The sequence below is a fragment of the Piliocolobus tephrosceles genome, chromosome 5 (genome assembly GCF_002776525.5).
Source record: "Piliocolobus tephrosceles isolate RC106 chromosome 5, ASM277652v3, whole genome shotgun sequence".
In the NCBI taxonomy this organism is placed as follows: domain Eukaryota; kingdom Metazoa; phylum Chordata; class Mammalia; order Primates; family Cercopithecidae; genus Piliocolobus; species Piliocolobus tephrosceles.
This window is the reverse complement of record NC_045438.1, coordinates 141,802,518-141,935,393: the sequence shown is the minus strand read 5'-3', so window position 1 is coordinate 141,935,393 and position 132,876 is coordinate 141,802,518. Positions and strand designations below refer to the sequence as shown.

Genomic DNA, 132,876 nt, shown 5'->3' with positions numbered 1-132,876 from the left:
TGGGGCCTATCATGGGGAGGGGGGAGGGGGGAGGGATTGCATTGGGGAGTTATACCTGATATAAATGATGAATTGATGGGTGCTGACGAGTTGATGGGTGCAGCACACCAACATGGCACATGTATACATATGTAACAAACCTGCACGTTATGCACATGTACCCTAGAACTTAAATTATAATAAAAAAAAAAAAAAGAATGTACTTTGTATGCCTATCCCAAACCTATAAGAACTAATGATTGCTGACTTCTTTTCGGGCTCAGCCCACCTTCTCCTAGGTGAAATAAATAGCCTTGTTGCTCACACAAAGCCTGTTTGGTGGTCTCTTCACACGGAGGACAGGCATGACAGTTATATAGTTATATAGTTTGTATAGAGCTTTGTCTGCAAACCCCATACCATTTCCTGGAGGTTGGCCAGTGGGGCTAAAAGTTCTAACCCTCTAATCGTCTGATCACTTAGTCCTTCTGGTGATTGGCCCTGTCCTGAGGCTATCAAGGGGCTCTACCCTAACTTATCGCATTTAATAGTTCAGGTGTTATCTAATTGGCTCGCTATGAATAACAAAAGACACTCATATGAAATTTCACTCAGGACATTTCAAGGGTTTTTTGCTCAGTACAAAGACCAAATATATTTTGTATTATACCACACCTTCCGTAACAGTTTCCAGCCATTTTCAGCTTCCCACTGAGATTTTTTTAGCTCCCGCCTATCCAAAATCAATGCCACATATTTTTGGATTTCAATATTGTAACACCTCACTTTCAAGTATCAATTTCTGTATTGCATAGCTATCACTGAGTAAAAAATCACTCCAAACTCACTGACTTACAACAACAACTCTTATTATTATTCATCTTCTGGGTCTCAGCTGAGTGTGGCTGATCTAGTCTGATGATGAGTTCTTATGCCTTCAGGGTCCCCCCTTCCAACACCTGCCTAAATTAAAAAACAAAACAAAACCAACTCCTTCTTAGCGGTGACCACATGGCCAGAGTTAGCCACTTATTCCAGAGTTTTTAAAGAGATGAAACTTGCTCCAAAAATCTCCACTTAAAGAAACTGAAAATTAAGAAATAAACAAAACAAAACAAAAAACACAGATTGGGTGCAGTGGCTCAGGCCTGTAATCACAGCACTTTAGGAGGCTAAGGCGGGAGGATCACTTCAACTCAGGAGTTCAAGACCAGCCTGGGCAACAGAGAGAGACCTCGTCTCTACTAAAAATTTAAAAAAAAAAAAACAGCCTGGCTAACAGGGTGAAACCCTGTCTCTACAAAAATACAAATATCAGCTGGGAGTGGTGGCACATGCCTGTAGTCCCAGCTACACCTGTGGCTGAGGCAGGAGAATTGCTTGAACCCAGGAGGCAGAGGTTGCAGTGAGCTAAGATAGCACCACTGTGTTGTAACCGAGCGAGTTATAGAGAAATGCCACACTTTGAGACTAATTCAGGAGTCCTTTATTGCTGGTGACTGAGAGATGGCTAGTGCTCAAAATTCTCTCAGCCCCAAAGAAGGGGCTAGATTTTTCTTTATACTTTGGTTTAGAAAGGGGAGCGGGAGCCTAGCTGAAGTAATCCTACAGAAGTAAAACAGACAAAGAAAAGTTAAAAAGACAAATGGTTATGGAAAAACAAACAGTTCCAGGTGCAGGGGCTTTAAATCCATTACAAGGGGATAGACGTAGGGGCTTTGGGTACCATCAACCAGATACAAATGCGGGGACTTAAGGTACTATCAACTGGGTGAATTCCTGGGAACTGCAGATATAGCTTGCCACAGTATCTTATCAGTTAATTGCATTCTTGGATGTGCTGGGAGTCAGCTTGCACAAGTTAAGTCCTTGAGGTCTGGGTCTGGGTAAGGGGCGGCAAGTGAAGGAGCCAAAATGGAGTTTGTCTGGCTCTCTCAGCTAAGGGAGAGTCAATTCAGGTTAGAACAAGGTAGGGTGTCACAACTGTACTCCAGCCTGGGTGACAGAGTGAGATTCCATTTTAAAAAAACAAAAAAATAGCTGGGTGTGTTGGTGCACACCTGTAGTCCCAGCTACTCGGGAGGCTGAGGTGGGAGGATCACTTAAGCCTAGAGGTTGAAGCTGCAGTAACCAAGCCTGGACAACAAAGCAGGATGCTGTCTCAATAAATAAATAAATAAATAAATAACCAATACCTAAAGGAAAGTAACATCTCAATAGTGCCTGTTTAAAAAGCAGAGAGGGGCTCCTCAGGAAGCTAACTTATTCCTGATTCTATGTGACTCTTGAAAAGGTAGAGAAAGGGAAGACAGAAGAATCTCCAAAGGCGAGACCCCTTCCCACTTCATGTCACATTTTCCCCATTCCTACTCACCTCCCCTTATTCTCACTTTCCTGATTCTCCTCATTTCCCATGCTATATTTATTAGTTTGGAGGGATTTAAACATCAACTCCAATGGTTTAATTTTTTGTTTCTTTCTTTTCACAAGTCCTTTCTCATAATATCTCTTATCTCCCTTCTGTCTCTCAGAAAGATTCAAAACTTTTTTGAGATGATCAGGTTGGACTTGGAGCCACTGTTTCTTGCTGTAGGAGGGAAGAATGGATTGGAGCACAGATGCAGCAGGCACAGAAGGCCCTGAGTTGCCCCCGACCTCCACACCACCATGCAATTAGGGGGAAAATGCTTCCTCAGAGTTTCTCATCAACTTTTCTGGGGCATTTTGTTTTAGCTCCCTTACTCTAAGAGTGATTCTCTGCTCAGTGGCTGTAACATGCCTTAGACTTCCCATTTAGACAATAATTTTTCTTTCAGAAATGAAATGGGGGGGGGGGGAACAGAGAAACAATGAATTTACTTCCTGATCCATTTCACAATACCAGGCTATTTGTCAGGAATATTCCATCCTGGTGGGGATTTAAACCTTAAGCATGTGCTTGGATTCATACCCTTTATGATGATTTCCAATCAAAAGTCATCTAAATGTTACATCTAGAATCTAGAAAATGATTCTAAGTTTTTCAAAATTGGAAGGGACAATAAAAGTTATAAAAGCCAAATATGGCTGGGCTCAATGGCTCACGCCTGTAATCCCAGCACTTTGGGAGGCCGATGTGGGCAGATCACCTGAGATCAAGAATGTGAGACCAGCCTGGCCAACATGGTGAAACCCCATTTCTACTAAAAATACAAAAATTAGTCAGGCGTGGTGGTGGGCGCCTATAATCCCACCTACTCAGGAAGCTGAGGCAGGAGAATCGCTTGAGCCCAGGAGGCGGAGGTTGCAGTGAGCAGAGATCGAGCCACTGCACTCCAGCCTGCAGTACAGAGTGGGACTGTCTAAAAAAAAAAAAGGAAGAAGAAGAAGAAGAAGAAGAAGAAAGAAAAAATAAAAGCCAAAACCTTTTATACCTGAAAGAGAATGAGGGCTCCAACTGAGAAAGAAACAAAGCAGGCCTGACAGCTATCAGCTGAGAACAGGTCAGGCACTCCCAGCTAGGCTGTGTGTTTCCTACTGAAAATAAGAAACTTCACAGAGCACTAAATATCAAACAAGGGTATTCTGTTACTGTGATTGAGTGAGATAAAAACAAGACCACTTCATAACCATGCCAGAGCACAGACAAAATGACCATACATCCCCCTCTCCTGGCTAACCAGAGTAACTGCTGCTTCTTTACCAACTACAACTTGAGCCTTCCCTGTTCTTCCACCTCCTAATAAAAAGCACTGGAATAGGGCCGGGCGCGGTGGCTCACACCTGTAATCCCACCACTTTGGGAGGTGGAGGCAGGAGGATCGCTTGAGCCCAGGAGTTGGAGACCAGCATAGTGAGACTCTATGTCTACCAAAAATACACAAATTAGCTGGGTTTGATGGTACGCGCCTGTAATCCCAGTTACTGAGGAGGTTGAGGAGGGAGGATCGCTTGAGCCTGAGAGGTGGAGGTTGCAGTGACCTGAGATGGCGCCACCGCACTCCATCCTGGGTGACAAAGTGACACCTTGTCTCAAAAACAAAAATACACAAAAAATTGTCTACTGCTTCATGACATTCATCCAGATAAATCCATTGCTTCCTTGAACATCTCCCAAATCACTTACAACAGATTCCTCCCATATTTTCTCGTGGGTGATGTGCTGCACCTTCCAATTCCCCATGGTGTGTGCGATCTGCCCACAGTGTGTGGAATCCAGGCTGCTGTAACAAGTATCCATAAACGCACTTGGTTGGGTTCCACGGGGCTCTGGCTGGTGAAGTTCAGCATGGCCACAGGTCAGTGCCCACTATAATCCTCCCAGTGCCACTCTACCCACCCAAACTTGGCCCTAAGACTTTTCATTCTCAGGTACAGCAAAATTTCCTAGCATCTAAAGCCAAAAGGAACTTCCCACAGATTTCTAAGAATAAAAACTGAAACAAAAAGCATGTTCATGGTTTACTGATAATGTGTCAGTAATCAGGTATTCACAGAAGGGAACAGTTGTTTCATTGTATGTTTCATGCACACATTCCATCTCCTTTCCCACGTCTTTAACTCAAATGATAATTGTATTTTTTTCATTTTCTAAATACACTCATCAAAGGGCTTGAAAAATTCTGAGTTTTTCCCCCTGTTGTTCCACAAACAACAAACCTTTTACAAACCCCTCTGTTACTGCAAAATGGAAAAGAGCACAATTGTGTCCAGGTCAGAGGCTCTTCACTTCTCCAGGATTCTGAGCTCTTTCCTCCCAAGGGCTCAAGGCCTCAGGATATATGAAAATGGAGAATATTTGAGACCCTTTCTCTTCCAAAAAAAGGAAAGTAGGGTGAAGTCAGGACAACAATGAATTCATAGGCTGCTCCTAAGATGTCTAAGTCTTGCATTTTCACATTTATCATAGCTTGTTCTCCCGCAGGAGAATGTACACCTGCTTTGGAAGGATCTACCCCACCAGGTAACAGGAAGAAAGACTAAGATGAACAGATATGAAAGACAGCTCAGAGGCTGCAATGGGATAAATTCTGGCAGAACTCAAACAGTGGTCCACAAACCTTGATCCCTTCCCTGAACTCTTTTTCTCTTGCTCAATCCAGCCTCAATTTATTGGCTCCCGTAAGTTCCCTGTCTACCTCTCTTGTTCTAGGAACTCTCCATTTCAAAAGTACTTCCAAGAATATAATTCAGGGATGTCCACACTCCACCAGATTTCAGCCTTTTGCTTCCCCAGGGCAAACCCCTGCTAACCCCTCTTCCACACAGAAGTCCACCATCTTCATCTCCACACCATCTGCGCTTCACTTCCCCTCCACCTTCACATACACAAGCTGTTGTGCATAAATTATACAAATTATAATTATAACATTATATAAACTCTATGTATAATTTTAACATGGGCTTGATAAATAGCGGAATTATGTCACTATAATAATGTTGAAGTGCCATTAGGTCATATCTGATTATTACTACCATATCAATAGTGCGTGCCCCCAAGAAAGAGCAGCTGACCACAAAGCTCACTAGCAAGCCACAGAAGAATACAGTATTTACATGATGCCCATTCACCCCAGTCCTTTGTCTTGGCTCAGTATGGCCACATGTAAAACAAGCCTAAGACCTTGAGCCAGAATCATCCTTCAGAGGCATCTCTGTAATTCATGCAAAGCTGGTAGCTGCCTCTTCACAGAAAGCTTCTGAATAAGGAGCAAGATAAAGAGCTATAGCTGGGTGGGTGCAGTGGCACGTGCCTGTATTCCTAGCTACTGGAGAGGCTGAAGTGGGAAGTCCCTTGAGCCCAAGAGTTTGAGTCCAGTCTGGGCAACATAGCAAGACCACCCCCCAACCTCGCACCCTACCCCCCCCCCCCCCATCTCAAGAAGGAAAAAAAAAAAAGAGCTGTAGGCTGTAGATCTTGCCCTGTGGACCTGTGGACCAGAGCAACCAGCAGTGAGAATCCTGGTCCTATTCCAGACCTACTAAATCAGAATCTCTTTTTATGTAAGACCGAAGTGCTGCTCTGGGAAGAATGAAGAGAGGGGATTGATAAATTATCTGATATGCTTGACTATGGAAACTGTGCTTAGAGTCAATTAGAGGAGTGGGAAAAACCTGTGAGGGGAATAACGAAAACTAAACAAAGGAACAAAAATGATTCATTTCACCCCCTCCCTACTCCTAAAAAAACAAGAGGTTGTACATGAAAATAAATGTAATCATATATGATACTTGGTCCCATAAAACTATAGTTACATAGCCACGGTATTGGAAATATGGAACAGAAGTTGTGATGTATACTACTGGTGGTATAACAGAGCTAAATCATAATTGATCATAATAGGGTATAGAAAAGTAATATCTAGAAATGTATATAGAGAGAAATAGCAGCATAAATATGGTATTGTCTCTAGAAACATGCAGATAAGTACCAGATAAAACAACTGAGCACTGAAAGAAGCTGTTTCTGGGGATTCAGGAGTAATAGGTTGGGAGTGGGAAGTGGGACTGACATTTCTTAAAAGCTCTTTGTCCTTTAAAAAAAAAAAACCTGGCCGGGCGCGGTGGCTCAAGCCTGTAATCCCAGCACTTTGGGAGGCCGAGACAGGCGGATCAGGAGGTCAGGAGATTGAGACCATCCTGGCTAACCTGGTGAAACCCCGTCTCTACTAAAAAATACAAAAAACTAGCCGGGCGAGGTGGTGGGTGCCTGTAGTCCCAGCTACTCAGGAGGCTGAGGCAGGAGAATGGCGTGAACCCAGGAGGCGGAGCTTGCAGTGAGCTGAGATCCGGCCACTGCACTCCAGCCTGGGCGACAGAGTGAGACTCTGTCTCAAAAAAGTCAAAACAAAAAAAAAAAAAAAAAAAAAAAAACCTGCTTGTATGTATTACTTTGACAGAATATGATACTGTCTTGAGAAATGTGTAGATAAGTACCACATAACACAACTGATCTACAGTAAACTGTTTAAAAACCACATTTAAAAAGAAAAGACATTGACCGGGCATGGTGGCTCACACCTGTATTCCCAGCAGTTTGGGAGGCCAAGGCAGTTCAAGACCAGCCTGGCCAAAAAGGTGAAACCCCATCTCTACTAAAAGTACAAAAATGAGCCGGGCATGATGGCGCATGTCTATAATCCCAGCTACTTGGGAGGCTGAGGCACGAGAATCGCTTGAACCCAGGGGATTGCAGTAAGCCAAGATTGTGCCACTGTACTTCAGCCTGGGTGACAGAGTAAGACTCTGTCTCGAAATAAATAAATAAACACAAATGGTTGCCTCAGTGATGAAAGTCAAGTAAGATGAGAATGAGAGTAACCATTGAATTTGACAAGAGGATAACACTGAGAAATTTCAACAGATTATAGTGAAAAGCAGGGAGGGGAAACAAGTGCTGACATTTTATCATTAGGTTCCATATGAAGCATATTATATTCCTCAGCCCAAATGATTTCATGTCTAAAAGGAAGAAGTTTTTGTTTCCATCTCCCAGTGGGCCTGGGAAGAGCAGGAACTTGCTAAGAGCAGCCCCACCTCATAAGGCCTCTCCCAGTCAGGAACCATGACAGACAGGGGCATTCTAGGGGCATCCTAGAGGTTCTGTTCTCTAAACCTTGGGAAATTCAGAGATCCTGTCTTTCATTGTGTAAGACTGATGACTTGGTTTCTGTCAAAATGAGCCAGATGTTATCCAATCAAAATGGCGTCTGTTATGCAATAGCTTGAGCTCTAAGTACTTTCTTCTTCTTTCCCCCAGACCCTTTCTTTTCAGTATGGCTCCCTAAGTTGCAAGTAAAAGCTCTTTTGTCCCCCTGAAAACAATCTCTTATGAGAATATAAAGCATGAGACAAAAGTCTCATTGAAAGGGGCTGATAAGAGAAGTGAGATGAGGAAGGGGAAATAGATTATAGATGATATGATCAGCAAGTTAAGCATGAAGAGGAAAATGAGACAGGAGCCTCTCAAACTAGGAAGGCTAAGGAATGATGGGTTTGAATAAAGCCACAAATTATATTTCAGTCTATATGCTGATGAGAAGACAGGAGTAAGAACTAGAAAAGCTCAGTTTAAGAGGGGAAGATAAGCTTGGAAACAAGAGATGACAATAAACACATCTGCTTCTGAAACTGGGGCTCAGATCAGGTGTCTGCCATGAGAAAGGGACCAGGTGTCACAGGCTATACCTGGCCCATCTTCCAGGAAAGTCTGCTTCTCTTGGAGGGGACAAAGGCTAATCAGGAGAAGCCCTAGAAGTGAGGTTGCATCTGCTTGATGCAATGTCTGAAAGACATTGCGGAAGGTGCAGCCCTTACATGAGCTTTTGAGGGAAGAATAGGAGTTCATCATAAAGATAAGAGGAAACAGGCCAGTCGCGGTGGCTCATACCTGTAATCCCAGCACTTTGGGAGACCAAGGCGGGTGTTATCACTTGAGGTCAGGAGTTCAAAACCAGCCTGGCCAACATTAGGAAACCCCACCTCTATCAAAAATACAAACAAAGCCAGGTGTGGTGGGGCATGCCTGTAGTCCCAGCTACTCCGCCGGAGGCTGAGGCAGGAGAAATGCTTGAACCTTGGAGTCAGAAGTTGCAGTGAGCCAAAATTGTGCCACTGCCCTCCAGCCTGGGCAACAAAATGAGACTCCATCTCAAACAAACAAACAAACAAAAAAAGTTAAGAGGGGACAGAATATTCTGGAAGAGGGAAGGCAAGCACTGCTATCTGGAGGCCTGAGAGGCATTGTGGGTTGAGGTAACCACACCCACTTCAAATTCAGCCTGTGGGTGGACAGGCAGGGAAGGAGAAGGGGAATGGAGAAAAGACCCTCAGGAAAGAAGCAGGGAGACTGCCAGAGTATTTTCTTGACCAGATCAAGCTAGACCTACAGCATTTTCCTAACCAGATTAAGGTGCATAAACTTGATGCTGAAGTCACTAGGGAGACGTGGAAGGATTTTTAAGCAAAAAGCAATATGATCAGATTTGCATTTGGGAAAGATCATTCTCCTGGCAGTCTGGTGGGTGAAATGGAGTAACTGTCTTTTGTCCTCATCACAGTTCCAACTCAAAGATAAATAACAAAACTGGGAAGAATGTTTGTTACTATAATTCAGGATTGATATTTTTAAGTTATTAAAAGTTCACACAGATTGCTAAGAACTAGCACCAGGACCAGTCTTGAAAACAATGGGCAACTGGCCTGTAAAGCTTATTTCTAAAATGTATTAAATGTCTAATTAACACATAAAAACTCCAGCCTCGCTATCATATGAAGGCACAATAAATAACAATTTAATTAACTTGACCCATCCCAATAGTAAGGATGTGAAATAGTAACTTCTCAGTGCTAGCAGGGATTAGGTGACGGCACTTACATTGAGGGTGTGATGGGTTTAGCATTTCAGGAAGGGACTGTAGAAATATGCTGATACCATGTCAGGCATGGTGGCTCATGCCTGTAATCCCAGCACTTTGGGAGGCCAAGGCAAGCGGATCACTGGAGGTCAGGAGTTCAAGACCAGCCTGGCCAATATGGTGAAAGGCCGTCTCCACTAAAATACAAAAATTAGCTGGGCATGGTGGCATGGCCTGTAATCTCAGTTACTTGGGAGGCTGAGGCAAGAGGAGAATCCCTTGAACCCTGGAGGCGGAGGTTGCAGTGAGCCAAGATTACACCACTGCACTCCAGCCTAGGCGACAGAGCGAGATTCCGTCTCAAAAAAAAAGAAAAGAGAAAAGAAATATTCTTATACCATTTGATCTGATGACTCTATTTCTGGAAATTTATCAAACAGCTTATCAGGACATTATCCAATTTGTAAATAAAGACATATATAAAGTGTATTATTTATAATAGGACAAAAATCCCAAATGTCCCACAACCATGGCAGTTTTACAACTATCAACAATATTTTTAGTTATACAAAAAGTCTAATTGATTGTTTTTATGATATACATAAGCATAAAATAAATCTTGGAAGGAAATATGCCAAAATGTGAATTGATGCTATCATTAGTTGGTAGATTGTGACTTCCATTTCATAAAAATATTTTTCTGTATTTTTAATTTTTTTCATAACAATGAGAGGTAGGTTTAGTATAAATTCAGGAATTGTAGGTCTCATGATGAGTTGCTTCAAGAGAAATAATTGTCAGGGAGGCAACTTTGGGGCCCTGTAAACAGAATTACACTTCACGAGCTGGCACATTCACAGCCTACCCTTAAGACTGGCCTTTAATGGAGTTGTGCCAACAGACACAGCACCTTCAGTGGACACTCCAATAACGAAGACGGCTGTAGCCAGAGGCTACTGCTACCTTGGCCTCTGGGCTTTCATTGTTCAACCCACATAAATAATAATAGAATAACAATTTATCCTCTGCTGAGTTCCTACTATGTGCTAAGCAGTTTACCTGCTTAATTTCATTTAATCCTCCCAACACCTCTTCAAGAAAGGTATGTTCAATATTATTACCCCTTTAGAGATCAAAGAACTGAGGCTTGGAAAGAGGAAATAATTGGCTGACACCCTCACATCTCATTTGTGTATTTCCTTGCCTCTCTTCTTTTTTTCTCTTTTCCCCCTTTCATTTGGTCCAGCTCATCAATGCATATCTTGATTTCTGAGCTGAAGACCACAAATCCAGTTTTCTGTCTCTCTGAAAAACTTTTCATATCCTTTTTTTTTCTCAAAATGCATATACCAGGCCACCTGGAGGCAGGCTTTCCTGAGAGCACCTCCCCCTTCCTTTTCCTGTTGGCTTTTAACTTTTGCCCTGGGGGCCACTTTCTCACTTGGTAGCAGTGGCCTCTTGTGCCTTTTTCTCCAAGATCACCCAGGTCAGTATGTGCCATTACTCTCAGTTCCCTGAAGGAGTGAGAAGCCAGGAGGGCATAGCATAGTTCTCTCTCTCCAGCTCTTTTCTCCTTGGTCCTAGGCCCTCTACTCTTCAAGCCCTTTTGCTTGCCTCAGCTCCTGCTTCCTGCGCCATCTCTTCCCATCTTTTCTGTCTTCTCCTCCAATTCATTTCCTTGAACTCCATTTCTGCCTTTATACCCTTATCTTTATTAACATTGCCAAAAGCAAATACCAAATTCTTGTATTTGAAAAAGACTGGCTGGGCGCTGTAATCCCAGCACTTTGGAAGACCAACGCAGGCGGATCACGAGGTCAGGAGTTCGAGGCCAGCCTGGCCAAGATGGTGAAACTCCGTCTCTACTAAAAATACAAAAAATAGCCGGGCATGGTGGTGTGCGCCTGTAGTCCCAGCTACTTGGGAGGCTGAGGTAGAAGAATTGCTTGAACCCCGGAGGCGGAGGTTGCATTGAGCCAAGATCATGCCACTGCACTCCAACCTGGGCAACAGAGCAAGACTCCATCTGAAGAAATAAAAAACAAAAAAGGAGACTTTTTTTTTTTAGTGCAGTGGTTCCAAGATTTGTTCATCGATGTGCAACCAACTAATGAGTGTTATGCCTCACAGTTCCCTTCTCCTAAGTTTTAGAGTTAGGGTGGTGGGTGGGAAGGTGATGATCACAGTGTAAACTAAAAATCCATACTGGGGATGGAGGCTGAAAGGAGGTTTCAGGGGCAAATGACCAGAACACTTCCTGCTGGAAAGAACTGTAGAGAGGATTTTAGAAAACGGAGGGTTGACAGAGCCGGTAGCTGTTTCCTGTCCATTCATCTCCTAGGCTGAAGCTCCTGAGGGACTCACATCAGTTATCTTGCTGCTCCAGAAAGGTGGGAGATGGCAGTTTTCCCAAACTCTGGCCTCCCCAGATGTCTGCTGACCCTCATTCTCCTCCAGCTGCCCAAACTGGATTCAGGTAGGTCTCTTTCTCTCTCTCTGGCCTGCATAGTTGAAATATCTCAATAAATGTGAAATAAACAATCCCACTTGGCTCTCCCTGGAGACCTCCACTAGATCCAGACAAACTCAGCTGTCAAAGGAGTAAGAGAGCGCGGGGCACTGCGCTTTGGCGGGAATCTGGTCCGTGGCTGTCCGCAGTTCCCATATCCACATCCCATCTCATCCCACTCGTTTTTCCACAGCTCCTTTTGACGTCATTGGACCCCCGGAGCCCATCCTGGCCGTTGTGGGTGAGGACGCCGAGCTGCCCTGTCGCCTGTCCCCGAACGCGAGCGCCGAGCACCTGGAGCTGCGCTGGTTCCGAAAGAAGGTTTCGCCGGCGGTGCTGGTGCACAGGGACGGGCGAGAGCAAGAAGCCGAGCAGATGCCCGAGTACCGCGGGCGGGCGACGCTTGTCCAGGACGGCATCGCCGAGGGGCGCGTGGCCTTGAGGATCCGCGGCGTCAGAGTCTCTGACGACGGGGAGTACACGTGCTTTTTCAGGGAGGATGGAAGTTACGAAGAAGCCCTGGTGCATCTGAAGGTAGCTGGTGAGTAGACGGGTTTTGACTTTCTCCGACGACTCCCCTGCTGTATGTACTTTAGTATGGATCAGCTACTTTGTAAACCATCAGATTCATTCTCAAAATCTCCTTTAGGTTGATGTCGCCGGGGAGGGACGACTATCTGGGCCGGAGGCGCTGTGGGGACGGGGGTAGGGGTAGCGGGTGGGGGACAGATAAAAGAATTTACCGAGACAGTTGTAAAGGCAGATTTACTTTTAAAAGTATAAAAACACTTTGCGAGGAGGCAAAGGGCAGGAGAGAAACTGACTGCCAGGAAACAAAGGCTTGCTGGAGAATTTATAGAATAGTTTTTATGCTGTCTGTTGAAGAGAGCTTTGTGCAGTATCTACAAGGCAAAGGTTGCAGTGAGCTAACTTGCAGGTGTTTGGTGACAGTTGGACACAGGAAGGACGACTGTGAGTTATTTGCACAGGAGGGCTGTGTACTGGACCTTGAAGAAAGGCAGACTTGTAGCTTATCTGCCTTATCTCTTTGCTTTCCCCTGATGAGGACTCCACAGCTAGAAGGTACTGAAGGTCCTACAGTAGATCAGTGAGAAAGGGTTTTGAGTTGAACATGGAGAGAGCAGTGCAATGTCTTTATTGTAGAACTTTATTTCAATTATCTCCAGCCCTTTTTCAATGATAGGGTAAGCATTTCTTCATGAAATAATTAAATATGTGTAAGAGTTATGTAACAGTCTTTTATACAAGTACAACATAATTTACTTCGAGTCCCTGAATTGTACATTTAAATTGTATTTTTCACCATTACACACCTTATGGCTGTGGTGAGCATACCACACACTTTAAGGCTGGCTTATGGATTAGTTTCTAAAGACTGACATCCTAAGATTAGAGAGCATGGCCATTTGTCACATTCCTGATTCATATAGAAAAGATTCTCTTCTTGTTCCCTTTTTTGTTTCAAGCCAGAACTCAAAGGGAAACAATAAAGAAAATAATAAGCTTTGAGGAGGAAAGTACGCATTGAGGTCTGACTTTTTCAATTCCTAGTGAATGACATCAAGCAAATGTCTTTCTGATTTTTACTGTAAAACTGAGGATGTTTTTATCTAAGATTATTTTTCAAGAATAAAATAGTCTGGGAGCAGTGGCCAACTCCTATAATCCCAGCTCTTTAGGAAGGAGAGGCAGGAGGATCTCGTGAGCCAAGAAGTTCAAGGTTACAGTGAGCTGATGCTTGCCACTGCATTCCTGCCTGGACAATAAAGTGAAACGCAGTAAAAAAAAAAAAAAAAAAAAAAAGGTGGGGTGTGGTGTCTCACACCTGTAATCCCAGCATTTGGGGAGGCCAAGGCGGGTGGATCACTTTTGATCAGGATATTCAAGACCAGCCTGGCCAACTTGGCGAAACCCCATCTCTACAAAAAAAAAAAAAAAAAAATTAGCTGGGACATACCTATAACCCCACCCACCAAAAAAAAACCTTGAACCTGGGAGGCAGAGGTTGCAGTAAGCGGAGATGGCCCCACTGCACTCCAGCCTGGGTAACAGAGTGAGACTCATCTCAAAAAAAAAAAAAAAAAGAATAAAATAAAATTAGACAATATATGAGAAATGACCTCGCCAATTCTAAAAACATTATAGATATATTAGATGCTACACTGTGCCTTAAACTGATCTAAAACATATAATATACAAACATTGCCTTTCACATATATATCATATATGCATGTATTATCTATATCTATATGCATATTATATATCTATATACATAGATATATATTCAAGTAAACATAAAGTTTGAAAAATACTTGGGTGAAATGTGGGTCCCTGCTTCACAACAGGGTCCCCCAGTGGCAGCATCATGTATAATTTAAATATTGACATTTTGTTTTTAGGGAAGAAGTATCTTAAAGGTTGATTATAAAAACCTAGAGATTTGATGGTATAAAACGTGTTACCTTTTATGAGTGGCAGACACTATTGAGAATCTGCTGAAAGTGGCAGCTCCTTCCATGAAAAGAATATACATTCTTGTATATGCACACATCCTTGGAATATGGATTTTAACCAGTGGTTGTGGAAATGTGTTGAAGAGCTCTTTTATGCAACTCAGTTTTTCTGTGCCATGTGGAATTAAAGAAAAAAATAGGTTGAACACACAAGTAAAGCAGCTTTATGTTTATATATAGCAGGCAACAATTATGTGAGGGAAGATGAAGTTGAGACCATTTAAGAAAATTTCTAAATCAACATCATAGATAAAGAAAGCTTAAATTGTCAACTATAATCTCAGGTCAAAGAATCTCCAATCCCCTACTCAAGGATATTCCTCTGTTCATCCCAATCCTAGTTCTCCTCCTCCCCACCAAAGCCTTCTCATAATGCTCTCAACCATAGAGCTATCAGCCAGCTCTGAGGCTTTCCACCTAGACCACTAACCCACCTCTGAGTTATTGGTCTTAGTGTTCCTGCTGGCTGGACAATCACCCCCAAGTCTGTCCACCAAACTGCTGCAAACATTTCAAAGGCTTGATCCCAACAAGGCATCCCTCTCTGATAAGGTATATGAAATTCATTTTATTGATACTTCAATTTCCTTTAAAAAAAAAAAAACTTTTTTAGAAACCACATTTCACTCTGTCACCCGGGCTGGAGTGCAGTGGTGCCATCACAGCTCACTGCAGCCTTGAACTCCTGAACTGAAGCAATCCTCCAACCTCAGCCTCCCAAGTAGCTAGGAATACAGGCAAGAACCACCATGCCCAAAGAGATGGAGTCTCATTATGTTGCCAAGGCTATTGATCTCCTGGACTCAAGCAATCCTGCCTCAGCCTCCCAAAGTGCTGATATTACAGACAGAAACCACTGTGCCTGGCCCTCAGTTTCCTTGTGTATTGAAATATGGAGATGAGTTCTTCCCACTACTAGTCCACTTGTGCCTTTCTCTCTCTCTCTCTCTCAAACTATGTACCTCTATGATTATAAGGCTCTCAAAAGGGGTCCACTAAAACATTAATTCTCTCTCCATAGCTCTGGGCTCTGACCCTCACATCAGTATGCAAGTTCAAGAAAATGGAGAAATCCAGCTCGAGTGCACCTCAGTGGGATGGTACCCAGAGCCCCAGGTGCAGTGGAGAACTTCCAAGGGAGAGAAGTTTCCATCTACATCAGAGTCCAGGAATCCTGATGAAGAAGGTTTGTTCACTGTGGCTGCTTCAGTGATCATCAGAGACACTTCCGTGAAAAATGTGTCCTGCTACATCCAGAATCTCCTTCTTGGCCAGGAGAAGGAAGTAGAAATATTCATACCAGGTTAGTGGAACCAATGCTGCTGGATTCCTATGTTGACACAGCTTCAGAGCCATACCACCTGGGACATCTGCCCAGATGTGACCTCCTGGCAGAGTTGTCTACTTTCCCCACCTAAGCTCTTGTCCACTGACTTAAAGGAACCCCGTCAACTTTATTAGAAGAGTTAAGATACTGAAGACATAAATCTACCTTGATCTCATATAAATTTCAGATTATTTATCTATTTAATTTTTGAGACAGTGTCTCACTCTGTTGCTCAGACTGAAGGACAGCAGCAGAATGATCTCAGCTCACTGCAATTTCCGCTTCCTAGGTTCAAGAGATTCTCCTGCCTCAGCTCCAGAACAGCTGGGATGACAAGTGCACACCACCATGCCCAACTAATTTTTTGTATTTTTAGCAAAGGCAGGGTTTCACCATGTCCCCCAGGTTGGTCTTGAACTTCTGGCCTCAAGCAATCCACCTGCCTTGGCCTCCCAAAGTGCTGGGATTATAGGTGTGAGTCATTGCACCCAGCGAAATTCCAGATTTTCCATTTTATGAGATCTAAGTGAGATAGAGAAGCTTTGTCCCTGGAGACCTTCCTGATCCAGAGCCTTCTCACCTCAAGTAAACAAAAAGACTAAGTTGGCCGGGCACGGTGGCTCATGCTGGTAATCCCAGCACTTTGGGAGGCCGACACGGGGGGAGACCATGAGGTCAAGAGATCGATACCATCCTGACTAACACGGTGAAAACCCGCTTCTACTAAAAATACAAAAAAATTAGCCAGGCATGGTGGCGAGTGCCTGTAGTCCCAGCTACTCAGGAGACTGAGGCAGGAGAATGGCGTGAACCTGGGAGGCAGAGCTTGCAGTGAGCTGAGATTGCGCCACTGCACTCCAGCCTGGGCGACAGAACGAGACTCTGTCTCAAAAAAAAAGACTAAGTTTTTTTTCTACTTTTGCCATTTCCACCCATACCCACTTCTCCCTCCCATCCCGTGCTAGAGCTCTGTCTAGGTTTCCAGGGTCCTCAGGGAAGCAAATCCTCTCATTATTCCCCAGATACTGTCTCTGGTTCAGGCAGGAACTTTCCTAATTCTTTGGTCAATGAGTCCCATTCTGTTACATATAGAGGCACATTTCCCTTTCCTTATTTACCTCCTTCATCCTCTTGGCTCCCATTGTGCACTGATAGTTAAGGAGGAATTTCCATAACGACATGAATTTGTCCATTATATTTATTATTTCACAGGTCCTGTCCTCAAATTACTCTTCATTTCTCTCTTTCTCTGCTGACTCCTGCTTGAAGTCAATTTTTTTCTGAAAATTTTAGAGTGGCATTGGAGTGACTATTTTTTTGCTATATGAGGGAGGAGAGTGGTCCAGGCCATCACCTCTTCTACCCTTCTTTGGAATCTGGAGAAAAGCCAGACTTGCTCAGCATTTCTCAACTAATGTCCTTCTTGGGGATTTTGTTTTAGCTTCCTCCCTCCCAAGGCTGACTCCTTGGATAGTGGCTGTGGCTGTCATCCTGATGGTTCTAGGACTTCTCACCATTGGGTCCATATTTTTCACTTGGAGACTATACAACGAAAGATCCAAAGAGAGGAGGAATGAATTCAGCTCTAAAGGTACATCATAGAATCCACAAGGGCTACGTGTCAGGAGTGCTTCAGAGGCAGGCTGGATCCAAGTCCTTTAGAATGACTTCCTTTAGGATGACAGGAAGATATTTGAGGCCGGGCATGGTGGCTCACACCTATAATCCCAGCAGTTTTGGAGGCCGAGGCAGGTGGATCACCTGAGGTCAGGAGTTAGAGATCAGCCTGGCCAACATGGCAAAACTCCATCTCGACTAAAAATACAAAAATTAGCCAGGCTTGGTGGTGGGTGCCTGTAATCCCAGCTACTTGGGAGGCTGAGGCAGGAGAATTGCTTGAACCTGGGAGGCGGAGGTTGCAGTAAGCCAAGATCGTGCCATTGCACTCTAGCCTGAGCAACAGAGTAAGACTCCATCTCAAAAAAAGAAGAAGATATTTGATTCTAGAATTCTGAAAATTGGAAGGAATCATAAGGCTCCTGAAGTCACAGATGCCAATATGAAGAAGCACAGAAGTTTGGGGCATAGGCAGAGTCTAATCAAGATATCAGGCCTGATGTTTACTCACTACCCACCCTCAGACCCTACTCCCACTTTTAACTCAATTACCCAGTACCAATCTTATTATTAAAGATCTGAAGCCGGGAGCAGTGGCTCATGCCTGTAATCTTAGCACTTCAGGAGGCCGAGGTGGGTGGATCACATGAGGTCAGGAGTTCAAGACCAGACTGGACAACATGGTGAAACCCCGTCTCTACTAAAAATACAAAATTTAGCCAGGATGGTGGCGGACACCTGTAGTCCCATCTACTCAGGAGGCTGAGGCGGCAGAATTGCTTAACCCTGGGAGGTGGAGGTTACAGTGAGCTGAGATTGCACCACTGCACTCCAGACTGGGTGACAGAATGAGATTCTATCTAAAAAGAAAAAAAAAAAATCTGGTCCCAAGCCAGTTCCAATATGTAGGAACTTCCTGCATCTTTCTTCAAAAACAAAGCAAAACAAAATCCTTGTTCTTGATTTATTGGCAATGCTTCAATATTCAAGTAGTCATGAATTAAACAGTTCCTCCTTTGTGTGTTTCCCACACGAGTTTTGTCCCCTCCTTTACATCCACTATACATTGAGGTATTTTTGTTTGTTTTCCAGAGAGACTCCTGGAAGAACTCAGTAAGTTCTGTATTCTTGTTATTTCACCCACACAGTTTTCTCTCTCTATTATATAACCTGTCAATGACTATATTTCTCTTTTGTTGCAGAATGGAGAAAGGCTACATTGCATGCAGGTCAGTGGCTCTGAACTTCTCTAGGGCTCTGAGGCTCTATCCCCTGGGAATTCAAAGTGCTATGATACTTGGAAATGAAAACACTAACACACTTTAGTGATGAGGACAGGAAGGAAACCAGTGATGACAAATGGCCTCAACAGTTTCTATGAGGCACACAGAGAACCCTCGGAAGATGGCCAGGAGACAAGCCCCTTCCAGCAGAGTCCCATTAGGCCCTAGGCACAGTCAGCTCTTACATCACCCTCTGGCTGCTGGTAAGGGGGGATCCTGTGGTGAATGGAGGCCCATGAGCAGGCCAAACATCTCCCCACCTCCAGGAGACCTGTCAACTCCTACAACAGTGCTCTGTTTCTTAGGAGAAGGAAAGACAGTCCTGCAACCTGTAATCTTCACTGATGTCAGATCTGCTGTTTCTTTCTCTCCAGTTGATGTGACTCTGGACCCAGACACAGCTCATCCCCACCTCTTTCTTTATGAGGATTCAAAATCTGTTCGACTGGAAGATTCACGTCAGAAACTGCCTGAGAAACCAGAGAGATTTGACTCCTGGCCCTGTGTGTTGGGCCGTGAGACCTTCACCTCAGGAAGGCATTACTGGGAGGTGGAGGTGGGAGACAGGACCGACTGGGCAATCGGTGTGTGTAGGGAGAATGTGATGAAGAAAGGATTCGACCCCATGACTCCTGAGAATGGGTTCTGGGCTGTAGAGTTGTATGGAAATGGGTACTGGGCCCTCACTCCTCTCCGGACCCCTCTCCCATTGGCAGGACCCCCACGCCGGGTTGGGATTTTCCTAGACTATGAATCAGGAGACATCTCCTTCTACAACATGAATGATGGATCTCATATCTATACTTTCTCCAACGTCTCTTTCTCTGGCCCCCTCCGGCCCTTCTTTTGCCTATGGTCCTGTGGTAAAAAGCCCCTGACCATCTGCCCAATTGCTGATGGGTCTGAGGGGGTCACAGTCATTGCTAATGCCCAGGACCTTTCTAAGGAGATCCCATTGTCCCCCATAGGGGAAGACTCTGCCTCTGCAGATGCAGACACACTCCATTCTAAGCTAATCCCTACCCAAACCAGCCAAGGGGCACCTTAAGGAATATCCCAGCTCATCTGTTTTCCTTTCCTCTAACCCCTCTCCTCCATAGCCTTCTGAGGCTTCACCAGCCAGCTTCACCCAGCCTGTTTCTTCCTGTTGGGTGGCAATTAATCAATCCTGTGAAGGTTGCATTACTGCTGCTAGAGAGGGTGGGGATCGCACCTTCCAAATCTGTTTCTGTACCAATATTTGGGGGATGGAGGGGTGACTCAAACTGCTTCTTGTGTTCTCCTAATCCCTTAAGACTAGAACCTATAGGAAACTACTTGGAGCAAACTCAAAAGGACAGATTAGGGATCGAGATCGGGTCAGGTTAGCAAGGGGTTGTGGTTGAAATGTCTTGGTATCCAGGATAAGGGTATGTGGAAAAACAGGCTTTAGGCAAGTGGAAAATTCAAAATGTGCTGCGAAAGGACAATCTCAGGCTGAAATCCCATAAAGGAACTTGGAGGAAACATTATGATGGAGGGAAGTGAGGTGAACCCAGGCACATGATGAACACCTGGCTCACCCGTAGAGTTTTCACAGCCTATATCTCAAATTTTCTAAGCCATGTCCTATAGGATAGAGGAGACTGGCCCCACTTCTATGGGTGCTGAGCTCTGGAAAAGGGGGAGCAGAGAAGAACTGAGATGAGCAGGGATGAAGAGTCAGGCAGAAAGTGTGATAGAGGAGAGAATTTTTGACAAAACTCGAAAGTTGTTTGCACCACTGTCCTTTGTGCCCTATTCTTTTCTCTGCGCCCTCCTGTTTCTCCCTTGCCTGGAGGTCATTCCACCCTCAGTATGTTGACTCCACAAGTTTCCAGTTGTCCTCTTCTTTTTGTTATAGCATCTCTCCATTTCAAAGACATTCCTAGAAATCATCCTTCGGTGATATCATTACTTGATCAGCCACCATCTCAACCTTATGTCACCTCAGCCCTCATCTCAATGCCCAAACCTCTTACGCACACCCTCGGTTAGCCTTAACTGCCTCCATTTCCACACTGTGCACTTTTCACTGTTTCTCTGCCCAGCTTTCCTACACGCTGCCTCTCCTTGGGGTCCCCTGAATGCCGCATTATTGTGTTCAGCACAGCTGGACTGACTGCACCTATGTATTTGCCCCTGAGCACTTTCCTGTATACATGTGGCTTGTCTTGCCAATGAACTCTGGCTTACACCTTCCATTTCTATTGTATTCTCCATTTTCCAGGATAGATGTTGCTCATTGTCTTTACCTAATAAATAAATTTGTCTGATTGCTGACAGCAGCCTCTTAACCTTTCTTCATGTGAACTGAAACAAAATAAAACATAGGGAAAGAAACTTGCATGGGAATGCAGCTGTCCAAAGCTTTGTCATTGTATGTGGTCTAAGACTCATCTCTAGGCCTGATGGCAGTGGGCTCACCAGGGCAGGTACACATAGGGGCTGATGCCTCATGAGGGAACAACTACTTACCAGTGGTCTTCAAGCAGGAATACAGAATCTCAACTCAGGAACAATTTTGTGTTAGTCCATTCTCATATTTCTGTAAAGAAATACCTGAAACTGGGTAATTTATAAAGATAAGAAGTTTAGGCTGGGCACGGTGGCTCACGCCTGTAATCCCAGCACTTTGGGAGGCCGAGACGGGTGGATCACGAGGTCAGGAGTTTGAGACTAGCCTGACAAACGTGGTGAAACCCCACCTCTACTAAAAATACAAAAATTAGCCAGGTGTGGTGGCAGGCACCCATAATCCAAGCTACTCAGAAGGCTGAGGCAGGAGAATCACTTGAACCCGGGACGCAGAGGTTGCAATGAGCTGAGATCGTACCATTGCACTACAGCCTGGGTGACACAGCAAGACTCCGTCTCAGAAAAAAAAAAAAAAGATAAGAAGTTTAATTGGTTCATAGTTCTGTAGGCATGACAACTTCTGCTCAGCTTCTGGGGCGGCCTCAGGAAATTTACAATCATGGCAGAAGGCAAAGGGGAAGCAGGCAAGTCTTAATGACCGTGGCAGAAGGAAGACAGCAGCAGGGATAGGGGAAGAGGTTGGGGGAGCAGGGGATGTGTTACACAAGCAGATCTCATAATTAGTCACTCATTCACTATCACAAAACTAGCACTGGCTGGGCACGGTGGCTCACGCCTGTAATCCCAGCACTTTAGGAGGCCGAGGTGGGCAGATCACCTGAGGTCAGGAGCTCAAGACCAGCCTGGCTAATATGGTGAAACCCCGTCTCTACTAAAAATACCAAAAAAATTAGGCAGTCGTGGTGGCATATGTCTGTAGTCCCACCTACTCGGGAGACTGAGGCAGGAGAATTGGTTGAACCTGGGAGGCAGAGGTTGCAGTGAGCCGAGATCATGCCACTCACTTCACTCCAGCCTGGGCGACAGAGAGAGACTCCATATCCAAAAAAAAAAGAAAGAAAAAAAGAAAAAGAAAAAAATATAGCACTGAGGGGATGGTGCTAAACCACTCATAAGAAACTGCCCCCATTATCTAATTACCTCCCAACGGGCCACACCTCCAACATTAGGGATTACAGTTGAACATGGAATTTGGGTGGGGACACAGATCCAAACTATACCAAATAATTTCCAAAGATCACCCACCCCATTTTTCTTCCTTTAATTCCAAGGCCTTACCATTAAAGATTTCCCAAACATTTTCTCCTCTTGGAAAAGTACTGTTAATTTAAAGAGCTGGCTTCACTTATCTATATCATCGATCAGTTTACCTTTACAGTAGTAGAAATGGAGTCACCACCCAAACAGGGGCAGTGGGTAGGTAGCCACTGGCATTGTGACCCTTTGGATAGCTGAACACCTGGAGTTTCCTAGTGGGCGGTGTGTGCACAGAGAAGGCTTGGGAGCTGCATGCCCCTCCCCACACACCTTGCCCTATACATATTTTCCATCTAGCTGTTCATCTGTATACTTTGCAATATCCGTTATAATAAATCAGTAAACATGTATTTGCAGGATAGGTTGAATAAAATCAAGAGTAAACTCTATTGAAGGAAGGAGGAGGATTAGTAGCATCAGTCCCTGGATTTAAAAGGGATGTTTGCATGAAACTGGGATTCCAAGAAGAAGAAAGAGAAGACTAAAAAAGGAACTAAAAGAAATTGCTCGATCTATTTATAATACATTATGATGCATCATGAAAGTAAATACCACTCTAATACTTTCAGGATATATTATAATCCTCCCTGCACTTACTTGCTTAAATCCAACACCTATTTCTGCAATATTAAAATCCTCCAAAGCATTCTATTTGTTTTAGGAGCAAGTAAGCAGTGGAGAAGCTGTGAGCCTGCATTGCATTCTAGTGTGGGCCACAGAGAAGAGGACTCTCAAGTTGAAGAATGGATGGTATTAGCCAGAAAGAGGAAAATGGGCTTGTTTCTGGAGCTGAGGGAAGAGAAAAGGGGATCAAATGGGAATTCACTTGGGGTTATGTATTACATTCAAGTGTGTATTTGGATACAAGCCTTTACCTCAACACCTTCCTTATCCCCATTCTGAATAGATTTCACGCCAAAGTAAAAACAAAACCAATTCATAATCATTCTATTAAAAATAGTAAATATTTAAGAACCACAGGCAGTAGCTTTACTGATTTAATGTGTAATGTATATCCTGAAATGTATCTCTAAACCTCACCCAGAATAGATGGACTGCCGCAGAAATCCCCCTCTGAGAGTAGGGAAAAAGAACAGTCACAGATTATAATCAGCTCTATGACTCCTCTTTCCTTTTTCCCCATGACCTTCCAGGAAAACGGTCACTGGGCACAGTATTGAGCTTGTGGTAGATTCTTAGGAGATACCATGTCCTCCTTCCTTTTTCCCTCCAGCTCCAGCCAGACACACCCCTTAGAAAGAATTTATGTGGGCCAGGCGCAGTGGCTCACAACTGTAATCCCAGCACTTTGGGGAGGCCAAGGTGGGCGGATCGCTTGAGGCCAGGAGTTATGAGGCCAGCCTGGTCAACATGGCAAAACCCTGTCTATACTAAAAATATAAAAATTAGCCAGGCATGGTGACACACGCCTGTAGTCCCATCTATTCGGAAGGCTGGGGTTGGGGGATGGCTTGAGCCTGGGAAGCAGAGGTCACAGTGAGCCAACATCATTCCACTGCACTCCAGCCTGGGGGACAGAGCCAGACACTGCCTCAAAAACAAATTAATTAATTAATCAATTAAATAATTTATGTGCTAGAGCTAAGAACCTGCCTTTGGCTCCCTGTCCTGGTGGCACCAGCTATAAGAACTGTGCCCCAGAGATAAGGAAATTATCAGTCTCAGTATGTCTGGCCTTATTTCCCAATCTTCTAAAAGACAAGAAATGCTGCATCGCCAATGCTTTACCAAAGCCTGTGTTAGTCACCCAGGCAAAGTAGGTGACACTATGATTTCAAAAGCACTGAAACTAACTGAAGTATTTGCTAATGTCTGATATTTTTAAATCTAGAAACAAACACCTTTCTACCCTACAACTAAAAGTCATACTAAAAATGCACATACCCCTAAAATAATAACAGCTGACTTTATTTCACACTGCCAAATGCCAGCTCTGGTAGTCACATGTTTCTGGAAGCCTGCCTCTATTTAACAGAGACTATGAGGTAACTAAACCCAGACATTCAGATTGTGAGAAAAATAACTGAACTACTTCCCTATTCCCTAATCAATAGCAGCTCTTCCATGCCATTCCTCCACACATCTTGAGTCATGTCTCTTCTGCCTACAGACGGCACTCATATTTCCTCAACTACCCCTCTTGCAATAGTCTTTGACAGTCTACTCCCAACTACATACACATTTACTCTTGCTCTCATCGTATTATTTTAAAATGGAAATAACTCATTTTCCTGAAAATACATGAAAATGTATTTTACAAAGTAAAAATGGTCCGAAATCTCATCACTCAAATATGACCAATGCCAATATTTGGGTTTATCCTTTCATTTAAAACATATATATACACACACACACACATACACACACACATATATAATATATACACACATATATTACATATTATATATAATATATATTATATATTATAATCTATTATATATTTTACATATATTATATATATATGTGGTGCCAAGAGCTTCCAAGGAAAGGTCAGATGAGCAACAATTATCCATCATAAAAGACTGGCTGACCATGGAGGAGAGCGCTGCATAGGGATTCCATGCATACTTTAAAGCATCGCTACTCATGCTGATTCTGGACTGGCTTGTTAGAACCACAAAACCTTAGGTCCCACTGAGACCTCCTGAATCAGAAACTGCATTTAACAACATGGTGATTCATGTGCACTTTATTGTTTGAGAACGGACTACATGTGTGCTTCAAAATATTATGCATCTACTCGGTATTGAAGATCTTAGTTGAAGTAACAAGAGTCTTTCTAGAGGAATATCTCGCTGGGTGCAGTGGCTCATGCCTGTAATCCCAGCACTTTGGGAGGCTGAGACAGTGGATCACCTGAGGTCAGGAGTTTGAGACCAGCCTGGCCAACATGGCGAAATCCCGTCTCTACTAAAATTACAAAAATTAACCCAGTGTGGTGGCCCACGCCTGTGGCGCCAGCTACTCGGGAGGCTAAGGCAGGAGAATCGCTTGAACCTAGGTAGCAGTGAGCCAAGATTGCACCATTGCACTCCAGCTTGGGTGACAGAGCGAGACTCTGTCTCAAGAAAAAAAAAAAAAGAAAGAAAGAAAGAGAAATATCTCCAAATTTTGATAATTGTGCAAAATGCATTTATGTAGTGACTGAATATGCATACTCATAGTATTAACAGTAACAAAGTACTTATTATGCATCAGGTCCTATATTTTGCATGCTGTAATTCCTGCCATTTTTCAGACCCCTAGGAGGTAGGTAGGTATCAGTGCAGTTTCCATTTTACAAATAAAGAGTCTGGGGAGCAGAGAGATAAAATGGCTTCTATCACCTGCTGGAGAGTAAGCAGAGATGAGATTTGACTCCAGGCCATCTGACTCCAGGGTCCATGCTGTTGGTTATGTACAAAGTACACTGTCCAGAAAATGACTTTCAAGCAATCCTATAAGCTGAGCAAATCTTGTGTTAGTTTACAAAGCAGTATACAACTTAGAACCAGTAGGAGGTAAGAAAGTTAACATAACATCAAGCCACTGCCACAGAAAGACCTTGTGCTGGACTATACAAGAATTTGGTCTCATGTTCTTCTAAGAGAGAGAGGTGAAGGCAGCCACCAGTTCCATTCAAACAGCAAAACAGCAGTGGAAGATAATCAAGTGTCAGGACAGTGGCTTTGGATTGTAATAACCACAGTGAGACACTGTTACATTGTTGTAGTTGTTGAATTGTAGTTCTGACGAGTTTATTGTTGTTTAAAGCCTTTTAATCCTTTCAAGAGCCGCTGAAGACTGAATTTTTCTCTAGGTCTGCAGCATTAACTCTCACCTATTGGCTCACTACTCCTGCATCGACGACTCTGGCCCCAACGTGGTTTCCCAATGGCCTTACTTATTCTTCTGCCTCTTGAACATCTTCTCTGTGATAAATAATAGGTACCTCAAATTTAAGGGAACTAAAGTACAACTCTAGATTCTCTCTGACCAATTTACACCTTACTTAATCTTTTCCACTCCATTAATGACTCTAATTGTCATCCATTTTCTCGAGCCAAAAATATAGGTATAAGCACTAATTCCTCTTTTTATCTCATTTTCCACCTCCAAACGCCTAGTAAGTCCTGTCAGCTCTGCCTTCAAAACATATCCTTGACATGAGCACTTCTTTCCTTCTTTACCACTAGCTCCCTAAGCCATCATCACTTCTTACCTGGATTTTTTATATAGCACCTGCTTCAACCCTTGCCTCTATGGTCAGTTACCCACAAAGACCAGAGTATTGTTTGGTTTGGTTTGGTTTTGAAATAGAGACTCACAGTCAGGTGTGGTGGCTCACACCTGAAATCCCAGCACTTTGGAAGGCCAAGGCAGGTGGATCATGAGGTCAAGAGATCGAGACCATCCTGCTCAATATGGTGAAACCCCATCTTTACAAAAAATACAAAAATTAGCTGGGTGTGGTGGCGTGTGCCTGTAGTCCCAGCTACTCTGAAGGCTGAGGCAGGAGAATTGCTTGAACCAGGGAGGCAGAGGTTGGAGTGAGCCGAGATCGTGCCACTGCACTCCAGCCTGACAACAGAGCAAGACTCCATCTCAAAAAAATAAAAGGAAAAGAAAAGACAAAAGAAATAGAGTCTCACTCTGTGGCCCAGGCTGGGTATTTTTTGTTTGTTTGTTTGTTTTAGAGACAGGATCTCCCTGTGTTGCCCAGGATGGTCTTGAATTCCTGAGCTCAAGCAATCTGTCCTCCTCCACCTTCCAAAGTGCTGGGATTACAGGCATGAGCCACTGTGCCACGCCCAGAGTATTGTTTTCAAAGACAAATCAGATTATGTTATTAAAATTCTCCAATGGCTTCCCAATGCAGCCTCAGGATTAAATTCAGGCCCTACTAACACCATCTGGTCCTTGGCTATATCTGCAGTTTCATCTCTTTCATTTACTTATTCCTCTTCTCCAGACACAGAAGCCTTTTGTTGCTCCTTCATTCTCTCCCCATGCTCTTTGCCCTTGCTGTGCCCTCTGTGTGTCCCCTGGATATGTGTGATATGTGTTTGTCTTGCCCCCCATTTCATTCAGGTTTCTGTTCAAATGATGTCTCTAACCACCCTCTGTAAAATAGCACCCGCCTCCCATTTTTCTACTTTCTGACCCGTCACCCTGCACTACTTTTCTTTTGGGAAAACTCCTGCACAATTACTAATTCTCTTAAAAGTACTTATTAATACTTGAAACTATATGCATTTTTTTAATAGTCTTTCTTCATCACAGAGGCAAGAATCCACAAAAGCAGGGATTTCATTTTGTTTGTAAATCAAGTACCTGGCACATATTAGTTGCTTAATAAATATCAACCGACAGATTAAGTCATGATTATGCTCAAAGTTCAAAGAAGTTTGAAACTGACCTGGAGGTCAGGGATAGTATGGTTAAACTACACGAGAGAGATGGCTGCTGGATGTTTTCAAACACACGTGGGGACAGACCAAACCCTGCCTACCAAGTAGGCTTTTATTGACTCAGCCTCTTTGGGATTTAGCAAATAATGTATTTTAATGTTGGACATACTTAAACTAAAAAGTCATTCATGGTTTATCTGACATTCTAATTTAACTATGTATCCTGTATTTCATCTAGTAATCTTATTTGAGGGCCCTGAGCCCTTATACCCTCTGGCTGAGTAAATCCCATGCTTCACCAGAAAACAGCTTACCTCAAGAAATTTGTATGAACACTCACTCTCTATCCTCTTCTTATCTTTCACCTAATTTTCAATTTTGTGTCTTATGATTTAGTTTTTCAATTGTTAATTTTGTTTGTTCTCACTATTCTTTAAGATTACTGTAGTAGATGGTTGTACAAATACACCTGGGCCCTAACCTTGTAGTACCCTCTGCCTACACTGCCTTTGGTTTGGGCCCTGTGACTTGCTTTGGGTAATGTGAGGCAGGCAGAAGTTCAATAAGAACGTGCACACTGGGGCATAACCTCTGGGAACTGCTTTCCCATCACATCTAGCCTCCTTGGGAATGAAAGACTTCATAAAAAGAGAGGCTTGGCATCTTGGCTGAATGGCGGGCATAAATGAGCCTAGGCAAAGCCAGCCAGAGCTGGGGGTGGGGGGATGGGGGTGGGAGGTGGGAGGAAGTTTCATTCTTGTTGTCAAGGCTGGGGTGCAATGGCAGTCTCGGCTCACTGCAACCTCTGCCTTCCAGGTTGAAGCGATTCTCCTGCCTCAGCCTCCCAAGTAGCTGGGATTACAGGTACGGGTCACCTCACCTAGCTATTTTTGTATTTTTAGTAGAGATGGGGTTGAAACCCCCACTTGTTGGCCAGGTTAGTCTTGAACTCCTGACCTCAAGTGATCCGCCCGCCTTGGCCTCCCATAGTGCTGGGATTACAGGCGTGAAGCTACCACGTCTGGCCTTAGTTTTGCTTTCTATATTTTTAACCATTGATTTATTTGAGATGGAATTTTACTCTTGTTGCCCAGGCTGGAGTGCAATGGCACGATCTCAGCTCACTGCAACCTCCGCCTCCCGGGTTCAAGGGATTCTCCTACCTCAGCCTCCCAAGTAGCTGGGATTACAAGCATGTGCCACCACGCCTGGCTAATTTTTTTTTTTTTTTTTTTTTTTTTTTGTTCCTGTATTTTTAGTTGAGATGGGTTTTCACCATGCTGGCTTCACTTGTCTCGAAGTCCTGACTTCACGTTATCCACCCGCCTCAGCCTCCCAAAATGGTGGGATTACAGGTGTGAGCCACTGTGCCCGGACATTTTCAACCTTTTATAAAACTATCTAGCCAGGGCAACATAATAACAAAAAAACAAAAACAGCCAGGCCAGCTGATGTGTGCCTGTAGTCCTAGCTACTGTAAATCCTTGCTCCTGTACTCCTCCTTGGGGAGTTCGAGGCTACAGTGAGCCAGGATCATGCTGCTGCTCTCTAGTGTGGGCAACAGAGCCAGATCCCATCTCAAAAAATACATATATTGTTTCTAAATTGGACTTTTCCTCTCCCACTTCTCTTTCTTTAGAGGGCGATTCTAATTTTCATTGAGGAACTAAGCTGGGATTTCTTATGAGGCCTAGAGACTGCAGTTAAAATAACTACTTTATTAGAGGACTCAGCTTCTCTATTTTATTATTTTTTAAATTTTTTATTCTTTTTGTAAAAAATGGAATGCTTTAGTCGGGCACGGTGGCTCACGCCTGTCATCCCAGCCCTTTGGGAGACTTGAGGAGAATGGATCGCCTGAGGTCAGGAGTTCAAGATCAACCTGGCCAACATGGTGAAACCCCATCTCTACTAAAAATACAAAAATTAGCCGGGTATGGCAGCGGGCGCCTTTAATCTCAGCTCCTCGGGAGGCTGAGGCAGGAGAGTCGTTTGAACCCGGGAGGCGGAGGTTGCAGTGAGCCAAGATCGCACCACTGCACTCCAGCCTGGGCGACAAGAGCGAGACTTTGTCTCAAAAAAAAAAAAAAGAATGCTTCACAAATTTGCCTGTCATCCTTGTGGAAAGGCCATGCTAATCTTCTCTGCATTGTTCCAAGTTTAGTGTAAGTGCTTGCCGAAGGGAGCACAGCTCTATCCATTTTATTTCATGTTTCTTGGGCTCACTGCTCCATTATAGTGTAAGCCCTTCGATGGTGGAGCTTCTTCTGTTTACTGTTGGATCACCAGCACCTAGAACTCTGCCTGGCACATAGTGGGTACCCAATAAATATTTCCTGTATGTTGGATGAATGAATTGCCTCTCTCCTCTCTTGTCTCCAAAGTTGGTATCCACCAGTATACTACCCTGTGAAAAGAGCAGAGGTGACTGCATTTTAGAGGCCTTGCAGAGGACTTATTAAACACTTACTGTGGGATTCTATCCCCATAACTTCTTAATTTGCTTATTTATACTTTTAAAATCAACAAATAAAGATATATATATATATATTTATGATGTACAAAATGATGTTCTATGTGTACATTGTGGGAAGGCTAAATCAAGCTAATTAACATATCCATTACATCACATACTTATCTTTTTCTTTTTGTGGCGAGAACACTTAAAATCCACTCTCTTAGCAATTTTCAAGTATTCAATAACGTTGTTATTAACTGTAGTCACCATGTTGGACATAGCACAACTTCTGAATTGGTAGGCCTAGGAAGAACAGAATTTGTCTCTAATTGATTCCCTGGAGATGGGAATTTAATGCTTAATTTAAGGGATTAAGCATTGTATTCTATCAATTGAACTCACGATGAAACTATTATAGGTGTCTAAGAAAGCTGTTTCTAATGTCCACAGAAGCAAAATGACTTATCTAAGATTCTCCAGGTAGTTAGTGACCAGTTCTGGTGCTGTCTGAAATTGGTATTCAGGTCCCCTGACTTCCAGTCAGTGATATTCCGACCCATGGCATCCTGACTGCTAACCCTCGCTAACAACATTTGAAGTAGGTCACCTCTGACCTTTGTTTATGTTTAGAAAAGTTGTTGTGCTAGAGGACTTCTATCAAGTACCCGCTGCGCCGGGTTTAGTAAAATACATAAGCTACACCCCATTTTTGTTGCTGTTGTTTTTGCTTTTGCGTTTTAAAGTTTTCATTACAGTATAACATCCACACCGAAAAGTACACAAATCCTCCATAAACTCCTACCGAGAGGCAAGACAAGCCAGCCTACCCACGCTCCCCGCCCCCTCCACCCGCCTTGCCAACGTGCTGGGAGATTTGCAGCAGAACGCAAAGGAGAGGGATCAGCGAGCACCTTGTTCCAGCAAAAAGCTGGAGTAAGCCTAAAACTTCCTGGGAGTTAAGTGTAAATTTAAGCCAGGTAGTCCAGCAATGTCGAGTTCAACAGGATTGCCATTATTTTAACTAGAATTCAGGGAGAGTAGGGCGCGATCGCGCGATCGCAGTCTTCCGCTGTAGTCACTCGGCCCTGAGCTTGCTCACGCCCGCGCCTCGCTCCGCCCCGCCCAGCTGCTCCCCGCCCCGCCCGCCGCCCCCGTCCCCGCGCAGCCTGCGAGCGACTCGGCGTTCTCTCGGGAGGCGCCGCTCTGTGGCCCCGACAACCTGTCCTATGCAGTGCTTCAGCTCCGGGTCGCCGTCCGAGGCAGTTCGTGGAGTGGCGGCTTACCTTTTAACCCAGCAATGCCCATATCTTGAGAAAAAGAGAAACAAGGGGGTGGGCGGGGGTCGGGACTGAGGGAGCCGGTGGAGGGGGAAACGAATAGCGTTTAGATAGAGACAGAAGTGAGTTCTGAGCAGCAAGGTTAGTAAGCCAGTCAGGATGGCCGAGCGGTCTAAGGCGCTGCGTTCAGGTCGCAGTCTCCCCTGGAGGCGTGGGTTCGAATCCCACTCCTGACAACTAAATACTTTTAGTATTTACACACAAATCGAGTTTAAGTTTACGCTGTTTTCTCGAGTATAAGTTTACACTACGTTTTCCTACCTGCTCTTTTAAAAAATAACTTTTCCGAGTTCCGGAATAAAAGCACTCTGTTTTTATTAGCCACTCCAAGGACAGCAAAAAGTACTCTGTACTCAGAAAATAATTTCAGAACCTACTGGTGTTTTGAAATCGCACCTCCTTTCCCTGTTTCTCCTCTGTCTCTAGTTGTCTTTCCCTCTCCCTCCTTCACATGCAGAGTTGAATGAATGTGGATCACCATTCATTCTAATAAGCCTCTTCAGTTCATGGCTCATTATCATTACTGTAGGGCTCTTCTTTATTTAGTTATAGATTTCTTTTTAATTCCCTTTCCTCAGTCTCATTCCCCACCTCATCCTGACTCATTGCAAGAGTTCCGGTCCGGCAGAGAGCGCGGAGAGACGCTGAGCGTGGCCACGCTCCTCCTGGGCCCCCCCAGGCCCTCCGGCCCCGGGTCGGCGGGTGAGCTAGGGGACCCCGGGACAGGCCGCGCCCTCTGCCCTGCAGATACGGGAGGCCTCTGCTGTGACTGGGCCCAGGCCTTGAAGCGGCGTCGAACCTCTCTTCTCCACCCTACCTCGGTGACTGATGGCGGCATTAGCCTCTCCCAGCCCGGACCCCGCCGGCCGTCGGGTCTCCCGGCCCAAGCCTGCCGGGCCTGGCAGCGGGAGTGGCGGGCCGGGAAGCATGGCGGCCCCTCGAACGCCGCGCGGCGGAGGCCGTTAAGGCGTGGAGGGCCCGTTAAGGCGGCCTAGGAACGCAGGCAGGCTCGGCCGCCTCTTCAGGCCATGGAACCGCCAGATCTGGGTCCCGGGTGACCTCTCTGTCGCCATTGGGCGAGAGCTACCTAGTCCTGACGACAACGGACAAAGGCCTTAACGGGCCTGCGAGGTGAGCGAAGTCCCGAACGACGACCGGTGGAACGGTTAGCGGACATCGGGCTGTTGGTCTTCGCACTACCAGACCTTGCTGTCGGAAGAGAGAAATGGTAGAATGACAGGCCACGTTTGGCCCATTGGAAATGCCCACCACCCTCTGGGAAGATTTACTGGCCGTTGTGGAAGGCCTGTGTATATAATATGAAAAAGCTGCTCTCAACCCCACCCTAACCTTTTAATAGAAAACATTTGTCAAATCTAGCCCGTCTAGATGGAAAGAGGTTGCCGACGTATGATAGTTAGAAAGTCACACATCTTGTAAATTCTCATATATTTAAAAGAAATCGTAGAAAATACATGTCTTCTGGAAATGACTTTTGGAAATGGGGTTGTTAGACGGCTTCTGGAAGCTATACGTCCACGTTTGTTCAGTGGGTTAGATGACATGGAGCTAGAAGACCCGAAAAGGAAGAAAAGAAGGTTCTATGCCAGACTGGTCATATTTAGAAGATATTTTCGTATTCTATCCAGTATTTTGTGTGCATTTTATTCCTCACTACTGTGTATATAGTTGACAATGCTAAGCTTTTTTGAAATATCTATTCTTTTTAGATACTCTGAAGTGTCTGATATATGTTAGAATTAGAGGCAGTAAAATCACATTTTGTCAATATCTTTTTGTTACAATTCATAGACATGTTGTTTTTTGGGGGAAGTGGCCAAATCACCTGTTGAGTAATACTCATTGTGTTTGTGCAGTGGTTCAGGGGAAGAGAGAGGAGGGGAGGTGCAGAGAGCTGTATGCCATCCTACTTACAGTGAGGCAAGATGAATCACTATGTCTGTGCATTTTGTTTTACTTATCTGTGTGTATAGTATACATAAAGGACAAATGAGTCCTAATTTACAACATCTAGTCTTTCTGGATGTTAAAGATGTTGCCAGTGTATGACAAAAGTAGAGTTTGTAAACTAATGTATTTTGTACATTTTGTTTTACAAGTCCTAGGAAAGATTGTTTTATGAAAATTTGAGCATTCTTGCCCACTGGGTTGATGGAGATGGGAAGGGTTCTAGGCCAGAATGTTCACATTTGGAAGTCTCTTTCATATTATAACTGTTGTTACATGTTTGCAGTTTATTCAAGACTGCTGTGTACATAGTGGACAAATTAACTCCTTACTTGAAACATCTAGTCTATCTAGATGTTTAGCAGTGCCAGGTGTATGTTAAATGTAGAGGCAGTAAAATACCACTTTGTAAATATCTTTTTGCTAAAATTCACAGGAAATGCTTTTGGAAATTGAATTGCGAAGCCACCTTTGTAAGCAGTATAGTACTGTCTATACTTGTTCAGTGGTTTAGAGGAGGTGAGAGGGAAGAAATTGCAAAAGATAATATGCTGGTGTGTTCATACTTGGACATTTTCAGACACCATTTTTCTGTATGTTTTGTGTGTTTTGTTTTGCTTTGTATATAGTGTATATAATGGACAAATAGTACTAATGTTTCAACATCTAGTCTCTTGATGTTAAAGAGGTTGCCAGTGTATGACAAAGTAGTAAAATTGGCATATTTTGTATACTTTGTGTTGAAATTCATAGGGAAACTTGTCTTCTGTAATTGACTTTTGCATGGGAATTTGTTCAACAGTCTCTAAGCATTACACGTGCCTGTACTTGTCCACTGGATTGAAGGCAGAGAAGGAAGAGTAGAGGGAATGATTCAAGGCCAAAATGGTCACATTTAGAAGATAGCTCAGATGATAACCATTGTTATGTGTGTGCAGTTTTATTTAACAGTGCTGTGTATGTGGTAGACAAGTTATGAAATGTCTAGTCTTTAGATATTTGGAAGTGCTTGATGTATTTGAAAGTAGTATTAGAATAACACTTTTTGTAAATAGCTTTTAAAAACTGATGGAAAATGCTGTTTGGAAGTGGAATTGTTGAACCACGTGGGAGGTGGGAGGGAAGAAATTGCAAAAGGTTTTGCCATTGTTTATTAGAACATTTCAGCTTAATCCATTGCCTATATGTTACATGCATTTCATTTAACTTTGCTATACTGTATATATTGTGTATATACTGGACAAATGAGTCCTGATTTTATAATATCTAGTCTGTAGCTATTAAATAGGTTGCCAATGTATGACAAAAGTAGAGTTAGTAAACTAATGCATTTTGTACATTTTGTTAAAATTCATAGAGAGGCTGTCTTCTGAAAAGGACTTTTGGAAGTGAAATAACGTCAGCTTGAAGTGACACATGTGCCTATATCAACCATTTTGGTGGTGGAGAGGAGTTGGAAGGAATGAAGGGTTCTAGACCAGAATGTTCCTATTTAGGAAACACTTTCAGATATAACCATTGTTACATGTGTGTAGTTTATTCCACAGTGCTATGTATATAGTGGACAAACTTAAGTCCTTATTTGAAACATCTCGTCTTTCTAGATGTTTAGAAGTGCACAAAGTATGTTAAAAGTAGATATAGTAAATAACACATTTTGTAGTTATCCTTTTGATATGAAATATTGTCTTGGAAATTGATCAATTCTCTGAGAAGTACACATTATGATATTTGTGCTGGTTCAGGATAAAGGAGGAGCACAAAGTACAAAGGGGTTTCTACCAGTGTCCAGTGTGTTTATGATGAGGCACATTGACCATTGTCTCTTAGGTCTGCATTTTCATTTACTGTGCTGTGTATATAGTGTATATAAGCAGACATAGGAGTCCTAATTTACATTTAGTCGATGTTAAAGATGTTGCCAGTGTATGACAAAAGTAGAGTTAGTAAACGAATACATTGAGTACACTTTGTGTTAAAATTCATAGGGAACATTTCTTAAAAACACAAGTGAAATTGTTAAAATCCCCCCTAAGCATTACAGATGGCTTATAGCTGTCAACAGGGTTGGTAGAGGTCAGAAAGGGAAGGGTTCTAGGCCAGAATGTTCCTATTTAGAAGACACTCAAATTATAGTCTATGTTATGTATATACACCATTTATTCAATGCTACTGTATATGTAATGGAAAACTTCAGTGCAGTTTGAAACATCTAGCCTTTCTAGGTGTTTACAAGTGCACAACAGCCAAGTGCAGTGGCTCACACCTGTAATCCTGGCACTTTGGGAGGCCTAGGCAGGCGGATCACGAAGTCAAGGGATTGAGACCATGCTGGCCAACACGGTGAATCCCCACAATTAGCTGATCGTGGTAGCGCATGCCTATAGTCCCAGCTACCTGGGAGGCTGAGGCAGGAGAATCGCTTGAACCCGGGAGGCAGAGGTTGCAGTGGGCGGAGATCATGCCACTGTATCCAGCCTGGCAACAGAGCAAGACTCTGTCTCAAAAAAAAAAAAAGGTGCACAACATGGGTTAAAAGTAGAGCGCTAAAGTAACATGCCTCTAAGCATTTGTTTTCAGTACTTCTAGGAGTGGTTGTATTTGGAAATGGAATTGTTAAAACTTGATGCTTAGGAGCGTATGCTGACTATTCATTGGGTGGTGGAGTAGAGCGGGGGGAGGAGGTATGCAGGGAGAAGGGTTCTGTGCCCCTGAGTTAGATTAGTTCAGATAGTCTAACCATTGTTCCATATGTGCATTTTAGTTAATATTGTGTATTAAAGGATAAACAACTCTTAATGCTCAAAGTATGTTAAAAATAGGTGTAGTGAATCCATCCCTTTGGGAATGTCCTTTTGTTAGTTTTTAGGAAAGCCTGTCTTCTGGGAGTGACCTTTATTAGTCTACCTCTTGGAGCTAGACGTCCTATACTTAGTTACTGGGGGTGGTGGAAGAGGGAGAAGAGGAAGGGTGAAGGGAAGGGCTGTTTGCTAGTATCTCCATATCTAGAAGATGGTTTTAGATGATAACCACAGGTCTATATGAGTATTTTTAGTAAAGTGCCTGTGTTTATTGTGGACAAAGTTTATTATTTATAATAATAAAGGTTAGATATTTATAGCTACGGTGGCTCACGCCTGTAATCCCAACACTTTGGGAGGCCGAGGCAGGTGGATCACAAGGTCAAGAGATCGAGACCATCCTGGCCAATGTGCAGAAACCCCGTCTCTACTAATACAAAAATTAGCTGGGCGTGGTGGCGCGCACCTGTAGTCCCTGCTACTCAGAAGACTGAGGCAGGAGAATCGCTTGAACCTGGGAGGCAGATGTTACAATGAGCCGAGATTGTGCCACTGCACTCCAGCCTGGGCAACAGAGTGAGACTCCATCTCAAAAAGAAAAAAAAAAACTAGAGCTAGTGAATTAGCCAATTTGTAAACACCTTTGTTATAATTGATAGAAAAGATGCATCTTGGACATGGAATTGTTAAACCACCTCTGAGCAGTATATGTCAGGACTTGTTCATTAGGTTGGCAGCAGAGGGGCAGAAGGAAGTATACAGGGAGAGAGAGATGTATGCAGATGTGTCCATATGTGTCCTTATTTACATTTTGATGATAGCCATTGATGAATGCATCTCTTTTGGCTGTACTATAGGAATACATTAAGTAAGTCAATGGAAATATACCTTGCTTATATTATAATGGTATAGCTCTGCTAATGAATTCTCTTAGGAACATTATACTTAGTGTATTCTGTTGCTGTATGTTTCATTTTAAATTGAGCATTCAGGGAATGCAGCATTTAAATCAGAACTCTGCCAATGCTTTTATCTAGAGGCATGTTGCCATTTTTGTCTTCTATGAAATTTTTGTCCCAAGACAGGCAGGATTACTTTTTTTTTTTTTTTAACAGATTGAGTTTGTGTAGTGTATTCTTGGTTATCAAAATACTCGCATAGCTTTGGGATTTTGAATTGATAAATATTCATGATGTGTGAAAAATCATGATACATACTGTACGATCTCAGTCCCATAAGATTGGATGTTGTGCCTGCACACTCAAAGGACCTAGAAGAACATGTCAAACAATAACCTGCTTGTGATTGTGAATGACTTTGTTCTTTGCTTCTTGTGGTTTTCAATTTCCTATAATGCACATATTAACATATTAACTTTTAAAAATACAGGTTGTTTTAAAAGCCTGTTTAAAGGAAAAATGAAATCACTGGAAAAGGCATCCTTTTCTTTGTATATGCTTTTGTAGAACAGGTATGATTGGTTTGGGTGAATGTGTTTTTAATTTACATAAGTGGTACTGTCTCATAGATCTCTTTCTTATTCCATTAGTACTGCAGTTTTGAGTTATGTTGCTGTGTGTACATCTAAACCAATTATTTTAATTGCTGCATAGAGGTCTGCAATGTGAAGTCTCCTACTCTCCCACTTTGCCACTACAAATAAGGGTTCCATCAATGAACATCTTCCTACATTTCAATTATGAGGCTGTGTAAGATTTTCCTTGAGATACAGCAGGAACACATTGCAGGTCATGAGATCTGACAATCTACTAATTTTGCAGTTCAGAACAGGACCTGGGACCCAGGGAGCATGATGTAGACACACAGAAGTTCATGTTTAATGACATCTCCAGAAATATTCCTCAAATTCAAGTTTCCTGATGTTCAGCCTGATCATCTTGAGCATTAATAGCTACCGTTAGAAACATGAATAGGCAATGTTTCTATTTTGAGCTCATAATTTACTGCAAAGCCTCAATCAAAAACGCCAGATGACTGGAATTTTCTCTTCATCATTCCTTTTTAAAAAAGAAATTCAATCTGATTACCAAGTTACCAAAGCAGAACATAGAGAGAATCTGTTTTATGATCATTGATATTCAAAATTTTTCTGCCCTCTTTCTCTCCTAAAACTCTCAAAATTCACAAAAAGATTCAAGCATGCACTAAAAGAAAAATGAATTGATATGTGTTAGAAAGATCATTATCAGCAAGGCTAGAAAAGAATAAAGTTCCCCCTTATTGCCCAAGTATTCACTCCACATATTCACTGCATTTCTGCCTACCCTGACATTCTGATCAAACATGGCTTTGAATCCCTCCTTCAGAGGTGGCAACATAAGAGAAAGGAGGAAACGGCAAATAGGTGTACCCCCTAGGGTAGCAGAAAAAACACTTAAAGGTGCTTGGAAGGCCAGCAGATTAGTCGAATTCAATTCAGGCTGCCTAGGCCCATCTCTGGATGCTGCCACTTGTCAGCTACTTACCTTCCAGGGAAGTGACTTTGCATCCTTGTGCCTCAGTGCCCTTCTCTTTAAAACAGAGGAAATAATTGCACCTTTCCTTATAACTATGCAGTAAGGATTACATGACTTGGAATATGTAAAAAGCTTAGAAGAGTGTCTGGCAAATAACAAATGCCTGGTACATTGTAATTTTTTTTTTTTTCATAATTGAGTACCTGCTTGTATTAGGGTCCTTCAGAAATACCGAACTAATAGTCTATCTATCTATTAACTATGTATGTATGTATGTATGTATGTATCTATCTATCTATCTATCTATGCCTGTCTATCGAGAGAGAGACAGTAATTTATGATAAGGAATTGGTTCACACAATTATGGAGGAGGCTGAGAAGTCCCACAATCTGCCATCTGCTAGCTGGAGTCCCAGAAAAGCAGGTCGTATAATTCAGTCTGGATCTGAAGGCCTGAAAGCCCCAGGAGTCAATGATGTAAATCCCAATCCCAATCCAAGAGCAAGAAGAAAAAAATGAGATGTCAAGCAGTGGGATAGGGGGAGAAGAGGTGAATTCCTCCTTCCTCAACCTTTGTTCTATTAAGGCCCTCAACGAATGGGAGGGATCATACCGGGGAGGGCAATCTACTTTACTGAGTCCCTGATTCAAATGATAATCTCATCTAGAAACACCCTGAGATAAGTTCTCCCTCTGTCACCTAGGCTAGAGTGCAGTGGTGCAACCAGGGCTCACTGCAGCCTCGATCTTCTGGGCTCAAGTATTCCTCCCACCTCAGTCTCATGAGTAGCTGGGACTACAGGTGTGTACCACCACATCTAGCTAATTTTTTTTTTTTGTAGTGACATGAGGGCCTCACTATGTTGACCAGGCTGGTCTCAAACTCCTGGGCTCAAGCGATCCTCCTATCTTGGCCTCCTCCCAAAGTGCTGGGAGTACGGGCATGAGCCACCAAGCCCAGCCGGAAACAGTGTGTAATCTGAGTATCTAATGGACCACTCTAATTGACACATAATATTAATCAACACACTGCTGTCGGCCAGGCCCTGTGCTGGTCTCTGGAGATACAGCAGTGAAGAAGACAGGCACAGCCCCTGCCTTGAGAAGTAAACAGGCTAGTTCAGACAGATATGAAGCAAGTAGATGAGCATTGCTACTTAGAATGCAATGGGAAACACAGTCCCTTCTAGTTCCACCTGCCCATAGGAGAACCTCAGCAGCCAAGCTAGAGGCCCTACGTAATCCACAACTTGTAAATTCAAATGCTATCCAAACTGCTTTGGTAAGGCATTGTCTTTTTAAAAGAAAGCATGAAACACCTGACACTTATCAACTGCCAAGTCCAATGTTCTCTAGCTATCTCCAGACAAAAAATAGTTTTAAGACTTGCACATACCCTCACCTAACTACCTTCCACTTATCTGAACTGTGCATTCTCTTCCTCACCTTTAGTTACACAGTGTTTCCTTTGCCCAGAGCGTCTATTCCACTTCTTCTCCCACATCTACCCTCTTGCTTTGATAAGTTCTATGTCTCCCTCGTGGCTCAGTGTGGGTATCACTTCTTCCATAAAGTCTTCCTTCCACCTTCGCCCAATCAGGGTTTTTGTTTGTTTTTCTGTTTTGTTTTGAATTTTTCAGCCTCAACCTCCTGAGCTCAAGAGATCCTTCCGCTTCAGCCTCCCAAGTAGCTAGGGCTACAGGTACACACCATTATGCCAGGCTAATTTATTTTATTTTATGTAGAGATGGTGTCTTGCTATGGACTATGTTGCCCAAGCTGGTCGTGAGCTCCTGGCTTCAAGTGATCCTCCTACCTTAGCATCCCAAAGTGCTGAGACTACAGAGATGATCCCCACTGCACCCAGCTCCAACACAGGTTTGTTTCCAAATGTAGCTGCAGGCCTGAGCAGTGGCCCACGCCTGTAATCCCAACACTCTGGCAGACCTAGGCCAGAGTATGGCTGGAGCCCAGGAGTTGGAGAACAGCCTGGACAATATTATGAAATCTTATCTTTACAAACAAAACACAAAAGTCACCCGGACGTGGTGGCAAACACGTAGTGGCACACACTGGTAGGCCTAGCTATTCAGGAGGCTGAAGCAGGAGGATTTCTTGAGACCAGGAGTTCAAGACTGCAGTGAGTTAGGATTGTGCTATTGCACCCCAGCCTGGGCAACTGACCCAGACACTGTCCCTAAAAAAAATAAATAAGCAAATGTGGGGCCGAGAGTGGTGGCTCATGCCTGTAACCCCAGCACTTTGGGATGCCGAGGCAGGTGGATCACTTGAGTTCAGGAGTTCGAGACCAGCCTGGCCAACATGGTGAAGCCCGTCTCTACTAAAAATACAAAAAGTAGTCGGGCGTGGTGGTGGGTGCCTGTAGTCCCAGCTACTTGGGAGGCTGAGGCAGGAGAATCACTTGAACCAGGGAGGCAGAGGTTGCAGTGAGCCGAGATCACGCCATTGCACTCCAGCCTGGGCAACAGAGAGAGACTCCATCTCTAAATAAATAAACAAATAAATAAGCAAATGTGGCTCAAAGCACCCTGTACTCCCAATAGTATTACATCCCACTATACTATAACTGCCATTAAATTGTTTTCCCCTTCCATCAGCCTCTTCACCCATGTGTGATCAGCATGGTAACTGCCACATAATTGGTGATTGACAAATAGCCACTCACTAGACAAACAAGCATCTGATTGCAAACCATTTCCACTTTTACATATAAATTGTTTCCATGATTTATCCATTTATAGAGAGCTAGGAAGACATAGGCTTTTGGGAAAGATAGTGAGACTCATCACTTGGAATATTCAATAGCTTCAGTAGCCAGTACTACTACTGCCAACTCAGTAGTACAGACTATGCAATCTGTTGAGGGCCACTTGGCTACAAGCCTCCTATAAAGGTATTTCTGGAGCTGACGGAGCAGGAGAGTGGAAATGAGGCAGGGTTGGTAAGGGAATGAATTAGTGATTTAGTGTTGATGTCTGCACCAGTGACCCAGCCTGTCTTATCATTTGAGGGAAGTTTGTATCTGGGCCTAGGGAAAAAGAACAGAAGATGGAAGGCTCTAGTGAAAAAAAAAAAAAGGGTCTGCCTTTCCATTGCTGCTTGATGTTTGTAAAGGGAAGTGGGGAATTGGCCGGGTGCGGTGGCTCAGGCCTATAATCCCAGCACTTTGGGAGGCCAAGGCGGGCAGATTACCTGAGGTCAGGAGTTCGAGACCAGCCTGACTAATATGGTGAAACCCCATCTCTACCAAAAATACAAAAATTATCCGGGCATGATGGTGGGCGCCTGTAATCCCAACTACTCAGGTGGCTGAGGCAGGAGAATCACTTGAACTCTAGAGGCAGAGTTTGCAGTGAGCCGAGATCACACCATTGTACTCCAGCCTGGGTGACAGAGTGAGGCTCCGTCTCAAAAAAAAACAACAAAAAAGAAAAGTGGGGAATTAAGCTGCAGAATGGGAGTAGAAAGTCTCCATAAAAATAGAGTTGCTTCTGAGCTGTTCCTCCAAGTGTTGGGATTTTGTCTCCAGAGCTAGAACAGGAAATCATATTTCAAGCCTTGACAATCTACACAAAATAATATGCTCTGAAGGCAAAAGCCAGAGAAGTGGAACTTTCTGTGCCAGGTGAGCTGGGGGCTGGGTTTTGGGAGATGGGAAAGAGGGTTGGTAATAGTTACAGTGAACTTCCATTTTCTTGTGTTTCTATGTGGAAAACTTCTTCTAAGAGTAAAACTGACTTCTTTCCTACTTCTCAATTTCTCTTTCTTCCTCTTGGAGAGTTTGGGAGAAGGCATCTCAACCCTTCCTAGACTTCTTCAGGTCAGCCTGTTCTAGTGGGCTCCATAAGCAAATGGAGGCTCCTCTCTGACAGCTTCTTTTCTTAAGTCTCAGTGACAAATATTTGTTTTTGCTTTGATTTGTTCCTTTCCAAAAAACTCTGAGTACAATGCAATCTTTTAAAATAGCGAATCACAGCTTATTTTATGTGGCCAGATCTTACTGTCTGCTGTGAATTTTCAGAGATGCTACAGCCTTCTCAACAACAGATTATCAATCATTCCAAAGACTGACCTTCCAAAAACATTACCTGCAGATTCTAACAATGAATCTGTTTAGGATGTCCCCAGGAAAGAAAATAGAATGACCAAAGATTGTGATGTTGCTTGTAGTTTAAATTTGGTGTTTACCTTTGGCTTTCCCTGGTTCCTCTCGTACATGTTTTAAGAATATAACATGTGGAAGAAAAATGTAAGAAAAACAAGAAATTCACAATTTCATTATTCTAAAAGAAAGCCAAGTTGATGTTTGCTTTTTTTTCATAAACAAGTTGGTTTCACACCGGACGCATATAAAACATTTTGAGGGAGCCCCACAAATAACCTTTCATGTTACACTTCAATGGTTCCGTGAGTACTTCGAAGGCAGTAAAATTATAGTAGGCCCCGCTGGGATTCGAACCCAGGATCTCCTGTTTACTAGACAGGCGCTTTAACCAGCTAAGCCACGGAGCCACCATACTGTAAGTGCTGCAAATGAGCATAGAAAAGAGATGATCTTTGCCTTTGTTCTGTGCATTGATTTATTTTCTTGTTACTGAGGTTTGAAAGTACGCAGACACTTCTTCAGACACTGAAGATTAACCTTGGCTTCGCCCCAAAAGACCTAAGAAACCGCTCAGTTGCAGGATAACGAAGTTTTACGCGCGGGGGAGGTGAGGGGTGGGGAAAACACTGGCGATAGCCTGACCCCCGCCCCGGGGCGAAACAGCAAGCAGCTCATCCTGCTCATCCCAATGTGGGTGGGTAAAGTATGACCTCTGGCTTCAGGGAGAAGAGGGTAGGAAAGCGGGTAGCCAGCCACATTTACAGAACACTCCTCCGAGTCGTGTAATTCATTTACACCAGAGCACTTAGGGCACCAAGAACTGATCCTAGCAGGAAGCAAGCTATTTCTTATTTCATGGTTTTTAAATTAAACTGGAATTAGATTAAAATTCCGGTCATACCTTACCCCATTTCTTTCCGTTAAAATTGGGCTCCCCCTACCAGCTTAAAGATAACTAATGGAGTTCCAGAGTTGCTTCTTAAAAACGCAAGATTTGGCCGGGCGCAGTGGCTCACCCCTGTAATCCCAGCACTTTGGGAGGCTGAGGCGGGTGGATCACGAGGTCAGCAGATCGAGGTCATCCTGGCTAACATGGTGAAACCCCGTCTCTACTAAAAATACAAAAAATTAGCCGGGCGTGGTGGCGGGCGCCTGTAGTCCCAGCTACTCGAGAGACTGAGGCAGGAGAATGGCGTGAACCCGGGAGGCGGAGCTTGCAGTGAGCCGAGATCGCGCCACTGCACTACAGCCTGGGCGACAAAGCGAGACTCCGCCTCAAAAAAAAAAAAAAAAACCGGCAAGATTTAAGAATTAACAACTTAATATTGGAAAGAGATAAAGAAGTTCCCTTCCCGGTACAGCTACACAGAAAGAGAAACTTTCTTGTCCTGATACTTGACCAAAGGATCTGATTTGATGTGTCAAATTAGCATTGTGTGTGTGTGTGTGTGTGTGTATACATAGAGAGAGGAAAAAAAATTCTATATCGTCATGAGGGCTTATGTGTTCCCAACTTATTCTGTTCTCTATTAAAAATAAATCTGATCTTGGGAGTATAATTTGAACAAAGGGGTTTAATGAAATTCTAAAGAGTATCCAAATTGTTGGCACAGCTGTGAAAGTAACTTCCCAAATGAAACCTGTAATTATGTTTGGCTTTTTTACTTGAAATCTGTTGTCCTGGTGATTATGCTGAAGCAGACATTTCAATATTTCTTAGCTGTATCAATATTTAGAGGATTTCTCTGCCACAATCTAAGGCAGACATTGGCATGTACCTTTGTCTATATATGTGATGGGGTGAACAGTAAAAGGCCACGCCGACTAGAGTTTTCATTTTTATAAAAAGATGCAAGTCTATGAACTCAGCACTCACTTTGATTGAGACTCATGAAATAAGCACTTATTACTTTATTATTATACGATTAGCCATCATATTATGAGTGTGCTTGGAGCCAATATAATCATCATAAATAGCACAGTCACACCTAAAATGGCTTTAACCCAACTGTGGCAGGCACCAGACAGCAGAGCCAATAGTATTTTATTTTGGTTTTTCCTTTGACTGGCAGCTGACGAATTTGCACACAATTTCTAGGATGTCAAAGGAGTTGTTTAGCCAGAGATAAGCCTTGGAAGCAAATTGAGACTTTGAGCAATCATTTTCAGAACTCTTGGTGTGAACTGTATCTTCTATTCAGTTCCCACTGTGATTAGGATGAACTGTGGAACTCTCACGTTGGCTCCGCTCCATACATCTGAAATTGGAGAGGATGCAGGTGGCTGTGTCACAGCCTGCTGACAGTCATGTAAAACAATGTGAGAGTGGCGATGGTGCAGTTTTCCATATGCCGGGGAGTGAAACTGAAAAAAACTGTGCACTGAAACAGAGGAGAAGAGTCCACCACTGTGATAGTTGTATGTGTCAACTTAGCTAGGCTATATAGTATCCAGTTATTCAGTTAAACGCTAATCTACATGTTTCTGTGAAGTTATTTTGTAAATGTGGTCAACAATCAGTTAACCTTAAATAAAGATTTTCCTTTATGTAGATGGGCCTTATCCAATCAGTTAAAAGGCTTGGAGAGCAAAACAAAGACTTCCCTAAGGAAGAAGAAATTCTGTTTCAAGACTTCAGCATCAGCTTCTGCCTGAGAGTTTCCAGCTTGCCCTACAACCCTACAGGTTTCAGACTTGCCAGTTCTCACCCTAGATATATATAAATATATACCTAGATTTATATATCTGGACTCTGTTTCTCCGATATATGCTGAAGAAAAGACTGGAAGTTGAAACTGGAACTGTCAGAAAAGACGTAGAAAGATTTTCAAAAACAAAGCGAAAGCATTTTCTTTTTCTTTTTTTTTTTTTTTTTTTTTTTTTTTTGAGACAGAGTCTCCTCTGTCGCCTAGGCTAGAGTGCAGTAAGTGAGGCGATCTCGGCTCACTGCAACCTCCGCCTCCCGGATTCAAGCAATTATCCTGCCTCCGGAGTAGCTGGGACCCACGCCCGGCTAATTTTTTGTGTTTTTAGTAGAGAAGAGGGTTCACGATGTTGGCCAGGCTGGTCTCGATCTGCTGACCTCGTGATCCGCCCACCTCGGCCTCCCAAACTGCTGGGATTACAGGCATGAGCCGCCGCGCCCAGCCTAAAGCATTTCTTGTAGTGAATATAGCTAAGAAATTTGAGGTACCCAAGGGAGGTCTTCAAAGCCTGCAAAACACAGATAAATTTTTATAGACAAACACTGAGGAGACTGAATGTGGACAGAGCCTACAACCAGCTGAGTTAAAGTCCATTTTTAAGGTGCTAGGTGGGACCTGTGACTTCCAGGGATGCTCTAGCCTGACCAACATGGAGAAATCCCGTCTCTACTAAAAACACAAAATTAGCCAGACGTGGTGGCACATGCCTGTAATCCCAGCTACTCAGGATGCTGAGGCAGGAGAATCGCTTGAACCCGGGAGGCAGAGGTTGTGGTGAGCCGAGATCGCGCCATTGCACTGCGGACTGGGCAGTAAGAGCAAAATTCTGTCTCAAAAAAAAAAAAAAAAAGTTTTGGTAACCTATTTTAACATAATTAGTTTTCTTTTGAAATCTTACATAATTATCTTTTCTTTCGTATATTCAGAAGTATTATTCTGAGATAGAGTCCAGAATCGCCAAGCTGCCCTTGGGGTCCATCGTATAAAACCGAACAAGAAGATCCCTATGCTACTGCCTAGGGAGGAATCCATAACCTAGGCCTACCTTAACACTTATGCAGAAAGAGCAGAATATTTTTTGTAAGGGCTGTTGAAACCTTATGAACTGAAAACAAATATTTTCTAATCTCAATGTGTATATTCTCAATATCAGGCAGTTTTACTCCTGTTTAGTAGACCTCAAACTTACTTAAAATGCTCACCAGGCATGGGGATGATTTATTCTCAGAAATATGGACAAACTAAAACACACACATATGAGACGTTTGTTTGCTTTCAAAGTGAATAAGTGAACATTCATATGTGTGTCCGGGTTGATGCTCCTTATAAAGCTGTCAAATTTTGAGATCAAGGCCCTGCAGTAGAAGCAGCATGCAGTGAGGAGGCCTAGCACAGTTTTGCTTAGTAAAATATTTGAAGAAAAAAAAAAAGAACCACAGAGAGACAAATAAAAACTCAGACCATGTCACCGTACAACGGTTTCCAGTTTCCTACAGAATACCAGCCGGGGTCCTTACAAGGGCCTGTAAAGTTGGCCAGAGTACTTACAAGGGCCTATAAAGCAGGAGGTGGTTTTCCAGGATCTCCTATTCCTCTCCACTGAGCACTGGCCTCCTCAACATAACTCCCAAGCCTGCTCCTGTTGTGCCCCAGTCCTTCAATTCCCCAAAAAAAGGCCACCAGAGTCCGAGGTCAAAGCCAAACGGCAAGGATCTTTAATACAAGTTCGAACCTGGACTCCCGATCAAAGACTGTTGGAGAGCCTCCGGCTGAGTCTGAGACAGCGTTTTATAGTCAGTAGTAAACAAGCACGGAGTCATAGGGGATTTTGTGCAATACAGGTTTGGGATTGGCTGACATTTGAACAAGGCGATTTGGCTGTTTATGATTGGTGCCCGCCTTCTGGGTGTTTCAGTTACTCTTTTAAACACTCATGACCTTTATCAGGAGCTTTCCTAACCGGTTGGTTCCAGTTCAGGTTTCTGGAACTTATTTTCCTTAATTTTTCACCTTCTCACATTTCCCCCTCTCACAGGAAACTGGGGATCCAATCTTGGGTCCCTATAAGGTTACCTCTGTTTCTTCCGTGTCACGCAGGTCTAAGGGTTGATACTGGGTGCGGAGAACCATAAGTTGGATGGTGTTGAACCTTTCTCTGACAAATTGCAATATTTTATTAACAACACAAGGTCCTATCGTGAGCAGGAGTAAGAGGGTTATCAGTGGCCCAATGAAGGGGGCTAGGAGAGAGAACATGGAAGAGTTCCACCAGCTACTAGCGGCTGAGGCAAACTGCCGCCTCTTCATTTCTAGGCTTAACTTGTGTAGTTGTTGAACCCGACTTTCTACTAGCCCGGACTCATTTATGTAAAAACAACACTCTTCTTTGAGGAACATACATGTGCCCCCTTTTTCAGCAGTAAATCTAAAGCTCTCCGATTTTGGAGGGTTACCTGGGCTAGTGAGGTGAGTTGCCGCTGGAGGGAGGCAAGGGATTCAGCTGACGCCTCCATTGCGACGGAGAATTGCTGGAACAGCTTGTCATTTTCCACTATTGAGGGGCCTAGGGCCCTCCCCCCCCGCCAATCCAGCTGCGATAAGGGACGTGGAAAGAGAGATTCCAGCGACAAGGGGTAGGAATACTGTCCGTTTATGCCTAGGGGCCTCGTCAAAGACAGCACCTGTCCAGCCCAGGAATTCAGCTGGTGTCAGCAAAGTTAGCTGGGGGACCAGAGTGACAGGGAGGCATATCCGCCCGTCAGGAGACCCCCCAGATAAATTTTGGAACAGAGTACCATTGCACCAGAAGAATATGCCAGGTGGGGCATACAACGGGGTACTAGGGAGGGCAGCTGTGTGGTCACAGAGACTGGAGTTGATAGCTGAATAGCAGTAGGGGAATTTCTCTTGGCTCGGATTATGGTATAGGAGGACATTGGACACCGGAGCAGCGGACGAATTCCGAGGGTTTACAGTTTGGTTGCCGGGTGGGGTAGACAGTAGGACAGCAGTTAGTGGCGGACGCCCTAGAGCTGCACACATAAAGCAAGAAGACAAGTCTTCTAGACCTGTAAGGTTGGCGACCATTAGCCCCTCTTGCAGTAGGGTTAGCCACGAAAAGGGAGGTAGATCCTGTAACAGCTTTTCTTCCTGTTGGTGGATGTCTCCATGGACTAGGGACTGAACTTGGACTAGACTGCGCCACAGATATAAGTGACTACTGGGCCAAGTACTGGTGGAGGAATAGTAGACAGCCCCATGCTGTGGCGAGGTCCACCGGGAATCCCATGGGTCTTTAATTATCCAAGTATAGGTGCCTGCACTGTGATAGAAGTTCCACCCGGTTTGTGTCCATTCTCTGACTGAGTGGGTCTTACAGTAGCTATAGGGGCATCCTGCACTCATTCGTTTCCAATAATTTTTACAGTTGTGTTGGGCCTGATCAAATTCGAAGCAGATGGTGGGTAATGCCGGTTTGGCAACCTGAAACCCAGTGAAGTTGAGGTAAATTGGAGTACTACATCCGGGGAGGGGGGGGGGGGCAATCTGCACTAGCTAGCAATTTTCCGGCCTGGGGGTTTCTCCTGGGTGGGTTTGGTTCTCATAGAGCCAGAACCTCCAAACAAAAGGGTTTGTAGCTGGGTTTGCAGTGAGCGAGGGAGATAAGCACAGGAGGCACAAAGTCATAAAGAAAACTAACATAGTTACGGTGGGTTGTGGCGCCGGCACAGTGTCAGTTTTAAAGGATTGTCCTTAGTTCGATCTATTGTCCAAGTATCTGCTGCCTCTGGCGTTTCCACGCTTTGCTTGAGGAGGTCTGTTGCTGGGTTCACTGGCCTGACGTGGGTGTGGTGGATCCACGACGCGATGCCCTCGACCTTGAGAGCGGTGGGGGTGGTTAGGAGTACCTGCAATGGTCCTTTCCACCTTGGCTCTAGGCTTTCTTACCGATGCCGTTTGACCAGGACCCAATCTCCTGGTTGATGTGAATGAGGTGTGGGCGAGGGTCCAGACTCCTACAGTTCTCGCAGTCTAGGCCACACTTCCTCCTGAACTCTCTGTAGAGCTTGTAGGGAAAATAAGAGCTCAGAAACACTTTCTAAGTCTGGGTTTAACAGGTCACCTTTTAAGCTAGGAATTATAGGTGGGGGGTGACCATACATGATCTCATATGGGGTAAGTTTTAATCTATAGGGGGTGTTACGAGCCCTAAACAGAGCGTAGGGGAGTAAGACTACCCAATTAGCGCCAGTCTCCATGGTCAATTTTGTTAAGGTCTCTTTTAGAGTCCGATTCATCCTTTCTACCTGTCCTGAACTTTGGGGTCGGTAAGCACAATCTAATTTCCAATCAGCCCCAAGGATGGAAGCCAGGTCCTGACTTACCTTAGCAACGAAAGCTGGTCCATTGTCAGATCCTATCTGGACAGGAAAGCCATACCTGGGGAGGATTTCTTCTAAAATTTTCTTTGCAACAACTTGTGCAGTCTCGCGTTTGGTTGGGAATGCCTCAGTCCATCCTGAAAAGGTATCTATGAAGACTAATAAGTATCGATAACCATATTTACCTGGTTTAACTTCAGTGAAATCTACTTCCCAATAGACTCCAGGCCTGGTTCCTCTTAGTCTTGTCCCAACAGTTTGGGACTGACTATAGGCATTGTTGAGTAGACAAACCTTGCAGTTTGCAGCTATTTTGCCGGCCTTTTCAGCCACATGCCTAATTTTAAGCTTGGTGTGTCTGATTAAGTCTATCATTCTTTGGGCCCCCAAGTGGGTGGATCTGTGGATACGTTCTGGCACTTGCTGTCCTAGCCTTTCAGGTAGGACTATGTTGCCACATGTATCTGTCCACCATCCATCTTGAATCTGTTTCATTGGGAGTTTGTCTATCCACCGTAGGTCTTCTTCTGAGTATTCAGGGTTATAGGGTAAATCTCGGGGTCCCGGGTCAGGGAGTTGGAGTGTAAGGAGCCAATCGAGAGCTTTTGCAACTTCTTTGGCAGTGGAATCCCCTAGGTTATTGCCCCGGGCGACTGGGCTGACTAGTTTCTGGTGTCCTGGGCAATGCAGGATGGCCCTTTTCTTTGGCCTCCACAGGGCTGCTAGTAAATCAAGGATTTCTTCTCTATTTTTAATGTCTTTTCCTTCTGCTGTGAGCAAGCCTCTTTCCCTGTAAATAGCCCCCTGTATGTGTGCTGTGGCAAAAGCATACCAGCTGTCAGTGTAAACTGTCAGCTTTTGGTCTGCTCCCAATGTAAGGGCCTGAGTGAGTGCTATAAGCTCGGCTTTTTGTGCCGACGTCCCGGGGGGTAGTGGCTCGGCCCAAATTACCTCAGTTTCCAAAGTTACTGCCGCTCCTGCAAACCTCTGTCCTTGATGGACGAAACTGCTTCCATCGGTGAACCAAATGAGATCAGCGTCAGGTAGTGGGTGGTCTTGCAAGTCTTCCCTGACTCCCTGTACCTGGGCCAATATCTCGGAACAGTCATGGAACGGGGCTTCTAAGTCTGGATTTGGCAATAGTGACGCAGGATTCAGGGTCGTTGGGGGCAGGAAAGTTATCCTGAGGGGGTTTAGCAGTAGCCCCTGGTAGTGGGTGAGCCGGGCATTGCTAATCCATCGATCAGGCGGCTGTCTGAGAACGCCTTCGATGGCATGTGGAGTAGTAACCCGTAGCTCTTGTCCCATGATAAGCTTATCAGCATCCTGCACCATCAGGGCGGTTGCCGCGATTATTCGGAGACAGGGCGGCCACCTGCGGCTACAGGGTCCAATTTTTTTGACAGATAGGCAACTGGTCTCCGCCAGGGACCTAAGTACTGAGTCAATACCGCTTTGGCAACGCCCCTGCTTTCATCCACGTACAAGTGAAAGGGCTTGGAAACATCAGGGAGTCCTAGCGCGGGGGCTGATAACAGTGCCCTTGTAATCTGTTGGAAAGCTAACTCGGCCTCTTCCGTCCAACTAAAGGGCTGCTGTTCCTTTGTTGCCTGATATAGGGGCTTGGCCAACTCCGCAAACCCGGGTATCCATAACCTACAGAACCCCGCTGACCCCAAGAATTCTCTTACTTGTCTCGTTGACTGGGGTTTGGGGATTCGTAGGACTGTCTCTTTTCCAGCACTAGTTAGCCACCGTTGCCCCCCTTTTAGCAGGTATCCCAGGTAAGTTACCTCCGACTTGCAGATTTGGGCTTTCGCCGCCGAGGCCCAGTAGCCTAGTTCCCCCAGAGCCTTCAGGAGGTCCTCCATTCCCTGAACATAGGCTTCCGGAGACTTGGCTGCTATTAAAAGATCGTCAGCATACTGCAAAAGGGTTATTTCAGGGTGTTGCCATCTGTACTCACCCAGGTCCTCATGGAGGGCCTCGTCGAACAGGGTCGGCGAGTTTTTGAATCCTTGTGGCAACCTAGTCCATGTCAGTTGGCCGTTTATACCCCTCTCAGGGTCTGTCCATTCAAATGCAAAAATCTCTTGACTTTTGGGAGCCAGGGGCAGACTGAAAAACGCATCTTTCAGGTCAAGGACAGTATACCACTGCTTCTCCGGGCTTAGAGTACTTAGGAGGGTATACAGATTGGGCACAGTAGGATGTATGTCCATAGTCCTTTTATTAACTTCTCTTAAATCTTGTACTGGCCTATAGTCTTTGCTATTAGGCTTTCGGACGGGCAGCAAAGGAGTGTTCCATGGTGAGGTGACAAGCACGCAGGACTCCCCGGTCCAGGAGCCGGCGAATGTGGGGCATTATTCCTTCTTTTGCCTCCAGGGGCATTTGATACTGCCGGACCCGGACAGGGTCCGCCCCAGGTTTAAGCTCAACCACTATGGCAGGGCGGTGTTTTGCCAGTCCTAGGACCCGTTTCCGCCCATGCTTCTGGGAAGCGCTGGAGCCAGGAATGGATCCTTTGGTCTGGGAATACTGGATCCTGGTGGAGTCTATATTCATCCTCTAAAGCGACGGTAAGGATAGATATTGGCTGGTTTTGAGAGTCTGTCACCCTGGGACCTCCCGGCTGGAAGTGGATCTGGGCCCCCATTTTTGTTAATAGATCTCTCCCCAACAAGGGGCAAGGGCTCTCAGGGATGACCAGGAAGGAGTGGGACACTTTCCCTGAACCCAGGTCCACAGTCCTCTGAGTTGTCCAAGGGCACTTTTTTATCCCTGTGGCCCCTTGCACCCATGATGTATTTTCAGACAGTTTTCCATATGGTTTGGTTAAAACTGAGTGTTGCGCCCCGGTATCGACCAAGAAGTGGACCGGGGACCCCTCCACTTGTAGAGTTACCCTGGATTTGGGGAGGGGTTCCGAACCCCGTCCCCCCTAGTCGGAATCCTGGGTGACGAGTATGGGGGTAGGTTTCCGCAACCCTGAGTCCGACTGTCTCTTTTTCTTTGGGCAATCTTTAATCCAGTGGCCATGTTCTTTACAGTAAGCACACTGATCTTTTTCTAACTTTTGCTTAGAGCCTTGTGCCTGTTTCCTCCTTTGGTTGTTCTCTGCCTGAAGGAAAGCAGCCACCAGGACCTTGGTCATCTCTTTAGTAGCTTTTAACTGCCTTTCTTCTGGGGTATCCCTGTTGTTGTATACCTCATTGGCAATGCAGAGGAGATCTTGTACCTGTTTTCCTTCTAAATCTTCTAGTGTTTGTAACATTTTCTTAATATCTGGTGCTGCCTGGTTTACAAAGGACATTACTACTGCTGCCTGATTCTCAGGTGCTTCTGGGTCCATAGGGGTAAACTGTCTGAAAGCTTCCATCAGCCTTTCTAGATAAACGGTAGGGCTTTCTGTCTTACCCTGCAACACAGAATACACTTTAGCTAAATTAGTGGGCTTGCGAGCTGCCGACTGGAGACCTGCCATTAGAGTCTGGCGATAAATGAGCAGTGGTCCTCTACCTTCTGCCCTGTTGTAATCCCATCTAGGTCTGGTCAGAGGGAAAGCTGCATTGATGAGGTCAGGATTGGCAGTTGGCTGGCCGTCGTCTCCGGGAACCAGTTTTCTGGCCTCAACCTGTATTCTTTCTCGTTCCTCCGTCCTGAACAGAATCCGGAGGAGCTGCTGACAGTCATCCCAAGTAGGCTGATGGGTAAACATAACACTGTCTAATAATGATGTTAGATCTTTTGGGTTGTCTGAGAACCGGGCATTCTGGGATTTCCAATTATATAGATCACTAGTAGAGAAGGGCCAATACTGGAGGCGGGAAAACCCAGTATCATCGGGGGTTCCTATTTCCCTGAGGGGTAGTGCTACAGTGGAGTCGGGGGGCCGCGAGGCCTGTTCATGTTGGGCACGGCCGCGTGTCCTTCCCGCCGGCCCCCCAGGACTGCTTTCGCTTTCCATTGCCGCCGGTGCTGCCGCTGCTTCTCGGTCTTCCCGTTCTCTCGGGGAAGCAGCCGGCGGAGCCTGGAGCTGAGGGCCGGGGTGTGGGTAAGGCGGGAGTTCTAATGACAGGGGGTCCTGACTATCAGACAACACAGGGGCAGGAGGGGCAGATGGGGTCTTCTGTCTTTGGGAGTTTCCCACAGGCCGTGTGACTAATGCTTTACAGGGCTCAGGGGCTAGTACGAAAGGGACCAGCCAAGGCGGCGGATTTTCCACAAGGTCTTGCCATACCAAGATGTAGGGGATCTGATCAGGATGCCCCGAACGTCCTGGTAGGAAAATTTTAGTTTTTACCTTAGTGATAATAGGGAGGCAAAATGTTCCCTCGGGAGGCCACCCTACGCCGAAAGCGGGCCACTCTGAGCGGCAGAAGGTCATCAATTTTCCTTTCTTTAGCTCTACACTAAGGTTATAGCCCCTAGCTTTGACATCTTTAAAGTTATTTACAAGGAAAGAGAGTGGCGTACTCTGGGCGCCGCCCATTTCAGGAACCCCTGGAGGTAGAGAAAGGAATACAGAGAAATATCAGTAACAGGATTTGAAGTAACTTTTGTCTCGTCCAGCGGCTCCTGAAAAGTGAAAGTGAGTTCTAAACAAGTAACAGTCTACAACAGCAACAACAGACAACAGTTCCGCAAGAGCCTTTCGGGTTTAGTTCCCGATCAGAGTCAGACAGGCCAACAGAATACAGAGGCCCCAGATGGGCACCGGAGGACGTCTCCTACCGGTCCCTGGTGGCTGTCTTATAGCGCGTCCGCCAAGACTATGCCAACCTCAGTACAGATCCCGCGGGATTCCTCAGAGAGACAAAGACGAACAGAGACAAAGCCGGCTCACTTACTGATCAGTGACGATCCCTTGACCTGGGGTCTGGTGGGCTTGGGGGAAATCCCGGACGAACCCCCAGATGTTGTGCCCCAGTCCTTCAATTCTCCAAAAAAAGGCCACCAGAGTCCGAGGTCAAAGCCAAACGGCGGCCGGGCGCGGTGGCTCAAGCCTGTAATCCCAGCACTTTGGGAGGCCGAGACGGCGGATCACGAGGTCAGGAGATCGAGACCATCCTGGCTAAAGGGTGAAACCCCGTCTCTACTAAAAATACAAAAACTAGCTGGGCGAGGTGGCGGGCGCCTGTAGTCTCAGCTACTCGGGAGGCTGAGGCAGGAGAATGGCGTAAACCCGGGAGGCGGAGCTTGCAGTGAGCTGAGATCCGGCCACTGCACTCCAGTCCGGGCGACAGAGCAAGACTCCGCCTCAAAAAAAAAAAAAAAACAAAACAAAACAAAACAAAAAAAACAAAAAGCCAAACGGCAAGGATCTTTAATACAAGTTCGAACCTGGACTCCCGATCAAAGACTGTTGGAGAGCCTCCGGCTGAGTCTGAGACAGCGTTTTGTAGTCAGTAGTAAACAAGCACGGAGTCATAGGGGATTTTGTGCAATACAGGTTTGGGATTGGCTGACATTTGAACAAGGCGATTTGGCTGTTTATGATTGGTTCCCGCCTTCTGGGTGTTTCAGTTACTCTTTTAAACACTCATGACCTTTATCAGGGGCTTTCCTAACCGGTTGGTTCCAGTTCAGGTTTCTGGAACTTATTTTCCTTAATTTTTCACCTTCTCACACTCCCACCTCCAGGCCTTTTTCCTAGCGATTTTTTCCCTGTTCCAGATCACTCTTTTCCCCTGATAACAGCATTTATCTCTCATTCATCGCTTTCACTGCTGGCCTTTCCTATCCTCTTTCCCTGTTTTATTATTTTTTTTCTCCAATCGCTTATCACTATTATTTCGTTTATTTAGTGCTTTATTATCCGTTTCCGCCACTGCCCTGTAATCTTCGGGGCAAGGGTCTCTCATGTTTTCTTCACCGTTATCTACAGTGCCTTGAACACTAATACTGGTTGAATGAACGAACATATTAATGGAGCGGTGATACTGGGGCAGAGAGGATGCAGGGCATGCTTTTCACCGCCATCTTTCAGCCAGCAGAGACAGTTCGAGAAAGGAATGAAGGCTACGGGGCGTGTGCAGAAGTAGCCACCAGGGAGTCCGTGCGCTGCGAGCCTGGACCAGCGGCAAACGCGGCTTACCGGCCCTCGCCCAGACATTACGGGTATAACCTAGTTTCTTATGAAATACCCTGCTAGCAACACACGTGTAGGGCCAGTGGCGCAATGGATAACGCGTCTGACTACGGATCAGAAGATTCCAGGTTCGACTCCTGGCTGGCTCGGTACACAAGCAGGTTCATTTTACAACTTTCCGATTCCGCTGGACTAAGGAAATTCGTGCAAGGTAAATTTGCCTGAAAGTCTCAGAAGCGAGAGGGGCCGCTTTCTACAAGAGATGGGGTTATCATTTCTCTGGGGAGCAAATTCTGCCACCGACCACGTGGTAACGCCAACTACGTCAGAGAAACGATCGCCCTACCCAAGTCGTGCCCAGCCTCGCCTAACCATTTTGGCCGAAGAACGAAGGATCGTTCAGAGATATTAAAGTCACTATCGGGTTCTTCCCTATTCAGTCATTTGAAATGACTGTATGTGGCTTCAGTTTTGTTTTTTTTTTTTGAGATGGAGTCTTGCTCTGTCACCCAGGCTGGAGTGCAGTGGCTGGATCTCAGCTCACTGCAAGCTCCTCCTCTCGGGTTCATGCCATTCTCCTGCCTCAGCCTCCCGAGTAGCTGGGACTACAGGCGCCCGCCACCTCGCCCGGCTAGTTTTTTGTATTTTTAGTAGAGACGGGGTTTCACCGTGTTAGCCAGGATGGTCTCGATCTCCTGACCTCGTGATCCGCCCGTCTCGGCCTCCCAAAGTGCTGGGATTACAGGCTTGAGCCACCGTGCCCGGCCCTATGGCTTCAGTTTTAACACTGGAGAGGCTAGGTCTGAGCTGTTCATTGGTTTTTCGGGTTTGAGAGTTCGGTACAGAGACGCATGCGCACATCAGCAAAACTCGCACTTGGAAGGAAGAAACACCAAGTGTATTTACTACGCAGATAGAACTGCTTGCTCTGAGAAGCCACTTTTCGGTGGGTTTCCGTAGTGTAGTGGTTATCACGTTCGCCTCACACGCGAAAGGTCCCCGGTTCGAAACCGGGCGGAAACACGGTTTTGCTCTTCCCGCTACGAAATTCTTACACTGTGTATCTTTTAAAGATTTTTCAGGCCATCATAAATTTCCTGTCTTCCTGTCTTACGAGGTCGGGGCAGCGGTGCTTAGGGCGGGCCTCAGAGACTCACACACGGATCGCCAGGGGAAGAACCGGCTGTCTCCGGCTTGAACTCGGGGCGGCTCCCATCCTGCAGCCCCGGAAGCGCATCCTCACCTTCCCTCGCCTTCCTGTTCCTGGCAGTGCCCGGCTCCCCTCCTCTTTTCTATCTTGGGGCTGGTGCTGGCCCTGCCCACGCCTAGGGCTCTGGCGCGTCAAGGGCCTCAGCTGGGATTCCCGCTCCCCTCGGACGGCCACGAGACTCGGGTAAGTGCCTCACAGACTTTAGTACGCTACCGGGGGAAATGAGGGGCGGGATAGGGGGTCTCGCCGCCCTCCATATACTTAGGACCCTCTTGCCAGCTGGCCCCGGTCATGATTAAAGGCCTTGGGCCCCGTCAGCCCCGCCTGTCTTCCCGTCTCCAGAGTAATCGCAGCATCTCTCCTGAGCTCTGAGTGTGAATCCCTGGGAAAAGCTGAATCCAGAGGTGGGGTCACAGAGAGCCGCAGGCCCGACAGGGATGAGAAGCCCTAATCGGCGCTCTAAGGCCAATAAAAGAAGGAAAGAAGGGGATTTGAAAGGATTGCTCCCGCAGGGCTGTGGCCTTGAAGAGGTGGTGACTGGCAGGTTGGACTGACCTGCCGTGGGCTCTCCTTTCCTCCCCAATTTACCTTCGAGAAACCCTCGTTGAGGAGACAGCCAAGGGCTGAGTCTTCCTCCACTTTGACCTTTCGCTATCCCATCACAAAGAAAAAATGGATCCCAAGCTTAAGAAATGGACCAGCACTTGTTTAGAATCAGGACTTGTGCCATGGTGTTTGGCCTCTTACCCTGCTTGCCACATGGCTTGCTTACAAGTTAATTGGATTAATCAAACGCTTTTATGAGAAAGTTTTGTTGTGCCACCTGGCAGCCTCGGGTGTATCCTCAGAAAGATTTCTTTCTTAGATGTATTACTACTTTTTCTAGGGATTAGCCAAGCCTAGCCTCTCAGATCACATTGCTCCAGGTTCCCTCAAATGACTGATAAGAATGTGATGTGTTTGTTTTTGTTTGTTTTTGAGAGGGAGTCTCACTGTGTCTCCCAGGCTGGAGTGTAATGGTGCGATCTCTCTCACTGCAACCTGCACCTCCCTCTACCTCCCGAGTTCAAGCGATTTTTGTGCCTTAGACTCCCGAGCAGCTGGGACTATAGGCGTGCAATACCACGTCCGGATAATTTTTGTATTTTAGTTAGAGACGGGGTTTCACCATATTGGCCAGGCTGGTCTCAGACTCCTGACCTCAAGTGATCCGCCTGCTTTGGCCTCCCAAAGTGAGATAACAGGCCTGATCCACTGCGCCCGACCGAATGTGATATTTTTATGACCACGACAAAAGAAGGGCTGCATTCTTTGGTGGGTTTGCAAAATTAAAAAAGAAATAAAGAAAAGAAAAAAGAAAAGGACAATGTTTAATGAGCTGTTTTCTTTATACCATTTTCTTAAACAGGCTGCTTGGATAGATGTTGACTTGAAAGGTCCATTCTTTTGTCATCTTGCTGTTTCCCTTAACAAGACAATATCTTGGCTAGCAAGATAATATCTTGGTTAGCAAAACAGTAAACTTGGGCATGTGCTCAACAGCAATCTGTCTAATACATTTTCATTTAAAATCCCCTCTGTACTACCCAGAAATATAAGCAAGTTATTGTGGTGCCCTGAAAGGGGGCAGAGGTTCCAGGGTCCTGGGAGATGACAAGGATTTATCCTCTTCATCTTTTTCTGATGCCAGTTAGCAGGAATACTTTAGCCTGGAAGCTGAGTGTGCCTCTAACCAACCTTTACAGATGGGTGACTGTTTGAGAGCTTATGGCTCACTCCTTCTCTTTAAACCAGATGCATTCTGGCAAGCTGCAACAGCAAACCTACCATTTTAGACACCCTGCCTTTTCTCATCTTTCCTTTCTACCCCTGCATCTCCCAGTCTCTCTCACTTAACCCCCATGGAAACTCATGCTGCGTCTCTAATACTTTGGAAGATGAAGAACAAACAGGCCCTGGAGAGTGACTGATACCATGTGACCTCTTGCTTCTGTAGCACACAGCATCTTGCCTGTGAATCTTTTTATTTTTTATTGAGACAGAGTCTCACTCTGTCACCCAGGCTGGAGTGCAGTGGCGCAATCTTGGCTCACTGCAACCTCCGCCTCCCAGGCTCAAGTGATTCTCCTGCCTCAACCTTCCAAGTAGCTGGGACTATAGGTATGTGCCACCACACCCAGCTAATTTTTGTATTTTTAGTAGAGATGGGTTTCACCATGTTGGCCATGCTGGTCTTGAACTCCTGACCTCAAGTGATCCACCTGCCTCCACCTCCCAAAGTGCTGGGATTACAGGCATAAGCCACTGCGCCCAGCATTGCCTGTGATTTTTTATTGTATTTTAATTACATCCTTTATTCTCTCTTTCCTAAGCTTGGTGTTCATAACTTTCTTCCAGGTCTTCCTTCCAACCCCCAAACACGATCTTTCCTTAAGTAAGAGGCAGGGAAGAAGAGGGGAGCCTTCTGATTTTGGGGTGGGATTGAGGCTAAAACCCAAGTTAGAACTACCTCCCAGGAACGCAGTTCTGTATCCATTGAAAGAGCAAAAAGATGCTGCTAAATGTGCCTTGTGTTTGCTAGGGATGAGGTGAAAATGAGTATTGAATGAGGTGGCATTTTGGTCCATGGATTTGCTTGCTATGAAAGAGAAAAAACATGGAAAAATATATTTTGAGAGCTGGGTGAGACCCCCAAATTAATCCAAGATGTTTCCCTAGTCACTAAATTCTTTTTTTTTTTTTTTTTAAATAGAGTCTCACTCTATTGCCCAGGCTGGAGTGCAATGGCGCAATCTCGGCTCACTGCAACCTCCGCCTCCCAGGTTCAAGCAATTCTCCTGCCTCAGCATCCTGAGTAGCTGGGATTACAGGCACGTACCACCACCCCTGGCTAATTTTTGTATTTTTTAGTAGAGCCAGGGTTTCACCATGTTGGCCAGGCTGGTCTTGAACTCCTGACCTCGTGATCTGCCCACCTTGGCCTCCCAAAGTTCTGGGATTACAGGCGTGAGCCACCACGCTCTACCAAGTCACTAAATTCTTACACTGTTCCCTCTTATGTTCGTCCGCTAGGGCTGCCAAAACAAGGTACCACAGGCTGGGTGGCTTAAACAACAAAAATTAATTTTCTTTGACTTCTGGAGGGTAGAAGTCCAAGATCAAGATGTCGGCAGGTTTGGTTTCTTCTGAGGCCTCTCCTTGGCTTGCAGATGGCCGCCTCCCACTACGTCCTTAAATGTGTTCCTCTATGTTGTCTGTATCCTAATCTCCTCTTCCTAGAAGTACACCAGTCATTTGAATTAGGGCCCACCCATAAGACCCTATTTTGCTTTTTATTTCACTATTTGGTTTTTTTTTTTTAAGTTATTTCTGCCGGTTAATTTAAACATCATGATCTTTTTCTGATGATAAAAATGCAAGTCTTCATGCTAACAAAAGGATTGGAAGAAGGATGAAGCAGATGTTCCTTCTCTCCTACAGCAATCTCTTTAAATGAGTTAAATTGAGGACATTCATGAGAATTTCAGTCCAGTTCTGTGCAATGAAGAGGAGTGATTCAAAACTTTCACTAACTTTCTCTGTTGTTTGTTAATATAATGTTATTGGAAGAGTTATTTTAACAAAGGGGAATTGTTTTATTTCTAAAACTTTTTAAATTGTTGCCATGTCTTGGGAAAATAACTTCAGTATCTGTCTTGATAATTTCTTGCCCTGATGATACCACTGAAAGTCATTTCTCTCTGTTTCCAAAAGTTACACAGTTACTAGTAAGATTTATCTGCCAGTTAATGTTCTTTTCTTCCACATGCATGAAGGAGTATTTGTAATGACTTTTATATTTTATCATTAACATTATTTTTTTGAACTCTTAAAATGTGTATTGTTTTTACATTAATAGACTTCCTTTTTTTAGAGCAATTTTTGGTTTACAGAAAATTGAACAGAGAGTTCCCACATACTTCCTTTCCCCCACCTCAGTTTCTCCTAAGTTATTAACAACTTGCACTGGTGTGGTACATTTGTTACAAATGATTAATATTGACAGCTTATTATTAACTAAAATATATAGTTTACATCAGGGTTCACTCACTGTATGAAGTTCTGTGGGTTTTGTCAAATTCATAACATCTACCATTATATAATATATGCCATTACAGTAGCATACAAAAGAGTTTCATTTACCTAAAAATCCCTTCCGTGCCACCTCAGATAATTTCTTCTAAGTTAAAACCACTGTGTGGTGAGAGCTCCTTCCTTTTCGAACCTCCTTGTCCTTTATGGAAATGGTAAGAGCTTTTACCCATCTCTCTGGCCCCTTTTCATTATATGTGTGTCTGTCTCCTACATTTGTAAGTTCTGTAGAGAGTCGGTGACCTGGTCTCCTAATCAGCTTCCTAAAGGTGAGTTTCAAGAATTAAATCATTATTTAAATACTCAGATACAGCATCCAGGCAGTGGCCTATTTTTCCTGATTTTATTTTGTCACCTGCTGTATTTTGGCCTTTGACATGTGGAGATAATGGCCCCCCTACTTGGGATGGACTGCAGTGGATCTAACTTGAAGAAAACTGAACCCAGGAAAAGAGGTTGTGTGAGCATTCCCACACCAGGAAATGGGCTGAGAAACAATTTTGAAGTGAGATGGAAGGAGAATGGTATGCGGTATCCATTCTTAGGGAAATGTGTGCTAGGCCAAAAGCTCACTTTTTGGTTAAACACTCTCATTCTCTGGTAACATAAAGGTCTCTAAAAATATATGCAGAATATTTGGGATAACCTTATTTATTATTCATTGCCCAAGTTGGGTCACTTTTCAAAGTAAAAGGGAACATTATGAATAATTATACTAGGGCAACAGGTATAAATCAAGTCACCCTACTATTAGACCAAGTGATTTTCACTGGTTCCTTCATTGTAAGAGTAGCTCCTTTTGTTTCCTAAAAATTGTTAAAATGATTCCTTAATGTTGCATTTGAAAGAAAGGGAAAAGGACAAAAATTAGCAATAAATTTATGTAATGGCAAGGATTTCTTCAGAAGAGAGCAGGTCAGGTGTAGTTAGATCAGTAGAACTGTATGTCTCAGTGGCACCATTACTTTTTTATTTTTATTTTTATTTTTGGAGGCAGACTCTCGCTCTGTCCCCCAGGCTGGAGTGCAGTGGCACGATCTCGGCTCACTGCAACCTCCGCCTCCCGGTTTCAAGCGATTCTCAGGTGGATCACCTGAGGTCAGGAGTTTGAGACCAGCCTGGCCAACATGGTGAAACCCCATCTCTAAAAAAAATACAAAAATTAGCTGGGTGTGATGGTGGGCACCTGTAATCCCAGCTACCCGGGAGGCTGAGGCAGGAGAATTGCTTCAACCAGGGAGACAGAGGTTGCAGTGAGATGAGATCGCATCACTGCATTCCAGCCTGGGTGACAGAGGGAGACTCTGAGACTCCGTCTAAAAAAAACAAAACAAAACAAAATCAAAACTGGAGCAATTTGGAGACAAGATTAAAAAAATAGTAATAACATTGTAGAATGGGGCCACTCACAAGGTTACAGAATTTCCCAGAAAATGTTTTCAAGGGTGGGGCAGAAGGTATGATAGACAAAAGCTTTAAAAAAGTCACACAGGGCCTGTGAATGCCAGCCCTACGCCTAAGTCCTAATTACAAACTCAAATTCTTTTCTATTTCCTACCTGTGTGGCTCTCAATCTGTGCTCTGGGCTACCCACATTTTTTAGTATTTTTATTAATTCTTGAGCAGGCACATAAAATTTTTCTGTGTAAGACATAGATAATACTCCACCCGTGTGCTTCCCCTACAGCTTAAAGAAGAGAACACAACATCCCCCATCTCTGGACTAACCTACATGCCTTCTCCAACCACATCCCTTTCCCAACTCCCAAGAGATAACCACTGGCCAATTTTTATTTATCCCCTTTTTTTTTTTTTAAGTTTTGCTATATGTTTGTGGCCTCAACGTGTCATAGTTTTACATGTGTAAATGGATCTATAGTGTACATATTCTTCTGCAACTTCATATTTTTGTTCGTCATTATATTCTTGAGATTGATCCTCGTTTTTGAACCTAGCTGTAATGTATTTGTTTCTGCTGCTGAATAGTATTCCCTTTTATAGATACTACCAAAATATATATATTCCTTCTACTATTGAAGGACATTTGGGTGATTTACAGGTTTTTGAAATTACAGTGTTGCTGGAAACATTCTTGTGGAGATCTCCTGTCCACACCTCCAAGAATCCCTCTAAGTAAACACCTAGACGTAAAATTGCTTTATATAATACCACTGTTTCCAGAGTGCTTTACAAATAACCACTGTTTCCTGAAGCAAATACACTAATTTGCACACACACAGGAGTACATAAGGGTTTTGATTGCTCCCTATCAGTTGAGTCCTTGATATTGTCAGATAACTTGGTTTTCCTCAATTTGATAGATATGAAATGTTATATCCTATGCTTTTAATATGTACTTCTTATCTATTTTTAAGTGCTTATTCCTCACTCATGCTTCCAAGAAGTACCTGTTAACATTTTTTGCCATAGTTTTAAAATTTTCATTTTGTCCTTTTCTCATGGATCTGTAGGAATGCTTTATGTATTCAGGATTCTAACATTTTGTCCATTATATGTGTTACACATATCTTTGCTGAGCTGGTAACTTACTGTTTTACTTTTACTATGCTATCTTTTTTGATATACACAAATTATTAACAATATAGTCAAATTTGATTTTTAATGTTTACATTGGTCAGTCTTTCCCTTTATGGTTTATACTTTTTGTGTCTTGTTAAAGACATCTTTCCAGGAGCAGTGTGAGGAGGATAGAAACACCCACCAGGACTGCTCAAGTCGCCTGCCAACACTGCTGCCACCATGCCGAAGAGAAAGGCAAAAGGAGATGCTAAAGGTGATAAAGCAAAGGTGAAGGATGAGCCACAGAGGAGATCAGCACGGTTATCTGCTAAACCAGCTCCTCCAAAACCAGAGCCCAGGCCTAAAAAGGCCTCTGCAAAGAAGGGAGAGAAGCTTCCCAAAGGGAGAAAGGGGAAAGCAGATGCTGGCAAGGATGGGAACAACCCTGCAAAAAACCGAGATGCCTCTACACTGCAGTCCCAGAAAGCAGAAGGCACTGGGGATGCCAAGTGAAATGTACATTTTTGATAGCTCTGTCTTATAGTGATTCTACTGTTTGAAATACTATTTTTTTAAATCAAGTTTTATAAAACCGTAGAATTTTGGCTCTCTTTTTTAAGTTATGTTGTTAGCACACAGGACACTTCCTTGTTGTCTTTTGTGGAAAGGGCAAATACCACTAATAGGGTGTATCTCAGAAACTGAATTGAAATAGGGGAAAATAGGATTTTCTCTCCTGTTTGAAGATTGTTCTTGATTCCCTTGATTCCCAGGAGAGAGTCTCTGACATTCACATGTCAGCCACTTTGGCACAGAAGCCTTACAGTGTGGGGAACCAAAACTTCGTGTCTCCTCTTTCCCTGATGCCATCAGCATAGACTTGACTTCCTTAAACCAAGAGTCTTGATGTGGCCTTGGCAACCCTAAAATCAACTGTGTTAGGTAACAAAACTCAGGCTTTCTGCTGATGACATCGAGATGGTGTCACTCAAAAGAGCCAAGATTCCTGTTTTCAGTTTGTGGATCCATCCTGCTGGTTTTACTTTATTCCCTCCATGTCAAAGTGGGCCTGTGAAAAGCTCATACAGGCCTCATGTGAAGTGTCCACCCTTTCTGAAAATCTTTCTTGTTCAAAACAGCAACAACCTATGTTGTTAACTTTTACAGTGACTTTTCGAGGAGGGGAGTTTGGAAATTGTAAAATGTTATAGATTGTTGCCTATTTCCTGCTGAAAGTAAATGTTTTTAAAAAGTATCATATAAAGCTGAATACAAGTTGGTTTGGGGGGAGATCCTTTCCAACCCAAAGTCCTAAATATATTCTTTACTGCCTTGTAGAAATTTTATACTTTTGCCTTTCACATTTGTCTTTAGTCTGTCTTGAACTGATTTTTGTGAAAATTATGAATTAGAAATTCAATTTAACATTTTTCATATTTCAAAGTGGTTGTCTCTGCACTATTTACTGAAAAGTTCATCTTTTCCCCAGTGATTTGTAACACTGCCTCTTTCATAAATTAAATTTTTGTGTACGTGTGTGGGTCTTTTGATGGTTTCTATTCTGACTGACATCAATTTGTCTAATCTTACAGCAGTACAAAACAGTCCTGATTATTGCAACTTTAGGAAAAGGTCTGATAAAAACCAAGATGCCTCCACATTTTGTCATAATTTTAGCCAATTTCACCTCTGTCTCCAATATCACCACAAAATTTTTCTTCCTTGGAGTGTCTTGGCTATTCTTAGCCAACTGTTCCTCCATATTACTTCTAGAATTAGATCAACAATTTGTAAATCAAACAAACCCAAGAACATTGAAATTTTGATTGGATTTGTATTGAATTTATAGATTAATCTGGTAAGCCATGTCATCTTTACAATGTTGTCTTCCAATACATCCTTATGGTTCAGCTCTCCATTTACTTAGGCCTTTGAAATATCTTTCAATAAAGTTTATAATTTTCTCCATAAAGGTCTTCTTGTTAATATTTCCTAGGAACTTTATGCTTTTTAACACTACTTTCTATGGCATATTTTTAGTTCTTACATTTTCTGGTTTTAGCTAATGTTGATTTCAAATTTTGTATCTAGCAACCTTGCTACCTTTCATTCTTGTATCTGTATATTCTTGTGGGGTTTTTGTTTTTTACATAGACAACCATATATTCTGTGTATATAAACAATTTTGTTTCTTTTTAGTCCTTACACCTGTAATTTCTTTTTCTAATGCTCTGTGTAGTCTAGGTGTTGGTGTCTGCTTTTTTTTTTTTTCCCAGCCAGAGTCTCACTCTGTCTCCCAGGCTGGAGTGCAGTGATGCGATCTCGGCTCGCCGCAACCTCCGCCTCCCGGGTTCAAGCGATTCTTCTGCCTCACCTTCCAAATACGTGGGACTGCAGGCGTGCACCACCACACCCGACTAATGTTTGTATTTTTAGTTAGTAGAGACGGAGTTTTACCATGTTGGCCATGCTGGTTTCGAACTCCTGACCTCAGGTGATCCACCCGCCTCAGCCTCCCAAAGTGCTGGGATTACAGACGTGTGCCACCACACCCCGCCGTGTCTCTCCTTTTTTGTTTCTTTTTCTTTTTTGAAATGGAGTCTCACTCTGTCACCCAGGCTGGAGTGTAGTGACACGATCTCTGCTCACTGCAACCTCCGCCCCCGATTCTCCTGCCTCAGCCACCCGAGTGGCTGGTATTACAGGCACCTACCACCAGGCCTGGCTAATTTTTTTATTTTTATTATTATTATTTGTATTTTTAGAAGAGACGGGTTTTTGCCATATTGGTCAGGCTGGTCTCAACCTCCTGGCTTCAAGTAATCAGCCCGCCTTGGCCTCCCAAAGTGCTGGGATTACAGGCATGAGCCGCCATGCCCGGTGCCATTAGAGTTTTGAGCAAAGAAATGGCACAGTCTAAGGTGTTTCATATATGCGTGTGTGTATGGCTGCTGCATGAGCAATAGACTGTAAGCTGTCACAGCAATCTAGGCAAAACATGATGATTTGTACCTGGTATGGAACTGTGAAGAGGTCTGAGAGAGTTGGCAGTAAATAATGCCAAGTTTGGATGATTGCTTAGCCTTTCTAAGACACAGTTTCCTCAGTAGCAAAGCAAGAACTAATATCTATTTTGCAAGGTTTTGAAAAGAGTTAGAGATACTTTATGGAAATGACTAATATTGCAATTTACTAATATGCATAAAGCTCTTGGAGATTTGAAAAAAAAAAAATATTTCCCAGAATCTTACATCGCCACTGAAAAACGGAAGGAAAAAAGATGATTCGATTACTCCACAAAACTGAGGCCCAGGACACTCCATATGGAGCCTTACTAAAACCAATAAGTAGCATATATAGTAAAATTGGAATTACATAATAGCATTTTTTTCCTTTGTAATAGTGAATTGCTGGCATTTCTACTTTGTCATGCTGTATTACCATCCTTCATCTGCTCAACTATTCCCACTCCATTTTATTTGTTAAACAACAAACACTTATCTGCCCTTTATGCCTGACAACAGATTAGGATCAAGGATAAAAGAAATATTCCCTGTTCTCAGCTCAAAGTTGAATGAGAGCCGGGTGCAGTGGCTCACACCTGTAATCTCAGCACTTTGGGAGGCCAAGGCAGGCAGATCATTTGAGGTCAAGAGTTCGAAACCAGCCTGACCAACATAGTGAAACCCTGTCTCCTACTACAAATACCAAAATATTAGCCAGGCATGGTGGCGCATCCCTGTAGTCCCAGCTACTCAGGAGGCTGAGGCAGGAGAATTGCTTGAACCGGGGAGGCGGAGGTTGCAGTGAGCTGAGATGGCGCCACTGCACTCCAGCCTGGGCGACAGAGTGAAACTCCATCTCAAAAAAACAAAACAAAACAAAACAAAACGTTGAATGGGATAGAGAGATAGGTCACCATACAGTAATGTGCTCTTTGTTATAACACAGCAAGAGACCCAAACCCTGATGCCAGGGCATGAAGAGGCCTTAGGGAGGACTTCCTGTAGTATGTTGACACATGACCAATAAAATGAGAACAGAAAGGAGCTGGTCAAGCAAGGAGTGGGAAAAAGGCTTCCAGTAAGAATAATAACGTACAAAGATGTTAAGAGAATATGGTGCATAGATGTTTACTTTTATTCTTTTTTCCCCCTCTTGCTGTCATCTTAGGTGCACAGTAGATGTTCAATAAATTATTGTTGGATCAAAAAATAATTAAATGAATAACCAAATTATATCAGGTTTCTGACTATAATAAAAGAGAATTATTGTGTTGTTTGCCCAACTGCCCAGTGATTTATATGAATAATTTTATTTCGAAAACCCTATGAGCTGAGTAGCATTGTTCTCATTTAACTTTACATTTAGACAAACATAAATTTAGACATATATCAGCCTGAGTGATCTAGAGTATTTTGTTTGTTTTGTTTTGTTTTTTTGAGACGGAGTTTCACTCTTGTCGCCCACGCTGGAGTGCAATGGCGGGATCTCAGCTCACTGCAACCTCCGCCTCCCGGGTTCAAGGGATTCTCTTGCCTCAGCCTCCCGAGCAGCTGGAATTACAGGCGCCTGCCACCGTGCCTGGCTAACTTTTTGTGTTGATTTTAGTAGAGACAGGGTTTCACCGTGTTTGCCAGGCTGGTCTCGAATTCCTGACCTCGTGATCCGCCCGCCTTGGCCTCCCAAAGTGCTGGGATTACAGGCGTGAGCCACCACGTCCGGCCTAGAGCTTTTAATAACCAAATTTCTGACCCTCACATCTGAGGCACTGAGCATGGAAGAGTTGGAAAGAAGAGGAAGGGAAACTTATTTTTCTGTATCCGTCCTTGCACCACTACCTTCTTTTCTCAGTAGTAGTTGTGTTACAGGAAAGGGGCCCTGATCCAGACCCCGAGGGAGGGTTCTTGGCTTTCACGAAAGAAAGAATTCAGGGTGAGTACGCAGTGCAAAGTAAGAGCAAGTTTAATAAAAAAGTTAAGTAGTGAAAGTACAGCTACTCCATAGACAGAGTAGGGTGTTCCCGAAACACTCAGGAACGCGTCCACCCTAGGTACAATACTTATATATATGGGGAGATGTGCTCTGCTATAAGGGTTTGTGATAAAGGATTAATTTTCTTATTATATTTTGTAAGAACCGATAATATTATATTTAAAGCAAAATTTCGAATGCCTTTGTTCTCCCGATGTGGGGATATCTGGAAACTCCCAAGTCTGGGTCTGTTTACTAAACATTATTTATTTGTTTCCTTAACCATAAACATCTAGAGGCTAGGAATGCCTGACTTTCTGGGAATGCAGCCCAGCAAAAGTTCCAGCCTCGTTTTCCTAGCCCTCACTCAAAATGGAGTCGCTCTGGTTCGAATGCCTCTGACAGAGATCCTGGTAAAATGTACCTCCTCGGTTGCAGTGAGCCGTGATCGCACCCCTAAACTCCATCCGGCCTGGGAGACAGAGTGAGACTCCGTTTCAAACAAAAAAAAAGAAAAAAGAAAAGAAAAGAAAAGAAAAAATACCTCCCGCTTCTCTCAAAACTCTCCAATGGCTTCCAGCCTGGGTCATGAACATGGCCTGGAGGAGCCCTACTTGGAGTACCCAAGAGCGCGGCCCAAGCGCCGCGACGCCCCGCCCCTCTGGCTCGCTCTGCTCTGGGACGCACTTCCGACACCCTCGAGGCCTGGGAGGTCAGCGACTCTCGGTGTCGCCTGGCGGGGCCGGCTCTGGTTGGCTCACTGATTCCCAGTTGGGTGGGGGAGGCTTGACTGAGCTCCCACCCGGAATTTCACCTTAGACCTTTAAAGACCTTGTTCCGGCCTCAGGAGCCAGCGCTAACCCCTAGTCCTCATTAGTGGAGTTGCGGCGGAAGGGGATGGCAGGCACCCGACAGTGGTCTCCTCAAAGATGGCGAATTTCTGCGGGGATTCATCTTTTAGCTCCCAGGGAGCCCTCTGGCCCCAGCAGGAAGCCCATGGAGCCCTTTTCAAAAATTGTATTTTTGAAAAATTAAAAAAAACACAGGATTTCAAAGAAAGCCAATTATACTACAAAAGTTATCAAACGATTAAAATAATTTCAGAGTAATGTGTGTTTCTCATTAAGGCATTAAATATTAAACTTCAAAACCCGTCTTATGACTGCTGTAATTTTGAAACAGTTGTCTTGGGTATTTGTAACAACTGTATTTATATTGTATACAGAAATATGTGATTTTTCTTGGTGACAGAGTCACAGTTACTTCTCTTTCAATTGTATTGGCAAGTGAAAGATATGTTAAATTTCAGTTAGAATAGACTAGAATCAGAAATAATCAGAACACAGTGTCTATGATAAGAGTAAGGAACAGTTCATGCAACTTTTGTTTCTGATACTTATGTATGACTGACGATGTACACTAAACTTCAAATTGTAGGTCACTACCAAAACAATGAAAGTTACTGCCACTAGGCCCAAGTTCTGGGTGAAGAACCACGTCTGTTTACCTAGGCAGCCCCAGGGCAAAACAGGGGATCAGAAAGGAGCACACTAATGGAGAAAACAGGGAGCCTTTGCATTTTTGTTGCTTTTCAAGAAAGAGTTTAACCTTTAACAACTTGTAACCATTGTTATTGCAACTTTATTCCTATTCCAGATGAAAAACTTTGTGCGCTGAGGCTTCCTTTCCAAAAGGCCCATCTATTTACTAAACAGCTCCTAGGTTATCAGATCTATGGTCAGCTCGAGTCCTTCATTTATTCGGGGATATCAGCCTGTGACTTGACCTTACCTTCCTCCCTCCAACTGCAGTAACCTCTCTCGCCTTGTCCGTAGTTTCCCTTCCGCTGTCTCAGTTACCCCCTTCAACCGTGGTCCAAAATATTAAATGAAACTTCCAGAAATAAAAAATGCATAAGTTTCAAATAACTCACCTTTCTCAGTAGCGTCAAGAAATCTCCCACCCGCCCGAGGATCATCCCTTTGTCCAGAGTATCCACGGGGTATGCGCTCCCCACACGTTAGTCACTTAATACTCATCCTGGTTATCAGATCGAAAAAACGTAGTATACTATGGTACTATCCGAGGTTTCAGGCATTCACTTGGGTGTCTTGGAACATATCTCCCGCTGATAAGGAAAGAATACTGTACATATTGGGTTAAAAATGAAGAAATGGAAAGAAAAAAGGAGAAATACAACGACACCTGAACAGAGATTTGAAACCTGGGCCCTCAGATTAAAAGTTCATGGCCATACTGACTGAGCTACCAAGGTTCGTACAAAATGCCCAAACCACATCAACCCTGGTTTATTAATCTATGTATCTGACCTAGAACTTGATTTTAGAAGGTTCAGCTGTGATTTTAATAAGGAGCTGATAATTTAGAAATTCTTGCTAATGACAGCACAGAATCTCAGCCACAACGAGGGTCCGTTTTAAGACCGAGGTCTAATCATATTACAAATTAATACTAACATCCCCCCCAAATTCTATCTATCTATGTATCTGTCTATCTATCTATCTATCTATCTATCTATCTATCTATCTATCTACCTATCTATCCATCTATCTATCTATCTATCTATCTATCTATCTATCTATCTATCTATCTATCTACCTATCTATCTACCTACCTACCTACCTATCTACCTATCTTTCTACACGCATGTATATGTATTCGTGTAATTCAGTCCAGTCAAGGACTAACAGAATGCTCGCCTTCAGTTCCTAGGCTTCCCAGATAAATATCTCAAATCCTCTCTCCAAACTTGGGCCCAAACAAAACATTTTCAAAAGTAACCTGATCTGACGCTGGTGCTCGTAAAGGGGAGTAATTGAATCACCTTTTCGGCGACATACTTAGGGAAGCTGATGTGAGACGAAGAATAGAGAAAACTGTTTGATTTAGCAGTGCTTGGTTTCATCTGCCTTGGTTTTCAGTGTTCAGTTTCTTTGAAAAAAGGAAAAAGAAATTAAAGAAATTTGTAAAGAAGCGTCTTCACTCTCCTTTTTCTTCTCAGATTTCCAGGTAGTTATCAATAGTTCTATCCCTGGGTCAGTGGGTTAAGTATTTGACGAGTGTGTCTGATGCCTGGAAGGTTTTACACACTTTGAAAACTGATGGATGCTGCCCCATTAACCATTTCAGGATTTTGTTCGACAAATAAAAGAGAATTTAACTTCAGCAGTTAGCAAACCTTAGAATTTGCTAAGGGGACCGAGATGGGGAAGGGGGCAGATATGGGAGGACGAAAGCGCGGGGGGAGGTAACAGAAATCTCTTACAAACAACTAGGGAGAGCTAGAAGGCAACCTTTCGAAGGGCTGGGGATGTAGCTCAGTGGTAGAGCGCATGCTTCGCATGTATGAGGCCCCGGGTTCGATCCCCGGCATCTCCAAGTCCTTTTATCCTATCTGCCCAATACTATTAGAAACTCTATTTCAAAATGTTAAATAATTATATTTTGTATCCTCCACTTCTTTAACTTTTTATGGCGTTCTTTTAGCCACTATATGTAGAATTGTATATGGAGTACGGGGAACAAGGTTGCTTTGAGCTATTTTGAACTATGTGAAACAAATCGAATTGAGAACACAGGAAAACATGCCCAATGGAGAGATGACAAAAGAGGAGCAACCTGGAAAGTTGCCCGGAACCCATTAATGAGCCCTATTTGTGGTATATGGTTTGCCTTTAGGGCAAAAATAATCTTGGCTTGAGAACACGGAAAGGGGAGGGAGGACGGGCTATTAGTCCTGTGCGTCATAGGATGATAAAAATAGGACAAATATCGGGAGAAGGATGAATCTCAGCTAGCTCAGCACGGGCGAATTTGACTGCTCTAGTGCACCGTTCTCCCGTAGGGGAATAAGGAAAACGAAAACATTCCGGAACACTGACGAAATTCTTAATGCAGTTTTTAAAACTCTCGAAAGGTAGGTGGCCGGTTAGCTCAGTTGGTTAGAGCGTGGTGCTAATAACGCCAAGGTCGCGGGTTCGATCCCCGTACGGGCCAGAGTCCTTTTCTTCCATCAGGTAACTTACACAAAGATAAGGAAAAACCAGTTGCTTGAGGACTGTTACTACAGGAAAGCCTGTGCTAACCTCTACAACTAACACTTTGCCAGAAGTCCAAACATTTGTAGTAAGTTCAGAGGTCCTGTTTTCTTAACTCATGGTGTTCAAAATGCTCATGAGAAGCAGAAAAGCAGCAGGATATTTTAGGAGATTTAAATTCAATATAGGGCAAAACAATGGCACCAATTTGTTTAGTGCTCCAACACTGTCCTTGAAATAGTCTGAAAACAGATAAATCTTCAGATACTGAAATGCGGGGCAAGTGTGAGAAGGCAGTGTTCATTATCTCTGATTGCCCAGTTAAGGATCCCTACTTGGAAAGCTCAACATTCACACATCAAGACAGAAATTTCATTCCGAGGGAAACATTTTCTTGTTACTTTAATTTCCCAAGAAAGGACTAAGCCCCTTTCCAAAAATCTACCTTTTCCACATCAGCAACCTGGACCCTTTGGTCCAGGTTGGCCACCTCCAGGAATAACAGTTCAGTCCACTTCTTGATGTTAAATATTCCCCGTTCCTTGTACAACGAATGTCCTCTGTTTATTTACGACCTCACAGCTGTATATCCTGTCGAGTGAATTTTCACGTCTTTTACTATTTTCTATGGAAAATGCTGATCTCAAGTTGCGAGCTCCAAGTGGGCTTTGTTAGCCCCATACCTGTGGGTGAGCTCCAGCGCTTGTCAAAAACGAAACTTATTGGGCCTCGCCTCCAGATGCTTTGACTCAGATTTGAGAGGGAACCCAGATTTCTGCGTTTGAAACAAACGCCACAGTTGTTTCTTTTAGAAAGGATGAGTCAAGAGCCCTTTGAGATAACAGTCCTTAGGATTGGATTGAGGGAAAATTCTGAGACTCTCGTTGACCCGATAATTCTTTTAATAAAGTTAATTAAAGGTATTATAAATTATAGTTGCATATAGTTACACGTACTTTTTTAAAAAATTTAGTAAATATTAAATATATTTAAAATACATTACATTCAGGTGGCTCGTTGGTCTAGGGGTATGATTCTCGCTTAGGGTGCGAGAGGTCCCGGGTTCAAATCCCGGACGAGCCCAGGTTTTGTTCCTTGCTTTTGAATCTGGCTGCCTTCACCCAGCCTTAGTTTCTAAGTTAAAACTTTCCAGTTAGAAGTGTCGGTAATCGTGGCATCGATATGCATTCAAACCCAACAAGTGAGTTGCGATCTCTAGTTAAGGACTTTTTTTTTTTTTTTTGGCTTCTCTTTAGTTTTCCATCCGCTCTACAGAGACTTTTGCAAGGGCAAACGTTTCCGGATCTTCTAGAAGTTCCGACTCCACGATTGTGTTCATGTGAAATATGTTAGAAATAAAATGGCCACATCTTAATTCAGTGCTGCTTATTATTGATTCATTACATCAAAGGATGGATTTAAATGGGAAGATTAAGAGTCAACGTGTTAGGAACCTTTGAGTTATTTCGACTTTCCTCGTTGCTATAGCGTCAAGTACTACCCTGTCATACATATCAGGGTTCTACTTTCTTCTGAGAAGGAGCATTTTTTCTCTCCTCTTGGAGCGTACCGTTGGTATACTAATTAAGTAGATTTTTTTTTTGATCTATTGTGCTGAATCTACTTTTGCGGTTGGCGGTAAACACAACATACAAAAATCACTGAATCCTATATTGCAGTGGTTGTCAGATTCTTTATATTAAAATATAATTGCAACCCTGCCCCATTTTCTGTGTGATTATGAAGGGCAACAAATGAGAAAACATACGAGTCCAGCAAAGGTGAGAGAACACCGCAGACATTTTCTTGAGGGCCATATCCACATAGCTTGGCAGGAGGGGCAAGAATTGATGAGTTATGAGAACAAGAGAGGAATGCCTCACTGGACCACGGAGAGGGTCCAAGATATTGTTTGGGCTCGAGGACCTAAGGTCCTTGGGACTATGCTTGGAGCCACATTGGTAACCGGGTCTGGAGTTTTGGGTGTGCCAGTGCAGGCATCACTCTGGTAAGCATCCAATGACACTGACTTTTAGGTTCTGGAAACATTCTGTGGTCTATCAACACAAATTGGTGAGAATGGGGAAAAGAGGGAAGATGTAGAGAAAGTGAGTGGAATGCATGCTAATGATTCAGATAATGTTTACGTTCTTTGAGCTTCATTTCATCTTACCTATAAAATCAACATAAACATAAAATCCAGAATCCCAACTGTACAAAAGAAGTTATGTATACTCTTAGTATGTTGGGGAAGACCTAGCACCTCGTGAGCCCGGCTAGCTCAGTCGGTAGAGCATGAGACTCTTAATCTCAGGGTCGTGGGTTCGAGCCCCACGTTGGGCGCTTTGTTTTAATTCATCCTCAAAAGTTTTCAGTTTCTTCATTGCTATCCAAAAAAAAAGGGCATTATTAAAGTTCATCTACCCTGGAAGAATGGAATTGTGTGATCGTGGTGACCATTTTAGCCTTACTGACTTGACTGACATATTCTAGCTTTCTCTGAAATTCTAGCTGAACTTAGTCTCAGCGCTCCCTGGTGTGGATACACTTTTCTCTAGCCTAGAGGCTTTGTAAAACCAGAGATACTTAAACATAGGTTATGTAGGTCGGTGGTAGGGCATGAGCTCTTGTATATTTAAAAAGTTCCTGGGCTGATTCTGAAGCACAAATCCCAGCAAAAAAGGTTTAGGAGGCAGGAAGAAGGATCCATGACTATAAGTCAAAAAAAAGCATACCATACACCTCTTCTTTGATTTCAAAAGCCCAGTTAGCCACATACTTTCCTCTCACTTCACTAATATAGTTCTCATCTCTTCAGGTCTCAGGGCAATATAAAGAAAATGCTCTAGCTCAGGTATCCAAGACTGGCTGTACATGTGAATCACCTGAGGCACTTTTAAAATTTTAGATTCCTGGGCCCTAACTCAGACTCACAGGATCTGAATCTCCAATGGTTTAGAAACCATTGTTTTATAAGGTCCTTTTTATATTTTATGATACATATAGCAAGTTGGCTACCTATTTAGTCTAGAATTCCACAGGAAATCAACACCTTATGGAAAACACCACCATGTTTCTGTAATAGATGTAAGGTATTAGCTTTTTGGATTGAGAAACATGATATTACATGTTTTCCTGCCATTCCCAGTTCAGGAAAACTCCAGAAGGATGAGCTTCTGATTAATACATGTTTCATACATAAATGAAACGTACTTATCCATTCATTCATTACACACGTTGATTGAGAACCATAGGTGTTAGGCATCGTTTTGGGTGTTTGAGATCCATGAGTGAACAAAACTAAGATTTCTGCCCCTCACATTCTATGGAGGGAAGCAAACAATAAGTATTAAGTATAAAAGTAACAAATTAAAAGTTAAGAAGAAAAAAAGTCAGCTACGTAGGATGTTAGAATGTAATTGGAAGCGCTAGGAATGCTGCGGTGCATGTTGCAGTATTGGCTAGGGTAGTAGAGCTGGGTCTCATGGAGGTGACATTTGAGCAAAGACGGTCAAAAAATATTATCAAAAAGAGTCCCTAGACCGGGCCTGGTGGCTCACACCTGTGATCTCAGCACTTTGGGAGGCCGAGGCCGGTGGATCACTTGAGGTCAACAGTTCCAGGCCAGCCTAGCCAACACGGTGAAACCCCGTCTCTACTAAAAATACAAAAATTAGCCGGGCCTGGTGGTGCACGCCTGTAATCCCAGCTACTCTGGACGCTGAGGCAGGAGAATGGCTTGAACCCGGGAGGCGGAGGTTGCGGTGAGCCGAGATGGCGCCACTGCACTCCAGCCTGGGCCACAAGAGCGAAACTCCGTCTCAAAAATAAAAATAAAAACATTAAAATAGGCCGGGCGCCGTGGCTCACGCCTGTAATTCCCAGCACTTTGGGAGGCTGAGGCAGGCAGATCACCTGAGGTCGGGTGTTGGAGACCAGCCCGACCAACATGGCGAAACTCCGTCTCTACTAAAAATACAAAAATAAAAATAAAAAAAATTAGCCGGGTGTGGTGGCGCATGCCTGTAATCCCAGCTACTTGGGAGGCTGAGGCAGGAGAATTGCTTGAACCTGGGAGGCGGAGGTTGCAGTGAGCCGAGATCGCGCCATTGCACTCCAGCCTGGACAACAGGAGCGAAACTCCGTCTCAAAAATAAAACAAAATAAATAAAAATAAAAGAGTTTCTAGCTGGGCGCGTGGCTCAGGCCTGTAATCCCAGCACTTTGGGAGGTCGAGGTGGGAGGCTCACTTTGAATCAGGAGTTAGAGACCAGCCTGGCCAACACGGTGAAACCCTATATCTACTAAAAATACTAAAATTAGCCGGGCGTGATGGTGTGTGACTGTAATCCCAGTTACTCAGGAGGCTGAGGAAGGAGAAACGCTTGAGCCCGGGAGGCGGAGGTTGCAGTGGGCGGAGATCTCACCACTGCACTCCAGCCTGGGAGACAGAGTGAGTCTCAAAAAAGAAAGTTTCTAAGTAGAGGAATCAAGTAGAGCCTAAGGCAAAAGCACAGTCTGGTTTACTAGAGAAACAGCAGGCGGGCCAGTGTGGCTGCAGCAGTATGAGAGAAGAATGGTGGGAAGGAAGTCAAAAAGATATGGAACCTTCCGGGCTTTAAGGACTTTAGATTTAACTGAGAGATGGGAAGTCTGTGAAGGTTCTGAAGAGAAGAGTAACAGTGTTGCGGGAAGTCAGGGACCCCGAACGGAGAGACTGGCTGAAGCCGCCGCAGAAGAACATAAATTGTGAAGATTTCATGGACATTTATTAGTTCCCCAAATTAATACTTTTATAATTTCTTACGCCTGTCTTTACTGTAATCTCTGAACATAAATTGTGACGATTTCATGGACACTTATCATTTCCCCAATCAATACCCTTGTGTTTTCCTATGCCTGTCTTTACTTTAATCTCTTAATCCCGTCATCTTCTTCGGAAACTGAGGAGGATGAATGTCGCCTCAGGACCCTGTGATTGTGTCAACTGCACAAATTGTTTGTAGAGCATGTGTGTTTGAACAGTATGAAATCTGGGCATCTTTAAAAAAAGAGCAGGATAACAGCGATGTTCAGGGAACAAGAGAGGTAGCTTTGAACTGGCCGCTGGTGAGTCGAAAGGAACAGAGCTGTATTTCTCCTCTTTCATAAGCAAATAGGAGAAATATCGCTGAATTCTTTTTCTCAGCAAGGAACATCCCTGAGAAAGAGAATGCACCCTGAGGGTAGGTCGATAAATGGCCCCTTTAGAAGCGTGCGGTCTTTTATGGTCGAAGCCGAAGGGATGAAATAAGCCCCGGTCTCCTGTAGAGTTCCCAGGCTTATTAGGAGGAGGAAAATTCCCGCCTAATAAATTTTGGTCAGACAGGTTGTCTGCTCTCAAACCCGTTTCCTGATAAGATGTTATCCACGACAATGCGTGCCGGAAACTTCATTAGCAATTTTAATTTCGCCTCATCCGGTGGTCCTGTGATGTCGCCCTGCCTCCATTTGCCTTGTGATATTTTATTACCTTGTGAAGTATGTGATCTCTGTGACCCACACCCTATTCGTACACTCCCTCCCCTTTTGAAAATCGCTAATAAAAATTTGCTGGTTTTACAGTTCGGGGAACATCACGGAAACTGCCGACATGTGATGTCTCCCCCGTACACCCAGCTTTAAATTTCTCTCTCTCTTGTGCTCTTTCCCTTTATTTCTCAGCCCAGCCGAGACACTTAGGAAATAGAAAACAATCCACGTTAAACTTCGGGAGCGGGTTCTCCCGATATAACAGAATCTAACTTACCTTTTAAAAAGATAATTTTAACTGTTATGTTGAGAAAAGACCTTAGGGGGACAATGATAGAAACAAGGAAACCAATTAAGAGACTCCTGGTGACAAAAAGTATTAAGAAAGATCAGAGTGCTAGCAGGGAAAGAGGAGAAGTGGGTCTCTCTGGAAGGCTGAATCAGTAAGATTTCCTGGTAGATTTGAATGGGAGTGAGAATAGTCAAGGATAACTTTAAGATCAGAACACCAACCTTATATATCCATACCAATGAATAAAAGTGTTGAGTGGCCCAGTGCATTTTTTAAAAATTGCCCTCAAACTTGGAAAGACTGAATTCACATATAATGTTCTCTATTTAATCAGAGCAAAACGGGTTCAATGATAACAAGAGTTATATCACTGTGAAGACTTGATATACCAGGTCTGCAGCCCACTGCATCTGTAAGGAGCCCCAGAACATGGATATTGCGTTGAGAGAATGCTCACCTCCGAGCACGCTGGAGACACGATGACAAATTACCACTGTCTGTCCTCTGCCATCCAACCCTTTCTTCTTCTTCTTCTTCTTCTTCTTCTTCTTCTTCTTCTTCTTCTTCTTCTTCTTCTTCTTCTTCTTCTCCTCCTCCTCCTCCTCCTCCTCCTCCTCCTCCTCCTGCCTCGTCCTCCCAAAATGCTAGGATTACAGGCATAAGGCATCACAGGCCCTTTTTTCTTTACTCAGTAACCTGAATATTAACAGTTATTTATCACTTGCTCCATGTGATGTTATATCCAGTTTTAAAACTATTCCATATTTTATTTACTTAGATAAATAGCACATAGAGTTGGGCACAGGAAATTACAAGTATTAAACTACATGGGGACTGTCGCAGTGGTTTAGGTCTGTAATCCCAGCACTTTGGGAGGCCAAGGTGAGCGGATCACTTGAGCTCAGGAGTTCAAGACCACCCTGGCCAACATGGCAAAACCCCATCTCTACAAAAAATACAAAAATTAGTTGGATGTGGTGGTGCTCATGTCAAGTTCCAGCTACTGGGGAGGCTGAGGTGGGAGGATCACTTGAACACAGGTGGCAGAGGTAACAGTGAGCCATGATTGCACCACTACACTCCAGCCTGGGTGACAGAGTGAGACCCTGTCACTAAATAAATAAACTAACTAACTAACTAACTAGATGGACTCCCTAGGATTTGGGTGTATTGTTGGTATATACACCATGAAACCGAGAATTATGAGTTAACATAAAATGGATGAATTTGACCACAGTAACTTTTCTTCAGTACAGTGAGACTTGACTGTTCTCTAAGTCTACTTTATAAAATATATATATATATATATTTTTTTTTTTTGAGGCGGAGTCTCGCTCTGTCACCGGGACTGGAGTGCAGTGGCCGGATCTCAGCTCACTGCAAGCAAGCTCTGCCTCCCGGGTTTATGCCATTCTCCTGCCTCAGCCTCCCGAGTAGCTGGGACTACAGGCGCCCGCCACCTCGCCCGTCTAGTTTTTGTATTTTTTAGTAGAGACGGGGTTTCACCGTGTTAGCCAGGATGGTCTCGATCTCCTGACCTCGTGATCCGCCCTTCTCGGCCTCCCAAAGTGCTGGGATTACAGGCTTGAGCCACCGCGCCCGGCCTTGATACAGTGTCTTTCAAAACAATTGACAAACACATTTTTATTAAGCACCTTTTCATTGCTGGACATTTAATAAAAATATGAACATGATATAGTCCCTGCCTTCAAGAAAGCTGCCAGCAAGACTACTTTCAGTGATCGTTTCCATAGTTTGTTACTAGAGAAGTTTCTCTGAATGTATAAAGCAGTGTAAGAAAAAAGAAAAAAAAAAGAGAAAAGAAAATTGCCATATATCTACTGGGTGAATGTGACTGATTTAACAAAAATTACATCCACAGCTATGTTTTAATTGTCTGGCAATAGGAAATGAAGATGCAGCCAGGTGCGATGGCTCATGCCTGTAATTCCAGCACTTTGGGAGGTCAAGGCAGGAGGATTGCTTGAGGCTAGGAGTTCAAGACCAGCCTGGGCAACATAGCGAGACCCTGTCTCTATATTTTTTTTTAAAAAAATTCTTTTTCAGAAAATACAAAAATTAGCTGGGTGTGATGGTGCACACCTGTAGTCCCAGCTACTTGGGAGGCTGAGGTGGGAGGATCACTTGAACTCAGGAGGTTGAGGCTTCAGTGAGCTGTGATTGAGCCACTACACTCCAGCCTTGGTGACAGAGCAAGACCCTGTCTCAAAAAATTAAATAAAATAAAAAAGGATAAAGCATGTGCATTGCTTTACGCTTCTGTAAATAATTCTAGGATTTGAGTGCTAGAAACAGCATCAAAAAAAGTTAGTGGGGCCAGGCGTGGTGGCTCATGCCTGTAATCCCAGCACTCTAGGATGCCGAGGCAGGTGGATCACCTGAGGTCAGGAGTTCGAGATTAGCCTGGCCAACATAGCAAAACCCTGTCTCTACCAAAAATACAAAAATTAGCTGGGTGTGGTGGCTCGCGCCTCTAATCCCAGCTACTTGGGAGGCTGAAGCACAAGAATTGCTTGAACCCAGGAGGCAGAGGTTGCAGTGAGCCGAGATCACATCACTGCACTCCAGCCTGGGTGACAGAGTAAGACTCCGTCTCAAAAAAAAAAAGTTAGCCTTGTATGGATATATGATTTTAAATATAATCTTAAAAGCAATCTAAAATGAAAATTGAAAATATTTGGGCCCTCTAATGTATTACAATATGAAATACCAGCATCATCTATGAAATACTTTAGCCAAAAATATTTTAAGTTGAATTGAATCAAGTTTCTGGACATACCTTCTAATTTATAGAACATAGAGGATCAAATGCAACAAAACTATGAATCAAATGGTCTTTAAAAAGTCAACGTTATAAAAATATTGAGATACTAAAGACATTACAACCACATGGAATGAGTGACTCTATACTGAATTCTAGTTCAAAAAAATAAATACATAAATATATTCTTGGGATAACTAGAGAAATTGGATCATAAGCCAGTTATTTGATACAATGAAATTACTGATACTTTTCCCAGGAGTGATAACACGTTTATGATGTGTAGAATGCTCTTACATGTAGGAGTGCTTGCTGAAGTGTTTAAATGGTAAAGTCATCACATCTGTCACTTATTTTCAAACAGTTCAGCAAAAGAAATGTACATGCTGTGTGTGTGCACACACAAGAAAGAGAGATTGATTTAAAGCGAGTATGGCAAATACTAGCAATTGTTGATTGTGGAGTGTATATATTGTTCACTGCAATATTATTTCAACTCCTTTTTGTAAATTTAAAGCTTTTCGGCTGGGCGCGGTGGCTCAAGCCTGTAATCCCAGCACTTTGGGAGGCTGAGACGGGCGGATCACAAGGTCAGGAGATGGAGACCAGCCTGGCTAACACGGTGAAACCCCGTCTCTACTAAAAAAATACAAAAAACTAGCCAGGCGAGGTGGCGGGCGCCTGTAGTCCCAGCTACTTGGGAGGCTGAGGCAGGAGAATATGGTAAACTCGGGAGGCGGAGCTTGCAGTTAGCTGAAATCCGGCCACTGCACTCCAGCCTGGGCGACAGAGCGAGACTCCGTCTCAAAAAATAATAATAATAATTTTTCATAATAAAAAGCTATAGAGAGAAAATAACCTCCTTCAAGAGTAACATATAAAAAACACGACACAACTAAAAACTGTGATAATTGTGCCCCTTTTGTAATTTCTGAGAAATCTCCAAACATTGTCTTCTATTTTGTAAAGGAAGAAAGCTTAGGCAAGAGTTTATTTTAGGGACAAGCCTAAGAACATGTTCTCTTTATTATTTCTGTTTTAATCCAAAGAACTTCTTCAGATGTCAAAAGTCATGTAAGATTTGTGTATGGATGAGATTAGAGCAAGGCAAGTTCCTGGCTAATGATTCACATTAAGAGGCTGAACATACTGGGTTTGAAAATGGCTCAGGCTGGGCACTGTGACTCATTCCTGTAATCATACCACTTTGGGAAGTTGAGACCAGCCTGGCCAACATGGTGAAACCCAGTCTCTACAAAAAATACAATAATTAGCCAGGCATGGTGCCTGTACTCCCAGCTAGTCGGGAGGCTGAGTAGGAGGATGGCTTAAGCCCCATGAGGCAGAACTTGCAGTGAGCCATGTTCATGCCACAGCACTCCTGTAGCAGGAGGAGTCATAGACAAAAATCCCTCAGACACTGGATTGTGGAAGGAAATAGCTTTATTCAGCTAGGAGCATTGGCAGACTTACGTCCTAGAAACTGAGCTCTCCGAATAAGTAATTCCTGTCCTTTTTAAGGGCTCACAATTCTAAAGGGGCTGCGTGAAGTGGGGGTCGTGATCGATTGAGCAAGCAATGGGTACATGACTGGGGGCTGCAATGCACCAGTAATCAGAATAAAACAGAACAGGGAGTTTCACGATGCTTCTTCATACAATGTCTGGAATCTATAGATACCACAAGCAGTGAGGTCAGGGGTTGAATTTTAACTACCAGGCCTGAAATGTGGCACCGGGCTGTCTGACTATGAATTTCACTTCTGTCTATTCTTTTAACTTCTACCTTTTCAGCAAACAAGAAATTAAGTATAAGACAATATGAGGAGTGGTCTCCTCTCTCACTCCAATCTGGGAACAGAGCCAGACCCTGTCTCAAGGAAAAAAAAAAAAAAAAAAAAGATAAAAGATAAAACAAATAAAGAAAAGAAAACGGCTCAGTAATTGGATTGGGATTGTTGCAAAATTTGAGAAACTAGGTGTTAAAGCATGTACAGTGGCAGCACATTGTATGCACTATATGTTAATAAATAATTACTTAATACTGGTGAGGTTTGGCAGGGTAATGGGTATGTGTTAACTGAAAGAGGACACCGACATCTAAAAAAGGCAACGTTCTTACCAGCTGAGAGCTGAAAACACAGCTAATATTTAATTATTCATAGAAGGAAAATAAAATGAAGAAAAATCTCAACTGATCTATCTTCTATTGTTCTGAAATTTACAGCTCGTTGCTTAAAGTAGGTCTAGCAAAGAGAATGGAGTCAAAGCTCTTTTTTTTTTTTTTTAACCAAATAACATCTATTAACATCTCAAGGAACTCTTGATACAATATGGTTCTTTTCAAATGTAAATTATTGTGACAGGCAAACAACCAGGAAATAAAAGACTGGAAGAACTGGTTAAAGACACACCTAATGCCATAAAAGTTCACAAGACTACTTAAATATAAATAATAGTTTATTAACAATCTTGTACTTTTAAAATTTACATTGGTAATTCTAAAATGCTTTGAGTGACATCAGAATCACCTAAGATGTGGGAATGACAATCAATTAATTAATTTATAATTAATCTAAGAAAAGTTATATACATATTAGAGACCAGGAAGACTAAAGTGGCTTCTGAATTACTGTGTTTATGAACCAAGAACTGGATTATGAAGACTTTTATAAAATCATCTTGAGGTAGGAAAAAAACCAACGTTCTGGGAGTACGATGCCCATTTTTGTGTGTGTTTACAATATTGTGATTGCTGTAATAATCAGGCAGTGAGAATACTAGCTCTTCATCTGATAAGCCACTGTAACCCTCAGGTCCTTATTAACCCTTTATAGAGCTGGTGATATGGTGTGGCTGTTTCCCCACCCAAATCTCATTTTGAATTGTAGTTCCCAAAATCTCCGTGTGTCATGGGAGGAACCCAGTGGGAGGTAATGAAATCATGGGGATGGTTGCCCCCGTGCTATTCTCTTCATGGTAATTGCTCATGAGATCCAATGGTTTTATAAGGGGCTTCCCCCTTCACTTGGTTCTCAGTCTCTCTCCTGCCGCCCTGTGAAAAGTAGGCACCCTTCTAGGGGCATGCATTATCACGTGAAAGTATACCAATGTTAAATACAGAAACAATAGACTCTAAGGAGACTTCAGAAAGGAAAAACAGTAATATAAAAAAGGTCAGAGCCGGGCGTGGTGGCTCACGCCTGTAATCCCAGCACTTTGGGAGGCCGAGGCAGGTGGACCACGAGGTCAGGAGATTGAGACCATCCTGGCTAACACGGTGAAACCCTATCTCTACTAAAAGTACAAAAAACAAAACAAACAAACAAACAAAAAAACGTAGCTGGGTGTGGTGGCAGGTGCCTGTAGTCCCGGCTGCTCAGGAGGCTGAGGCAGGAGGATGGCGTGAACCCGGGAGGCGGAGCTTGCAGTGAGCAGAGATGGCGCCACTGCACTCCAGACTGGGCGACAGAGCGAGACTCAGTCTCAAAAAAAAGAAAAAGTGGTCAGAAAAGGGATACCTCTCATTGACACCTATTAGACAAGTACAGGACAAGATCTTGACAGGGAGTGGAGGGATATCCTGCCCTATCTCATTAGGGTTACTCTGTGAGGCAAGACCAGGAGTGGAGATAGGTCTGAAACAGCCATGTTGTAATAAGTCTTTCCAAGAAAACGTCACTACATTATTTTGGAGGACAGTATGAAAGGTAAGGTAGCAGAGAGAATTGGGGATAATCAGAAAATAGGCTATCTCACTCAGCTTTCTTCCTATTTGTTTATTTATGCCAAAGAGTCTCCCTCTGTTGCCCAGGCTGTAGTACAGCGGCGCGATCTCGGCTCACCGCAGCCTCGACTTCCCAGTGAGGCAGGAAGATAGGATCTGGAGGCAGGGAACATAAGGCCAACTCACACTTCAGCTATAACAGGAAATATCCTCTCCCTAGGGCATACACGGAGTAAATGACTTTGTAACTTTACTTCATCCTCTTCATTTACATAGGGTGTACCCCAAGTAGACGGTGTTTAAACTCACAAAAACTCTGTAACGGGGCCTTTGAGCGCCTATGCTCAGCCCCACTCCCACACTGTGGAGTGTACTTTCATTTTCAATAAAACCCTTCATTCTTTCCTTGCTCTGTTTGTGCGTTTTGTCCAATGCTTTGTTCAAGACGCCAAGAACCTGGACACCCTCCACCATTAACACCAGGCTCTAGTGATCCTCCCATCTCAGCCTCCTGAGTAGCTGGAACTGTAGGCAGGTGCCACCATGCCCAGTTAATTTTTGTATTTTTTGTAGAGACGGGGTTTTGCCATATTCCCCAGGGTTAAATTTTTTTTTTTTGAGATGTAGTCTCCCTCTGTTGCCCAGGCTGGAGGGCAGTGATGCGATCGGCTCAACTGCAACCTTCACCTCCCGGGTTAAAGCGATTCTCCTGCCTCAGACTCCTGAGCAGCTGGAATTATGGGCACAGAACACCATGCCCGGCTAATTTTTGTATTTTTTAGTAGAGACAACGTTTCACCATGTTGGCCAAGCTGGTCTCGAACTCCTGACCTCAGGTGATCCGCTGGCTTCGGCTTCCCAAAGTGTTGGGATTACAGGCATGAGCCACTGCACCCAGCCCAAAATTTCTTTATTAGGCATTAATAACTGTTATCATTTATTAAAACCCTGCCACAGTCAATCAAGGCCCTATACTATGTGCTCGAAGGCTAACTGAACACAAGACAGACCTCAGTTAGTGAAGGCTACATAAGTAATGCCTAAACATATAGGTACTTTGAAATGTTAGATGTTTTCCTGACAGTTATCTAAAGTCTAGTAAAAGTTTACGGACTTTACCATTCACTTTTCCTACTTTTCTAGCTCTTTTGGTTTTTACTTTTTAAAAATCTTACACTTCTAGCATAGAATACCTTTAACCAAAAGTCATGGGGGAAGGAGAAGTTATGAATCAATTAAAAAAAAAAAAACTCAAGGAAAAAAATGATAAAATTTTACTCTGAAAAGCTTCTAAAAATACTGATGTCTGCTGGTATGTATAAGGCATGTTTTAACCATTTTATGGCATTCTTCATGTTAGATATTTGCAATCAATCTATATAGCATACCAGGGGAGAAATTTATCTTAAAGCAGGGAAGTTGTTGGCAAGTATGATTAATTTAGCTTTGCCTTGTGTAATCATTTTTAGTATCTGTCTGTGTCCCAGCACATATTTCCTAATTTTCATAATTGCTTGCGTCTAGAGTTCAGAGAGTTTCCAGGACTTTTTCCAAAAGACATATGTTTACATTAGCAAAATACACTTTTATTATAGTATGGTGTAAATCATCAACCAGCAAGGTTCTACAAATTCAAATTCCAAGCATTCTGAATCAGACCTTCAAAGCCAAAAACCTTTATTTCCATAACTGACTCATGACTTACTCTTTGAGCTTTTAAATTTTGACAGCTTTTGAGGACAGAGGCTGTCTTGTTTTCTGTGTGTTCCCAGCACTTAGCATAGGACCTGGAATAGTCAGTGATCAATACATGTCTGTGAACATACAGGTCACTGCTGTGTACATATTGCTTCCTTTTAGTACTTTTATTCTCAAAATTACAACAGCTGAAATGTTCACTCATTTGACTACCAAGATCAATGTAAAATACACAAATAAAAAAATCAAGTAACTTTTAGATCTTGCTCACACATACATAATCCTGGGATGGATTCAAAATGTCTCTACTTAACTTTTGTCAGGAATCTATTCAAAATGTCACTACTAACTTTTGTCAAAAGTGATTCTGGGCAGGGTGCGGTGACTCACGCCAGTAATCCCAACACTTTGGGAGGCCAAGCTGGGAAGATTGCTTGAGCCCAGGAGTTCAAGACCCGCTTGGGCCACATAGTGAGACTACATCTCCATTTTCTTTTTTTTTTTTTTTTTTAAGTGATTCTGGCCAGACACAGTGGTTCACACCTATAATCCCAGCAGTTTGGGAGGCTGAGGTGGGTTGATCACGAGGTCAGGATTTCGAGACCAGTCTGGCCAATATGGTGAAACCCTGTCTCTACCAAAAATACAAAAATTAGCTGGGGCACAGTGGCGGGCGCTTGTAATCCCAGCTACTAGGGAGGCTGAGGTAGAAGAATCGTTTGAACTTGGGAGGCGGAGGTTGCAGTGAGCCAAGACTGGGCCACTGCACCACTCCAGCCTTGGTGACTGAGCAAGACTCCTTCTTGGGGAAAAAATAAAAGTGCTTCTGATCAATCACTTCCTTCAAAATTCCTATCTAAGCAAGGGCAACATAGTGAGACCTACGACTCAACATACTGAGTCTCTACAAAAATACAAAAACAAAATAAAACAGCCCATTAGCTGGGTATGATGATATGTGCTTTCATCCTAGCTGCTCAGGAGGCTGAGGGGAGAGGATCCTTTGAGCCTAGGAGTTCAATACTTCTATGAGCTCTGATCCCACCACTGCACACCAGCCTGGACCACTGCACCCCAGCATTAACAACACAGTGAGACCCTGTCTCAAAAAAAAAAAAAATTCGTCTGTAAGGACTATAACTCCATCTACAAGGCTTTCCTTAATTAATCTCAACCAAATCTGATCTCTTCCATAGTCTAAATTCTTGTGTACTTAGCTTTTTTTGTGGTACTGTTTGGGACTTGTTTTAATGATTACGTTATTACTCATATGCTTCCTATGGTGTTATTCTTGAATTCTTTATACTCTAATTTAACCAAAGATAAGGCCCAGCTAAAAGGCTTTCCAAGTACCCTCTGTGGGTTCCCCTGTTTGAGCCTGTGGGAGTAAGGCAGCAGACAGCACACTCTGAGAAATGAATTCTGTTTCATTTGATATTCACAACTATCCCCTTAGGATCTGTATTATCTTCATTATCATCATCTCCATTTTGCATAAGGCATGAGGAAGTTAGGGAAGTCATACTACTTGTGGGACATTGAAGTGGCTAAAACGCCTGTCTGTGTTCTTTCCATTACATCACACATAGGAGTAAATAAACCATCATGTTGCTGTAACTTTTACTACCAAAATTCATTATTTACTTTTAAATTGTGTTCAAAAGAGTCTATGTACACGATTAGTTCAGTTACTGTTGAAACACATGCCACAGAAATTGGTTCTTCACTCACTCCCGAAGGACCCAAGCGGCCTCCACTTGGGGTTCCTGCGGCTTTATCTGGCGCTGCTGCACCACGTCCTCCCCTACACGTGGGGGTCGGGGGTCCGATTTCCTCACCCTCAAGGGACCACGCACTCGCAAAGAACCCAGGGCCTCTTCCACCAGCCCGCAGCAGGTACGCAGTAAACCTTTACCGAATGAATGAATGGAAAACTGCGAATTAACCTTATGTTACTTTGCAACATGGGCTGTATGTATGTATATATGTGTGTATTTATATATGTTTTGAGACGGAGTCTCGCTCTGTCGCCCAGGCTGGAATGCAGCGGCGCGATCTCGGCTCACTGCAAGCCCCGCCTCCTGGGTTCACGCCATTCTCCTGTCTCAGCCTCCCGAGTAGCTCAGCCTCCCGAGTAGCTGGGACTACAGGCGCCCGCCACCACGCCCGGCTAATTTTTTGTATTTTTAGTGGAGAGGGGGTTTCACCGTGTTAGCCAGGATGGTCTCGATCTCCTGACCTCGTGATCCGCCCGCCTGGGCCTCCCAAAGTGCTGGGATTACAGGCGTGAGCCACCGCGCCTGGCCCGCATTTTTTTTTTAATGACACTTATTTGATCTATAAATACGCAGATGCACAGAGCGCCACTCTACAGCCTTTCATGTCACCCGCGGAGTTCTGCAGCCGTGGCGGCAACTGCGCCTGCGCACCTGGCAACACAAATAGGCCACACCCTTGCCACCACGTGACCTCCTCCCCATCACGCGACCCGTTGCTCCCCACGCTGGCCCAGGATTGCAAGTTTCCGGTTACCTTTATTTCGCTGGTTTTCCGAACTTCCAACGGAACGTGCTCGCCGTCCGCTTGCTGTCCTCTTGCTAGCCGCTAGCTCCGGATGGCTACCATTCGGAAAATCAGCTCCGCTATCAAACACAAGTGGAAAGAAAGCGTGTCGGATAGAGTGAAAGCGGGTGAAAAAGCTGAGAAAGTGGAAGAGGGCGACGGGTCCCCAAGCCCTTAGCTCAAAATGACCATCCGGGAGCAGAGATACCCTTTGCGAAGCTTTCGTTTTCTTTGTGTGTTTATTCGTCAACGCAGGTGCTCCCCTCGCCACTCCCTCTTCACCTTTCCCTGTGCGAAAGGCTTTGCAGTCTTCCAATTAGCAAGTCAATGAAACCGGACGCCAGGGCACCCACCCTGGGCCCTGGCCTCTGGCGCTACTGATACTCTCTTCTCTTGCACTACAGCGGGAGTGAGGTGGGGGACTGGAAGGGGCAGGTGGGACTGGAGACTCATCTCCCACCTGCATCTAAGAATACTATTTATGAAGGAGAGCAAAGGAAAGCAAAACCTTTCCAGCTTCCCGTTTTCACATTGGGTTATATTTTGTTTTGAAAATGAACACATAGAAGATAATTTTAGCCATACATAGGATAATCATAATTCCTAACCTACAAGAATACAATTTGTCATGCCCGTCTCATAATCCTTCAAATATAACGTTTGTTCCCATCACTTTCCGCTGTCCCTCAAGTTTCCTTCACGCCTGTCTTCTCTGTCTGAATTTTCTGTAATTTGGCGCTGGAGAAATGAAGGAGTGGATCCTGCCTCAGGGCGGATGTACGATTACACACAAGTATGAGCCCCAGTCCACAAGCAAAGGCAGGAAGGACTTGTGCTTGGAAGACTTCATAAATCACATTTATCTTACACTGGGTGGTTCTGTTAGTAGGTCAGACTTTTAATATGAGTGTTCACGCTCCTTCTTGTGAAGGGGAAACCCAATTATTTTCTTTCACAATCAAGGGTTTGTTGGGAGAGTGGCAGGAAGGAGGAACTTTTTTTTTTTTTTTTTTTTTTTTTTTTTTTCCTGAGATGGAATTTCGCTCTTGTTGCCCAGGCTGGAGTGCAATGGCGCGATCTCGGCTCACCGCAACCCCCGTCTCCCTGGTTTAAGCGATTCTCCTGCCTCAGCCTCCTGAGTAGATGGGATTACAGGCGCCCGCCAACATGCCCAGCTAATTTTTGTATTTTTAGTAGAGACAGGATCTCGCCATATTAGCCAGGCTGGTCTTGAACTCCTGACCTCGGGTGATCCACCCGCCTCGGCCTTCCAAAGTGCTGGGGATTACAGACGTGAGCCACCGCGCTCGGCCTGAACTTCTTTTAATGATGCCAATCTTATGGACCTCAGACATCGACCTCAGACATCTCTCAGTGAGAACTTGCTGGCATTTTGTGTGGAGAACAGAACTGAGAGGACCAATCTGGACAAGGGGAGCCAATTAGAAAACTGCAGGCCCAGGATTATCTTATTTTCATTCTCTCTTTTTTTTTTTTTTTTTTTTTTTGAGACGGAGTTTTTGCTCTGTCGCCCAGGCTGGAGTGCAGTGGCCGGATCCCAGCTCACTGCAAGCTCCGCCTCCCGGGTTTACACCATTCTCCTGCCTCAGCCTCCTGAGTAGCTGGGACTACAGGCGTCCTCCACCTCGCCCAGCTAGTTTTTTTTTTTTTTTTTTTTTTTGTATTTTTTAGTAGAGACGGGGTTTCGCCGCGTTAGCCAGGATGGTCTCGAACTCCTGACCTCGTGATCCGCCCGTCTCGGCCTCCCAGAGTGCTGGGATTACAGGCTTGAGCCACCGCGCCCGGCCCTTATTTTCATTCTCTAGAGCAGAATTGCAATAGAGTGCTATTGACATTTTGGACTAGATATTATAATTCTTTGTTGTGGGGGCTGTTCTATGCATTACAGGATGTTTACTAGCATTCCTGTTCTTTACCTACTATATTCCTCAGTCACAGCTATTTACCTACTATGTTCCTCAGTCACAACAATTAAAAATGTCTTCTTACATTGTCAGATGACCCTTGTGAGGGCAAAATTGCTCCATTACAGTAATTACTGCTCCACGAGTATGTAGCATTGTTTTGGCTTACTATTTATTTTTGAGACAGGGTCTGGCTCTGTCGCTCAGGCTGCAGTGTGCAGTGAAACAATCATAGCTCACTGTGGCCTCAAACTCCTGGGCTCATGGGATCCTCCCTCTTCAGCCAGTCCCAGTAGCTGGGCCTACAGGCGCCCGACCACTACTCCCAGCTAATTTTTGTATTTTTTGTAGAAACAGGATTTCACCATATTGGCCATGGCTGATCTCAAACTGCTGGTCTCAAGCGACTTACCTGCCTCAGGCTCCCAAACTACTGGGATTACAGGCCTGAGCCACCAAGCCCGGCCTAGTTTACTATTTATTGATTAGGGTATTTTTTCAGCTTTGTAAGGGACCGTCGTTAACCTGTAGACAACTGTGATGATGCAAATGAACTTCGTCTGATATTTAGTTATTTTCCGTCCTGTAGAAACAGTAACAGTTGTATTGCCCTATGGGGCAGTTTCTAGTTCTCTATCTCACTCTGCAATGTTAATTTACAGCATCGCTTCTTTCAGTGACTATCAATAAATTCTTTGAATCGGTTTTACCATCTTGATGATTCCCTCATTAGTGAATTAAAACTTTGGCAAGTGTTTATTTCATATTCGTATAATAATCATGCATTTAACCGTTTGAAAAGTGTATTTTGACCAAATGCAGTAAATACATCTATGAAATAGGATAACTTATTCAGTCAATTGAGGTTGGAGAGGAGATAAAACATTACGTTTAATTCATCCAGACTCGCCCCACTCAAATGAATGTTTCATGGACTTGAGGAGATTAATGGCCAAGTTAAATGTGCTTTCAATTCTTGTTCAGAAAAGAAAAAATAAATCTGTGTGCCATAAAGGAGTGAACATTGGGCTCAATGGACTACCTGCACAAGAAGGATCATTTGCCCTGTGCATGTTGTATTACATGACGAGGTAATTATCTTTAATGGAACATGAAGAAGAATGAAACAGATTTCTTTTCCTTTTTCTTTCTTTCTTTCTTTCTTTTTTTTTTTTTTTTTTTGTTTGTTTGTTTTTTTTGAGAGGGAGTCTTGCTCTGTCCAGCAGCTGGAGTGCAATGGCAACATTTCTGCTCACTGCAACCTCAGCTTCCTGGGTTCCAGTGATACCCCTGCCTCAGCCTCCTGAGTAGCTGGGATTACAGGCGCCCACCACCATGCCCGGGTGATTTTTGTAGTTTTAACAGAGACGGGAGTTTCACCATTTTGGCCAGGTTGGTCTCGAACTCCCGACCTCAAGTGATCTCCCCATCTCAGCCTGCCAAAGTCCTGAGATTACAGAGGTGAGTCAACAGGCCAGGCCATAATGAAACAGATTTCCGATGCCAGATTCCACAAGTGGATTTCTTCGTTAATGAGGGAGGATAATAGCTATTCTGAGCTTCAGAGTCATAGAAAACTAGAGAAGAACTTTACACTTTGCAAAACTAATATTTGAAATGATATTACCTTGTGTTAAAGTTGATCATTTAAAAATGTATCATTTTAACACCCCCATGGATAGGTTTTTGCTGAGTTAAGAATTAATGTGATGGCCAGCTGCTGTGGGCTCACGCCTATGATGCTAGGACTTTGGGAGGCCAAAGCAGATGGATCACTTGAGGCCAAGAGTTCCAGACCAGACTGGCCAACATGGCAAATCACATCTCTACTAAAAATACAAAAATTAGCCAGGCGTGGTGGCTTGCGCTTGTAATCCCAGCTGTTCGGAGACTGAGGCGGGAGAACGGGAGAATCGCTTGAACCTGGGAAGCGGAGGTTGCAGTGAGCTGATAGAGCGAGACTCAAAAAAAAAAAAAAAAAAAAAATTAGTATGCGTTCGAAGTTGCATTATTTAGCCTGCTCTTCCTTCTCCTCCTCCTGTCAATTATCTCAATAAAATCTCATTAAAATTGCAGTGTTAAAGTGTTTCAAATTCTATTTTTAGGTAGAGATTAAAATTGGTTATGTAATGCATTCATCACAACAGAAGATGGTCATTGCTAAATTCTTATCAGTTCCTTGTGCCTCCTTAACATTTTATGTTTCTTTTTGTAAACCAGTGAGAGTGGTGCTCCTGTTTTCTCTCTGTTTCAGAGAAAAGGGCCTCTGAATATCAATCAATTCCGAAGGGGGACTGGATGTCAAAAAGAGTATCAACAACATAGATTAAATAGGACGGCAAACGGCCACGATTGCCCAACCTCGCGCAGAGATGGCATCCCCAGCAGAGAGCGACACTTACGCGAATCCTTCGATAGCTCAGTTGGTAGAGCGGAGGACTGTAGTTGGATATTTCCTTAGACATCCTTAGGTCGCTGGTTCGAATCCGGCTCGAAGGAATTCGTGGGGTTTTTTTGGGCGTATAAGTTTTAAGATTTATTCTCAGAAATCAGTATTTCACTTATACATATCCTCGATGAGAATCTATTATAAAACTATTCTGGATGTGCAATGAATCTCTTTAATTTTTTATTATTCTCCGTAATAATTTTTAACACGCGCCATCAAGACTTCATCCCTATAATTCATATAATCCAACTCTCTTAGAAGTCCTGGGCACTGAGGAAGTGAATCAGACACTGGTCCACTGGGCTAGAGATCCACAGAGGCCTCTCCACCCCTTAACCCCGGATCCACAGCCTGGGGAAAGGGGTGGCTGGTGGGAATTACTCGGAGCAACTGGTAATTGGTGGGGCACGCGCGTCCCCTGGTGTTCAAAGTTCTGAATCGTTGAGAGAGTTACGTGCTGAACCACTAGCGTCTGAACCCTACACATTTGAAGCCAGGATGACATTCAGGGAGTCTATTCGCCCTTCTCCTTTTAATTGTCAAGGTGGTGGCTTTCGACCCTAGCTGAGAATATGTGGTAGATACTAGAATCACCTGGGGAGATTTTACAACGCATCTATGCTTGGGTTTCTTTGGAGGTAAGATTCAGGTATTGTAGTTTCAAAAGCTCACCAGGTGACTTTTACGTACTGCAAGTTTTGAAAAACACTGGTAGAAGCGAATTATTTTAGGAGAAAATAATACATACGGGAAAAAATGGACAGGATTTCCTAGCCATATAGGAAATTAGCTCACGAAGTAGAAATCTGGCATAACAGTGGTACATATTTGCTAATTTTGTGTCAATCTAATTACAATATATTAACCCCATTGTACCCTTTTGTGTCTCAAAATGTGATCCCAGGTACCTATGAAAGAGTTCTAATGACAAATATCTTTGTCTAGATCAAAGTAAGGAAGCGTTTTCTGAGGATTTTGTGCCTGGCAATTTCTTGTATGTGCCTTCCCATGTTTCCAAACTTTTATTTTTTATGAAAATAATTCTCAAACTTGGATATGTATCAGAACCACCCGGAAAACTAATAAAAAACACAGAAGCCCAGGCTTATTGAATTAGGGTGGTGGTTGGAGAGCCCTGCCCAAAACGCATTGGAAGCCACTCTTATTAAGGGCTGGAGATGGATCTAAACTGATAGCTCCCCATGAACTTGCTTTTTGAAAGCTGGTTGGGGGCAAAAGAAAAATGGCCTTTTGTTTGTTTTTTGAGAGGAGTCTCGCTCTGTCGCCCAGCCTGGAGTGCAGTGGCTCCATCTCAGTTCACTGCAAGCTCCGCCTTCCGGGTTCAAGAGATTCTCCCGCCTCAGTCTCCCGAGTAGCTAGAATTACAGGCGTCCGCCACCACGCCGGGCTAATTTTTGTGTTTTTAGTAGAAACGGGATTTCACCATGTTGGCCAGGCTGGTCTGGAACTCCTGACCTCACGTGATCCACCTGCCTCGTCCTCCCAAAGTGCTGGAATTACAGGCGCAAGCCACCGCACCCAGCCAGAAAACAAAACAAAACAAAAAATAGGTATTTTGAAAGGTAATGTTTGGGCCTTGAATGCGACATTTATTAAATAGTCCTGAACTAAGCTTCTTGCCAAGGCACAATAGATTTCGGTCCAGAGAGATTCTCTGTTACAATTCTCCTCCCATATGCCAGCACCAGTAACAGCAGAAGACCCCCACCCCCACCCTCCGGCAAGTTATAGCAAGATTACTTCAGAAGAGGAAGAGTGAATGTCAAAACAAAACAAAACAAAACAAAAACCCTCAAACATACCTACATATCTTTGGCTCTCCCTCATTTTATTTTATTTGTTTATTTTTTTTGAGACGGAGTCTCGCTCTGTCGGCCAGGCTGGAGTGCAGTGGCGCGATCTCGGCTCACCGCAACCTCTGCCTTCCGGTTTCAAGCCATTCTCCTGGCTCAGCCTCCCGAGTAGCTGGGATTACAGGCATGCGCCACCACGCCCGGCTAATTTTTGTTGGGATTCATGCACCACCAAGCCCGGCTAATTTTTGTATTTTTAGTAAAGGACGGGGGTTTCACCATGTTGCCAGGCTGGTCTCGAACTCCTGACCTCTGGATCATCCTGTCTCGGCCTCCCAAAGTGCTGGGATTACAGATGTGAGCCACCACGCCCCGCCCATCCATTTTATTGAGATAATGGGAGTGCATTTGTTACAGTTGTAACAACTCGAGGTGGTCCTCAATAGGTCGGACATGTAGGAAATCGATTCTAAGAATAAAAATGTAATTTTAAAAATCTTTTAAAATTTATAATACAGGGCCAGGCGCGGTGGCCCACTCCTGTAATCCCAGCCCTGTGGGAGGCCGAGGCGGGTGGATCACTAGAGGTTAGGAGTTCAAGACCAGCCTGGCCAATATGGTGAAACCCCGTATCTACTAAAAATATTCCGGGTGTGGTGGCTCACAGCTGTAATCCCAGCTACTCCGGAGGCTGAGGCACAAGAATCGCTTGAACCCGGGAAGCGGAGGTTGCAGTGAGCCGAAATCGCGCCACTGCACTCCAGACTGGGCGACAGAGTAAGTCTGTCTCATAAAAAAAGGAAAAGAAAAAGAAAAGAAAAATATTTGTAATATGTCCTCAGTCTGCTCTGATAAAAATGTAATACATAAATGATCGAAGTGCCTAATAGATTTGCCAATGCACCTGGCAGAGACCAACGTTCAGAACTGAAAACCGTGAGAGAAATTCCAAAGAACCCAGCTCTGTCTACCACAGAACAGTCTGAGGACTAGGTGGTGAGGGAATCTTGAGCTTGAAGGAAAGACCACCCCCATTATGATATGGGAGTGTGTTGTTAGCTGTTTATGAGTCAGCAAGACATTCATGGAAAGATAGGAGTAAAGGCCAAAGGGTAAGGTGGGAGAGGAAACTACATAAAACTGGAGAATGCGGGCATCGATCCCGCTACCTCTCGCATGCTAAGCGAGCGCTCTACCATTTGAGCTAATTCCCCTCGTGGAAAAGTATCATTTACATCCTTTACCCTCTTTGATATCTGGAAGTAATTCAGGACTCGCTGCTATTTCAATTGACTTTCGTCATTAGCCAATAGGAAAAAAATGAAGAACTGTATATCAATGGTAACTAAAGAGCCTCAGCATGACTTCTGCCCCTCAGCGCCATCTATAATCTGTTTTACCATGTCGGATCCCGTCAGGAGGAGACCACGGAGTGCAGGTGAACCAGGGAGTCAGAGTCCTTAGAAACAGCTGTCTTGGGGATCCGGGAAGAGTTTAACACTGGAATCACATCTACGGAAACCGGAAACTGGAAGCAAATTGAAGATGCAGCCAGAAGGGAAAATCAAGTTTTTCAAGCAATGAGGTTCGGCCTTGGCCTAACCAATAGTTTCTACCACTCTCCGCACCCCTAAAATTTTCATCTATTCATCTGGTTCCAGAAACAGATTATCCAGCGTCTTTATAGATCTACGAATGTCCCTTAAAGTCGGGAGCGGTGGTTCACGCCTGGAATCCCAGCACTTTGGGAGGCCGAGGCAGGTGGATCACTTGAGATTAGGAGTTCGAGACCAGCCTGCCAATACGGTGAAACACCCGTCTCCACTAAAAACACAAAAAACTAGCCGGGCATGGTGGCGCAGGCCTGTAATCCCAGCTGCTCGGGAGGCTGAAGCAGGAGAATCGCTTGAACCCAGGAGGCAGAGCTTGCAATAAGCTGAGTTCGCACCACTGCATTCCAGCCTGGGCGACAGAGTAGGAAGACTCCCTCTCAAAAAGAAAAAGAAAAAAAAATCCACTTTTTGTCTGGCTTTGTCACCGCCGGAGGACCTGTGGCCACGAGGGGGCGTGCGTCCGATTTGATTTCTCTATTCTAATTTCTGTAGTCCTGATTTCGATCAAGGGGTGTACAAATTATTTTTCTAAGGTAAATATTAGCAAGAGAAGCGAATATACTTAAGGCTGCAGACTTAGAGGCACAGTGCACAAAGACAAATGCTTTAGTTGCCACTTTTTCTTCTGGGCCTACTGAGTACCAGGTACTGTGCCAGGTGCTAGGTGCTAGGTACTGTTCAGCAGAAGCTAGTTGGGAAAAGAATGATCCGTTGGGCATTGTTAGAGGCCCATCACTCTCAGAAAAGCCATATGAAAGCTGTCACCCAACATCTGCACCTTCAACTGCTTCTTTTCCAGAAATTCCATCATTAGAAACTTATTTTTTTTTTATTTCCTAGTCTCAATGAAATTGGGGCAAGATGCTAAAAATTGAAAATGGAGAAGACAAAATATCTTATGTAAGAAAGTGACTATGCTGCTCAGGACATAACACGTCTTTTAAAGACCTTAAGACAACCTTTAGTACTTGCTCTTCTCTTTTGCTTTTTCATTGCAATCATGGCTGACAAAGTGGATAACTCTGTGGAAAGAAGACCTCCCAATTTCCTGCCCCCACCATTTTAGACAAGAGAGTTAAAAACTCAGATATTAGCCAGGTGCAGTGGCTCACTCCTGTAATCCCAGCTCTTTGGGAGGCGGCTGGATCATTTGAGGTCAGGAGTTCGAGACCAGCCTGAGACCAACATGGCGAAACTCCGTCTCTACTAAAAATACAAAAATCAGCTGTGGGCTGTGGTGGGTGCCTGTAATCTCGGCTACTTGGGAGGCTGATGCAGGAGAATCGCTTGAACCTGAGAGGCAGAGGTTGCAGTGAGCAGAGATTGCACCACTGCCCTCCCTCCAGCCTGGGCGACAGAGCAAGACTCTCTCAATAAACAAACAAAAAACCAGATGTTCTAAGTGTGTGTAGAAACCCACCATTCATCTCGGAACTTGGCTCAAAGTCAGCCTTGCTTTGAGGCTCACACCACCTAGGTGCTTTCTCCTTCCACCCTGGACAGAATTTATCCAGTCAGTTTGGCCTCCCCTTACTCTTTTCTGTTTATTTTCTATGACTCTATTAGCAGTGCAGGTGTGGAAATGAGGTGAAAGAAAATTAGCCCAATCCCATAGTTCAGATCCATGGGTTGTGTGTTGGCATGACTGCAAACTGGGAGCAATTGGTTTGCCTAGGGCTTTTGAATTGGGAGTTCTGCTTTCCAGCAACATTGGATTAGGTATCAAATTTTACAACTTCTTAGCCTACACAGAAGTAAATTAAGGTCAAGAAACCCCATCTCTACAAAAAGTACAAAAATTAGCTGGGCTTGGTAGCATGTGCCTGTAGTAGTCCCAGCTACTAGGGAAGCTGAGGTGGGAGGATCATCTGAGGAGGGTGAAGTTGCAGAACTGTGATCATGCCTCTGCACTCCAGCCTGCGCGACAGAGTGACAGACTGAGCCGCTTTCTCAAAAAAAAAAAGAATATCTTAAAGTTCACATGGAAGTTTTAACAGTTGTTAGCAGTAGTTAAACTATTGACTCTCAACTCCAAACCCACTGCTATGGACTGAATTGTGTTTCCTTAAAATTCTGTGTTGAATCCCGAACCCTTAAAGTGACTTAGTTGGAGTAAGGAAGTAGTTAAGGTTAAATAAGGTCGTAGGGATGGGCCTTGATCCCTAAGATTAGTTTCCTTATAAGAGGAGACAGAGTACTCAAACCATGTGAAGACACAGCAATAAGACGTCCGTCTGCAAGCCAGGAAGTGAGCCCTTACCAAGAACCAAATCAGTTAGCAACTTAATCTTGGACTTCCCAGTCTCCAGAACTGTGAGAAAATAAATTTCTGTTGTTTTAAGCCACCCAGTCTGTGGTATTTTTGTCACAGCAGCCTGCTAGAGTTTGAATGTCTGTGTCCTTCCAAAATTCATTATACTGAAATCTAAGACCCAATATGATAGTGTTAAGACGTGGGGACTTTAGGAAGCCATTTGGCCATCAGAGCTATGCCATTTCTTTCTTTTTTGTGGGGGGCCTTCTCTTTCTTCTGCCATATGAGAACACAATGTTTCTTCCTTTCGCCCTCCATTTCTTCTGCCATGTGAGGACACAAACATAGGTGCTATCTTGGAAGCAGAAAGCAGGTCTCACCAGACACTGAATCTGCTGGTCCCTTGATCTTGGACTTCCCAGCCTCCAGAACCGTGAGCAATACATTTCTACTTTATTTATTTATTTATTTATTTATTTATTTATTTATTTATTTATTTGAGATGGAATCTCACTCTGTCACTCAGGCTGGAGTGCAGTGGTGCAACCTTGGTTCACTGCAGCCTCTGCCTCCCGGTGTCTCCTGCCTTAGCCTGCCCAGTAGCTGGGACTATAGGTGTGAGCCACCATACCCAGCTAATTTTTGTATTTTTAGTAGAGATGGGTTTTCACCATGTTGGCCAGGCTGGTTTTGAACTTGTGACCTCAAGTGATCCACCCACCATGGCCTCCTAAAGTGCTAGGATTACAGTTGTGAACCAGAGCACCTGGCCTCTACTCTTTATAAATTACCCAGTCTCAGGTATTTTGCTATGCAGAACAAATGGATTCATTATACCGAATACTTCTAGTGTTCTGAAAAAACTGCGTTAAAACCGATTGTAGTTTAAAAAATGAGTATCAATATAATTAAAACAGAGTCTCCTTAATGCAACAAGACTTGAAGACCCGGAAACTTTCAGGACACATATTTAGGAATTCTAGAGAACAAAATGCTACATGCCCTTCCATAGCTCATTTGGTAGAGCGGAGGACTGTAGGTTCACTTAAGCATAAGAGATCCTTAAGGTCGCTGGTTCGAATCCGGCTCGGAGGACGTCAGTTTTGAACTACGGGCTAGTGTAACTAACGAACTTAACGAAAATAAGGCTCTAGACGGGAAAATGTATTAAGCTGCTCTTTAATCCTTTCTTTAATCCCCTTTGTGATACAGGAAGACTCTTAATCACATTGCAGTTTTACCACTTGACCCTATGGGTAAGCCTTGCCAAAAGGGAGGCTACAGACCCCAACGCTGGAGGTGAGAAAGTGAACTTGTTTTCTTTCTGGGGCCTTCCTGTTTCTCTAGGTGTCACCCCAGTAACCCTAACAGAGACAACAACTTTGTAGCAGCCCCGTCTGGAAATTTCACTTCTTATTGGCATCTCTGTAGCTTTTCCACGTGGTGTCCAAGGTACAGATAGGATACACAATAATGTCAAGAGAGACTGTCCACATCCTAGGATCACTCCTCTCTAGCTGCTAGCTCTCTATTAGGTTAAAAACATTGAAAGTTAGCATCTACTATTTTCTTAGTTACTCATGCAAGGGACTTAATTACGGAGTTTAATATCAACTGTATGCTATTAATATGTCTGACAAGAGGCACTGGCAGTTGCCATTTGAAAAAAAAACTTGGGATTTTTCCTTTTAAAGCCTTTTCTTGAGAGATAGTTTTAACATATTCCCCATTTCTGCCTGAGCTTAGCAGACAACAATCTACACAGAACCTCTCTCTATGTTGGACAATTTGCTTTGAAAAAGGAATATTTATATTTCCACATAAAGTTTTCAAGAGTTTTTACTTCATTTTAACTGCTCCGCCATGATTATGTAATATACACTCAAATTTACACAAACACGCACAGACGACACTTCAACGTTTCAACGCTACAGTTATGAATATACACAATTTATCATTCGACTTTCAGAAAGGAGAACTGCAAGGATACCGGAATACTTTATTCACAACCCTGGGATCCTCATCAACCCAGTTGTCTGTATTTAGGGCAACCATAGCATTTATCAAGCAAATCCAGACACTTTTGAGAGACAAAGGAGGAGAGAAATCCAGACAAAACAGCAGAACAGAGGGCGTAATCTGGGAGATTGTGTATATCTAGGGGAGGAGGACGGGGGATTCCAGTAAGGTTTTTGGTTTGAGCTATACATAAATATCCTAATGTTTTCAATATAAAACTCAATGCCTTTTACATATTTATAACCATGAAGCCTAGATCATTACACAGAATAATTCCGGTGTCTGAGAATACTGCTTTAAAGCCGATGGAAGTTTAAAAAATTAATATTAATATAATTAAAACTAAGTCTCCTAAACGGAACAAGACTTGAAAACCTAGAAACTTCCAGGACGCACATTATTTTGGGGCTTTTAGAGAGCGCAGAACTACGTGTCCAGAGAACAAGAAGTTATGTGTCCTTCGATAGCTCAGTTGGTAGAGCGGAGGACTGTAGGTTCATTTAAACCAAGATATCCTTAGGTCGCTGGTTCGAATCCGGCTCGAAGGACGGCAGTTTTGACCTACGGCTGAATGATTCCAGACGTATGTGATCTTTATGAAAATAAAATAGAAAAAAATGTTTTACGAAAACAAAAATCTAGAAAAAAAAAATGAATCAGACGGCCCCTTAGGCTCAACCATGCGCGAGTAGACAATTTTTGGTTACATGCGTAAAATCTTTTAGGAATAAACCAGAAACGTGGTAGCTTCACCGAAGGGCGCCTGCGTAGATGAAAAGCAGTGTTTCCAGGAAGTCTGAGGCTTCACTTTTTCCTTGTGAAATTTGTACCTCGCAACACTCTTCACCTCCACTCCCTCCCTGAGTCTCCTCCTGGCTCTTGGTTTCTTGATGCCATTCTTATTTCCCGCTACTGATCATCAAATGCAGTTTTTATTCCCCTCCCCATCCCCGACCCGAGTTGACGTTCCACCAGCAAACCAGAGCCAACGCCCGCCATGGAGTTCAGTTAAGAAGGCGCGTGGGAGGTGTGGGGAATGCCAGGAGCACCCTAGCCCCAAGGTTTTCATTTCAGTTTTTATTGGAGGTTAGAATATACGAAGACTTTTGGGGTCCTCTGCTATCTTGTTACTTTTCTTCTTCCCTCTTTCTGTTTCTCTGTGTGTGGGGGTTTGTTGTTGTTGTTGTTGTTGTTTTAGACAATCTCGCTCTGTCGCCCAGGCTGAAGGGCTCACTGGACTTCCTGGGCTCAAATGATCCTCCCACCTCAGACTCCTGAGTAGCTGGGACTACAGGCTCGAGTCACCACCCCTAGCTATTTTTGGAGAGACGAGGGGTGTGGTGGGAGAGTCTCGCTTTGTCGGCCAAACTAGTCTCGAACTGCTGGATTCAAGCGATCCGTCCGCCTCGGCCTCCCACAGTGCTGGGATTACAGGAATGAGCCACCGCGCCTGGCCAATACTTTTTTATTCTTTAGGCACAGAAAATGAAGAATAAAATTTGAGAACTTTTTTATTTTTAAATTTACGGTTCAGGGGCTACATATGCAGATTTGTTACGTGACTAAATTGCGTGTCGCTCGGTTTTGGTGTACGAACGTCCCCATCACCAAGGTAGTAATCATAGTACCCGATAGTTCTTCAACCCTCATCCTCCTTCCATCCTCCTGCCTCTAGTAGTTCCCAGGGTCTATTGTTCTCACCTTTGTGTCCATGTGTACTCAGTGTTTAGCTCCCTACTTATAAGTGAGAGAACGTGAGGTATTTGGTTTTCTGTTCCTGAGTTAATCCACTTACAATAGTGGCCTCCAGCTGCACCCATGTTGCTGCAAAGGACGTGATTTTGTACTTTTTTCATGGCTGTGTAGTATTCCATGGTGTATATGTATCACATTTTCTTTATTCCACCCTTAGTGGGTATGTAGGTTTATTCCATGTCTTTGCTATTGTGAATAGTGCTGCAACAAACATACTTATGCATGCGTCTTTTTGGTAGAATGATTTATTTTCCTTTGTGTATATACTCAGTAGTAGGATTGATGAGTCAAATGGTAGTTCTAAGTTATTTGGGAAATTTCCAAACTGCTTTGCCCAGTAGCTGAATTAATTTACATTCCCACTAACAGTGGGAATGTAAGCATTCCCTTTTCTCTGCCACCTTGCCATATATCCATTATTTTTGATGTTTTAATAACAGCCATTCTGACTGATGTGAAATGGTATCTCATTGAGGTTTGATTTCTGTTTCTCTAATTAGTGATGTTGAATATTTTTCATATATTTGTTGGCTGCATGTATGTCTTCTTTTGAAAAGTGTCTGTTCATGTCTCTTGCCCATTTTTTATTGGAGTTATTTGTTTTTTGCTCATGGAATTATTTAAGTTCCATATGAATTCTTACCATTAGAGCTATGTCAGATGCATAATTTGTGAATATTTTCTTCATTCTGTAGAATGTCTATTTACTCTGTTGACGGTTTTTTTGTTTGTTTGTTTTGTTTTGTTTGTTTTGACACAAGAGTCTCACTCTGTAGCCCAGGCTGGAGTGCAGTGGTGCCATCTTGGCACACTGCAATTTTGGCCTTCCAGGTTCAAGTGATTCTCATGCCTCTGCCTCCTGAGTAGCTGGGACTACAGGTGTGTGCCACCATGCCTGGCTGATTTTTGTATTTTTAGTAGAGATGGGATTTCGCCATATTGGCCAGGCTGGTTTCCAACTCCTCACCTCAAGTAATCCACACGCTTCCACTTCCCAAAGTGTTGGGATTACAGGTATGAGTGAGTGAACCAGGCCCCTTGATAGTTTCTTTTGTTGGGCAGAAGTTCAATTACATTCCCCTTAACAATTTTGGTTTTTGTTGCAAATGCTTTTGGAGACTTAGTCATAAATTACTTGCCAAGGCTGATGTCCAGAATGGTATTTCATAGGTTTTCTTCTAGGATTTTTATAGTTTGAGGTCTTACATTTAAATCTTGAGTTAATTTTTGTATATGGTGAAAGGTATGGGTCCAGTTTCAATCTTCTGCACATGGTTACCCAGTTATTCCAGCACCATTTATTGAACACAGTCCATTCTCCATTGCTTGTTATTTTGTCAGCTTTGTCAAAGATCAGATGGTTATAGTTGTGTGACTTTATGTCTGGGTTCTCTATCCTGTTCCATAGGTTTATGTGTCTGTTTTTGTACCAGTACGATGCTGTTTTGGTCACCTGTAGCTTTGCAGTATAGTTTGAAGATGAGTAGTATGATTCCTCTGGTTTTGTTCTTTTTGCTTAGTATTGCTTTGGCTATTTGGACTCTTTTATTTCATATGATTTTATTTTATTTATTTATTTAGAGATGGAGTCTCGCTCTGTCACCCAGGCTGGAGTGCAGTGGTGCCATCTCAGCTCACTGCAACCTCTGCCTCCTGGATTCAGGCGATTCTCCTGCCTCAGCCTCCAGAGGAGCTGGGATTACAGGCACTCGCCACCACACCTGGCTTTTTTTTTTTTTTTTTTTTTTGTATTTTTAGTAGATACTGGGTTTCATCATATTGGACAGGCTGGTCTTGAACTTCTGACCTCTGGTGATCTGCCTGCCTCAGCATTCCAAAATGTTGGAATTACACTGCGAATGGCCGAAATTAACTGATGTTGAAATTAACCTTTCTTGACTCTTTAGCCACACCTGGCTGAATTTAGTTTGTATTTTTAGTGGACACTGCGTTTCACCATGTTGGACAGGCTGGTCTTGAACTCCTGACCTCTGGTGATCTGCCTGCCTCAGCGTCGCAAAGTATTGGAATTACACCGCAACTGGCCGAAATTAACTGATCTTGAAATTAACGTTTCTTGACTCTATCGGTTGATAGTGAAATAAACTTCTCCCTGATCTTTTCTTTTCTTTTCTTTTTTTTTTTTTTTTTTTTGAGGCGGAGTCTCGCTCTGTCGCCCAGGCTGGAGCGCAGTGGCGCGATATCCGCTCACTGCAAGCCCCATCTCCCGGGTTCACGCCATTCTCCTGCCTCAGGCTTCCGAGGAGCTGGGACTACAGTACAGGTGCCCACCTACACGCCCGGCTATTTTTTTGTATTTTGTATATCTCCAGCCCAGACAGTTTTGGCGGTTATGCATAAAGCTACTATAAATATTCATATAGTGTTATGGCAAATATATGTATAATTTCATTTTTAAAAACTGACAGTGTTTTTCAAGGTGGAACAGTTTTTACTCCCACCAGCAATATATGAGAATTTCAGTTATTTCACATCATCATCAGCACTCAGCACTGTTAATTTCTCACCTTTTTTTTTTTTTTTTTTTAACTTTAGCCATTCTCTTAGGTGTGTAAAGTATCTCATTGTGGCTTTAATTTGCATCTCCCTAATAAGTGATGTCGAATGTCTTTTTATGCTTATTGGCCATCAGTATAGCTTCTTTTGTAAAATATCTGTCCAAATCATTTGTCCATTTAAAAAAATGTATTGTCTGGTCTTATTATTGATTTGCAAGAGTATGTTATATGTTCTGGTTACAAGTCCTTCATTAGGGAAGTGTTTTCCAAGTATCTTTTTCTAATCTGTGACTTGACTTTTTTTTTTTTTTTCTTTTGGTAGATACGGGATTTCACTGTGTTGCCCAGGCTGATCTTGAACTCCTGGACTCAAGCAATCCGCCGGCCTCAGCCTTCCCAAGGGCTGGGATTATAGCTGTGAGCTACCATGCCTGGCCTGACTGTCTTTTCTTAACAGTATATTTTAAGGAGCAGATTTTTTGTTAAACTGTGATGAAATTCAACTTATTTTTTCCTTTACGGTTTATGCTTTTGTGGCCCATTTAAAATCTTTTTGCTTAACCTAAAGTCACAAAGAGTTTCTTCTACATTTTTTTCTAGAGGTTTTGTGTTCTAGTCCCTGCATTTAAGTCTTTGATTAATTTTGAATTACTGTTTGTACATTGTGTGATATAAGGGTCTAAGTTCATTTATTTGTATATGGATATTCAGTTTTTGCAGAATCATTTTGCAAAGATTATCTTTTTCTTATAAAATTACCTTGGCACTTCTGTCAAAAATCAATTAATCATAATCATGTAAGTTTATCTCTAGACAGGGTCATGCTCTGTTGCCTAGGCTGGAGTGCAGTTCTTCCATCATAGCTTACTGCAGGTTGGAACTCCTGGGTTCAAGCCATTATAGGCATGACACCAGGCCTAGCCTCCCATGTTGTTTCTTCTTCTTCTTTCTTCCTTCTTTCTTCTCCTCCTCCTCCTCTTCCTCCTCCGTCTCTTTTCTCCTTCTCCTCTCCTCTTCCTTCTCCTTCTCCTCCTCTCCCCTCCTCCTCCTTCTCCTTCTTCCTCTTCTTCTTTTTCTATTTTGGCCTTACTGAATCACCATGTTTCTTTTATACTTAATTTCTTCCCCTATCTTCTACCCCAGCAGCAACTCTGGATATTTTCTGTCCCTATAGTTTTGCACTTGCAAGAATTTCATAGGAATGCCATAGTATGTAGCCTTTTGTATCTGGCCTTTTAAATTCAGCATAATGCAGATGACTTTCATCCCTGTTATTACATTTACCAATAGTTTGTTCCTTTTTATTCCATAGGAATATTATAGTGGTCTGTAAGCTTCAAGAGAAGTTAAAACCATCTAGGTAGGACTCAATTCATAAGTTGAAAAGGTACTAAAACAATAGAGAAGGTACAGGGTGAGATTGTAATCAATTGATGATGATACATCTCCAAGAATTATTTCAGAGAGTTAGATTTATCCATAAACCCATTTTGAACTTGTGTCTGCAAGAGGGAATAGAATGGTCGTTCCGACACCAGATTCTGTAAGAAGAGGAAGGAGGAAGTCTTCCCACAAAGTGATACAGATATCTAGTGCGGAAAGGTCCTAATTACTTGTTCTTGTATTCCCAGGAGGCAAATCTTGGGGATTATCAGGGGAAAGAGCATTTCAGGCAAATGAAATTCCAACTTTAACAGCCCTGAGGTGAGATTCTCATGCTAGGATTAGTTTATAGGTAAAGAAAATAATTGATGAGATTAGCAATTGGAGTGCTTCCCGATCAAAATCAATTCTATAGTACCATGTCACTGGGAGGCATGAGGCTCTGGGAGCTTGTGAGCATAGCAGTAACTGATGAGAAACATACTGAGCATCTTTTCCAGTATGTTTGCTGCCCCCTGTGAAAATTAGTGAAGCTTTTATTCAAGAAAGCACGCGAACTGAGATCCTGGGGTTTGGTGGTGAAATGGCAGGGTTGGTCAACTGCTTTTACATCTGGTGTCCAAGGCTCAGGTAAGTACACTTCATATGGGCAGAGACCATCTCATACAGAATCTGCTCATTTCTCTTCTCTGGCTTCTCGTATTTTCCCCTGCTAGGCTACATTATTGAAAAGGAATTTACCAGACTGTATATTCTTAGTTTCTCATGGCAATGAACTGAATAACTGAATTACATATTAGTTATGTTGCTGCAGATATTTCCCATGGGAAATGCTGGAGAGGATCTTTTGGAAAAAAAAGCATATTTTTGTCAAGATTACAATTATGGAGAACTTTAATAAGTGAGGATCTTTTATAGATAAATTCACCAGAACTCCTTTCCATAAATTTCACAATTTATAATTTCCATACACTTTTAATAATTTTATAAAAAAGAAAAGTCTCTCCAGATGCCTTCCCATTTTTCCCATTGGTGTTCATTTCTGTCTTAGGCACCGGGAAGCTGAATACCATTATAGGCATTTATTAGCTAAGCATGCAGCATACCTGTGTGAAAACTGTCAGAATCAAGATGGAGTCACTATTGTTAAAACACACAAACACACAAACAAACTAAAAACGCTGATTAATAGAGCTGGAAAAGGCCATGCTTGATAACAAAAACTATCACAAAAGACTGCAAAAACCATAACCTTGCACAGGCCATCACAATCCTACACAAAAAATACCTCTATAAGGACATCTACCTCACAACTGCCTGTCCAACCTTGGACTAGCTTCCTCTCTACTATCCATCTTTGTAGCACATGATAATTACTTCAACACAGTTATATAATCCCTCTCATTTTTTCCCTTAAAAATCTTTGTCGCTGGGCTTGGTGGCTCACGCCTGTAATCCCAGCACTTTGGGAGGCCAAGGTGGGTGGATCATGAGGTCAGGAGTTTGAGACCAGCCTGGCCAACATGGTGAAATCCCGTCTCTACTAAAAATACAAAAATCAGCCGGGTGTGGTGGCCGGCATCTGTAATTCTAGGTACTCGGGAGATTGAGGCAGGAGAATTGCTTGAACCCGGAAGGCGGAGGTTGCAGTGAGCCAAGATCGTTGCACTCCAGTCTGGGCGACAGAGCCAGACTCCAACTCAAAAACACCTTTTTCTTCCTTTACCTCCCTGAATATACATAGTTTCCTATGGCACTCGTATTTTCATTGCAATGCTCTATTCCCAAATAAACATCATTTTCTTTCAGAGAGCTTCTCTTTGTTATTTAGGTTGACACCTGTAAATAGAATGTTATATTTCTTGTTTAAATTGTGGGGGGAGGGAGAAGTGTTGTGTTTCATTTGTTTGTCCCATTACAATTGTGCAATATAATATGAGCCGCTCAATTCCTAAACATAGGTACACACACAACGCACTTCTCATCTCATGTTTTGTGTCTTGAACACAAATTACAAATTATACAAATTCTGCAATTTTCCTTGCCCTTCAGAAAGGAGAATCTCAATGTTTCCAAAATGAGCTGTGCAGTAACTCCGCTTCAAGGTGGTAGGTCCCCCCTCTTCAACCCAGTTGTCTAAGATAAACTTGTCTTTATTATTCACTTCCTAAAGAGAGAGGAGGTGCTAAGCGGACAGGACAGCTGGACAACACGTGCAATAAGGGCAATGGTCCTATCTACTCTATCTAAGGGAGCAGTACAAGGGAGCAGTACACGGAATACTCGTGGGTTGTTTTTTTTTTTTTTTTTTTTTTCTGTTTTTTTTGGGACCTATGTGAAATTTTAAATGTTCAAGGGAATTGTTCATACACTTGTATAGTCACTATCCCTACTCAGATGAGAACATTTTAGAACATTTTGGAACATTTCTAATATCCTTGAAACTTTCCTCACGTTTCCCTATATTTTCAAAATGAACAAGAATACAGGATAGTCAAAAGCAATAGGTAAATTCTGAAGTATCCGAATAACATGCAACAACATCCTTCGATAGCTCAGCTGGTAGAGCGGAGGACTGTAGGGGTTTGAATATAGTCATCCTTAGGTCGCTGGTTCGAGTCCGGCTCGGAGGAGTTCCCTTTTAAAAGGGTCTCTCCTGGGCCTGAAATAAAGAAACTTGGAGAACGCAGTGTGCAGCTTGCTTATACATGAATTTGTAAGACGCTCAGAGAAGGAAAATAATCCACCTTGAAAATTGCTAACAAAGGTTGCTTCACGGACAGTCGAGTGAGACTCAATTTTCACCAAGTTGAGGAGCGATCATGAGGAATGTGGGGAATGGGATTTTGATATCTCGCTCCTCTTCAAAAAAGGGGCAGTGTACACTTGACAGAAAGTTCTCTTAGTGTACACTTGACAGAAAGTTCTCTTCAATAAAATTAATGAACACAGGCGTGTTTGAATTCGAAGAATCTATTATTAGACTTTTAGACACTCCAAGAAAGAGTGAGGGCCCTGTTACTTTAGAAATATACTTGGGGACTGGCAAAAACTGTCATCTCTGATTTTAATAGTGGACACATTTACTCCCTGCTTCCATTCGCTGGGCTACTCTGCGCTCTTGGAGCGAGATGGGAAATTTTGTCAGGGCGCAGCAAGGGCGGATTTATATTGATGGTCCTCAAACTCGCCCCGGGCTGCTTCCAGAAAGCTAATCGGATTATTTGTACTCGGTTCCCAACAATATCCTTTGCAGTCAGCTTGTCGCTGGCGCGGATCGCAAGAACTGAAATGCCTTAAGGATGTGGACGGCGCCCCCTGCTGGTCGCGCCCTCGAGAGACGGTAAGAGACTGAGGACTCGAGCCCGTGCGGGGAAAACGGCTATGGGCTTGGCTTAGGGATGGTTCGCAGGTCGCCTGGTAGGAGCAGGACCGCCTGGGCCCTGTCCGTTCTGTGGTTACGTAGGTCATAGAAGGAAAACTGGTTTGTGATCTGATGGGGAATCTGTGAGGACAGACCCAGGGATGGCAGAACTAAGCGCTCCGCCGGGGGGGTCGCCAGAATTGGAGGCGTGTGCGCCTCTGACAAGTATTTGCAACGTTAAGTATGCATATGGATAATGTATCAATATACATGTGTAATAGATGCCAAACAAATTATTCAAATAATTGTCACATATTTAAATTTTCAGACATTCACAAAATCAAATGTAAAATATTAAACTGAAAGTTCGCAATTTAAATTTTCAAAAATTAAATCTAAATTTCCAAAATTAAACAGTTTTCAAAATTAAATTTTAAAATATTCAAAATTCCAAGGTAAATTTCCAGAAATAATTAAAACTTCAAAACTCAAATCTTTTAAATGAAATTTATAACCTTTAAAAGGTGAGTCATTCCTCTGCTGGAATCGCACCCAGGGCCCTTGAATAAAATGCTATTTTGATCGCTAGAACACACAGAAACTTCCCTAAAACTGCTCTGCAAAATTCCCTAAAAATCCGGCATCAACCCGCCTTTGGCGGCGTTCTATAGGGTAGGTTATATCTGGGGATCTGCCTTTTCTGGTTCTGCGTGTCCTGAGTTGGAGATGTGACAGGGAATCTGTGAACCTAACCTAAGCTTCCCATCCCGCTTCCACGCGCTGAATCTGGCTTTCGACCTGACACCCCACTTCCGCCCTCTCCTCTCTGCCTTTTCCGGACCCGACTGCATCGCCAATCATATCCTTTCATTTGTCATCACCGCCTTGGCCCCGCCCCCTCGTCTCAGGCCGTCGCACACGTTTTGCGTCAGTAGACAAGGCACTTTACGGCCGTCGCGCCGCTAGTGTCAGTCAACATGGAGGCAGAGGAATCGGAGAAGGCCGCAATGGAGCACGAGCCGCTGGAAGGGACAGAACAGACAGTAGACGCGGAGGAGGAGCAGGAGGTATCTGAAGAAGCGGCCTGTGGCGGCAATAAGCGGGTAGTGCCAGGTATTGTGTACCTGGGCCATATCCCGCCGCGCTTCCGTCCCCTGCACGTCCGTAACCTTCTCAGCGCCTATGGCGAGGTCGGACGCGTCTTCTTTCAGGCTGAAGGTAAGTATGCAGACCCTGACGGTGAAAGGAGGAGGTTGTCGCTCGCTGGCGGGGTGCAAGCATGGATGTCCTGTTGCTTCGCTGCGCGAGACTGAGGCACGAGTTGTTGGATTTTGGGGTTGAGGAGTGCGGTGCTCGGCTCCTGGCTGGTGAATCAGTCTGTGAGGATGCTGGGGTGGGTGGGCGGCGGGGATATGGGGAGACTGGGTAGCACAGTGCGTCTGGTGGTTCTTTAGTTCTTGGAATGTTACTATTCATGTTCTTATCCCGGCCCTGCTCACCTCTCTTTCCGGATCTGTTTACTGGTTTGTTACATGAGTACAACTGAGTAAAAGCCTCGTTAGCTTTCTACAAAGCCGAACATACCCCTTTAGCATCGCGGCCTATGTCAAGAAACTGTTTGATCAACCGCCCTTCCTCTTTCCACCCTCAATTTTACATCGAGGTTGGGGACTTGCGCGGGTTTTAAATAGTGTTCAGAGCCGGCTAGATTAAGGAGTGGACAATTAAGGAAAGAACTGAGTTAGCTGGAGGAAAGGATGCAATTTACAGTTCTCTCCCTCCTGGGCAAAAACTCTCAGGTGGGACTCCCGCTGGCAGATGTGAAGAACGATGCAGGCAGTGGGAAGTGGTTTTGAGTGAGTGCTGCATAGTCCCTGACGGGTCTTTTTGTCTTTGGCGCTCAGATCAGTTTGTGAGACGCAAGAAGAAAGCAGCAGCAGCTGCGGGAGGAAAAAAGCGGTCCTACAGCAAGGACTACACCGAGGGATGGGTGGAGTTCCGTGACAAGCGCATAGCCAAGCGTGTGGCGGCCAGTCTACACAACACGCCTATGGGTGCCCGTAGGCGCAGCCCCTTCCGTTATGATCTTTGGAACCTGAAGGTGAGGAGATAGATCTTTCTGCCACACCTCTCACCCTCCCTTCTCCCCGGCTCTGGCCCAAGTATACCCATGGCTTCTCATTGGTCTTGTCCCCCTGTCTCATCTTTCTCCCTAATCTGCACTATCCTGATCTTTTCTTATTTTCTGCCCACAGTACTTGCACCGTTTCACCTGGTCCCACCTGAGCGAGCACCTTGCCTTTGAGCGCCAGGTGCGCAGGCAGCGCCTGAGAGCGGAGGTTGCTCAGGCCAAGCGTGAGACCGACTTCTATCTTCAAAGTGTGGAACGGGGACAACGCTTTCTTGCGGCCGATGGGGACCCTGCTCGCCCGCATGGCTCCTGGACATTTGCCCAACGTCCTACTGAGCAGGAACTGAGGGCCCGGAAAGCAGCACGGCCAGGGGGCCGTGAACGGGCTCGCCTGGCGACTGCCCAGGACAAGGCCCGCTCCAACAAAGGGCTCCTGGCCAGGATCTTTGGAGCCCCGCCACCCTCAGAGAGCATGGAGGGACCTTCCCTTGTCAGGGACTCCTGAGGGCCAGGGTGGCCCCTTCCAGCTCTCGGCCCTGCTCTGCTTCCTGTCTACCTCATACTAGAATGATCGTGACTATCCAGGCAAACATTTTACTGTGTTTCTCAGACCAAGTGTCTCTGTTAAGGGCCCAAATGTGCAAGTTTTGAGGGCTTCCACTATCCCCACTCTGAACTCCTGTATATGCCTGGCTGAGTCACCTAATTCATACTGTCATACTAGCATGATTATGACTATTGCATATACTTGTTTTGTTTGACTCTTGGCTGCCTACGTCTATAGGGTCCCCTAAAAATCCCACTTCCTTCCCCCAGGAAGGGCCTTTATTTCCAACTAGGGGGATAATGCCTAGTCCCAGCAATCTTTCTCTATTTAGCAGTCACAGGTGAGGGTGGTATTAGCATCTTTTTTATGTAGAAAAAATTGACAGTTAATGGCATGGACTGAGTTGGGAAGAAATACATTTCCTAATATATTTATAGAAAATAAAAATATTTTTATGTGCCTTTTTATTTTTGTTGGGGAGGGTCATTGGACAAGTTGCAGCTTTCATCTCCTTGTGTTCACCTTCATCTCCTGATCTTAGAGCCCCCCCCGCCCGCCACCCACCTTACTGTTTAACCTGGATTTTTTTCCTATTTAATTTCTGTCTAATATCTTAGCCCAGTTTATCAATTAGTTATCTTAAGTCAGCATTTTCTAAGCCATTGTTTGAGGAAACAGTGACAATAGGTAATAACACATCTTAGTATTAAGAGTTTTACAGGCCACTAGTATAAGATAGGCATCGTGGTAGCTGCATATATGGGGTGGAATGGGGGCTATGGCATGTCATGGAGCCCTCTCAAGGGGGACCTGATTGATGATCACAGTCTTCAGTGGTGAGTCAGCCCTCACCAAGTTTTCCAGGTCATTCATTCCTACAAAATAACTGTAAGAATAATAAAGGAGAAGTTTGAAAGAGTCTGGAGTGCTCCCACAATTGCAAACAATGCTTCCTGGGTGGAGTGTTGAGTTGGAACCATTGTAAAGGTGGGCAAAGCCTAGGAGAGAACCAGTGCACCTGAGGTGCACTTATATATAGTGGGGCTGAGACAAAGCAGCCCTGTAGGCTTCAAAGAATCAGTGTAAGCTACTAAAAGGAACTGAAAACCTAGGTGTCACAATAAACAGTCTACACAGTCTCATGTAGACAAAAATTCTGTTCATTTTCCAGGCTGTTTCAGGAAGTGGTAGATGATTATAATTAGTATTTTCCTTGTGCTGTTTGTTTTTGTTTTTTGTCTGTCAATGTGATGATCTGTGTTTTATGGGGTAGAGTGGATTTGTCTACTTTGGCTATAAAATAACCACATTATGATCCTGATAGGTGCACTTTACTGGGTAGAGTAAAAAGGACCACACAGTAAAGCTTGGTATAACATTTCTCACAACCCACATACCTCTTATACTTGGCACACAAACTACGTTTCCACTTAGAAACTTTCATCTTGTTTCTGTTTTTATTTCTTGTGGGTTTGTTTCATGTAAATTGTTTCCTCAGGTCATTGATGTCTTCAAGTGAAACAGAAAAATCCAGAATCCGAATTTGACAGGCTGGCATATTCATTGATTCAGAATTCCAAGTGCCCATTGCTACTTCTGCTAGATAAAGAGATACCAAGGTGAAGAAGAAACTTTCCTTCCAGTTGCTAACAGCTTAGAAAGTACAGTAGACATACTGGGGTTTTATTTAAGACTTTCTTGAATGAAGAAAGAAATTGCATTCCCAGGGTGGACAGACAGCATTAGATAACAGTATGTTCAAGGGTTGGTATTTCAGGCTTCATCTCCAAAATAGTTCGGTACAAAGAGCTCACACCTGCTGCCAGGCAAGCTGATTAAGTCACAGGTGGAGTGAGGAATGAGAATAAGTGGGTTGAATAAAATATCCTAGGGACTTTCACCTTGACTTTAAGCCTATTGAGGGTAGGAAAATAATTTTTTTTACATCCACAATTTTTTTTCTTTTTAAACAGCATTTTGTTTTTTATATGAAGTAACTCATTTAATCCACAACTATATAATATCGTTATCCCCCCCATTAAAACTGAGCTCAGAGATATGACTCAATTTGCCTCTTAATATTTTATCCTTTGTTCCCCACCTTTTCCCAGAGTCCATATGGTGAATGCTTATTACATGAAACTCATGAGAACTGCATGTCATAAACTCGAGAGTGAAGTGTACCTGCAAATATGAGTGGACTTATTTTATCTAAGACCAAGAGTAGCAAACTGAGTAATAATTCTCAGTCATGATTCTGTGGTTGCAGTGTATACTCTGATTCAACTTAGTTTCACTCCTGTCTGAGAAGCTGGGACTCTGCATTTGATGGCAATGGAGTGGGCTGATTTCTTTCCAAGTAAGTTGAGGTGGGACTCCTGGTAGAATAAGAAGGCTTTAATAGGGTATGTCTGGGTGCCTAAAAACTGCCTTTTTTTTTTTTCTTTTTTTCAGAAGCAGGGTCTCTCTATGTTGCTCAGGCTGCTCTTGAGCTCCTGGGCTCAAGCGATCCTCCCTCCTCGGCCTCCCAAAGTGCTGGGATTACAGGCATGAGCCACCATGTCCTCCCCTAAAAATGTTCAAAAGTCATACTTAGAGCTACTCTCAAATTACTTTTCTTGTAATTCCTCATAAAACCTTTCTCTTGTGATTCCTCATAAAACCAAACCTGAAATTTGTCTTGTTATATCACAGTAGAATTATGAGGGGAAAATCCTTTGGTGGAAGTCTAGGGACACACTCAGCTCCCCAGGAGGCTTTATATGAATTTTAGCAAATTGCTTAAGATCCAATATTGGATCTGCTGTTCCCCACCCACCCCCCTTTTATTTTTTGAGACAAGGTCTCACTTTGTCACCCAGGTTGGAGTGTAGTGGCACGATCCTGGCTCTGCAGCCTCCATCTTCTGGGCTCAAGCGATCCTCCCACCTCAGTTTCCTGAGTAGCTGGGACCACAGGCATGCACCATCATGCCCAGCTAATTTTTAAAATATTTTTTCTAGAGATGAGGTCTCACTGTGTTGCCCAGGCTACTCTCGAACTCCTCTTCTCAAGTGATCCACCCACCTTGGCCTCCCAAAGTGCTGAGATTACAGCCACAGTGCTCAGCGCCCATCTTGAAATCAATACCTGACAGAATATTAAAGAAAATGAAAAATTGGCTGGGTGTAGTGGCTCACGCCTGTAATCCCAACACTTTGGGAGGCCAAGCTGGGTGGATCACTTGAGGTCAGGAGTTCGAGACCAGTGTGGGCAACATGGTGAAACGCTGTCTCTACTAAAAATACAAAAATTAGCCATGTGTAATGTGGGCGCCTGTAATCCCAGCTGCATGGGAGGCTAAGGCAGGAGAATCGCTGCTTGAACCCAGGAAGCAGAGGTTTCAGTGAGTCGAGATTAAAAATCAATCTTCTGTCACCAGGGCCATTGAAATCACACTTTTTTCGCACCCCTTGTTAACTGGAGACACGAAGGCGGGCTGAGGGGAGAGACCATCGGAAACCTGGCAGTGTCTTTTGTAGCTGCGTGGTGTGTGTCCAGCCACCTTCAGCAATTACTGTAGTGGCCAGTCTGTGGCTGACCTGGGCTATCAGGGTTAGCACACTCCAATGAGGTCCCCCAGCACAGTGGCTGTAAATGAATTCAGAGAACTTCTTTTTGTTTTTCACCTTTGCCTCCAATTCCATTGTGTCAATTATCATTGATTATTTAATCAGGACTTTATGGATGGATGTGCAGCTGCTTCTAATCTTTTTTTCTTTTAAGTGTTTAAAAGAATAATGCTGACATGAGTCAATTTTAGTTGTACAAATATAGCTATTGTGTAAAAATTGTCAGAAGCGAAATTGCGGAGTCTAAGAGAGACCATCTTTGGTATTCATTTTGTTAGCAAGAAAAAAATAGTCTGGTAATTTATGAAAATACCAGTCACAGGAAACCTGTAGATATCCTAGCTAGAGGTCTCCACCCCTTTCATTCGTGGTCTATTGTGACGTCCAAAGCCTGAGCCAAGGAACTGATTCAGGTAGAGGCAACACCAGCTCAGTGTAGAGGGCAAGCTCTGCAAGACCTTGGCCAAGTGACTTCTGCTGCTTTTTGCTGTGGGGACTCTACTGGATGAACTAGCACATTGAGAGAGATGGAGTTTGGAAACAAAATAAGTGGTTCAGAGCAATGGGATTTCTTTCATATCTACTGGCATTTAGAAGGAGCTTGGTAAATTTTTTTTTTTTTTTTTGAGACAGAGTCTTGCTCTGTTGCCCGGGCTGGAGTGCAGTGGCCGGATCTCAGCTCACTGCAAGCTCCGCCTCCCGGGTCCACGCCATTCTCCTGCCTCAGCCTCCCCAGTAGCTGGGACTATAGGCGCCCGCCACCTCGCCCGGCTAGTTTTTTTGTATTTTTTAGTAGAGACGGGGTTTCACCGTGTTAGCCAGGATGGTCTCGATCTCCTGACCTCGTGATCCGCCCGTCTCGGCCTCCCAAAGTGCTGGGATTACAGGCTTGAGCCACCGCGCCCGGCCAGGAGCTTGGTAAATTTAATCAAGAAGCAAGGAAATGAAGATACCCAAGGAACACCAGGGGAAGAATAATGGTTGGATTTTCATTTAATTTGCCAGACACAATCCCTGAAGTAAGAAAATACTATTTCTCACGAAATTCCAGCACCAGAGGTTCAAACCACCAACCCTACGGTTAACAGCTGAACGCGCTAACCAGTTGTGCCACAGAAATGAATGTGGTGGAAGATCTCCATTTCAACAAGGTTATTTTATTTTTTTTCAGTCTAAACAATACATTAGAAAGGAGGCTTCTTCTCCGTGTATTGGAAAAATGTTTTCCCATTTTTTGACTTTCATTGTTCTCATGTTAATGTATTTTAAAAACAGAGGTTTATAGGCTTGGTGCGGTGGCTCACGCTGTAATCCCAGCACTGTGGGAGTCTGAGGCGGGTGGATCACAAGGTCAGGAATTCCAGACCAGCCTGGCCAACATGGTGAAACCTGTCTCTACTAAAAATACAAAAATTAGCCAGGCATGGTGGTGGGCACCTGTAACCCCAGCTACTCGGGAGGCTGAGGCAGGAGAATTGCTTGAACCCGGGAAGCAGAGGTTGCAGTGAGCTGAGATCACACCACTGTACACTCCAGCCTGGGTGACAGAGCAAGACTCCATCTCAGAAGACAACAACAGCAACAACAAAACACAGAGGTTTGTAATAATACAGATATTATTATTAGAGAGGAACATCAAAGTGTTAATTGGGTGGAGAGCAGGACGCCGGACAGGTGCGTTTTTCAAAATAAGTATGAATAGAATCAAAGGAAAGACATCAGACTCAATTTATTTTCAGTTCAATAAGTAAGTTTTCACTGATAGTTCAGTTGAGAGAGAAGCCACTGGAAGGCTGTTGCATGGAAGAAAATATATTAAATGGGAAAGACACCAGCAAGATCAGAGAGGAAAACCATTTAATGGAAAATCTGATACAAATATTAAGGGATAGTACAGTAATTTAAGGGGCCAAACCCAGGACACGAAACCAGAAACTGCTGTACATTAGTGCTTGGCCACACAAACTGTGAGCCTGAAATTGCGATCATACCTTGTATTTGATTTTTAAAGAGTAAGTTGGTGACAGATTTTATTTCATTTCTTTTCTGCCTGTCTTCCTGCTTCCTCTTTTTCTTTCTGCCTTCCTCTAATTCTCCAATATGTATACCTTCTAATAATTTTCTTCTGGGTTTTATTCTGAATATTGTGATTTTCTAAATTTGTGCCTGTTTTTCTCATTTTCTTAAGCATATGTGGGTTGACCTTGGAAGTATGATGATGGGTAGGGAATGGGTGAATGTGGTGATATTCACTACCCTATTTGTCTTTCTAGTCCTTTCAGTGACATTTAAGCCCAGGAGTCAGATTACATTAGGATGATTTCCTCAACTTGGAACTGTTGATTCTTGGATGTCCTCTATTCATTTAGTCTCCCAACTAATAGTTATTGAGTGTCTGCTAAAAGCTAGGCACAGTTCTAGGCATTTGAATACATCAACAGTATGCAGCAGAGACTAGGGTGGATTTTTCAAGCTGGGGAGAAACACATAATAAACACAAAAAAGTAAATTGTATATATTTGAAGATAATAAGTTCTATGGAGCAAAGAAAAAGTCAAGCAGGGTAAGGGGACCAGGGAGTGGGAGGTATGTGGTTTGCAATATTAAACAGGCAAGTTAGGGTGGCCTCTTTGTTTATGATGTTTTGGAATGGCTTGTTAGAGTTTTGATACATCCATCTTTGTCTTTAAAAGATGTCTCTCTGAGAATCTAGGCTGAAACAGACAAAAGAGACTGGATAGATCTTTCAACAACAATTATGAGGAGTTTTGAGAGGAGGTGCTCCCTGGGATTGGATGAAGATACCAGTTAGGAAGGATGTAAATGCCTATTATTTAGGAATAGACAAACCTCCTAATCTATTTTACAACCATGAATTATGTGTTGGCCATTTTCAGAGATTTGGGTAGGGGGCTCAATGTAGAATGCCCTTTTCTATGGATCATTATATTCCATGCCAATGGGTCTCTTGGCTAAAGATTCAATGGTGCATGTGCAAGAAATGCTACTGATAAGTAATGTTAGATCAAGTTTCTCAAGAGTGGCTAAAGCTGAGAAATCTCACTGCTATATTTGGAGAGGATAATATGGATGGTGTAAATTAGAATTGTATATAATAAGTTAGAATATGGACAGTCTTTTTTCCTTTTTTTTTTTAGGAAATGGACATTCTTTCATGATTCATCAAAAGAATCATTGAAGAAACTGATTTATCATGCTACCTCAAGTGTTTCTTGAAAACCTGTTGAAGGAAAAAGAAATTAAATATGCTGAATTGGCTGAAAAAATATAGAAGAAGCACTTTCAGATCATATTAATATATACAAACTGGAAATAATCTATGCACACAGAAAACACCCAATTTGAAGTGACTTTTAAAGTCTTCAGCCGAGTTAGAGGCATGACAACAGAATGAAATGAAAATCTGGACAATGTTGGCTCCACTTAATATGGAGAAGAAAAACTTCCCAACATAGATGATGAGCTGAGCCATGCACATGAAAGTTGCATTTCTACAGAAAATGGGCCAAACATCTTACAGAAAATCCTGAAAGTGCTGTTTGTTCTTCACAAAGCCAGATGAGTTCCCATGAGGAAAAATTATGATAACTGGAGGTCATCGACTCTGCTTGCTGAGAAAAACTTAGCTGCGTAAGAAAATAAAATGAGCCAGGCATGGTGGCTCATGCCTGTAATCCCAGCACTTGGGGAGGCTAAGGTGGGAGGATTGCTTGAAGCCGGAGTTCAGAACTATCCTGGCCAACATAGTGAGACCTCATCTCTATTTTTTAAAAAAATGAAAAATTTGTTGTATGCATTTTATATTTATTTTATATTTTATATATAAAGGAAAATAAAATGCATACAGCAAACAAAGTATATTGAAGCCAAGATCATATGCGGCTTTTGGGAAGAGGATCCACATGCTCCTGTTCTAACAGGGCCACTTTGGAAAGGCCCAGGACAATAGATTTCCCTGGAATATCACCAAGGAAGGTTAAGCTAGGTGGGCTCAGAAATCTAGGATCCATAGTTGTCCTGTGAGGACCTGAAGAAACTTAAGATAAAAGACAAATGATTTCCCTAGAACAATTCCATTCTGATCCAGATCTTGCTCCAAAAAGCCTTTTGACTTTGATAGACTTGCTGAATCTGAAGACTTCAGAAGTTTCAGTATACCTTAAATGGAAATGAAGTCCAATGGAAATACTACAAAGATGTATCTGATGAGAACAAGTGACTTGTCTCCACCACCTGAAAGTAGAACAGCTGGCTCAAGCATAGTTCTGCCATCTCACAGTCAGAGTCCCAAACATTCTCATGAACTCCAGGGGCATTTCACATTCCAAAGACTTCCATTTGCTCGCCCTTCTTTGGAGAGTATATACGGATGTTCCCCAAGTGCTTGTTCTCTTAAGTGATTTCCAGGACCTAACACATTCTCCATTTACAATGCCAAGTTATTCTCTCCTAATTGCTGTATTCCTCCCCTCCACTCCCATTTGAAAACCCTGAAGGTAGATGTGACCCGCACTTAGGGTTAGTTGAGCTTTCAAATAAAACTCAATCCAAAGATCTGAAACCATAGTAGGGAATTCTTCAGTCCCTTGTGTCAGCTAATTCTGAATTATCTGTTATTTAATGCAAATAATCTTAGTTAAGTAGTTATAAAATTGGATCAAATGGAAGCCTCATAGAATTTTAAATCTTAGTGCTTCCACTATATCCTAGAAGAGATAGTATAAGCATAGTAATTGTTATTACCTAGTCTTCTATAACAAAAACTTGAGTGGAAGTCTGACATGAGCAGTTTAGCATTTGGAGAAATTTGGAAGTGCAAAGGTCATTTTTCTATGTCATAAATTGTGTTTATTATAATTCTTAGACAAATGTTAAAATAACTTGTTTACTAATACAATTTAATTTTTTTAAAAAATTATCTGTATATTGTCAAAATTGGCATGATAATTTGGGATACGGGAAGAAACATTGGGGACCATGGGGTAAAGCAATGTGTTGCTGGTTTTAGGGCTGAGGGAATGAGAAGTATATATTCACATGAGCACTACATATTCCAGTAACTGAGGCAGATCTAGAGTCCAGGTTTTCTGACGTTCAGATTTGGATCTTAAGCACAGGGAAAAAGGAATTTTATAAGAAATTTTAAATCATTTGCTAATTTCTATTCAATTTACTTTGCAACAAACATATAAAGGTAAAATTTTACCTCTGCAATAGGTCTGGAAATAGTAACACTTAAAACTTCTTGCAGTGGGGTAACTTGTAGTACAAAAACTCACATAAACACACAAATTCAATATAAAAATGATGCCAGTTATCATATGTGCCAGTTATCACATGATTGTGTCCCAGCCCTGAATTCACCCTCAAGTACTCCAGGCTTTGAGATGCGGGGCTTGGGCTCTGCAAAACATTTTCTCTTTTGCTTGCGGTTCCCTGTTAGATTCTGACACTAGAGGGCCCCAGGAGCCTGTTGGTTCTCTGTTACTTTATTACAGGGCAACAGCCCTTCACCCTGGCAGTGATAGAACAGTTTGTTCCACTTTCCAGATTTTGAAAAGTGCCTGCAGACCCAGGCTCATTGCACCTTCAGCGGTGCCAGCGTCATCTAGGAAGTGTCTCCTTCTCAGATACTGAGTATCGGCTCCACAAGACCCCAGTCCTAGGAGCTCCTGAGGTACTGACAGCAGCCAGGATGCACTTTCTCTTCAGAGCTCTAAGCCCCCATGCCGGGATCTCTCTTCTCACTTTCCAGTTTCTGATACCAACTCCTTTCCTTTATTCCCCACCATAGTGGGTGGGAGCTGTTTGCTGCAGTTTTCAACTCTGTGTTACCTTTTTGTGTTTTAGATTTCTAAAACCTGAGCAAACAATTCCCTATATGAACTTCATGGTGAAATGCCTCACGTGGTTTTTGAATTGCTGACTAATTTATTTCGTGAAATAAGAAATGGGTGGTGTTTTAAGCTGCCAAGCTTGAGGTGATTTATTATGGAGGCAGAGTAAAACTAATTTATCATCTTTCATGCAAGTCAATTCCTCCTCCAACTCAAAGAGCAAATACACACAAATGTCAGACAAAGTCACAAGAGAAAGGCTTTTCATAAGCAAACCAGGGGAGACAGAGATTAGCCTAGTAAAACAAATTGGGAAGGAAGGGGAGATGACAGCTGTAGGCAGCAATGGGCATTCAGCCCACTCCAACATTGTAGGAAAACTGCCTAAGAGGTTCTTTCTCAAGGAGCAAGGAATCTGACTGATGTTTTCCAGGCTAACAGTCTTAAACCTCTAGGTGTTTAGGGCTAAATGGGCAGAGAGAGGATGGGGATGGAACATCATTTTTCTTTTCTTTTCTTTTCTTTTATTTTTTGATACGGAGTTTCTCTCTTGCTGCCCAGGCTGGAGTGCAATGGCGCGATCTCGGCTCACTCTCTGCATCCCGGGTTCAAGCGATTCTCCTGCCTTGGCCTCCTGCGTAGCTGGGATTACAGGCATGTGCCACCACGTCCAGCTAATTTTGCATTTTTAGTAGAGACAGGGTTTCTCCATGTTGGTGAGGCTGGTCTCAAACTCCCGACCTCAGGTGATCCACCCACCTCAGCCTCCCAAAGTGCTGGGATTACAAGGTGAACCACAGCGCTCAGCCTGAGCATCATCTTTCTAAGGGACGGTGCAGACTTGGTGGGAGGAAGTGATTCAGCAGGAGCAGCATCCACGGTGTCTCTCAGGGGATGATCAGTGTTTCCCAAGGATAAGCTAGATTCAAGATTTTCCTAGAAAGAGCGCCTCCAAGGACTGTGTATGAACAACTAATGAAAAGTGGACAAACAGGCTCCCTATGAAGCAAGAGAGGGCCATGCCTGGTGGCTCACACTTGTAATCCCTGCACTTTGGGAAGCCAAGGTGGGCGGATCACTTGAGGCCAGGAGTTTGAGACCAGCCTGGCCAATCTGGCAAAACCCCATCAAAAAAAGCCAGAGGAAGAAAACCACACTTTACAGCCAGACCAAGGAAGGGAAATATTAAAGGCAAATGCAGTTTCCCATCCCCAAGATGCAAATGAAGAAAGACTATCTTCCTTATTTTTCAGGCAAGCATATTCCCAGGGAAAAGCAGAAAGGTAAGACTCCTATCTGAGCTCACATATTGAAAAGAGAAATGTTGGCTGGGTGCGGTGGCTCATGCCTGTAACCCCAGCACTTTGGGAAGCTGAGCTGGGCGGATCACTTGAGGTCAGGAGTTTGAGACCAGCCTGGCAAACATGGTGAAATTCCTCTCTACTAAAAATACAAAATTAGCCAGGTGTGGTGGCGGGTGCTTGTAATCCCAGCTATTTGGGAGACTGAGGCAGGCGAATCACTTGAACCTGGGAGGCAGAGGCTGCAGTGAGCTGAGATTGCACCACTGCACTCCAACCTGAGTGGCAGAGGGATGCTGTCTCAAAAAATAAAAAATAAATAAAGATAAAAAATAAAATAAAAAGAGAAATGTCAATAGCATGGGCAGAAAAGTGGAAAATTTCCAAAGGTTGTTGCTTCTGGGCTTGCAGTTGCTGAGCTCTTGTCTTATATCCTAAACTGATGGAAAATGAAGGTGCTGATGCTCTGACGGGTTCTTCTCCCACTGAACCCTAGTCAGGGAGCATTGGCTCCCTAGGGGCACTTCTGCTGTTTAACAGGCCCACTCTAAGCAGGACACTCTGAAGCAGCAGTTAAGAGGTTTCTTTTTGTTTTGTTTTTTGTTTGTTTGTTTTTGTTTTTTGAGACGGAGTCTTGCTCCGTCGCCCAGGCTGGAGTGCAGTGGCGCAATCTCGGCTCACTGCAACCTCCGCCTCCTGGGTTCACACCATTCTCCTGCCTCAGCCGCCTGAGTAGCTGGGACTACAGGCGCCCGCCACCTCGCCCGGCTAGTTTTTTGTATTCTTTAGTAAGACGGGGTTTCACTGTGTTAGCCAGGATGGTCTCGATCTCCTGACCTCGTAATCCACCCGCCTCAGCCTCCTAAAGTGCTGGGATTACAGGTGTGAGCCACCGCGCTTGGAGGAAGTGAAGAGGTTTTGAAACCCAGGCTTACTCTGTGGTGCTGTCTCCTTTGAAGGGAAATCATGTGCCCTGAATAAAGGATCCTGGGTGTTCAGGACCAAATATACCCTAAAGGGCTGACGGCACCAGTGGTCCTACTAGGGCCTGCTTCAAAGATGAATGTTTCAGAAATGGAATTCCTGACTGAGCTAGACAGACCTATCCTAGAGCACCAGTGCCTTAGGATTGGCATTTCTCCAAAAGGAAGGCTCATGGGACTGTGCTACCAAACACTGAGCCACTGGCCTCACTGTCAGGTGACTGTGTGGCAGGTCCCAAGTGGCCTTCTTTCTTTCTTTTAGATTGGGCTTCTATACTAGCCTAAATATAGGTGGATCAGAAGATCCAAAAGGATCTGTATGTGTAGGAGAACTAAGGGTTGGGATGCTTACAGGAATTGGTTTAGAGCAGGTATAGTTGGGGGCTTGGCAGACCTGTCAACCTGAGGGGTCAGAGGTGGCTTGGTGGGGTCAGTGATGGGTAATGTGGTAAAAGCAGGAGTCAACCAGGAGTAAGTGACTGTTGGCCTCAAGTCTGAAGAGATGCCTGGAAGTGTCTCTGAGTTCCAGGACACCAAAGAGGTCAGCAAGTTGGATGTTTCCTGAGGCAAAGCAGCCACACAGGTTATCCCTCCAGTGGATATAAGAAGGCCAGTGGGCCTGGGGTATTCTGCATCACTTTCAAGCTCTCCAGCTTGGATTAGTGCTCACAAATGGAGGGGTAATTGGAAATGGAGCAGTCCCGGCAGCAGGTAGGGTGATAGAAAGGACAGGTTGAGTGGCAGGCACAATCTCAGGGACAGTCATTGGTGGCCTCGGTCTGCTCCTTTATGACTTTGTTGATCTACCAGAGTGCAGCTTTCTTGTCCAAGTTTTCTGCAGTGACTGCATAACCAAGTTGGGGAGTTGAGGACAGGATAAGCTCCCCCTATGGCTTAGAACGCAGTAGCAAAGTTTTGCCTTCATGGGGCCCAGAACTAACAGATGTGGTTGATGTATTCCTTGAGTTTTGTTTTGTTTTCTTCTGTGAGGGAGTGTCTTCAGCCTGAACCTCATTGTTTAATCCCCATACAGCAAAATGTGGACACCTGTTTTTCTGTGCCTTTTTTTTTTTTTTTTTTTTTTCTGTCAGAGGGAGTCTTACTCTGATGCCAGTCTGGAGTACAGTGGCACGATATCGTCTCACTGCAACCTCAGCCTCCTGTGTTGAAGCTATTCTGTGCCTTTTTTAGGGGAAGAAGATACTGAGTACTGTAGACATCAGCAGCAGATCAGGAGGGATGGCAAACTGCAAACTGGGACCTCCTCTCTTCCCTGCCTTTGAAGTTTCCAGTAGAGCTGTAGGAGCTGCCAATGTCATTTCTGTTGGAGCTGAGGGGACCACTTGTGAATATACTGGTCAAAGCGTTCTTGGAGGGATGGTGAGACTTCTTATTGCAGTGGTCATCTGAACTCTGGGAATGGAGGTTTGTCTTCAAGGGACTCAGGCACCAAATAAACGGAGACTCCATTGGCCATCACAGTTGAACACCAAATATCTGGTCTCCTGGAGATTTGTTTTCCTGTCCTGGCTCAGGGAATATTGGGTCTTCCACTTTCATTTTTTTGTATTCTCCGAGGGCCTCGGTTTGATCTCTGTGCCACAAGGGTGTGAAAGCTTTAAGGGTGCTTAGCTCAAAGTGGGCTTTGGTACTGGAAACTGGCTCACTTGGATAAGGTCAGGGGAAGCAATCTTGATGGTCACCAGACTCTTTCAGGGTGACTGCTGGCTAATCTGGAAAGGAGTGGGGCAAAACACATCAATGTATTGAACACTGCAGGGTCTGAGAGAGCTGGCGTCTGGAGGGCTTCTCCAAAAGCTCCTGGTCCTCCTAGGAAGGTGGCGGCGAGAGATCAGGCTTTCTGCGTATAACTACCTTTGGTGAGTGATGTGGCTGGACCTGGGCTTTCGAGCTGGGTACTGCCTCCAAGGAGTTTGGTTGGCTGCCAATGAGACCCCGCGCAAAGCGCAGGGTTCTGGTGACAGGTGGCCGTCGGGGACGAATGATGTGCACCGGTGGTCCGGGGCCCTGGAGCCCTTCTAGACAGCTGATTCCCTAACCTGGTGAGCCAGCGCCCAGCACATGGGCACTAGGGACCACCGAGGTATAGCGACAGCCCCAGAGAGCTTCCCCAGCCCCAGTTCTGCCACCGCCGACCCCTCCAGTTTCTCGTCCAGCCACCTCATTTATCACTTGCCTTAGCGAGGGCTTGGGAGACACCAAAGGAAAATAAACTCTGGAATGAGCCCGGGCATCAGGACTGATAGGCCCACCCGGCTGCCTCATCTCCCGCTACTGCTTAACTGCTGGAGATCTCAGCTTTGGGTTCCCGGGCACACGGGACCCCTCCCTCCGCTCTGTCCGGACCCTAAAGGCAAGTTCCCGGGGAAGGTTCCTTAACGAACAGCGGGCCTCCGGGTAGCCGGGTTCCCAGTCCAAGAATCTTCTCATTCGCCAGCGCAGGACCGCGGGACCTCACCTTTCCAGTGTGTTGCCAAGATCCAGACTGCCTGATGTGTTTTCGTGCCCCCGGGCGGTGTGTTTAATCCGTGCTTAGTTTTTACTCTCTAGTTTGAGGACCCGGCGACAGGGCTCTCGTCCCTCTTCCTGCAGCTGCGGGTGACAGACATTGGCTCTTTGGGAATCGCAGCGCGCCAGCCCAGGAGCGCCGCGCCGTCTGGGAACTGTGGGGCAGTGGTCCCTCCGGGCGGACAGAGTTTGGGTCCAGGGGGCTCGCGTTGTCTGATCCCGGCTTGAAGGATCCGCTTGAATAGAGTCTGTTTACCTTTCCACCCACTCCGGGCCCTGGTGCGGGTCGAAGGCCACAGGCTGAGAATTTGCTGGGAGGGATCGGGAAGAAGCGTAGGAGCGCTGACCGCCTCCCATTCCTCTTTCTCTGACTTCGCGGGCGGCACTACTTCCCTTTCCCGAATTCCGAGCGCCCCTCTTCAGGTCAAACGCTGGGCGCGGCCCTTCCGAGACAACCCGAGAAATTCTGACTGTGAGCGCCAGACAGCGGAGTGGTAGCGGCCTTCCAGGGAACTGCCCCTCGGGAGAGGAAGGGACTGGCGGGGAGACGCCCTCGGTCCCTCTCATTCCCTGAGTTCCTGTGGCGGCCCCTCTCCTGGAGCTTGAGACCTCAGGGACTGAGGGTCGCAGGGAGCCTGGGATACAGCAGGCAGATGGTGCGGAAGGTGCCACCTTCATTCTAAGTCTCTGGGGGCTCTGGTTTTTCCTGCTAACTGCCCATCTCTGGCGATCTCGGGAGGAAAGGGCCAAATGGCAAACTCTCTCTCAGGAAAATTCAAGTTTCCAGGGTTTTTGACCCACAGGTCTTTAGAGATTTTTCAGTGGGTGAATCTTCCGGGGTCCCTCTTTCTTCACCTCTCTCTCACCTACGACAACTTCAGATTGTGCACCAAGGATGGGAGGGAAGTTATCAGGAAAGGACAAGATTATATTTAGAATTCACTGGGGAGGTGGTGATTCTGAAGACAAACCATGGGATCTTGGTCCTGTGCTTCTCAAGAGTCAGGTGTGGAACTGCTTTTGCTCTTGCTTCTGGCAATGACCTCCCATAGGCTCTGCATCTCCAGCCTCTCCAAACTCCAACTCATCCTACACGGGACATCAAACCTACCTTTATACTGCCCAAGGATAAAAAATTGTTTTCTCAAGGGCTCCTCAACCTTTGGGTACAAAATGAGTTCTCACTAAAGCTAATAGGGATATTCCCAACTCACAGGCCCCAGGGAGCAGCACGGGGTGAGGAAGGATCTAGCAGCAGGCCATCAACACCGGGCTTGATGGAGGTCTGGCAGGAGACACCTCAGTGCTGGACGTCTGAATGAGGCACCAAAACCTCAGCACAGATCTGGGGTGTGTTCACAGTGGGCTTCTTTATTAGAGTGGAGAGTGGAAAATGGAAACAATGTAAATATCCAAAAAAATTGGACTGTCTAATTAATTCAGATAAAGACATGTGATGGGAAAACAGACATGATAGACTGTGTGTGTGAGTGTTGTGTATCTTGTTCCTGATACACAGTATATTATGTAAATCATACATCTATTTATATTTTGAATTAGCTATTGATATATGTAGAGAGATGTGTTTACAAAGGCATAAAAATCAATTGAAAGGATATAGACTGAACTGTAATAAAGTGATTAACTCTGGTGTGGGACTGGATTGGCAGGAATGGCAATGTTATAGTGGTATATTGTTTCGAATTTTCTACTTGTATTATATCTTTCCAGTAACAAAACAGTGAACATAATTATAATTTTATTTTTTTATTCAGTTATTTTTGGGACAGAGTTTTACTCTTGTTGCTCAGGCTGGAGTGCAATGGTGTGATCTCGGCTCACCACAACCTCTGCCTCCCAGGTTCAAGCGATTCTCCTGCCTCAGCCTCCTGAGTAGCTGGGATTACAGGCATGTGCCACCATGTCTAGCTAATTTTGTATTTTTAGTAGAGACGAGGGTTTCTCCATGTTGGTCAGGCTGGGCTCGAACTCCCAACCTCAGGTGATCCACCTGTCTTGCCCTCCCAAAGTGGTGGGATCCCAGCACTTTGGATCCCAAAGCGGGCGGATCACGAGGTCAGGAGTTCGAAACCAGCCTGGCCAATATGGTGACACCCTGTCTCTACTAAAAATGCAAAAATTAGCTGGGTGTGGTGGCGTGCGCCTGTAGTCTCAGCTACTCCAGAGACTGAGGCAGAAGGATCACTTGAACCTGGGAGGTGGAGGTTGCAGTGAGCCATGATCGTGCCACTGCATTACAGCCTGGGTGACAGAGCAAGACTCTGTTTCCAAAAAGAAAGGATGCTTTCAAAATTATACACGTTGCGCAGATGTTTAATGCTCAGTTCAAAGATGAACAACAGAGACCATGTAGCTGGCCTTATTTCTCCTGGTTTTCAAGGAATCGTGATCCTTGATAGGTTTCTTGTGAAGTGCCACAAAAAAAAAAAAAAAAAAAAAAAAGGTTCTGGAATTTTCTATTCTTTAAAAAGAAAATGGACCAAAAAACAATAGAGTATAACTTTTTGCCATAGAAAAGACAACAAGCAAAGAAATACAAAGTCACAGATTCAGAAGACACTTGCTCATTAGCAGCTTTGTCTTTTAGCAGAATCTACAGCCATAATTCCTGATTCAGATATGCATTTTTATTGAAGATTACTTTTTTTTTTAAACATACTAACTGAATCACAGGTCATTTACAGTCAAAGAGGTAGCAGTGGGTAAACAGACGACACTGGAAAACAGTACAGATCACAAACAGTTCAGGGATGAAACTCTGAATGTAGCATCTTCAGTGAAACTTGAAAGGATCTTTTTGAACATACACTGTTATGTCAATGTGGGCAACTGATTTTTGATAAAGGTGCAAAGGAAATTCAATAGAGAAAAAATAAAGTATTTTGTTGTTGTTGTTTGTTTTTTTGAGACGGTCACATTCTGTCACTCAGCCTGGAGTGCAGTGGCATGATCATGGCTCACTGCAGCCTCCATATCCTGGGCTCAAGTGATCCTCCCACCTCAGCCTCCCAAGTAGCTGGGACTTACAGATGTGCACCACCATGCCGGGCTAATCTTTACTTTTTGTAAAGATGGGGTCTCATTATGTTGTCCAGGCTAGTTTCAAACTCCTGAGCTCAAGCACCCTCCTGCCTTTGTCTCCCAAAGTGTTGGGATCACAGGCATGAACCACTGCACCTCACATAAAGTATTTTTAACAAGTGCTGTTGAAAGAATTCAGCATCCGTATGTAAAAACAACAAGCCTCCACCAAAATTTCATGCTGTATACAAAATTTCACTTAATATGGATCATAGACCTAAATGTAAAATCTAAATTAGCTATTAAAACTTTTAGAAGAAAGCATGAGAAGAATTTTGTGACCTGACATTAGGCAAAGACTTCTTAGATATTAGATACTAAGACTGGCCTAACATTTCTTTGGAGGAATGTTTATTCAAGTCTATTGCCCATTTTAAAATTAGTTGTTTTTGCTACTGAGTTGTAGGAGTTCTTTATACATTTTGGATATTAATCTCTTATCAGAGATATGATTTGCAAATATCTTCTACCATTCTGTAGGTTGTCTTTTACTTTCTATGATAGTGTACTGTGATACACAAAAGTTATTAATTTTGATGAAGTCCAATTTATTTATTTATTTTGTTACCTGGACTTTTGGTGTCTGTCATATTTATGAAATCATTGTCAAATCCAAAGTCATAAAGATTTCCCCCAATTCTTTTTCTAAAAGTTTTATAGTTTTAGCTCTTGAGTTTAATTTTTGTGTATGATACAAAGTAAGGGTCTAACCTGAATCTTTCACATTGTGAACAAATGTGAACCTGAAAGAGCCAACCTTTAAGATGGACCTTAAGTGGCTAATTGGGCCTAGATTTAAAATAGAGCCAAGTGGCCTTTTATTGACTAGCGGTCACACCAGTACGCTGAGATTCCTTGAAAACGCTATCTCTGTTTAACTTAGGAACTTTCAGAGCTCATCTGAGTCAACAATCAGAGCTCACCGGTACCAACCAATCAGGGCTCAGCTGTATTGATGAATCAGAACTCAGCTGCATCAACCCATGGGAACTAAAGCAAATTTCAATCTTTAATTTGCATAAAGGGACTAATTGGGAACCTCGGCGGGAACGTCTGCTATAAAACCCTCTCTTTGTCCTCTGGAACACACCTTTGTTTTTGAAGGCTTCTCCCCGTTTGCAAACTTTTCACTGGACAAAAGTCATTTTCCTGTAAATTTCTTTTCAGAGAACTTTTGTTCACAATATGTGGGTCTCTAGCATCATTTCGGAAAAGGCTCTCCTTTCCCCACTGAATTGTCTTGCCACCCTATCAAAAATGAGTCATGTATCTGAGAATTTATTTCTGGACACTATTCTATTCCATGGACCTATTATCTTCACATGCCAATACTATCCAGTTTTAATTACTGGAGTGTCATAGTAAGTTTCAGTCAGGTCAGGAAGTCTGAATCCTCTAATTTTATTCTTATTTTTCAAGCTTGGTTTGGCTATTAATGGCTCCTTGCAATTCCACATGCACTTGAGAATTTGCTTTTCCATTTAGGTGAAAAGGGCTGTTGGATATTTAGTAGAGATTGCATTAAATCTGTAGATCAGTTTGGGTAGTATTAGTAGTGGAATATTAAGTATTCCTATCCATGAATGTGGGATGTCTTTCCATTTATTTAGGTTTTTAATTTTTTTCAGCAACGTTTTGTAGTTTTCAGTATACTTGTCCTTCAGCTTCTTGGTTAGATTTATTCCTAAGCAGTTAATTATTTTAGATGTTATTATAAATGGACTTGGTTGTTAATTTCCCCTTTCTGATTATTCACTGCTGTTCTGTATTAACACAACTGATTTGTGTGTGTTGATCTTGAAAACTGAAACTTTGCTAAATTAGTTTAGTAGCTGGAGCAGCCTTTTGTGGATTTTTTTGAGATTTTCTTCATAGAGGATTCTGTTATCTGTGAATAGAGATGGTTTTTACCTTTTCCTTTCCAATTTGGATGCCTTTTGTTTCTTCTTCTTATAATTTCTTCTATTATTAACATATTATATTAGTATAATCATTTGTTACAATCGATGAACTATTACATTATTAGTTATCACATTATTATTAACTAATATATGTAGCATTCATATTGCCTTATTTACCTAATGTCCTTTTTATGTTCCAGGATCTGATCCAAGGTATCACATTTAGTTGTCATTATCTCCTTAGGCTCCTCTTGGCTATGCCAGTTTCTCATACACATATTTTTAATTTTGATGCCCTGAATCCAGGATCCACTGGGACCTGATCATCTTCATTCCTAGGTCCTCAGGAATGAAGAT

The 132,876-nt window shown here is 43.7% G+C and overlaps 4 protein-coding genes, 1 long non-coding RNA gene and 14 other non-coding genes across 23 annotated transcripts; 15 read left to right on the top strand and 4 right to left on the bottom strand.

Moving 5' to 3' along the window:
* Nucleotides 1-10,746: 10,746 nt before the first annotated feature.
* BTN1A1 (butyrophilin subfamily 1 member A1) lies at nt 10,747-20,885 on the top strand. Its single transcript, XM_023191664.3, has 8 exons — nt 10,747-10,800; nt 11,656-11,790; nt 12,017-12,364; nt 15,379-15,660; nt 17,126-17,275; nt 18,394-18,414; nt 18,504-18,530; nt 18,959-20,885. The coding sequence occupies exons 2-8, from the start codon at nt 11,712-11,714 to the stop codon at nt 19,630-19,632; spliced, it is 1,581 nt and encodes a 526-aa protein (XP_023047432.2). The 5' UTR covers nt 10,747-10,800; nt 11,656-11,711; the 3' UTR covers nt 19,633-20,885.
* An 8,845-nt stretch (nt 20,886-29,730) lies between these two features.
* Nucleotides 29,731-29,838, bottom strand: LOC111526001. Its single transcript, XR_002726257.1, has one exon. It is a non-coding gene; the product is annotated as a U6 spliceosomal RNA (small nuclear RNA).
* Nucleotides 29,839-31,537: 1,699 nt separating this feature from the next.
* TRNAL-CAG lies at nt 31,538-31,620 on the top strand. The gene has a single exon. It is a non-coding gene; the product is annotated as a tRNA-Leu (tRNA).
* An 11,529-nt stretch (nt 31,621-43,149) lies between these two features.
* TRNAT-AGU lies at nt 43,150-43,223 on the bottom strand. Its single transcript has one exon. It is a non-coding gene; the product is annotated as a tRNA-Thr (tRNA).
* Nucleotides 43,224-47,213: 3,990 nt separating this feature from the next.
* On the bottom strand, nt 47,214-55,006 carry LOC111525929. 4 transcript variants are annotated; one of them, XR_002726238.2, is made up of 2 exons: nt 49,907-55,006; nt 47,214-49,587 (listed from the first exon to the last, which is right to left on the bottom strand). XR_002726238.2 is itself a non-coding variant. In XM_023191594.2 (2 exons), exons 1-2 carry the CDS (start codon nt 54,396-54,398, stop codon nt 49,538-49,540), a joined length of 1,488 nt encoding a protein of 495 aa, XP_023047362.2. In that variant the 5' UTR covers nt 54,399-55,006; the 3' UTR covers nt 47,214-49,537. The 4 variants fall into 4 exon arrangements, 2 of the variants coding, with proteins under 2 accessions (XP_023047362.2, XP_023047361.2); XR_002726239.2 differs by having other exon boundaries at nt 47,214-50,052; nt 50,855-55,006; XM_023191594.2 differs by having other exon boundaries at nt 47,214-50,052; nt 53,426-55,006.
* A 1,067-nt stretch (nt 55,007-56,073) lies between these two features.
* TRNAR-ACG lies at nt 56,074-56,146 on the top strand. Its single transcript has one exon. It is a non-coding gene; the product is annotated as a tRNA-Arg (tRNA).
* A 47-nt stretch (nt 56,147-56,193) lies between these two features.
* HMGN4 (high mobility group nucleosomal binding domain 4) lies at nt 56,194-65,826 on the top strand. 2 transcript variants are annotated; one of them, XR_002726235.2, is made up of 3 exons: nt 56,194-56,208; nt 57,071-57,390; nt 64,019-65,826. XR_002726235.2 is itself a non-coding variant. In XM_023191586.2 (3 exons), exon 3 carries the CDS (start codon nt 64,099-64,101, stop codon nt 64,369-64,371), a length of 273 nt encoding a protein of 90 aa, XP_023047354.1. In that variant the 5' UTR covers nt 56,794-56,943; nt 57,071-57,390; nt 64,019-64,098; the 3' UTR covers nt 64,372-65,826. The 2 variants fall into 2 exon arrangements, 1 of the variants encoding a protein (XP_023047354.1); XM_023191586.2 differs by lacking the exon at nt 56,194-56,208 and adding an exon at nt 56,794-56,943.
* On the top strand, nt 56,948-57,020 carry TRNAV-CAC. Its single transcript has one exon. It is a non-coding gene; the product is annotated as a tRNA-Val (tRNA).
* Nucleotides 65,827-72,159: 6,333 nt separating the features above from the next.
* Nucleotides 72,160-72,231, top strand: TRNAA-CGC. The gene has a single exon. It is a non-coding gene; the product is annotated as a tRNA-Ala (tRNA).
* A 544-nt stretch (nt 72,232-72,775) lies between these two features.
* TRNAI-AAU lies at nt 72,776-72,849 on the top strand. Its single transcript has one exon. It is a non-coding gene; the product is annotated as a tRNA-Ile (tRNA).
* A 1,052-nt stretch (nt 72,850-73,901) lies between these two features.
* Nucleotides 73,902-73,973, top strand: TRNAP-AGG. The gene has a single exon. It is a non-coding gene; the product is annotated as a tRNA-Pro (tRNA).
* A 1,187-nt stretch (nt 73,974-75,160) lies between these two features.
* On the top strand, nt 75,161-75,233 carry TRNAK-CUU. Its single transcript has one exon. It is a non-coding gene; the product is annotated as a tRNA-Lys (tRNA).
* Nucleotides 75,234-93,794: 18,561 nt separating this feature from the next.
* On the top strand, nt 93,795-93,885 carry TRNAY-GUA. The gene is given in 2 exon segments: nt 93,795-93,831; nt 93,850-93,885. It is a non-coding gene; the product is annotated as a tRNA-Tyr (tRNA).
* Nucleotides 93,886-94,264: 379 nt separating this feature from the next.
* Nucleotides 94,265-99,607, top strand: LOC111525901. The gene is made up of 2 exons (XR_002726229.2): nt 94,265-94,473; nt 96,956-99,607. It is a non-coding gene; the product is annotated as an uncharacterized LOC111525901 (long non-coding RNA).
* On the bottom strand, nt 96,791-96,863 carry TRNAA-AGC. Its single transcript has one exon. It is a non-coding gene; the product is annotated as a tRNA-Ala (tRNA).
* A 911-nt stretch (nt 99,608-100,518) lies between the features above and the next one.
* TRNAY-GUA lies at nt 100,519-100,611 on the top strand. Its single transcript is given in 2 exon segments — nt 100,519-100,555; nt 100,575-100,611. It is a non-coding gene; the product is annotated as a tRNA-Tyr (tRNA).
* Nucleotides 100,612-101,992: 1,381 nt separating this feature from the next.
* TRNAY-GUA lies at nt 101,993-102,083 on the top strand. The gene is given in 2 exon segments: nt 101,993-102,029; nt 102,048-102,083. It is a non-coding gene; the product is annotated as a tRNA-Tyr (tRNA).
* Nucleotides 102,084-109,736: 7,653 nt separating this feature from the next.
* TRNAY-GUA lies at nt 109,737-109,825 on the top strand. Its single transcript is given in 2 exon segments — nt 109,737-109,773; nt 109,790-109,825. It is a non-coding gene; the product is annotated as a tRNA-Tyr (tRNA).
* Nucleotides 109,826-111,499: 1,674 nt separating this feature from the next.
* Nucleotides 111,500-113,701, top strand: ABT1 (activator of basal transcription 1). The gene is made up of 3 exons (XM_023191616.2): nt 111,500-111,774; nt 112,461-112,657; nt 112,812-113,701. Exons 1-3 carry the CDS (start codon nt 111,534-111,536, stop codon nt 113,190-113,192), a joined length of 819 nt encoding a protein of 272 aa, XP_023047384.1. The 5' UTR covers nt 111,500-111,533; the 3' UTR covers nt 113,193-113,701.
* The last annotated feature ends 19,175 nt before the right edge of the window (nt 113,702-132,876 follow it).

Excerpts from the sequence above, each read along its gene's own strand:
- BTN1A1 (XM_023191664.3), top strand. The coding sequence starts at position 11,712 with ATGGCAGTTTTCCCAAACTCTGGCCTCCCCAGATGTCTGCTGACCCTC. Across the intron at positions 12,365-15,378 it reads GGTGCATCTGAAGGTAGCTG|CTCTGGGCTCTGACCCTCAC; the intron begins GTGAGTAGACGG and ends CTCTCTCCATAG. Across the intron at positions 18,531-18,958 it reads AAAGGCTACATTGCATGCAG|TTGATGTGACTCTGGACCCA; the intron begins GTCAGTGGCTCT and ends CTTTCTCTCCAG.
- LOC111525929 (XM_023191593.2), bottom strand. The coding sequence starts at position 54,398 with ATGGGCGGCGCCCAGAGTACGCCACTCTCTTTCCTTGTAAATAACTTT.
- HMGN4 (XM_023191586.2), top strand. The coding sequence starts at position 64,099 with ATGCCGAAGAGAAAGGCAAAAGGAGATGCTAAAGGTGATAAAGCAAAG.
- ABT1 (XM_023191616.2), top strand. The coding sequence starts at position 111,534 with ATGGAGGCAGAGGAATCGGAGAAGGCCGCAATGGAGCACGAGCCGCTG. Across the intron at positions 111,775-112,460 it reads CGTCTTCTTTCAGGCTGAAG|ATCAGTTTGTGAGACGCAAG; the intron begins GTAAGTATGCAG and ends TTTGGCGCTCAG. Across the intron at positions 112,658-112,811 it reads ATGATCTTTGGAACCTGAAG|TACTTGCACCGTTTCACCTG; the intron begins GTGAGGAGATAG and ends TTCTGCCCACAG.